This window comes from Lynx rufus, unplaced genomic scaffold, assembly GCF_022079265.1.
Source record: "Lynx rufus isolate CCGP_SWC_20201006 ecotype Redwood Valley unplaced genomic scaffold, mLynRuf1.p SCAF_4, whole genome shotgun sequence".
Lineage (NCBI taxonomy): Eukaryota > Metazoa > Chordata > Mammalia > Carnivora > Felidae > Lynx > Lynx rufus.
In genome coordinates, this window is record NW_025814856.1 from 1,862,219 (window position 1) to 1,997,484 (window position 135,266).

The following is a 135,266-nucleotide window of genomic DNA, read 5'->3' on the forward strand; positions in this document are numbered from 1 at the left end:
CACTCACTGGACTGACGGACACCTTAATCAAGTATGGCCTCTTCTTTTTTTATTAAAAATTTTTTTTAATGTTTACTTTTGAGAGTGAGAGAGACAGACCTCGAGCAGGGGAGGGGCAGAGAGAGAGAGAGAGAGAGAGAGAGAGAATCCGAAGCAGGCTCCAGGCTCCGAGCTGTCAGCACAGAGCCCAAAGCAGGGCTCGAACCCACGCACCGCAAGATCATGACCTGAGCCGAAGTCAGACGCTTAACTGACCCACCCAGGCGCCCCCCTCCGCCCCTTTTTAAGATTATTTTTTAAATTGACCTTTTCTTAACTTAATTACATCTGCGATGGCCCTGTTGCCAATAGGTCACATTCCAAGTGCTGGGAGGTAGGACTTGAGTTATCTTTTGGGGGAGGGGAACAGAATTCAACCCAGCACAGAAAGATGAAAGTCATACGGTGCACCTTGCATATTAAAGAAAGCCCACTTTGCAGGTGGCTTGCCCACTGTAGGTAAGCGAGCGCTGTGCTTCCGGGAGCCATCCGGGTCCGCTCTGAGTTTACCCGAGAGGCTTCAGCTCTGCCCAAAATGGGCCCTTCCTGGGACTTGGGGAAATAGCAAACTTCCACCTGGCCTTGAAAGCCGCAGCCCTGTGGGCCGGCCGGGGTGGGACCTGTTGGGAAACAGCGGGCTTCTTCTCCGGGGAGCCTGGAGTCCTGCTCAGTCGTCTTCTCCAACTCAGGAGAAGTTCTCTGCTTTCTGGTCTGTTCCTAGGACTCACCAAGCATCTTCCGGCCTCAGGGCCTCTGCCCAAATGGAAGGCCCTTCCCCCAGTCTTCTCTCTACACAACAGTCCCCTCCTGGGGGCGCCTGGGTGGCTCCCTCCGTTGAGCGTCTAACTTCAGCTCAGGTCCTGCTCTCACAGTTCATGAGTTCGAGCCCCACATCAGGCTCACCGCTGTCGGTGCAGAGCCCTCTTTGGATCCTCTGTCCCCCTTCTCTCTCTGCCCCTCCCCTGCTCATGCTGTCTCTCTCAAACATAAACGTTAAAAATATATTTTTTGGGGGGGGGGGGCGCCTGGGTGGTTCAGTCGGTTAAGCGTCCGACTTCGGTTCAGGTCATGATCTCACGGTCCGTGAGTTCGAGCCCCGCGTCGGGCTCTGTGCTGACAGCTCAGAGCCTGGAGCCTGCTTCGGATTCTGTGTCTCCCTCTCTCTCTGACCCTCCCCTGTTCATGCTCTGTCTCTCTCTGTCTCAAAAATAAACAAACATTAAAAAAATTAAAAAAAAATTTTTTTTTAAAGCCACCTCCTCAAAGAGGCCTTCCTTGACTGCCACTACTGTGCCTCACCTCCTCCCTCTTCTTTCTTATTTTCTTTGTTGCAGGTACCACCTTCTGCTTCCTCCAACTGTTTGTTTACTCAGTGTCTACATCTCTCCTCTCTTGTATCAGTCAGGGTTCTGCAGAGAAACAGAACCAATAGCTTTCCATTCTCTACATGTATGATATGTATTATTAATCACATTATATATTTAAAACCATATTATGACAATTATATAATATGTCATATTATAGAATTGTAGATTTACATATAAGTTATGTTTGTGTTACTATGTTTATTAATTTACATATTCTTTTATTTTTTAATATTTATTTATTTTTAGAGAGAGAGAGACAGACTGCGAGTGGGGGAGGCACAGAGGGAGAGGGAGACACAGAATCCGAAGCAGGCTCCAAGCTCTGAGCTGTCAGCACAGAGCCTGACGTGGGGCTGAACCCACAAACCGTGAGATCATGACCTGAGCCAAAGTCGGATGCATAACCGACTGAGCCACCCAGGAGCCCCATTAATTTACATATTCTTTATTAATACATTATGCTATTGTATGTTTTGTGTTATATATGCAATTATGTGCAATTACATATAATCGTATGTATAATTGTGTGTTTTTACATGTAACATAAAGTATAGAGCATATTGTATATTTTCTATTTCATTTTGTATGTATTTTATTTGAACAAGTTTTAGGGGGGCGCCTGGGTGACTCAGTCGGTTGAGCATCTGACTTCGGCTCAGGTCATGATCTCACGATTTGGGAGTTCAAGCCCCTAATTGGGCTCCATGCTTTCGGCGCAGAGAATGATTTGGAATCTGTCTCCCCTTCTCTCTCTGCCCCTCCCCCGCTTGAGATCTCTCTCCCTCAAAAATAAACATTAAAAATAAAATAAAATAAAATAAAATAAAATAAAATAAAATAAAATTTTTTTAACTTCATTCATCTATTTTGAGAGAGACCGAGCATGAGCAGAGGAGGGGCAGAGAGCGAGGGGGAGAGAGAGAATCCCAAGCAGGCTCCCCACCGTCTGCACAGAGCCCGATGTGGGGCTTGATCTCACGAGCCGCGAGATCATGACCTGAGCAGAAGTCAAGTCAGAGTTGTTTCTTCCCCGGGGAAACCTCGATGCCTTTCCCTTTCGTGAGACCCCTGTTGTGGAGGGAGGTCTCGTACTTAAAGTCTCCACCTGCTGGACGCGAACACGTCTACCAGAAACCTTCAAGGCAGCACGGAGACTGTGGCTGCAGCCCGGAGCCCAGACACCTAACGTACGTTTGTGAACTGAAGGAAAAGTCTCCCTCGGGTCCTCAGTTTCCCAGTCTGCACCAAGGAGCTGGATGCTTTCCCCACCCTGACATTTCGGCTGCAGCTGGGCCACATCCTGCTAGGTTAGGGGCCCAGGTAGGCTTTATGTGGACCCGCCCAGGGTTGGTTGGGAGGCTGAATCACATCCTGATGAGAACCGGACATCCTGGGCTGCAAAAAACCCCCGCTGGGGTCGGTGCACATGTGCGGACCAGGCACAAGGGGGCAGTAGAGGGCAATGACTGGAATCAGCTTGGCCACCGGGTAGTTTCTCTGACTCCAGCCTGTGGGGCCAGCCTCAGTTTCCTCCCCTGTGCAATGGGCTCCTACCTGCCTCCGAGGGTTGCTGTGGGGAGGAAATAAGATCGTGCCGCGAACATTCCAAGCCGGCACACGGCGAGGGCCCTGTCCATGGGGTAAGCGAGGGTTCAGACTCGGTCTAGACCAGGATTTGACGCCTCAGACGTTGATGGGCACTGGGCGGGCAGGTGCACGTGAGAGAAGGAACCAGAGCAAAAGTCCGGCCCCCAGGTGAGCGGGAGGGGCCCACATTCAGCTCCTGGGGGGTTGTTACCACTCACAGAGGGCAGGTCCGTAATTGAAGAAAAGACGGAAACCCGAAATATTTGTGTCACGTCTGACTCGGCAGCAAATTTAAGATGCTTTTAAGTGCTGTGTGGGCAGGACAAGGCTAGAGGTGGGGCCTCAGCCGTCAGTCTGCAGTTGGGGGTCACCTGGCAGGTGGCTGGTGTCTCTCCTGGGCTCTGGGGCCCTGGACTCATTCAGGAGTCACCCGTGTTGGGAGCAAGGGTGGCAGCTACAGACAAGACCGAGAGAGCAGGCGTGTGACTTGACTCTTCAGCCCCCGTCTGCCCTTTCTGTCCTTCTTCAAGGCGTGGTTTTCTTTTGAGGGAAAATTCACACAGCATAGGATCAACGGTTTTCAGTGCGCGATTCAGTGACGTCTGGTACATTCACAATGCTGTGCAACCGTCACCTCATCAAGTTCCAGAACATTCCATCTCCCTAAAAAGTAACCCCGGCCTCATCAGCTGTCCCCCCAACCCCCGGCCCCCACGAGCCCCCTTCCCGTCCGTGGACGGGCCTGTTCTGGACGTTTCACGCACGTGGACTCACACCCTGTGTGGCCTCTCGTGTCTGGTTCCCTCCCTGAGCGTCGTGTGTTCGGGGTCCGTTCCTGGGGGGCAGCGGGTGTGGGCGCCTCGCTCCTGCTCGCGGCCGGGTGACCTTCCGGTGCGTGAGGGACACATATCCCTTCACCCATCCATGGACACGGCGTGTTTCCACTTTTTGGCTACTGTGAATCATATCACACTGGGGTGTGGGGTTTTTTTTAAGCTTATTTATTTTTTGGCGGAGGGAGGGCCCGACACCAGGGCTCGAACCTACGAACCGTGAGATCCTGACCTGAGCTGAAGTCAAGAGTCACGCTTAACTGACTGAACCCCCCCCCCAGGCGCCCCTGCAGTGTGGGTGTTCATGTGGACGCACGCGTTCATTTCCTTTGTGTCTGCTCCAGTTTGACCTTTGACCTGTATGACCGCAAAGCAACTTCCCGTTCATCCTTCCCCTCCCAGACCCGCCACTGCGCCTGGATGTTCTGTGAGTGGGGGGAGGGGGGGCAGGAAAGGAAGACGGAAAGGAAGAGGAACAGACAGAGGGAGCGAAGGGCTTTGAAAAGGAAAGGAGGAAGCATTCCATGGCCCTCCTCTCCCCACGCTCTGGCTCCCCGTTGGGCTGAGCCCGCACTGCTGAGTTGCAGAGGTGAATTAGGGCTTCCCTGAGTCGGCACGCCCTGCGGCAGCCCCGGGCTCTCTGCAGACCTTCTGCCTCCCGGGATGGAGTATTTCGCCGGGAGCAAAGGAGCCGGGGCGCCTGGGTCCAATGCACCGGCGTTGAGCTCCCCAAAGCGGTCCAGGCGTTGCCAGGAATAAACCGCCTGGTTTTGCAAATCCATGCCCGGCCAAGCATCAAGGGCCACAAACGCACGGTCGGTGGCGTTACTTTAAAAGACACCCAGGGACTCCCCAGACCCCCCTCCCCCCCCCCCCCGCCCCCGAGTCTTGTCCATGCTGTTTGTTTGCACTCCGCGCTCTGGTGACTGATACCTGCTCTCTGCTGGGTCCCCAGGCCACTCCCGGAAGAGACAGGGATGGACCCGCTTGGCAGCCCCACGGAAGACACGTCCTGTAAGTTTCCACGGGTGCAAAAACGGGCACGCTGTTTCCAGGTCCCGCTCTGCCTGAGGCCGTAGCTGTCGAAATGTCTGAGGTGGACCATCGGGGAAGGGGGGCCTTCTGCGCGAGGCCTGGAGAGAAAGCCACCATCAGGGTGGGGGGGGGGAGACGCGCGGCCGAGTCATGTGGCGTTGCTGTGTATCCTTCAGCTGGTTGCCCGGCCTCTCTGTGCCTCCAAGTCCTTATTATTAAATGCAGGTCGTGAGCTCCCCGCGGAAGGGGGACTGCCAGGATTAAATGAGGTGACATGTGTTAAGTGCCCAGGGGACGCCAGGCGCAAAGTCAGCCCTGGAGGGCTCTGCTGTCCTAAGCGCTCAGGAAGGCTCACGGCTCTGAGGACCCAAAGCCCCAGAATTTGGGGACAGGGGGTCCAGGACAGCCAGAGGAACTGTCCTAGACATGTGTTCTCCTCAGTGGCATCCCCTCACGTGGTCTTGCTGGGGGGGGGAGGGGCCCCCACTCTGCCTGCGTCTCCCCCATGCAGCTCATCACAGCTCATCCTACCCTTTCGGAGGAAAGACTGACCAGAGAGGGACAGCCGCGCCCCTGATATCACACAGCAGTAAGACCTAAGACCAGCTCGTCCCAGCTTTCTGGGGCCACTATAGAGTACTGGGCCTGCTTCGGACCTGAGCACACGGACTCTGCCTGTCGTTGTCACCCCCAGGGGCTGATCTTGGGCAAGTCCCCTGACTGTGTTGGAGCTCTGTTTCCTACCCCTGCAAAACGAGAGGTGTGTGATAACCGTACCCCTCTTCCTAGGTGTGACTGGTTGAATCACAGCCCCCAAAGCATATCCAGATCCTAATCCTGGAATCTGTGAATGTCCCCTCACATGGCAAAAGGGACTTCGCAAATGACATTTAGTTAAAGAGATGGAGAGACTTGGTGGTCAATTTTATGTGTCCACTTGGCTGGGCCACAGTACCCAGAGATGTGGTCAAGCATTATTCTAGAGGTTTCCATTGAGAGTCACTCTTTCAATGAGATTCACATTTAAATGACTAGACTCCGAGTAGAGTAGATTGCATTTCCTAATATGGGTGGGTCTCATCTAATCAGTTGAGGGCCATAAGAGGAAGAAGACTCAGGGCAAAATTCCTCTTCAGCTGTGAACACGTGAAACCCCGGCAGGTTATTTGCTTCCAAAATATGACGGTGGGACAGGCATGGGATAGATGTCCTCATTCCGAAAAGCAGAAACAGGAGGAAAGAAAGGGATCGTCAGTCCCAGCAAGTCTGAAATTTGGCAGGACAAATTCCATCAGATTTTTTTTTTTTTTTTAGTGAAAATTCTATTCGATTTTCTTTCTTTCTTTATTTTTGAGAGAGAGAGAGAGAGGGAGGGACAGTGCAAGTAGGGGAGGGGCAGAAAGAGAGAGAGAGAGACAGAATCCCAGGCTCTACTCTGTCAGCACGGAGCCCGACACGGGGCTCAAACTCACGAACCGTGAGATCATGACCCGAGCCGAAACCAAGAGTCAGACGCTTAGCCGACTGAGCCCCGCCCCCGCCAGGTGCCCCATGACTATTTTGTTTTTACCGTTTTCTGCAAAAGCACACATTTATATCCCGGTGTGTGTCCTGAGGCGGTCACCCCTGACCCGTGGTTTAGGGCTGGAGAAATTCAAAGACAAAAAGGGGAAGGAGCTTGTCCGTTGAATTACGTGTCCTTGAATGTCTTCATCTGGCGAGAGAGGGCCAGGGCTCTCCTATTGGCTCATTTGTTTTGTCCTCACTGTCCACCGATGATTCCGTCCGCTGACGATTCTGGGGGAGAGTTCCCAAGGTCTCTGGAAGAACAACCTGTCTCCCTTGAGCTGGCTCGGGGGCATCTGGGGGCTTACCCCCCGTAAGGCAACCTCCTTCAGGGGCTAGCCCTGCTCAGCTAGCTGTCGGATCAGCTTTAACCCCTTGGAGGCAGCCCGGGGGTGGGGGGAGACCACCTCATACAAGGAAACCAGAGTTTCAGCTAAGAGTCTTCAGGAAAAAGCAGTTCAAACCATGAGGCACACCCACTCTGACCAGCTCCAGAGAGATCCCTCTGTGCCTCAGTTTGCTCACCTGGTAAAGGGGACAATAACAGAACTCGCCTTGTGCGGATATTGCAAAGTCGAAACAGGAAAACACCTGGGGGGGGGGGTTGCTGCGAAGAGGGCCTGGCCCGTGTGATGTGATCGGTAAACTTCAGCGATTATGGAGGTGAACATCACTGAGAGGTGAAAAGCAGAACGTGGGCGTCCTCTGCCAGCCCCATCCGGAAGGCAACGGTGATCGCAGGTGTCGGCAGGCCCACCGTCTAGAGCCGGGCAGGCCATCCGTGTGACCCTGACCTGACTCACCGTTGCGAGTCTCACCTAGCAGCCGGTAAAATTAAGTCAGGCTCCGTCTGCGGGGTCACAGAGCCGGGAAGCAGTGAGGTCCAGGCGCCCGCCCTTGACGTCCAGGCGGCAAGGGCACGGCATGAACCTGTCCGGAAGGGATGTCGCCTGACTTGCAACCACATGGTGGGGCAGACCTCTCACCGGGTCAGGAACCGGGCAGGGGGAGCAAGGAGGAAGAAGCCCCAGTTGTTTTGTTCTCCCGTTTTCCAAACAGCCCCTCCCAACACACTGAACTTCAACGGAGCTCATCGTAAGCGGAAGACACTGGTCGCCCCCGAGATCAACATTTCGCTGGATCAGAGCGAGGGCTCCCTGCTGTCCGACGACTTCCTGGACACCCCTGATGACCTCGATATCAACGTGGACGACATCGAGACCCCGGACGAGACCGACTCGCTGGAGTTTCTGGGAAATGGCAATGAGCTGGAGTGGGAAGGTGAGGCCCAGGGCTGCTCCCCACGGGCTCAGCTGGGACAGGGGCTCCAACCCAGGGCTCACGGAACAGCCCCGGGAGGGTCCCTCCTCCGCTGCGACCCCACACCCGTTTTTCTTGAGGACTTGAGGGTTTTTCCAGGGGGCGTGGCTCTCCCGTGATTCTCAAAGGTGACCACGTCCGAAATGAAGTGCCTCCAACTCATTGCACAGCTGTCTGGGGAGCATTTATTCGGGAGCAGATCTTGACTGGGGTGCGGGGCGGGTGGCGGGGATGTGGCAGGAAGAGGGGGTGCCCAGCCCCAAGCACGGTCGCCAAAAAGACAGACGCGAGGCACCAAAGCCAAAACGCACAAGCTGATTGCCCCTGGTGCTCAGTGCTGTGAGGGAAACAAGGTGAGATGTTGGGACGGGGCAGAGGGGCTCACCCGAGGGGTGGTCCTGCCCAGGGGACACAGGGCCGCGTCTGGGGACGTCTGGGGCCGTCGCACTGGGGCTGCTCCTGGCACTGAGTGGGGCGGCCAGGATGCCCACCCGGGACGCCCCGAACGTGTGCAGTGCTGAGACGGGGAAGGATCGGCGTTACCTGTTTAGGTGTTTGCTGGAACTTGGCCTCGAAGCCACCCGGCCCTCGGTGGGCTGGAGGGAGGGAGGGAGGGAGGGAGTTTCCACCCCTGATCCAATCGCCCTGCCGTCACGGGTCTATCCCATTTTTCTATTTCTTCCTGAGTCAGTTCTGGTGGTTTGTGCGTTTCTTAGAATTTAAATTTTTTTTTTTAACGTTTATTTATTTTTGAGACAGAGAGAGACAGAGCGTGAACAGGGGAGGGGCAGGGAGAGAGGGAGACACAGAATCTGAAACAGGCTCCAGGCTCCGAGCTGTCAGCACAGAGCCTGACGCGGGGCTCGAACTCACGGACCGTGAGATCATGGCCTGAGCCGAAGTCAGACGCTTAACCGACTGAGCCACCCAGGCGCCCCGCGTTTCTTAGAATTTAGCCGTTTCGTCTAGGCCACCCGACGCGTGTGCGGTGATTTGTGGGATTCTCTCGTCATTGTGTTTATTCCTGTCGCCCCAGAGGGGTTTTAGATGGGCCTCTGGCGGCTGAGGTAGGGGACGCGCCGGAAGGAGGGGTCAGGGCTGGATGAAACACGGGAGGCGGAGGAGGACCGGGCCGTGGAGAGCCGCGTGCGTCGCTAGGGGCCGGGCAGGCGTGCAGGGGGTCCCGGTGCCAGGCTGCATCGTCTCTCCGTGTGCCAGGCTCCAAGGAGGGCACAGAATGAGAGCGCCCGTGCCCTTGAGCGCCCTCGCGGTTTGATGAAGCAGACAGACTCGTTCACAGGCTCCGAGCCCCAAGCCCACAGAGTGCTCTAGGAAGCCAGGCTTTCTGGAGAAGGTGGCATTTGAGCCGGGGCGTGAAGGGAGAGCGGGGGGAGGGGGGGAAGTGGACGAGCAGGGCCTCTGGGCGGGGAGAAGCACGTGGGCAAGGTCACGGGGGAAGCAGGAGGGTCACGAGTCCACAGGCAGCAGAGGCAGAGGGGGCCGGGGCGGGAGGCTGGGACCCAACGTCTGGACTGAGACGTCCCTTCTGCTCCCTCCCCCACCCCCGGCTGGCTTCCAGATGACACCCCGGTGGCCGCCGCGAAGAACATGCCCGGTGACAGTGCAGATCTGTTCGGGGACGGCGCAGTGGAGGACGGCGGTGCCACCAACGGGCGCCTCTGGCGGACGGTGATCATCGGAGAACAAGAACACCGGATTGACCTGCACATGATCCGACCCTACATGAGGGTAGTGACCCACGGAGGTGAGACCGCACCCCGCGAGCTCCCCCTGGCTCCAGCCGGGCCGACCGGGGGTCATCAGAGGCTCCCTCTGAAGCTCAGTCTCTTCATCCGAGGCAGAGGGACGTTAAGCCCGGTGTCCCCATCAGAGGCAGGCCGATCAGGGGTCTGCGGCTCCCCAAGAGCTCCCATGACTCAGAGCCGTGCCCTCCGGGAAGGAAGGGGCTGGCTGGCGAGGGGGTGGGAGCCCGGGGCAGAGCCCGGGGCAGCTCGGAGCGCGAGCCACTCACCGGCCGCCTCTCCCCAGGGTACTACGGCGAGGGTCTCAACGCCATCATCGTGTTCGCTGCCTGCTTCCTCCCGGACAGCAGCTCCCCCGACTACCACTACATCATGGAGAACCTCTTCCTGTAAGTGGCCCGCCCGCCCGCTGCGCCCCGTGCCCATGGCTCCAGGAGCCCCAGCCCGTGGGCTGGACCAGGCTCCCGGGACCACCCCTCGTCACTCCCACTTACTGAGCCTTTACTCTTTGGCGGCCCGCGAGGCCACGCGCTTCACGTGTGGAAACGCAGTCCACGCTCCGGGCAACCCTGTGGGGCGGACACCTCCTCCTACAGGTGCAGCCCCCAACACACAGACAGGTTCAGTCACTCGCCCAAGGACACAGGGGTGCAGCTTCATAACGATGGAGTAACTCACCTGGCAGGTGACAGAAAGAGCTCAGTACACGTGATCTACTTCTGTTCTAGTGATTACGGAGGTTTCCTTCTGACTCGGTGGGGCTCCGGTGCCCGGTGGTTCAGAGGACGAGGAGGCACCTGGGGGAGGTCAGGGCAGGAAGGGGCCCCAGAATCCAGGGAGCCCAGCCTCCCCCCACCCCCCACCTTCAGGTGGGGAAGTAGAGGCTGAGACAGAGGAAGAGGTTTCCTGGGGCGCCGGGGTGGCTCAGGTCATGATCTCGCGGCTCGCGAGTTCAAGCCCCACGTCGGGCTCCGCGCTCACAGCGTGGAGCCCACTTTGGACCCTCTGTCCACCTCCCTCTCTGCCCCTCCCCTGCTCGCTCGCTCTCTGTCAAAATAAACAGACATTTAAAAAAATAATAATAACAGTAAACAAAAAGAAAAGAGTTTCTAAAGTCGCTCAGGGAGAGACGGGGCCGGGACGGGACCCCGGACCCGTGACGTCTGGTGCGGTGGGCCGTCCACTGTGGGTGCCCGTTCCCCGGCCGTCCCCGGGGCCGTTGGGACCCCCTCTCCGGATTAACGGAGACGCTAGATGCTGTCGTGCGCGTAAAACCCTTGGTGCCTAATAAGTGCTTAGTGAAATGGTGACCCCTGCTATCCCTAGGCCCACGGCCACTAACTTGGGGTGGGCTGGGGTCTGCAGCCACGCCGCCCCGAGCAGGCGGGGCTGGCCCAGCACGGCAGGCAGGAGCAAAGAGCGCAGGCGCCCACGGGCGCTCCGTCCCGCGGGCAGGGGGCGGGGCTTCCTAACTCTGCCCCCCCCCCCGCCGGGCCCCCCATCTTCCGCACACGTGACCAGGTACGTCATCAGCAGTCTGGAGCTGCTGGTGGCCGAGGACTACATGATCGTCTACCTGAACGGCGCCACCCCCCGGCGGAGGATGCCTGGCATCGGCTGGCTGAAGAAGTGTTATCAGATGATCGACAGGAGGTGAGTGCGAGGGCGGAAGGGCCCGGGAGGGAGGGGTTTTCACCCCCGCGGAGCAGGGGACCCCGGAGCCCCCCCCCACCCCGAAGGCGGCGTGGCCGTCGGACAAACGACCTCAGACCGGATGGTTGAACGGACTTGATCGGCTCCTGAGTCTGTTCCGTGCGTCTCCTGGCTCCGGGGGGGGGGGGGGGGGGGCACGGGCCGTCCTTGGCACCCCCCCCCCCCAGCTTGGAGGCGCGCCGCCCACGTCGTGGTCGCGCGGCCTTTCCCCGTGTGTCTGCGTCCAAACGTCCCCTCTTTATAAGGACACCAGTGATTGGATTACATCCCATCCTGCCCTGGTGTGACTTTTAGAGAATTATGTCGGCCATGACCTTATTTTCTAAACGATGTCCCCGTTCTGAGGTCCAAGAGGTTAGGACTACAACATACAAATCTGGGGGGGGAGGGGGGGACGCAGTTCAACGTGACCACAACAGGGGGTCAGAACCAGGGTGCCCCAGGACATCCTTCGGGGATGGTCCGGGCGGCCACGCAGTCAAGAGCTCAGGCCCTGAATGAAGTGACACCTGGGGCCAGAGGTCAGCGTGGCCCCCACAAACCCCGCAAAGGGGGCTCGGCCTCCCGGACCGCCCCCCCCAGCCTGGATCTGCCCGCCGGGAGCCCCTCCCTCCCCAGGGCCCGCTTGCTCTGCTTACCCCCGCAGATTGCGGAAGAACCTGAAGTCGCTGATCATCGTGCACCCGTCCTGGTTCATCCGCACGGTGCTGGCGGTGTCCCGGCCTTTCATCAGGTGAGGCCGCCACCGGGGCGGGCTCGCGCCTCTTTGCTGGGAATCCGAATCCCAGCTTCTCTGCGTCAGATGCGGACCTTGGCCTCAAGCTGTTTAAATCATGTGCGTTGTTAGTATTAAGGGACGAACACAGGAAAGAGACTAGCAGAGCAGCTGTCCCGTCCTATACGCCGGATACCTCGTAACGTGACAGCCACTACCGGAGAGGCTGACGCTGTCACGCCCGTCGCGTCGATGAGGGATCTGGGGCTCAGAAGGGTCAAGGCACGCAGCCAGGGTCACACAGCCAGGTGCTCACCCGCCACACTCCCCCCGCCCCGTCCACTCCAGAACCTGTGCGGGGACCATTAGGACGCGAGGAGGGTCTGACCCGCTCCCGGCAATAATGTCACGAGCCACGTGTGCCTTGGGGGGTCCTCGAGACCACCCTCAGGTTTGACGAGTCACTGGAAGGACTCCCAGAGCTCAGAAAAGCTGTCGCGGTTTCCTGCAGAGGAAGGACGCGGGTTAAAGTTGGCGAAGCCCGAAGGTGCATATGGAGGTCCCAGGCGGGCAGTTGTCCCCTCCCCGGGGGTGGTAGCAAAAGCCCTTAATTGTCCCTGCGAAGATGTGTGACAGCATACAGGAAGGTCCACCGACCGGGAAGCTCACCTTGCTGTCTAGGGTTTCACTGTGGTTTGGCCACATGGGGACCGAGTAGCCAGGGGGCTGACCTTAGTCTCCGACTTGAGCCGCCCAGACGTCACGCCAATGTGACGTGCCCAAGATCTGCACCGTAAACCACATCTTTTTAAGTATATATATATATTTTTTTTTCAATGTTTGTTTTGAGAGAGAGAGAGAGGTAGCATGAGTGGGGGAAGGGCAGAGAGAGGGGAGAGAAAGGATCCCGAGCAGGTTCCATGCTGTCAGCACAGAGCCGGATGTGGGGCTCGAACCCACGTACTGTGAGATCATGACCTGAGCCGAAACCAAGAGTCGGACACTTAATGGACTGAGCCACCCAGGCGCCCCGGGAGAGAGAAAGAGAGAGAGAAAATCCTAAGCAGTCTCTGTGCCCAGCCTGACTCGGGGCTCGGTCTCGTGACGGTGAGATCACCACCTGAGCCAAAATCAGGAGTCAGACGCTTAAGGGACTGAGCCACCCAGGCGCCCCCTGAATGTATATTTAACTTGACATGATTCAGAGCATTGAATCGAATCCAGATCCTTCGGGGGAGCCTGGTGGGCTCGTTCGGGAGAACACGCAGCTCTGGATCTCAGGGTCCTTGAGTTCGAGCCCCAGGTTGGCAGTACAGATTGCTTAAATACATATACTTAAAAAAAGAAAGGAAGGAAGGAAGGAAGGAAGGAGGGAGGGAAGGAGGGGAGGAAAGGAAGGAAGGAGGGAGGGAGAGAAAGAGGGAGGGAGGGGAGGGAAGGAAGGAAGGAGGGAAGGGAGGAAGGAAGCTCACGCTTTGTCTCACTCTGTTTCTCAAAAATAAATGTATAAGAAATATTTTACAAAATGTGACTTGCCCTGCACGAAAGCAGTCGGATTTGCTCATAACGCCACACATGGCCGCTTTGTGACGCCCCGTGGGGAGTGTCTGTCATGCCTGGTCACTTACCGTCGGCCTTTCTGCCAAGCAGCTGCTTTATTTTTCCCATTAGGGACGCTGTGTGTCATTCATTCCTCCTGTGTCTCCCTTTGCATCGGACGCCGGAAAGCCTGAGCCGAGTTTCAATGTGACCTCTCGACGTAGATACGAAACGTCTCAACACGCTTTTGTAGACCCCTGACTCCGTCTTACCTTTTTTCTTTTTTTTTTTTTTACCGTTAACTCGATTATTTTATCGTTTGCTGTCGTGCCGTAGCCTCTCGGCCATCTGTTTGTCATTTAGAAAAGTGACCCGACTTTCAAAAAAGCTTTTAAAAACTTTTTCCGATGCTGCTTTATTTTTGAAGAGACAGGGTGCGAGCGGGGGAGGGGCAGAGAGAGAAGGAGCCGGGGCCTCGGAAGCAGGTTCCGGGCTGTGGGCGCAGAGCCCGACGCGGGGCCCGGTCTCCCCGACTGTGGGATCGCGACCTGAGCCGACGTCGTCCGCTCAACCGACCGAGCCGCCCGCCCGGGGGGGCCCTCGAAAAAAGCTTATTTGATACTTCGGCAAAATTAGGTTTAAGTTAGATTTTTAAGATTAATAGCAACCGCGAGTTCAAAGCCACACGCTGGTGACAGAGCCCCGCGTGGCAGCAGACAGCCTGGCCCCGGGTGCGGACCGAGAGAGGCCGCTCTTTCTGAAAGGACGGGCTGTGAGTCTCTGTGCCCTCGCGCGCCCCGGGACTGGACTTCACGCATGTCCCTCCTTGTCCCACCAGCGTCAAATTCATCAACAAGATCCAGTACGTGCACAGCTTGGAAGATCTGGAACAGCTCATCCCCATGGAACACGTGCAGATCCCCGAGTGCGTGCTACAGTGAGTGTCCCGTGCCGTGGGGGCGCCCCCTCCCCCGGCCCCAGTGCGCCCAGGCTCCGCGCCTCCCCTCTCGGGGGCCCGAGAACCGGACGCCGGCCGTGAGTGGGAGCAGCAGACCCGGGGAGACACGGTGAAACAAGCCCGCGTGAGATCCGGCATCTCCGCACAGGGCGGGGCCGGCCAGCCGTGGCCCACAGCTTGTTGTATAAATAAAGTTTTATTGGCACACGGCCCCGCCCATCCATGGCTGCCTTTGAGCCGCATCGGAATTGAGCAGCTGTGGCGGAAACCGGCCTACGAAGCCGAAAATATTTACGCCCGGGGGGGGGGGGGGGGCGTGTAGACCGACCCACGTCCGTGAGGGGGTTGCTTTACAATGACCCCGTTCAATTGCTGGTGCCGGATCAGGCACAGAAAATAATCGGCTGAGCCGTGTCTATACCAGATGCTGGACGAGGCCAGCGGAGTCACTGCCCGAAACGTGAAAAAGACCGTCGGCCCGTCAGTCCCGGCTGCCTTTCTGCGCCCAAGGCTGGCGCGAACTCGGACGTGACAAGGAGATTGTGTCTCCGTTCCCAGAAGGGAAGGGGTCCCCAGGCAGCGCACCTGTGGGGGAGGCGGGCGTCTGAGGAGTTGTACTTTCTGTCTTCCAGGTACGAAGAGGAAAGGCTCAAGGCCAGGAGAGAGAGGTGGGTACAGAGTGCCTCGGGGCGGGGGCTGGGCCGGGCCCACCTTGGGGGGGGGGGGGCGGGTAACAGGTGGCTTTGGCCCAGCAGGGGCCTATGACGCCCTCGCGTTTGTTGAGGGCTTTGAGTCAGACCGGGGTTCGAATCCGCTCCGTCACGGAGGGACGGTAGGCGAGCAAAGAGTTCACAGCCACCGTGGGGGTTACTCTGAGGAATGAGGACAAGGGGACCCCCCGGGCGGAAAGTGGCTCATAGTAATCACGGTAAAATCAAGTCAAACGCTGACAGAGGGGGCACAGGTTCCATCCTCGGCCCCGACAGCCCCAGAAATGCCCCTTCACTAACCTACTGGTTCGGTTTTCGTTGGTGGCGTCACCAGGGGTGGCCGTCACGGGACCTCAGGGCGATCGCGGCCCCACCCAGTTACGAGGCCCTCATACCGTCCCCCGGGTACGTTCATATTCCACCCCCACCCCCCGGAGCTGGGCAGGGCCAGGATTCCCGACAGCATCTTGCAGCCCAGGAATCCGAGGCTCAGAGAGGCACGGGCACCTGCCCCAGGCCACACAGCAAGCCTGGGGGAGGGTTGGGGCTTCGGGGGGTCGAGAGCGTCTATCGCTGCCAGGCCCCGTGCCAGCCTCCTCCGGGGAGACAGGTGAAAAAGACAGAGTCCTGGTCCAGGGGGCTCCAAATGGCAGAGGAGAGGGGCGCGTCACCGAGCGAGGAAAGCGGGTCCCGGGCAGGGCGGGTGATGTGGGCAGATGAGCCACAGTGAGCAGCACCGTGGAGGCTCCGGACGGCGTCACGTAGTGATGATGGGCCGCGGGCGCCAGGGAGGGAGGCCGAGGGCAGGCAGGACGCCCCGTCCCGTGCGTGGCCCCCCGCGTCCGCCCGCGTGGTGGCAGGTGGCAGGGGTCCTTCCTTCTCGAGGCCGAGCAGTATTCCCACGCGTGGACGGACCACGTCGTGTTTGTCCTTCATCCACGGAGGGACGTGGGAGTCGTGCCGCTGCGGACACGGGCCACGAACGCCCAGCTGAGTCCCCGCGTTCCCGAAGTGGGGTTCCGGGAGCACGTGGCGATGCTGCCTTGAACGTTTTGCGGAACCGCCACGCTGTCCCCGGGGCACGTGGGCCACCCCATGCTCCCCCCCCGCGGGACAAGGGCTCCCCCTCCCCCTCCCATGTCCTCATCACTTGTAGTTCTGGTTTTAATGTTAATTTTTGAGAGAGAGGGAGGGAGGGAGCGCTCCTGCGGGCGTGTGTGCTCGGGAGCGGGGGAGGGGCAGACAGAGGGGGGCAGAGGATCCGAAGCGGGTTCTGTGCCCACAGACTGAGGGCAGAGAGCCCGACGCGGGGCTCAGACTCATGAACCGTGAGATCATGACCGGAGCCCAAGTCCGACAGTTGACCGAGCCGCCCGGGCGCCCCGACTCGTAGTTCTGTTTTCGAGACAGCAGCCGCTGCTGGGTGGGAAGTAGAGATGTCTGTCTGTCTGTCTGTCTGCACTTTTTCCCCTTCCTTTCTTCCCCTGCCCTTCTCCATCTCTCGCTCTCTCTCTCTCTCTCTCTCCCTGTCTCTCCCTGTCTCTGTCTCTGTGTATGTCTCTCCCTGTCTTTCTCTCTCTCTGCCTCGGCCTCTCTTTCGCCTCCCAGTCTTAGCTGCGGAGGCACGGAGACCAGCACCGCAAGCCGGAATCAGGGCACAGGGGACCGTGTCCAGGGGGCGAGGACCGGTGCCTCCGGGCTGACAGCTGAGAGGAACGTTCGGGGTCTTTCCTCCTCCCCGTCCTGTCCCCGCTCGTGCCCCCTTCCCCATGGTCGTCTCCGCCGTCATTAACCTCTGGGTTGATCTCTGTGCCCTCGGGGCCCATCCTGGGGCAGCGAGACTCCCCCACGCCACCCTCCGAGGCCACAGCGGGCAGGTTCGTCACCCACGTCCTCTCTTTACGTCCCCAGCGCCAGGCTGCAGCCCGAGTTCGTCCTGCCCAGGTCTGAGGAGAAGCCGGAGGCGGTGCTGGCGGAGGACAGGTAACTGTGCAGGTGGCCACGGCGAGGGCGGCCGAGCCCGCACGTCCGGTAAGAGTGACCGCAACGCTCTCGTGACGAGGACAGCAGAGAGCGGGTGTGGATGGCCAGCACGACGCCGGCCCCATCCTGAATGCTCAGTCCCGGGGTCCCTCTTCCCTCCACCCCGGGCCGTCCCCACGGGACACCTGCAGAGGCTGGAATTATATTTAAACCGACAGTCGGGCGCCTGGCGGTCGGTTGAGGGTGGAACCCTTGATCTCAGGGCTGTGAGTTTGAGCCCCACCGCAGGAGCAAAGGTTACTTTAAAAAAATAAAAGCTTTACAGATAAATAAACAAATTAACCAACTGTCCATAAAATGTGAAAGTCCGCTCCTCTCTGGGGCTGGGCTGCCCGTGCCCGGCCTCGGGGGCTCAGCACATGCCCGCCCACCGCCGGGCAAGCCCCCTGGATGGCCAGCCCCAGCCCGTCTCTTTCCCAGGGGCTTCTTCACCCTCTTTTTTTTTTTAAGGTTATTTATCTGGTGGGGGGGAGGGGCAGAGAGAGAATCCCAAGCCGGCTCTGTGCTGTCAGCGCAGAGCCTGACGTGGGATTCGATCCTGAGATCCATGATCCGTGAGATCATGACCCTGAGCCGAGATCAAACGTCCGACACTTAACCGCCTGAGCCCCCCCCGGGCGCCCCCCGCGACGGACAGTTTTAAAGTACACGTTCCAGTGGCCTTTCAGACCCTGGCAGAGTTGTTCGTGCAGCACCCCTCTCTAGTTCCAGAATTCTCTAGTTCCAGAATGTTCCATCACCCCGAACGGACCCCACACCCGATAAGCAGTTCCTCCCGTCACGCCCCCCCGCTTTACTTTTCTGACGCTCAGCAGATACGGCCCCAAGCCCTGTGGCGCCTTGCCCCCCGTGGGTAGAAAACACAGCGGGCTCTGCCCCCGCCCCTGCCCCCCTCCCCTCTGCCCAGCCAGCCTGCCTCCTGCATTTGACCCTCGCGTAGCCTCTGTCTCCTGCCCTTGCGCCACGTGGGGGCAGCGGCTGCGTCTGGGGCCATCCCCCCCCCCCCCCAGCCCCCAGCGTCCAGGACTCAGGGACCGCGGGTAGCTGATGTGGCCGCGAGAGGGGTTCTGCTCTCCGGTGGAGGTTCTGGCCGGTGACCTTTCTGCACGTCCCCGTGGGCGGCCCCCACTCGCTTGGTACCAGCTCAAGGCGAGGCCGAGCCGGCCGCACGGGGCTCGCGGCCAGATGCCAGGGTTCCCCCCAAATAGGCAAATAATGCGAAGGCTTCTCTCTTCACAGGCCTGCTGCAGCCACCGATCAGGAAACGAGGTGGGTGGGGAGCGGGGCCATCCCGGTGCCTGTGCCTCAGTGTCCCGAGTGGAGCCCAGCCGCGTGGGAACCGTTCGCCCCACGATTTACTGTTTGGGGGTCGAGGGCTACCGTCCCGGGGAGTCAGAGAGGCTTGGCTTGCCCGTCCCTGCGCAACTCCGGGGGCGCCACCGACGCGATGCCCCAGAGCTAAGCCGCGCGGCAGGCTTGACCGGAGCCAGGCCCCCAAAGCCCGGGCTTTGTAACGCAGCCACAGGCGCGGCGTTTGCCCGCGGCCCGTCTCAGGGTCCCCGCCTGCTCCAGATGCCAGGAAAAGCCGCTCTGTGTGCTGGGGGTCATGGGGACCACCCTCGGGTTCAGGGGTTTGCTAGAAGCGCCCACAGAATTCAGCAAAGCTGTGTCGCTTACAGTTATGGTTTGATGTGGTGGAGGGATGAGTACGGGTGAGAACGGGCATAAGGAATGTGATGCCCGGGCCCGGAGAGGCTGGAGGTGAGCCTCCCGGTGTGGTCTCCCAGGGGGCTTATCCAGGCAGCCCTTAGCTCGCCCGGCAGTGTCCCCAACCAGGGACGCTACGCCCACGTCCAGGGTATTTCCCGGGGGCGGTCCCTTACGCTTGGCTAACCACTCCCGTGGCTGAGCTCGGTCTCCGCCGTCCCGAGGTCCCGCCGATACCCCCACCCTACATCCCGCTGTTAGCACACGACCCACGGTCCCCAGGGAAACAAAGACACTCTTACCAGACGGCGCACTCCGAGCGCTGGGGCTCCGGTAAGCACCCGACTTCGACTCAGGTCATGATCTCGAGGTCTGTGGGTTCGAGCCCCGCACCGGGCTCTGTGCTGACGGCTCGGAGCCTGGAGCCTGCTTCCGATTCTGTGTCTCCCTCCCTCTCCCTGCCCCTTCCCGGCTCACTCTGTACCTCTCTCTCTCTCACTCCAAAATAAATAAGCATTAAAAAAAATTCTTAGTCTAAACGGTCTTAGACCGGTACTGCCCCGGGCACACCGAGTGGAGGCAAGTTCTCGGTGCCTTTCTGACAAGATCGTCTCAATCCGTGTCTTCTGGGGGTGAGTTTCACCCACAGACACAGAACGCACAAGGAAGTCCCGCACCACGAGCGAAAGCCAGCAGATTCGAGAAAAAGCAGAGTTAGGCCCTCCCCTGAATCCTCAGGTAGGGATGATGAATCAGAAGTGTTTAAGATTATGAAAGACCCCAAAGAAGAAATTGTAGGAAGCTACTGGGTGGACGCGCGGACAGATAGGTGGGTGAATAGGTGGGCGGAGGGAGGGACAGAAGAATGGGTGGCTGGGTTGAAGCTTCCCTCTGGTCCGACTGGTGACGTCGGCCCGGGGCCCATTCTCCTGAGGCACCGATTGAGGGGTCCCCTTTGGAAGCACACCTGGAAGGTGGGTGGCAGGCGGCAGACCTTGATGGGCTGGTCCCGCTCTTGCTGCCGAGGGCCCCCCAAAGTCGGGTCGGATCGTGCCGTCCACACATAGCACGCGTTCCCCGCATTCTTTCTGTATTTTTTAAGGATAATCGCGTATTTTATTTTTATTTATGTATTTGTTTTAACGCTTATTTGTTTTTGAGAGACAGAGCACAAGTGAGGGAAGGGCAGGGAGAGAGAGAGGGAGACACAGAATCGGAAGCAGGCTCCAGGCTCCGAGCCGTCAGCACAGAGCCCGACGCGGGGCTCGAACCCACGGACCGCGAGGTCATGACCTGAACCGGAGTCGGTTGCTTAACCGACTGAGCCACCCGGGCGCCGCCCCCCACACCCCCACTGCTGCCCGAGTTCTTTAAAAACCGTAACAACAGCCTGGCCTGTGTTTATCCCTCTCTAGCATGTCCTGAGGTGACGAGACTACAGAGAAGGACAAGACAGAAGATTCCAGATGGCAAGAAACCTCTGTCAGACGCCCTCTGGTCCTGGACCTCCTCCCCGCCTTGTCCTGACGCCCCTGTCTTTGGAGGGGGCCAGTCCCCGCCATCCATCTCTGAAACCCAGCATCCTTTTGAGCTGCTTGAAAACGTTTTTGTTTCGTTTTGTTTTCAAACAACGCGGTATGTTCCAGAAAAGGACCTGGTTCTCAGCCCTCCACACTCACGAGCTCGCGGCCGAGAAGAGGAAGACGGCCCAGGGCGTGGCCCGTGTGCCCTCGACGGCTTCAGAGACCCCCTCCTCGCCCTCACCACCACCATCACTGCACAAAGTCCTGGTTCAAGACCCTTCTCTGGTTTGTCACCTGGCCCACCCCGGAGCCACGGATGCCCGCCAGCTCCTTGGCCGGATCTGGACTCGTTCTTGTGCCTTTTCTCCTAGAACACCCCCTGCGGCCCTGGGCACGTGGCCCGGAAGCTCAGCACCCCCAGCAGCGCTGTGCCCCGGGGACCTCCCGTCCCGGCCCCTCATGGCTTTACATTTGACCAGCTCCCCTCGCCTTCATCTCCCAATCTTCTTTGGGATTAATGGAGTCCACGATGGCACACGCGAGCTGCTGAGAATCACCCCCGCCCCGCAGTTGCAAACCCGCCCCCCCTTCTAGAACATTCTCAAGCCCCTTTAATGGACGCCACACCACAGGGCAATCCTGATCAATACCTCTTACTGAGGGAATGAAGTGTCCCCGCTTTCCTGACCCCCCCCCCCCTCCAACACAGGGTTGGGATGAGCCCCTCAGGTTCCCGCCATGGGAAACCGGCTCTGAACCGCGATACAGGAAGATACAGGTTTATTGCAGGTTTTGAGTGTTTCGAAGTTCACTTGGGAAAATAAATCCCAGTGGCCTGCATGCTACGGAGACCTGCGGTCAAAGGAGGTAAATTTACCTTGGACAGAAGTCAGACTTTTCTAACGTGGTCCGCACGCCCGTCAGGGTGGCCTTTGGAGGCAGTGAGTTCCCCGTCCGTGGAGGCATTTAAGAAAAGGCTGGAAAGTGCTTACAGAATGTGGTCTTCTGCGGTCCCCTCCGATCCTCAGAGTTTCTATTTCTATGAATCTGAGCAAAAGTTAAGCGGGTACCTCCTCCAGGCCCCTCTTCCAGGCCCCTCTTCCCGGCCCCGTCGCTGGCTTCTTAACGGTCTGGTTCAAGTGCCCTGGGGATGAGGTTCTCGGCCTCAGGGGAGATGCCGGAGGCTTCTCGACCTGGGCGCATCGAGGTGTTTTGGGTTATTCTGATGCCGGGAGGGAGCTGGTGGTGTTTGGTGCTGAGGGAAGGGAACGCCCGACATTTTGCCCCGTGGGGGAGGCTCCTGAAGGTCCTGAACGTCACGGAGCCATCCCGCGTCCAAGGCCAGAGGCTCCGCCTCGAAAAACGCGCAGTCTGGGAGCCGAGTTGGGCCCCGCGTCTTCTGGGTCGGCGCAGCTCTGCCCCAGGAAGGCTGGGACGCCTCGGGGGGGGGGGGGTCTTACGTTTGTGTTTCTGCTGTGTTTCCCAAATGTCAAATAAAGGACAGGACCGTGTTCCGGGCCCAGGCGTGTCACCCGGAGCCTGAGGCGGCCGAGGCCAGCCAATGGGCCTCTCCAGGCTGCCCTCCGACAGACCCCCACGGCCCCCTGTTCTGCCTGTCGCCTGCCCCTGCCCGGAGCGCCTCCTTTTAGGAGGGTGCCCCAGGCATCCCCGGGGCCGCCCCAAACTCCAGGCCCGGGAGGCGGGCCCTGCTTGCGGGGTCCACGCGGGGCCTCCACGAACACAGTAACCAGTAACCGGGGGAGGAGGCCGGAACCGGCTGCAGGCTGAGCGCTGGGAACTGAGGCCGTCCGCCCGGAGCGACGGTGCGTGCCTGCGGAGGCGACAGAGGGACGGACCGAGGCGGGCCCCAGCCCACTGTGACGGGGCCTGCAGCCACGCAAGAAACCCCAACAGGGACCAGCTGGTTCCCCGCGGCCCGCCCGCCGCCCCTCCGGACCACCAGCAGCCACGGACAACGGGCAAGCGGGGCCAGGGACCCCAGCTCGGCCGCCACGGCGGCCCCTCCAGGGTAGAGAGAGGCCCCAGGAGGCGGTCCCCAGGCGGGAGAAGTCCCACGGCACGGCTCCCTCCACACGTGTCCACGCGGGCGGCCGCCCGCGGCTCCCAGCGGCTTCGCGAAAGATGCGTCTCGGGGGCAGTTCCGGCCAAGATGCAGTGGACCGCGAGCCCCCGTCGCGAAGGGACGCCGGGTTTCCCTCCTGTGACACGTGGGTCGTGTCCTCGGTCGTGGCTCACACGCTCATCCTGAGGACGGCCAGTGTTGTGGTTTTTACACCCAAAGTCGTCGTGACTCCCGTCGTGATGTTCAGACATGGTTTCCACGGGCTTTGGGGGATTTGTGTGGAAATGAGGCAGCAGCTGAGAAGGGACGGGGGTCACTGGTGTCCACTTCCCCGAGGTGTGACGCTGGCCTGGGTCCGGGCGCAGAGGGGCGACCTGGGGCAGCCGTGGCCCTGCCGCTCTTGCTTCGGGGGGGCCCCCGGGACCATCCCCAGGACCCCTTCCGGATCTGCCTCTCTGTGACTCAAGTTCCCTTCCCGACCCCAGTCCGCTCTGGAACCAAGCAGGGTTAGCAGGTGACAATGGTAATAGTTTAACTACTGTATGTATATAGACCATTATTGCTACTTCTGGAACAGAAGACTGTTTCCTCTCTACGCTCACACCGTTCCCGACACCGGACTGGGGAAGGGTCCCCACGCTCTCCAGCTCCCAGGGACCCCCCCCCCCGCGTCCTGTGACCCGACACCGGGCAGTCCGGGAGGACCCCGCGGGTGAAGGGCTCACCCCCACCTCGGGCGCCAGTCGTGAGGGCTGGGCCCCCGGGTCACCCCCACGATGTCCCACTTGGCCAAAAGCCAGGGGCTCCCACAACCTGCCCCCAGCAGCTCACAGAGCTCAGGGAAGAGGTTTCCTTGCATCTCACCTGCTGATGACAAAGGGGCTAACTCGGGAACAGCCCGAAGAGGGGCGCGGGCCGGGGCCCCGGTCGTCCCCGAGCCGCCGGCTGAAGCTGCCATCTGTCCCGCCCACCACCCCGTGGCTCTCGGAACTTTCCGGAAGTCACCCCGTCAGCATAAGTGCAGGGCTCGTTACAAACAGCAAAGGGCACTGCTTTCCTTCGTCGCTCCGGACCTAGTAGGGAGAAAATAGTAGGGAGAAAAAGACTATTGTCCCCGCCCAGAAGTCCCGAGGGTTTAGGAGCGGTGTGTCAGGGAGGCGGGGACCAGGTGCTTCTCTCTGGTCACACATCACATAGCCCAGAAGAGGAGCCTCGGGTGCCGGGAGCAGGATGGGCGTGCACACAGGTCGCTGGAGTCAGGAAGGCGCCCGTCCCGGCCGCGGCGGTGGCTTCACCGGGCGGGTGGCACGGGGGTCACAGGTGCCACTCCCATCGGGGGGTGATGGGGCCACACGTTTTGTCCCAACCCAACCGGGTCTCTGATTACCCTGAGGGGTTTCTTGAAACCTCATTCGTTCATTCATTCATGCATTCATTCACTTATTCATTCATTCATATGTACACTCATTCACTCGTTTCGTTCACTTATTTGTTTGTTCGCTCATTCATTTGCTCACTCATTCATTTCTTCATTCACCTGCTGGCACCCAGCCTAGTGGAGAAGCTTGACCCCTGGGGACCGGGAGGAGAGGCTGGGCCCTGTCCCGGAAGGAAGGGTCCTCTCCGGTCTGAGACCCAACAGAGAAGCAGCAGTTAGCAGGCCAGCGGGCAGGTCGCAGGTGCCCCCGGTGGAGGGCCCAGCCCAGGCGAGGGCCCCAGGGGCCGGCTCAGCAGGTGTGGGGGTTCCAGTGGGACCCAGTGCTCAGTGAGGACCTGACCTCTCTCTTTGCTAATTTACCATCGGTGGCATTTAGTACACTCGCGATGTTGTGCAACCGTCAGTGCTATCTAGTTCCAGAACATTCCATCTCCAGCAGACGGAAACCCTATCCCCATGAGCAGTCGCCCCCAGGCCCTGGCACCCACTGACCTACTTTCTGTCTCCGGACCTTTCACACAGAGGAAATCAAACACTTCGCGACCTGTGGGCTGTTTGGGGACAGACGTGTCACACAGGTGGGCCGACACCAGGAGGCCTCCCACGGGCGCCCTGCCCGGGCCTCTGTCTGAGCACGGCACTGTCACCCGTGGTCTGGGCTCCGTGCCCCACAAGGAGGCTCCCCGGAAATTCTTGCCGCCCAAACTGGGTCACAGGCCACACCCCGAAGCCGGCTTCCCACACCTGCCAGCCGGCCAGGCGCCTGGCGGGGCTCAGGGGTCAGGGGTCCGGCCACGCTGTCAGTCAAGGAAACCGAGGCCCAGAATGGGCTGGAGGTGGGAAGAGGAAGTGAGGGCCACGCCCCCCACGACCTTTGCACCGGGTCAGTCCTGGATGGGGCCTCGCAGGGAGTCCTTCACTAGCGACGACAGGATAATGGTGCTCCCCGTCTCCCTCGGCTGTCACCGCGGGGTTCCTGCTGGCAGAATAGGGGGAGGGAGGTCGCGGAAGCCTCGGGACGCACAGGGCAGGCCGCGGGGGTGAGGGTGTCGGGACAGGGCAAGGGCAGCTCCCGCTCCGGGTCTCCCCCAAGCTGCAGCTGGCCACACGCGGGGTGGGGGGGGGGGCGTCAAGAGAGCCAGAGCCGGACGGTCGTCGCAGCGCGAACGGGAGACTGAACTCAGGCCCCGCCGCAGCGGGCAAGTGCTCGGTGTTGCGTCCGGGGACACGCGGCGCTCCGTAGCCAGAGAGAGGTGGCCCGGTGGCCAGAGAGTCGCTGAGGGGAGACACGAGGGTTAGGGGGGGAGTCTGGCTAAACGGACTTGGCAGGATTCTCGCCAGCACCAGGTTCCTAGGTCGAGCGCAAGGAGGAGGCCCCGTTGAAAAGGAGCTCAGCGGAGCCAGGCTAGTTTGGTCGAGGAGGCAGCCTCCGCCGGGGCAGAGGGGAGGTGACAGGAAGAGGGTAGGACGTGTGACCACGTGTGGGGACCCCAGATAATCCAGGGGAGGCTCCCGGCCGCAGTTTGCGGGGACGAGGACATAGTGCCCCCCTTGGGGGCCCTCATCAGGCCTCCACCGGCCGCTTCCTGAGCCGGGAAAGGACAGGATTCTGGGGTCGGGGAGCAGGGGTGGGAAGGCCCCAAGCATAGGGAGAGAGGCTGTCTTTGGGTTTGAGCCCCCACCTCCAGAAGGTTTCATGAAGGTAGGTGGGGAGAGGGAGGGGGAGGGTGGCCTGCCCCTACCCCTCATTTACCTGCTCCCCTGCGGTCAGAGCTGGTGCCACAGGGTCTTTGCACATCCTGTTTTCACTTCCCTGAACCCCTTTGTCTTATCCAAGCCTCCTCCCTCTGGCCTGCTTTGCCTAAATCACTGTGTATCCGCTTGGACGGCCCCTCCTCCAGGAAGTCTTTCTGGTTCCTCCACCCCCTCCGTCTACACAGGGAGGGCCAGGTACATCTTATTCTCCGCTGTGTCCCCAGTACCCCACAAGGCAGGGCCCACAGAAGGCAGGGGCCCCCTAAACGGTAGGGGAAGGAACGAATGAAAGAGGAAGGCAGGAAATCAGTGATTCGAGCCACTTGGGACAAATGGGGAAACTGAGGCCATGGGTGAGAGGGAGCTGTTACAACCCGAACATGAAGCCCCTGGCCCTGGTCTCCAGAGTCCTCCCACCCCTGCTCCCCAACCCCGGAGGAGGGCGGCGAGGCCCTGAGAGGCAAGGGTGGGGGGGGGGCTCACCCAGCTGGCGAGTGGCAGAACCAGAACTCGAACCCAGGATTCTTAACCAGTGGTTCCTTACGTGTGTCTGGGACTCTCTGGTGTGTGGGGGCCGGGCCCGCCCTGGAACCCTTTTGGGAAGTCCTCAGGGTCAAAATCACGCACGGGCAAAAGATCCATTCGGAGCGCAAAGACGGACAGATGGATTTCGCTGGAACAGAAGACAAGAGAGAACAACTCGCCTCCGAGGTGCCGGAGGCTGGGGAGGGATCGTGACGGCTAGTGGAGACAGGGCTTCTTTGTGGGGGTGATGGAATGTTCTGGAATTAGAGGTGGTAGTTGCAGAACACCGGGGATGCACCATATGCCAGTGAATCATTCACTTAAAAATGGCTAATTTTGGGGGCACCTGGGTGGCTCGCTTGCGGAGGCGTTCGACTTCGGCCTCGGGTCTGATCTCACAGTTCGCGGGTTCAAGCCCCCATTGGGGTCCGCACGGACAGTGCGGAGCCTGCTTGGGGTTCTCTCTTCCTCCTCTTTCTGCCCCTCCCCGACTTGCAAGTCTCTATCAAGGTAAATAAAAACGTTAAAAAAAATCTGTGGGAAGCACAGACCGTGTGGAATTCAAACTTCAGGGTCTGTGAGTGAAATCCTTTTATTTTTTTTAATGTTTATTTTTGAGAGAGAAAGAGAGGGACAGAGCGTGAGCAGGGGAGGGGCAGAGAGAGAGGGAGACACAGAATCAGAAGCAGGCTCCAGGCCCGGAGCTGTCGGCACAGAGCCCAACACGACGCTGTTGGTCTGTGTCTCACTTTTCAAGCCGCTGCGCGGGGCCGGACGGAGAGAAGGTTTGGGGACTGACTTTTCTTTTTCTCTCACAAGGGGGCGCTAAAGGCCTCCGGGGCTGAAGGAGCATCTCGGGGCTGGCGGGGCGGCTCCATAGCCCCCCCCCCCCCCCCCCCCGGTGATAAACAGCAGCGCCCCATGTGCGCGGGAGCCGTGGGCTTGGCCGGCCCTGCCCTCCTCCCTGCACCTGCTCACGACCCCGGGCGGGGACACAGGGCACATCGCCTGCCCCCGACCTGCAGGAAAGACGGCACCCCAGGGACCCAGCATGGCGACCCCCCCCCCCCCAGTCTAAGAGGATTCATGCTCAGGGGCGCCCGCTTGCTGCCCCCAACACGCCTTTCCTTCATCCTCCACTGCCAGCGAGGGACACGGATGGGGCCACCGTCCCTGAGGGAGGGCACGACTGGCAACATGGGGAGGTAGTGTGCTGGCCAAGAGCCGGGAGCCCGACGGGGCGGCCTTCGAAGCCCTCTGCCTCCCCTTGCAGACAGCAAGTGGCTCCGCTGTGGCCCCACGTGGCCCCCGCGGCACCTGCCCACCGCCTTCCGCGGAGGGGCCCCCACGACAGATGTGCTCGATGGAAGCAGCAGAATCGAATCGTCCACACCTCAGGACAGCGCCGCCCGAGGTGGTGGCCCCGGCCTGCTCGGCCCTGCGTAAGCACCTGCCCTGGATGTCCAGGGGCGTCCCTGGAGCCATCTCCCCGACGGGGGCCCCCAGAGCCCCTCCCCTGCCTCACCCCGGGTGCCCACCCCTCTTGACCCTCTTCCCCGCCGCCCACTGGCCGGGCCAGATTCTGCTGGGGGAGCGAGACAGGGCCTCCGTCGAGGGCCGGGCCGCGGACGAAATGTCAACCTGGGCACGTCCCCGCCTGAGGGGGCCGCGGGCTGGAAATGGCCGGGCACAAGGTGACTCGAGACACCAGCTCCAGGCCCACGTTCCAGGGTTTCGGAACCGCTTCTCTTTCTGGGGAACACACTTCAACCCACGGGAGCCACCCTGGGTGCAAACCCCCCCCCCGTTACCCCTCTGCCACCCACTGGGCCCCAGGGTCCCTCTGCTGCCGACCGGGATCCAACCAGAACGTTCTGCTCTCCCCTCCCACCGTGCCCCTGACACCATGCGTGGAGCCCCCTCATTCAGCGGGCGTAACGCTCTGCCCGCGGTCCGGGCTCAGCCCCACGGGCCTTCCGCTTGTCCCGAATCCAAGCCTCCTGTCTTCCCGACCGACCGGTTTTCAAACTGGGGCCCGCACCACCCCTGCTCGGGATCAGTGATTTGCTAGCACAGCTCACAGGGCAACAGCCTACTTACTAGATGACCCGTTTATTTTTTAATGTTTATTTACTTTTGAGAGACAGCACGAGTGGGGAAGAGGCTGAGGGAGAGGGAGACACAGAATCCAAAGCAGTCGGCACAGAGCCCGACGCGGGCCTCGAACCCACGAACCGCGACATCATGACCTGAGCCGAACGCTAAGATCAGACACTTAACCGCCTGAACCCCCCAGGCGCCCTGAGACAAACACCAGTTTCAAACCCTTCCTCCGACGAAGTTCACACACCACAGCCAAGATCTGAGCCAACCGACGGGCGGGAGGAAGGCAACCCGTGGTTCCCATAGTCTGTCCCCCCCAGTCAAGAAACAGGCACGACGACACCCCTACTTTGCACAAGGGAAAACCAGACGGCATCTCCAGTAACGGGGTGTCTCCAGTCTCTGTGGGTCAGGGGTCCCGACGTGGCCCGCCCGGGTCCGAGGCTCAGCGTCACCCGGGAGGCCGCGATCCAGGTGCCAGCCAGGCCTGGGTTCTCCCCGACGGCTCCACTGGGGAGGGGTCCGCTCCTAGGGCCACTCACGCGGCTGGTGGGCCTTCTTCCTTGCTGGCTGCCCCTTGCCATCTGGGCCTGTGACATGGCCGCTCGCTCGTCCAAGCCAGCAAGGGACAGTCCGCCGGCAAAACGGAAGCCACAGTCTTATGTGGCCTGATGGGGGGACGGACCTCGTCACCTCCGCTGTATTCTGGTGGTCAGAACCCCCTACTGGGCCAGCCCACCCTCGAGGAGCGATAGCAGGGGCAGAGATCAGAGCCTGCGGGCCAAGGTCAGAGTCAATAACTACGTTAGCCCCAGGCTCCGCGAAGTGCTTGCACCGGCCGGACGCCCTGGCTAGGTGTGGTGTGGCCCCAGAGGGGCTCCCCGTGGACACCCCTCCCCAGGTAGGAGGGGGTGGGGCCGAGTGTTTGCAAAGCAAGGACACCTGCCCGTTATCCCGAGGAGACGCTGGGGATCTAGGCCCGCAGCCGGGCGGACCCTGGACAAAGCGGATGTCGGTTTGTACCCGGTCTCACTACTCCCTCCTCTCCCACGTCAGGACAGACGTCGTCTCAACCCTCCGCAGCCATCGCCCAGCGCCCGCCACAGTGCCCAGAATGGGCGAGACCTGCTCAGCACTGGCTGGACGGGTGCCGTCCACCGGTCCCTGGGCCCCCGGGGGGTCTGGAGGCCATCTGGTGCCATGTGGCAGACGGGTGCGGCCTGCCGACCTTACACACGTTACGCACACCAGGGCGCCCCCCCCCCCCACGACCGGCTCTGTGCCACGTGACCCACGGGGCCGTGCCGCTCAGTCATCACCTTGAACCCCAAAGGGCCAGACCAGGTCCTGGGCCGGACGAGCCGGCCGTAAAGGACAGTCAGGGACGAACGGGGGAGACCCGACTGAGCTCAGCAGTCAGTGAGCTGAAATTTACTGAAATGCTAAAACCTGAGGTTGTTCACCCAAAAGAGATTAAAAAGGAGCGACGGTAAGTCGGATCTCAATGTTTTCCTTTTAGTTAAAGTAAAAACAGAACACGAGTGAGGAGAGATGCGCCTCTGGGTGTAGGGCACGAGGTAATAAAAGGATAGGGCACCACTGACCCCAGAGCTCCAGCTCCCGGGAAGAAAGTAAAAAGCATTCCCTTTTTGGAACCACGTGCCAGACCCAGAGGCAGCAGCAGGGGGAACAAGGACCCCCCCATCCCTTCCCAGCGGATGGGGTGGACGGGGTGACCTCTGTGCCGGCGTCCTCACGCTGGGGCACTGGGGCCCGGCAGCATCTGAGGCGGCACAGAGGGACAGAAGGCCCCTCTGACTTCGTTCCAGCTGTCTGGAAGCCTCCATCGCAAGTGAGACCTGCCAACCCCCAGGATCAGGGCAGCCTCCGAGGCCCCCCAGGTCTGCCCTCGTCTTCCCAAAGAGCATGGGGGCAGCAGTGGAGGGGAAGAGACACGAAAGCCAGGCGCGGCCGTGGCACTGGGAGGCCACAAGACTGGCCGCCCCCGCCGGGGCCTGAGCACAGAAAACAGCCACGTGTCGGGGAAGCGGGGCTTTATTTCCTTTAGGCACATGCACGTGTGATACACAGAGCTCGCGGACGGGTACACGGCGGGCCCCACCCCGGCGCTGGGGACGGGCCTAGGCACACGGGAGGACACCGGCCAGCCCCAGGGCTTGGTTCCTCCCGCCCCCGGGCCAGGCTGGCCTCTGTCCGGAGAACTCCTCTCGGGCTACGGAGGGGCCACACAGATGTCACTCACTTAACACAACCCGCGGCACAAGTGCAGAGCACGCGGCCAGAGAGCCTCGTTTTGGTGAATCCGGGACCCTGGGGCACGTTCCCTGGGGCGCAGGGCCCTGCTCGAGGGCGGCACCTAGTGGCGGGTGCGGGCTCTGCCCCTGCAGCCCCTCCTCCACCTTCTCTGGCCCAGCGGGGAGGGTTCGGGCGGCTGCAAGCAGCCTCAGGGGCTCGCCGGGCACTCGGGGGACACTGGGCCTTCGCAGAGCACTCTGGGAGCGACTACCCCACAATTCGGAAGGCAGCACTGGGACGGGAGGCAGGGGCGTGGCCGGGCCGTGTGGGTCATCGCGTGCGCTTTGTGACAGGCGCGACAGAGAGGAGTGAGGGGCAGCGATGGCTCCTGACCCGGCACCTGGGGCCGCCTGGGCCTCAGAGAGGGACAGACACAGCTTCTGCATCAGGGTCCCGCGTCAGCCTCACGCCCCGTCGCCACCCGCCCCAAACCGACGCCTCAAGGGCTGGGCCATCTCCTCAGCTCGGGCCCTGGTGCCAGCTCAGCCCAGGGGGGCGCAGGGAGGGCTGGGGACCGAGGGGGCCGGGTCAGAAGCTGCCTCTCGTCTCTAGAAGAGGTGGGACCTCGGCGTCCGGCAGAGGCAGGTGAGACCCCCCCCCCGCCCGCCCCCGGGTTCCGAGCTCCAGGCCCAGGCCTTGTACGCGGCTGGCCCTGCGCCGCCTGGCCGGCTCTGTCCCTCGGTGCCCAGCGCTCGCAGGGCTCTCGGGGCTCCCCAGGGGACGCTGACCCGGAAGCCGCAGGACAGAGGCACTGAGCCGGGGGAGGGCGGCCTCAGGTTCCCGGCCCCGCGAGCACGTCCGGGCCCCGCGCCCTTCCCACCGGGGCCCTGGTCGCGGGGCTGTGGAGGGGCCGCCCGCCCGCCCGCCCGCCAGGCCCTAGCGGAGGCCGCACCCCCCGGCCTGCAGCTTCTCCTGCCCCATGGCGCACACCAGGTCCTGCACGAAGCGCATCTCGGAGGCCACCTGCTTGGCCAGGGCCTCGTAGCGGTTCTCCAGGCGGCTGAAGCGGCGCTTGAGCCCGCTGGCCCCCAGCAGGGCGCCCTTGGCCTCCTCCTGGGCCTGCCGCCGCAGCGCCTCGGTCTTGTGCAGCTCCTGCCGCAGCCGCCGCAGGTCCTGGCCGATGCTCTCGTTCTCCTCCCGGTACCAGGCCTCCTTCTCCTCGTAGATGGCCGTCAGCGCCTCGATGTCCTCGTGGAACAGGCGCCGGCTGTGCTCCAGGCCGCGCAGGCCCTCCTCCGCCGCGGCCACCTCCTCCAGCACCTTGGAGAAGCGCTCGAAGCTGACGTACGTGTTGTTGGGGGGCATGCTCGAGTGCGACTTGATGGTGTACTCCTTGAGGCGCGCCGTCTTCAGGCGCCGCCGCTCCGGCTTCCGGCCGCCGTCCTCCCGCCGCACGTTCCGCCGCCGGATCGCCTGCGGAGGGAGAGGCGGGGCCTGAGGCGGGGCCTGAGGCGGGCGGCGCCTAAATAAGGTCTTACCGGCACACGGCCCCGCCCCTTCGCGGGGGGGGGGGGGGGGGCGGGCCTGGTTCCGGCATTCCCCTGCCAGAGACCCAGGGGAAGGAGACACGGGCCGCCTGGCCCTTTACAGAAGACTGCCGCGCCCGGCCGAGAGGCCACCCCGTTCTGGAAGTTTCTGTGCAGGGAGCCGTGCCGCGTGCAGAGGGGCTGGGGACCCCACCGGGTATCACACGGAGGGGCGCCCACACCATCCCCGTGCACACCCCGCCCTCTGCCAGCCGGGTCCACTCCCCTGGGGACCCTGCCCGACACTCAGGCCTTGTCACACCTGCCGTCCTGGAGAGGGAGCAGCCCCGCCCATCTCACCTTGATCCAGGAATGCTCCAGGCTCTGGGCGATGGTCATTCTTCTCCTAGAAAAGCCCCCCCCCCCACCCTGGTTAGTCACACGCCTGCCACGTCCCCATCCTCCCACGAGGCTGGCTGGGAGAACAGAACAGGGAAGGGGTTTTCTGGGCCCTCCCCCCGCAGCTCGGCTCCCTGCCCCCCACCTCACACGGCTCGCAGACACTGGCCCCCTGGGGACGCCCCTCCAGCGGGGGGCAAGTCCCTGAAATGACCTTGGAACTACCTGCCCCCTCAGAGCATCCCTCGGATCAACCAGCAAAGAGCCCACCAAGAGGCCTGTTGCTCTGGGGTCGTCACGCTTTCCGAGCGGTTTTGTTACCGGGGGCGGGACCTAACGCTGGGTCTCGCCAACTCAGGCGCCCACAGGAGGGACGGGCGGGCGGCAAGAATGGGCGGCTCGGGCCAGGGAGGACTCTGGCCAAGAGGAGCACCTCTCTGGGAAGGAGGGCTCCGTGATGCCGGAAGCTTTAGTCCTCCCTAGGAGAAGACCCCCAGGAGTCTGCAATTGCCCACGAAACCTACCTTCAACAGGAGTCACAGCTCTCAACCAGGATTCTCAACAAGGATCCATTCACAGCTCTTAAAGACACGGCGGGGACCGAGCTAAGCCGTCCACTGGCCCGCTGCCAGACCGTGCCCGACTCCCAGGGACGAGGAGGGGACAGCACGAGGATGTGCTCTCGTGGACCAGCGGCCTCCCCTGCCCGCCCCCCCCGCCCGTGCCCTCTGCCCGGCCAGCGCTCCTACTTGGGGTCTTTGACAAGCAGCCGGCGGATGAAGTCCTTGGCCAGCTCACTGGTGTTGCTGAAGTACTCCTCGTCGAAGTCGTAGTTCACGGCCGAGATGTTGGTCAGGGTCTCCTGCTTCGTCTCGCCCAGGAACGGGGAGGCGCCGCTCAGACTGGAAGACGGGCACGGGGCTCAGCGGCCCCTGCACTCGCCCCACCGACACGCCGCGGCCTGCGCCACCCCCCGGGCCTCCCGCGCGCCCCGGCCCCTAGCCTCCCGCCACACAGCACAGAAACCTCGCGCCCAGCCTCCGACGGGGACTCCAAGGAGCGGGCAGAAGTCTCTAAGGAAGCTCGAAGCACGTCCCCCAAATGTTCAGCGATCAGAGGCCACACTGACAACCCGCGGGGGAATCCCGGCCGAGTGCGTCCACACACGGTCCGGGCACGGCCCGAGAGACCACACAAGGACATCGTGGGCCTTCCTGATGAGCCGCGCTGGGGGGGGCCACACCACCGCCCCCTGGGGCTCTGGGCACACGGCACTGTGACGGACAGGGAGGAGTACTCATCTGGGGGCACCCGGGGGGCTCGGTCAGTCAGGCATCTGACTCTTGGTTTCATCTCAGGTCACGATCTCACCGTCGTGAGACGGAGCCTTGGGTGGGGGCTCTGCACCGACCGGTGGAACTCGGGATCCTCTCTCCCTGACCCTCAGGTGCTCACGCTCTCTCTCCCTCCCTCCGAGTAAACTTAACAACGACGACGACAAAAAGATGCCAGCGTCATGGGAAGACGGGTGAGGGGCACAGAAACCGCACTGGTTTTGTAGCTGTTTTGAAAGTCTAGCCTTTCTTCAATACTTAAGAACCTAAAACTATGAAAAAACCCATCGTAAGGCACCGTCAGGGTGGATCGCTGCGCCACCTGACGAGGGAGGAAAACGCAGGGGGAGCCTGCCTGGCGCAGGGGTGGAGGCGAGGAACAACCCAAACGCGGCACCCAGGGAGTGAGGCCGGGCCGGGCCGCTGGCCAGCAGGGAGGGAGGACACACGCGGTCCCCACTCGGCCCTGCGCCAGGGGGTGTGGGGCCTTCTGAACTCACACCTTTCCCTCCTGCACAAATGCATTCACCCACCCAGCCACCCAGCATCCTGCCCCAGCAGGGCCCCAGGAGAAGCAGGAGGCCCCAAGCAGGCACTCACAGGATGTAGGTGATGACACCGATGCTCCTGGAGAGAACACACGAGAAGGACAGTCAGCTCAGTGGCGGCGGTCAGCACCCCAATTCCCACAATCTCTCAACGGCTGGGGCTCCAGAAGCCCACGGCCCCCTCTCCTTCAGGGTCTGCCAGGCCTCCACCGAGGCCTCCGTCTCTCCCGCCCTGGCGTCTCGGGGCGAGATGTGCGCTCATCTGCCCACACCACCTGCCAAGGCTCAAATTGGGGGGGCTGGGGGGTGCAGGCGTGGGCTCGAAGGCGGGCTGACAAGCTCCACGAAGAGTGAGACAACCAACGTTTCGGGCTTTGAGGCTCCCGGTCTCTGCTGCCTGTTTCATTTTTAACAACGCCTTAAACACAAGAAGACCACCCGGGACCCACAGACCCGCTCTGGCCGCCGGGCCATCGTTTGCCGAGCCCCGTTCTAAGCCGACGGTCTGTCCTGCCCACACCCAGCAGATGGGCCACATCCCCGCCTGCGGCTGTGGCCTGGCAGTGCTCACGGGTGGCTGGGGGCGGTTCAGGGGCTTCGTCCCAGGGGCGTGGGCCAGCCCCCCCCCCCACCCCAACCCCCCGCCACTCACCACATGTCTGCCTCCAGACCCAGGGGCTCGTAGTTGACGATCTCGGGAGCTGCGGGGACGGGGAGACAGACAGCGTGGGGTCGGACGCCGGGTGCACCTGAGGCAGCCCTGGGGACGCGGCCCGCCTGCAGGGACCGCCTGGCGGGGGCGGGGGGGGGGGGGAAGGAGGCCGGACGCCAGGGCTCGGGAGAGGACACCCGAGGGCGGGACCCAGGCCCGAGGCGCCGCACGGAGCCGTACCCACGAACTCGGGGGTGCCGAAGATGTTCTTGAACTCGTTCCCCGCCTCGATCTTGTGGGCGATGCCGAAGTCGATGAGCTTGATGCGCGGGTCGGGCACGTTCTTGTCCAGCAGCATGATGTTCTCCGGCTGCGGGCGAAGGAGGACGCCGCTGCCCAGCCGGCCCCGCACCCCCACCGGGCCCAGGCCGAGGCGGTCTGCGGCCCCCCCACCCCCGGCGGCAGCCGAGCCGCAGCCCCTTGCCGCCCCCACGCCCCAGGTCACCCGCCCCAGCCAGGCCCCCGCTCGGCTCACCTTGAGGTCGAAGTGGGCGATGCGCTTCGAGTGCAGGTAGTGGACGCCGTCCAGGATCTGCTTGAGGAACTGGGTGGCCTCGTCCTCCGTCAGCGACTCCTTCTCCGCCAGGAAGTCGAAGAGCTCCCCGCCCGAGACCAGCTCCAGGATGAGCACCACGTCCGTCTTGTTCTCGAAGATGTCGTGCAGCGTGATGATGTTGGGGTGCCGGATCTCCCGTAGGATGTTCACCTCCCGCTCGATCTCCTCCCGGCTGACCCCCCGCCGGCTGGACGACAGGCGACGCTTCTTGATGAACTTGGCCGCGTACTCCTTCCCGGTGCCCTTCTGCCGGCATTTGCGCACAATGGCAAACTGGCCGCTGCGGGGACGGCGGAGTGAGCGGGACCCCGCGAGGGCCGGGGGAGCAGAAAGGTTGCAGGCTTCCAGAACCTTCTGGGACTGCACCTCCCAGCCCCGCCCCTCCGGGAGTCCACACGGCAGGTGCAATCTGGTGGCTGCGTGGCATCTGCGTGCCACAGAAGGAAAGGGACACAGCTCGGGCTTTACGGAAGGGAGCTGGAGTCCACCGTGGGGCCAGGAGAAAGCGGGTGACAGGAGACACGCTGAGGACCCGCTCGGGGAGCCCGTGCCGCTTGGACGCGCACAGGTACTTCCACGTGGGCAGGAGGCCAGGGGCTCGCACCCATCACTCACCACCCCATACGCCACCTGTGTCTCAGGGGGGCAGAGGGCTGGGGCAGCCAAGAGGAGGTCTTCACTTTTAAGTGACACAATTCTTTTTTTTTTTTTTAATTTTTTTTTCAACGTTTATTTATTTTTGGGACAGAGAGAGACAGAGCATGAACGGGGGAGGGGCAGAGAGAGAGGGAGACACAGAATCGGAAACAGGCTCCAGGCTCCGAGCCATCAGCCCAGAGCCCGACGCGGGGCTCGAACTCACGGACCACGAGATCGTGACCTGGCTGAAGTCGGACGCTTAACCGACTGCGCCACCCAGGCGCCCCTAAGTGACACAATTCTATACAAACTCGACTTTCCAGCCTATTTCATCATGTTTGAAAATCTAAGAGAAAAGAAATAAGCCACTGATTTTGAAGGAGCTTCTTACACAACCGGCCAAGTAAAAGGAACGCACCCATTTTCAAGCTGACAAAGAGAGGACAGGGGACCGGAGCGCGCCCACAGAAACAGGCTGGCGGTTCCCCGAGAGGTTAAGCACCAGTTCCAGGCGCCTCGGCAATCCCGCCCCAGGTGTCCCCCCAGGAGGAAGGACAACACGAATCCACAGAGAAGTGTGAACACAAATCCTACTTCAGCAGGATTCACGAGAGCCTAAAGGGGGACACAACCTGTGTCCATCAGCAGATGAATGGACACATAACATGTCCACCACACATGCACAAGTCCCTCCGCCACCAGCAGGAGCGAGGCGCCCACCCCCGCCGCCCCGCGGACGGGCCCCGAACACACGACGCTCAGGGAGGGAACCAGACACGAGAGGCCACGCGGGGTGTGAGTCCGCGTGTGTGAAACGTCCAGAACGGGCTCCTCCACGGACGGGAAGGGGGCTCGTGGGGGCCGGGGGCGGGAGTGACTGCTGATGGGGACGGGGCTTCTTTTTACGGTGATGGAATGTTCTGGAATTATTTGGAGAGATCGCTGCAAAACCGTGTGAATACACCGACGATCACTAACTTGCACACTTGAAAGGGGTGAACTGCACAGTATGTGAATTACATCTCAAGACAGCTGCTACTAAAAGAGAGACAGAAAGCCTATTCGGTGCACTCTGGGGAGCTGTCCAACGTCCAAATTATTCTGCTATCCAGGAACTTAGTTACATGAACTTACTTTAACTCAAGAGCCGACTGCAAAAGGCCAGACAGCGAATATTTTTAGCCTTACGGGCCATGTGGTTTCTGTCATAATTCTTGTGTGTTTTTACAACCTTTCAAAAAAAATAAAGAACCATTCCAGGCTCCCAGGCAGGCAGGACCACACTAGGCTGGGCCGGATTTGGCCCAAAGGCCACAGTTTGCTGAGTCCACGTCAGCGGGGACCAATTCCAAGACAGAAAGTACACGTTCCAGACAGAAAACTTCACGGCACCTCCAGGGCTTGAGAGAAAACAGGCTACGTGAGATCGCGGGGAAATGAGGGAGAGAGTGTAGAGGAAGGAAGGGCAGAGACGGGGGCGGCCAGGCCCTCTGAAGCTGGCGACGGCAGAGGGAGGGCAGGCCGGCCAGAACGACCCTGGGAACAGACAGAGGTTGGGGCGCCTTTGCCAAGCCAACACGGACCTCAAGAAGACCGAGGGACCCGACCGGGTCTGTCCGGTAAGCGGACCCACCCACGGTGGCGTCACAGATGTGCTCTACGCACACACAATTGGAAGATGGGTGAAGTTCAAGGTGGGTCAGTGGGAGATGCAAAATTAATACTAACACGGCGGGCTGAACAACAGTCCCTCCAAAGACACCCACGTCCAAATCCCCAGAACCTGTAAATACAGCAGTCTCACGACAAAAGGGACCTTGCAGGAGGGAGCAAGCCCAGGCCCCTGAGACCCTGGGGGTGACCCTCGGTGCCCGGGGGGCGGCTCAGCGTCCTCAAGAGGTCCTCATAGGAGGAAGGCAGAGAGACGGGTGGACCCCACGCTGCTGGCCATTGAGGACGGAGGAGCGGCCGAGAGCCAAGGCTGTGGCATCGCTGGAAGCCGGAAAAGGCCGGAGAGGGGTCTCCCTGGGGCCCCGGGGGGGACCAGGCCCGTTTTAGACTCCTGACTTCCAGCCCTTCTAGGCCACTAAATCACGGTGAGTTGTTACAGTGCTGACGGGAGACTCAAGCACTGATCTGAGAGCCAAGTGCACGGGTCAGCCGAGAAAGGCAAAGCGTTCCTGATCAGGCCTCGCCCCGTGCCCCCTGATCTGCCCCAGCAGTCCCTTGGGACATTATGCTCCTGCCCCCCCCCACACGTCTCCACTAACACTCCCCCCACCCGAAACGCCTGCCCCTCTCCTCTGCCTGCACCAGCCCAGCGAATTCCTCCAGGCCCACCTCCCGTCCCACCACAACTCCCCCATGGAAATGACATCAGATGCCAAACACTCACCACGTAGCACTGTGCTAAGTGCTGGACCTATGGGCTCATTTTCAAATACAAGGATTGTTTTTCCCTGCTTTACTTTTTTTAAAGTTCATTTTAAGAGAGAAAGGGTGTGTGTGAGCGGGGAAGGGGTGGGGAGGAGAGACAGACAGACAGACAGACAATCCCAAGCAGGCCCCATGTGGCAGCACAGAGCATGACGCATGGCTCGAACCCACAAACCGTGAGATCGTGAGCCAAAACCGAGCTGGATGCTTAACTGGCTGTGCCATCCAGGCGCCCTTCCCCTGCTGTATCTAAGCGGAGCCAACAAATGGAAACGAGTCAGGCAGAGCTCATGGGAACAGGAAGAAAGACACTACTAAAGGGTGAACCGTGTCCCCCAAAAGTCCATGAGTCAGCCCTCCCCCCCAGCACGTCAGAATGGGAGTATCCAGAGACAGGGCCTTTCTAAAGAGGTGATTAAATTAAAACGAGCTCACAGTGGGGGCGCCTGGGGGGCTCAGTCGATTGCGCATCCAACGGTGGCTCAGGTCACGATCTCACAGTCCGTGAGTTCGAGCCCCGCGGCGGGCTCTGTGTTGACAGCTCGGAGCCTGGAGCTGCTTCGGATTCTGTGTCTCCCTCTCTCTCTGCCCCTCCCCCGCCCGCACTCTGTGTCTCTCTTTCTCTCTCTCTCTCTCAGAAATAAACATTTAAAACAACAACAAAAAAAATGAGCTCACAGGAGTGGACCTGAATCCAATCTGACCGGTGTCCCTGTAAGAGGGGAGTAGGACACAGATGCACAAACAGACGCACAGCCCTGTGAGGCCACAGGGAGAAGGTGGTCGTCTGCACGCCCAGGACAGAGAGCTCAGGAGGAACCAGCCCTGCCGACGCCTTGATCTTCCGACTCCCCGCCTCCAGCGCTGGGAAAGCACGACCGCCTGCTGCCCCCAGTCACACTACCGGGCCGCGCGAGCCGATAGGGGCACAAACGCCACTGTACGCGGCGGAAGCCAGAGCGAAGTCCACACCTGTCGACCCACAGACTAAGTCATTTCTCGAGACCATCAACATGAACTCCAGCTGGGAAGAAAGAATCCCCCGACCCCTCCCAAAGACACACACACATACAAATTTGCTTCTGGGTCATTTGTCCCCATGGCCCCTGGGACAAGAAAACGTGGCCCTGCTTCACTCATGGTCCTCGTCAGCACGGCGAGGCCCGGCAGCTAATTTGCCAAGACGGTTAGCGGTGACACCGGGGGAGACACAGCTGGGCTGCGGGCCCCGCCTTCAGGGGTGCCAACCGAGCAGGGCACAGGATGCTGTCTGGGGCACAAGGACGCACACTCTTTCCAACGTGCAGGGCCACAAGTCGCTGCGACACCTAATGGGCCCGTCCCAGGGTGGGCAGGTGGAAGCCAAATAAATGCCCGCCTCTGGTTCCAGCCCGCCTGGCCTTTGCAGGGCCTGGTCTCCAGCCCGAAGCCCACTTGGCCACTCGCGGTCCGCATGGCCTTGGGCAAGCTGCTTCCCTCCTCTCAGCCCCCGCTTGCTCATAAAGTGGGGATGACGACCACGCCCCCCTTGTGAGCGACGTCTATAATTTATACAAACTGCACCACAGCCTGTGCGGCATCCAGTGCCTTTAATTCCTCATTTCATGTTATCTCCAAGCACCTTCTGGATCGTTACATACAGCGGCACTGTCCCAGATGACAGCCACCGGCCACACGGTGGCCCGCCAAGCCGGTCCAAACGGAGATGTGGAGCACCGCGGGTGGCTCAGTCGGTTGAGGTTCCGACTCTTGATTTTGGCTCAGGTCACAATCTCCCGGTTTGTGAGATCGAGCCCCGTGTCCTGCCCCAGTTCTGGGCTGGCAGCGTGGGGCCTGCTTGGGATTCTGTCTCTCCTTCTCTCTGCCCCTCCCTCCCTCCCTCCCCCAAAGTAAATAAATAAATATTTTTAAAAAAACGAAAAACTGAGATGTGTTGTCAGCTTCTAGAAACACACCAGATTTCAAAGTCTTCATAGAAAAACAGCGGTAGAATTTTTCCTTTGTAATTTTTACCGCACAAGCAAAAAGGTCATACTTCAATCTATTGGCTTAAATAAAATGTATTAAAATTACTAAAATTGGGGCGCCTGGGTGGCGCAGTCGGTTAAGCGTCCGACTTCAGCCAGGTCACGATCTCGCGGTCCGTGAGTTCGAGCCCCGCGTCAGGCTCTGGGCTGATGGCTCAGAGCCTGGAGCCTGTTTCCGATTCTGTGTCTCCCTCTCTCTCTGCCCCTCCCCCATTCATGCTCTGTCTCTCTCTGTCCCAAAAATAAATAAACGTTGGAAAAAAAAAAAATTAAAATTACTAAAATTGACACAGCCTCTACCAAATTTCAATATACTTCCTACGTGGCGAACATTATACAGGTTGCCTGGCTCTTTTTTCTTTTGTGTTCTTCTAATTTTTTTTTAACGTTTTTATTTTTGAGTACAAGCTGGGGAGGGGCAGAGACAGAGGGAGACACAGAATCCGAAGCAGGCTCCAGGCTTTGAGCTGTCAGCACAGAGCCCGACACACGAACCATGAGATCATGACCTGAGCCCAGTGGGATGCTTAACCAACTGAGCCTCTGAGGCATCCCTGGAACAGGGGTTTCTTTTTTTTTTTAATGTTTACTTATATTTGAGAGAAAGAGAGAAAGAGAGAGAGAGAGAGAGAGAGAATGAATGGGGGAGGGGCAGAGAGAGAGGGAGACACAGAATCCGAAGCAGGCTCCAGGCTCCGAGCTGTCAGCACAGAGCCCGACGCGGGGCTCGAACCCACGGACCGTGAGATCATGACCTGAGCCGAAGTCGGAGGCTTAACGGACAGAGCCGCCCTGACGCCCCTGCCTGGCTCTTTGTTAATGGCTGCATAACATTCCATCTACGGGGGCGGTGGTTCCGTGGCAGCCACCGAAGAGGCTCCCCGTCCTTTGTCCATATAAATCCTTACAGCAACTCTCCCTGTTCTCAGGCCACGGGGTCCGCACGCGTACACATTCCCGCTGAATCAATTCCTAACAGTGCAAACAGTGCATTAAGGGGAATATACACAGGACGTGTATATTTCCTTCGTATTTCCTTCAGACTTCTGCCGAGCCACCCTCGGGAGGAGGTCCTAACACCTTTTCAACAAGAATGAGGTTTGGGGGAGGAGTGAGGGGAGCTCCGTTCTCTACCACTCTGTTAAGGAAATTCCTAAAGGAGGGACTTCAGAATCCCAAAGGGGCCTGAAATACTTTCTCAGCCAAGGCCTGATGCGCGGCTCAGTTATTTACATTCCCTTTTGGTGACATCATAGGGCTGGTCAGCAGCGAACTCACCAAATAAGGTCTGAGGCTCCGGAAAGAAAAAAAAAAGGGATGATGTCGGGCTAGTCCAAGGCAGGGGTGCTCCCGGGGGACAGGAAATCAGCTGCCTGGCTGGAACGGGAAACCTCGTCTCTTTCCCACAAGAATGCTAACCAACTGGCAGGGATGTGGGCCCAGACAGGGGGCCTCTCCTGGAAACGTGCAAGGGAAATCGGTCACCTCCCTCAAGAAAGGATTAAACAGGGGCGCCTGGGTGGCGCAGTCGGTTAAGCGTCCGACTTCAGCCAGGTCACGATCTCGCGGTCCGTGAGTTCGAGCCCCGCGTCGGGCTCTGGGCTGATGGCTCAGAGCCTGGAGCTTGTTTCCGATTCTGTGTCTCCCTCTCTCTCTGCCCCTCCCCCGTTCATGCTCTGTCTCTCTCTGTCCCAAAATAAATAAAAAACGTTGAAAAAAAAAATTTAAAAAAAAAAAAAAAAAAAGAAAGGATTAAACAGAGGGACAGACCTTTACCACCTACCGCTCTGTCTCACGCCACACGGCAGGCACTCTGTTAGGGGCTCCATGTGCTTGATATGTTTCCCCAAGGGAAAGGCACAGAGAACGTCCGAGCAAGAATTTGCGGACGGGGCCGCCCGACCCCAGAGCCTAAATTCCTTCTACCAGCACACGGCACTGACTCACCCCGTCTTGCAGGGTAGGATAGAGGACAGGAGGGGAGACGCCATCCCGAAAACCCCGCAACGCCTCCCTCCCGCCCCCGAGGCCCGCGCAGAGCTCACCTGCCCAGCTCCTCCCCCATCTCATAGTAGTCCTCCACATCTTCCTGCCTGAACGTTGACATGGTGGTCGGTCGGCCTTCCGGTGCCTTCCCCTCCAGTGGAAGGCCGGACACACGATCTCAGGGAGTCCCTTAGCTGTGACCCTGGAGGAGACAGGGCAATAGGGAAGACGTGACATGCCAGCCATTTCTCCTAAGGAAGAACAACCTGCCCCCCACCCACTCCCCAAGATAAGTTCCACACTCCTCACAGAAGGCACACGCATGTGGCGGGCGGGGTACTTTCCTGTGTTAGCGCACTTACACACTCCACCACCCAAAAGGGTGGCAACCCCACCGTGCCACCTTGGCCCCGTAACTCCGCCAGACCCAGACCTCTGGCTCCCCACACACCGCCCCAGCCTTTCTCTGCCTCTCCTTCCTAGGTTTCTCCCAACCTGCTCAGCCAAAGCCCACCCCTACGTTCCTGCAAGTTCCCCCACACTCGTCACACCCCCAAAGCCAGGGGCTCCCTCACTCCTACCCAGTTTGCTAAGGTGCTCCAGTCCCGACACCCACCTCCCTGCCCATCAGCCACGTTAACCCCTCCTCGGCCTCACCCATTCCTCCCACAAACCCCCTGACCGCCCCAGATCTCCTAAGACCTTGCGCGGCCGTGTGCTTCCCCCCAATCCTGAATTCCTCAGGAACTGAACAATGGCTTCCAAGCCCCTGCAAGGTCCCTGCCCGCCCTTGCCTCCCGCTGACGTCCACCGCCCCAAGGAGACTAACTCTTCCCCGCTCCTCCCAGGCATCCCTCCAGGTACCAGAGGCTCCCCAGCCCGTCTCCCCGGCCACATCTGAGAGTCTCCTCCGTTGTCCTCTCCCCCAACCTTCGCACACGCTCTAGGGCAGGCCCCTCCAAGGTCTCTCCCAGCCCCAACGACCCCGCTCCGGCGTCCCCCAGGCCGCCACGCCCCTCGCGAGCCCGGACCCAGTCCCTTCCCCGGCCCGCTTATCCCAGGGGTCTCCAGACGTCCCCCCAATGGCCCCCGAAGCGCCGCCTCGGCCTCCCCAGCCCGCCGGCCACGGGCCGCGCCCGCTCCGCACCCTCCGCGGCTCCGCGCCCCGGGCCGGCCCTCTGCCGCGCTGGCCACCGCCGCCCTCTCCAGCCCAGCCACCGCGGCCGCCGGGACGCGCCGACCTGCGTGACGTCACCGCGCCCGCCGGGGCCCGCCCTCGGGAGGCGGGGCCCACCGCCCATTGGTCAGCGCGCCCGCCGCTCGTGACGTCCCGCCCCACCCGCTGCCTCCCAGGCCCCGCCCGCTGGCGTCGGGGCCCCCGAACCCGGATGCCGCCTCGCCACTGGCCGCCAGGCTCGTCGTCACGCAGCACATTGGCTGGAACTAACGTCGGTCACACTTAGGATGTCGGAAGGCCGACTTCCGGCCCCCGGGCTGCCCCACCCGCTGTCCTCTGACCCGGGTCCTGAAGCTGAGAGGTGCGGTGCTGAAATCCTGCGTCTCTCTTCCTGCCCTTCCTTGAGCGATACGTACGCGAACGCAAAGCCCAGCTCCCGCCTGGCCGCTCCTGGGGTGGACACCCCCGGGGCCGCTTTAGTCCCTCAGTTGCAGCTTCCTCCTCTGTGAAACGTTACCCCCATTCCAAATACACAAAAATGCAAATGAGGCCAGTCCGGTGTCCCCTGTCGTGCTTGATCCTTGACTCCCATGGTTTCCCGATAGGTGCTACAACCGCTAGTTAGTACGTACCAAACCATGTTACTATTTCTCCCGTTCTACAGATGGGGAAGCTGAAACCCAGAGAGGTTAAGTAACCCACCCAAAGTCAAACAGCCAGTAGATGGCATAGCTGAGACTCATTCCCGGAAAGACCCGAACCCAAAGCCACTGCTGAACCACTGCAGATGCCACCTGACAAAAGACCCCGTCTTTTGACTTTCACCAACCACCCTGACCTCATGCCATTACCATCCATCGTCTCCTGATTGAATCGTTACATCTTACATAAGTCTGGTACACTTGTCACCGCTGGAGAACCAACAGTAACACATTATCCTAACCAAGTCCACACTTTATTCAGATGTTTTCCCTAATGTCCTTTCTCTGCCTCAGAATCCCATCCAGGACCCCCCGTGATATTTAGTCCTTAGAGTTCTCTGGCTGTGAGCTTCTCACACTTTCCTTTTTTGAGGACTTTGGTGGCAGTTTCAAGGAGTACTGGTCAGGTATTTTGTAGAATGTCCCTCAACTGAATTTGTCTGGTGTGGTTTTCGGACACTGGGGTGATGGGTTTTAGGGAGGAAGACCACAGAGGTCAAGTGCCCTTCCCGTGACAGCTTAACAAGGCTCCGGAACATCAACAGGACATCACTGTTGATGTTGACCTGGGTCACCTGGTTCTAGGCAGGGTTTGTCAGGTTGCTCCAGAATTCGTTCTTCTTTCTCCCTTTCCCATACTGCATTCTTTGTTACTTATGCGAAGCCCGTACTTAGGAGTTGGGACATCATTTTTCTTGGGGTGAAAAAAAAGGCTTGACAAGCTATAGGAAATTAGACTTGGGCACGTGGCAGACATTTTCTCACAAATAAACAAATCAAACCTCTCTGGGGCACCTGGGTGGCTCAGTCGGTTAAGCATCCGACTTCAGCTCAGGTCATGATCTCACAGTTCGTGAGTTCGAGCCCCATGTCAGGCTCTGTGCTGACCGCTCGGGAGCCCGGAACCTGCTTCAGATCTTGTGTCTCCCGCTCTCTCGGACCCTGCCCTGCTCAAGCTCTATCTCAAAAATAAATGTTAAAAAAAAAAAGGGGGGGGCGCCTGGGTGGCTCAGTTGGTTAAGCGTCTGACTTCAGCTCAGGTCATGATCTCGCAGTTTGTGGGTTTGAGCCCCGCGTCAGGCTCTGTGCTATTAGCTCAGAGCCTGGAGCCTGCTTTGGATTCATTCTGTGTCTCCCTCTCTCTCTGCCCGTCCCCAACTTGCACTCTTTCTCTCTCAAAAATAAACAAACATTAAAAAAAAATAATAAGTAAATAAATGTTAAAAAAAAATTCTTTTTAAAGTCACTCTTGATTTCGGCTCACGTCACGACCTCATGGTTCGAGTGTCTAAGCACCATGTAGGGACTCCATGCTGGCAGTGCAGAGCCTACTTGGGATTCTCCGAACTTAAAAAGACACCAAAACCGTCACTTCAAGGGAAACAAGTGACCGTATTTGTCGCCAATGGTAAATTCAAGCTTTTAAGCAAAAAATTAAAAACCTCAAAACTTGCTTGACCGTTTCCTGCCTGATAGCCAGCACTTCTCTGATGAAATCGCTGTTAACGAATGTGACCTTTCGATATTTTTTAATGAAATGTGCCAACAGCTGTTAGAGCAGCAAACTTGGTATACGCCATTATTTCCAAGTAACCAAGACATGAGGTCACGAAATCGTGCAGCGGGGAAAGGACACTTTCAAAGCGCAAGATGGGCCAGTGGTGTTTCGTGTAACAGTATGAAAAGCTCCTTAACGTGGTTTCAGATACCACACTGTAATTACTCTCTAAGAAATTACCCCCGGTTGGGGTGCCCGGCAGGGGGGCGGGGGGGGGCCTCAGTCCTGACCTAGAGCAACCAGAAGAATCACACACGATCAGTACAATGAAAACAGTGAACAATACACACAGACACACAGACACCCACTTGCGACACGTCAATGCTTGGGTGTAATCACAGACCTCATGTTGCCAGGTCAACCCCTGCAAATGGCACTTCACATGTGACAGAAAATATGCACGTGGACAGAGGTGCAGGATTAGCAAGCCAAGGACCACAGGTGGCGTACGAATTTATAGTCGGTTTAAACTTACAACACACTTCAAGTTCCTATTTATGACAGTGGTGTCTTTGACAAAATTACCGGATATTAAAAATGTGCGAAACTAAATGCCACGTGGCACCCTGGGTCGGACCCGGAAACAGTGTAGAAAACTTCCACGGAAAACCAAGAACACCATTGGTCACTTAGCACATTTCTGCAACATCTTTGCAAACTTTTCTGTAAGTATAAAAACTATTCAAAAACAAAGCGTAGCTTATAAAAGTGCACAAAATACTTGCGTGCGTGTCAAGCACATTATGTTTTGAAGTAACGTTTCCCAATATGAATGCCCTTTGCTGTTGGAAGGTGCTGGGGCCGGAAACTGAACCAGACAACTCACACGTGCGGTGCTGTCCCATGCAGTCCTGAAATCCATCATCCCAGGCTCCTTCTAAACGTTGATGGGGTCCCCTACACTGGTGACCCAGAATACCTCCCAAACTTCCACAGCAGCTCCCCACAGGGCAGCGTCACTGTTGAAACAATGTATCCCGGATGTTCCTTATGCAAGAGGCACTGGTTAGTAGGAAGATCTTAGTCCTACACTGCCTACAATTTCATGTTTAAGGTTAAAAGTCTAATGCCCAACATTACTTTTTCTGAACAGCCATCCAGCTGGACAAGACAAGCGACCCGGCGGCAGACCGTTCTGTGGTGTCCCCTCGCTGCAGTCACGTCCGAGCCGACCACGACGAAGGCAGCTCCGGCCCCATCAGACCACAGCAGTGGATTTACAAGGTCACCAAGTCAGGGCCCATTTCAAGCGCCCAGCAGGCGGGGGCCATGGTGGGCGGCTGTCCCCCTGCACAGGGTAGGTGTGAGGCTCCACCATCATGACGTGTCCCACTGGACAACAGATGTGACAGATGGGAGCCCTGTGTGACTGCTAGATGGGCCTGGCACCTGAAAGGGTACTTCAAGGTCAGCTCCGGCCTTCTGTGTGGCAGCACTCGGGAGCCCGCCGCGGGCTGACCGGACAAGGAACCACGTGGACACATACACAGTCACCACCATATCAAATTTATTATTCCAATGGCACTAATACAGCTGGGGGTGCTCACGGTGACACTGCACAAAGTTTCCTGCCTTCTAGCTTCTGTCCAAAGATAAAGGTCTACCCGCTTGTTCCTTCCCCCTTTCTGGGGGAAAATCCACTACGGGCCATTTACCCAAATAAACCTCTTAATGCGTTTGTTTTTTTTTTTTTTTTTTTGGACATTTGAGTTTCTGAAATGGAAAAAAAAAAAAACTGTTGAGCGTCCCATCCCGCCTCCCCCACCCCCACCGGCCAAATAAGTCCCTGCTGCCAGGGCATTTCTGTTGCCTCTGATATCCTGAAATAAATATCGAAAGAAACGGCATCGAGTGTTCACGTTGAGTGATGGCACAGAGTGGGCCCCAGAACCCGTCAGGCGGAGCGTCACTGTGGACAGTCTCGAGGTGTCATGGAGAACGCGAGGGCTTACGTGGTCGATCGTCAGCCGGGTGCGGGGGCTGTGCGGAGTCCCACCCGGGAGGGCGGGCTGCAGGGAGGGCGGCCTACAACTTGTCCAGGAAGTTGTCCAGGGCTGGGATGCCTTCCTTCAGGCCCTTGCGCTTGCGTGTCTCGGCTACCACCTGGCTGGGGCGGCTGGTGTTGTCGAAGGGATCCCCGGGCAGGATCTGCCAGTGGTCGAAGACGCACTGGGGGAAGGCCTGGCCACCGGTGTTGGACCTCAGGTCAGCAGTGAAGCCTGCGGGAAGGGACAGGGCTCACTGGCGGGCTCGGGAGACCAGGCTCCTGCTGCCACCGTGGCAACGCCCGGGAGGAGACACTGGGCACGTGGAGATCAGAGTCCAGTCACCCCGACCGAGTCACGCTAACGTTAACGCTACCCTGTTATCTCGCCTCGGCCCTGCACCAAGACCGCTCGCTAGTAAGGGACACAGTGTTGGCCACTCGGGGGCCTCCCTCTGCCCACCCACAGTACGGACCCGAGCTACTTGCTGCTGGCTTCCATCTTGGCCCCAGGTTACCCACCCAAGTCGTCTCCCCCTGCAAATTCACCACGTCCACGTGATGAGCAGACCACGTGATCCCCCACAAGCGTGCCGTGCCCACCTCCAACGGGCAATAGTTTGCAGACCCCATCAATGTCTCATCGGACCGGCTCTAGGCCTCGCTGGAGGCAAAACCGGCCACGCCCTCGACCAGGCTGCCTGGAACTGGCCAGCAGTGGGTGAGGCTGCACTGGGCCGGCACTTACCGAAGGACTCGTTCACAGGCAGGTAGGCCTTCACGACAAACATGGGGGTGCCGGCCACCTGGGACTCCTCGAAGACGTGACCCCGCTTTCTGTTCAGGACACCATAGATGCCACCAACCACTTGTTCCGGACACTGTCAGGAAACAATGACTGTTCTTAGCAGCTGTCGAGCAAGACAAGACCCAAGAACAGTCGAAGGACCCGGCCCCCCTACCTGGATCTCCACAAGGTAGATCGGCTCCATGAGACGGGGCTGGGCGGTCAACACGCTGGCATAGAGACAGCGCCGGGCAGTGGGGATGATCTGGCCGCCACCGCGGTGGATGGCGTCCGCGTGCAAGGTCACGTCGTGGACGTCGAAGCGCACGCCCCGCATGTTCTCCTCGCACAGGGCTCCCTGCACAAAAGGGCGTGACCGCCATCAAGGTCCTGGGCCCGCTGCAGCCTTCTCCTCCAGAAAAGGTAATACAGCTCTACGCCAAGGCCCCCAGGGGCCCCCCAAGACCAAAGTGTCACGTCCTACCCAACTCAGCCTCCCTAGGACGCTCTTCCCAGGATGCAAGACCCTGAGCCCTTCACCCTCACGGAACACGGCCCCCCAACCCCCCAGCAGGTGTGAGTCTCCTGCCTGTCCGAGAACCCCACAGGTAACTGGTCCATCGTGAGCCGGACTCTCGAGTGGCCCCCTCACCTCTTTGGTGGCCCACTGGAAGCCAGCTACCACGCTGTCCTTGATCTCGTTGAGGTACTGCACACCCTTGGTGATGTCGGTGAGGACGTTGGGGCCGGTGCCGTCGGGCCCAAAGCACCAGATCTTGCGGGCCTCTGCCACGTCCCACTCGTACTTCTCGGCCAGATAGCGGGCCCGCTGCTTGAGCTCCTGGCGGGCGGACACCTCGCCCTTGTCAATGTCCTCGGCCAGGCCGTCGGGGAAAGGCCGCGCCTTCATGTACAGCCGGTTGTGCTTGTTCGGGGACTTGGACAGGCAGAGCACGTTCGACTCCTCGCTGACCGTCTCCCGATAGGACACCACAGGGTCGGATTTCTGCAAAAGTCGTGAGGAGGTCAGGCCAGCCCCAGCAATCAGTGACCACCCAAGAAACACGTTCAGAGGCTCCTCCTGATAGGACCCCTGAGTGTCACACACACACAGATCCAAGTTCAGTTCCTTGCCAAAGCAGGGAATGAAAACCAGAGCACCCAGAAGCCAGGGTGACTACGGTAACCTAACCGTCTGCCACCTTCGGAATCTCCAGTTAGAAACAGCTTTTAAAAAGCAGAACCCTCACGCTCCACTGTATGCCTCGCACAGCAGACATATGCTACCGGTTTCCTAACCGCACAACTTCTCCGCCAGGAACACGTCAAGGGAAGAGGACGGAGGACCCCGCAGAGTGGAGCCTGAACCCTGGACTCGGTAACCTCTACTTGCCTGCCGTGTACTGGGGACAGCAGGCCTCGGGCCAGGTGAGCCCGGGGCGGGGCCAAGCCTCACCTTGATGGGAATACACGCGTGGTCCTCCTCCAGGTCCTTCAGACAGATCTCTAGGTGCAGCTCGCCAGCCCCCGCGATGATGTGCTCCCCTGACTCCTCGATGATGCACTACAACGGATGGAGGGTCAGCCCCCGGCCCTGACCCCAGGACACTCGGAACCCAGGAAGTTCCAGACCGACAGGTGGAAAGCAGGCTCCAGAAGCCCTCTAGCTGGAGAAGGCGGCCTCCTGGACCCGGGGTTTTCAGGGAACTCCGGGCTCACGGGAAGCAAGAGCTCCCAGGTGCTTTCCCAGGTGCTCTTGCTGTTCCCACCGTTAACCTTCCCCAATGGCCTGCTGCACGGCCAAGCCGGAGAGCTCTAAGCAGCCTACAGAAAAGAGCGGGGACCCCCAACGAGCAACCAACACTGCTGCACGGCAGCACGGCAGCTCGGCAGGGGAGGTGTGCACACACCTGACCTTCCAAGTATCCGCAAGTCCCCGGCACGGTGTTCGGCTCCGCCACAGCTAAACCACGAACTAACCACCCCCGGAGGAGCGCTGCCCCCGGCCAGGACACCCACCCACCTGCACCATGGGGTCCGACTTGGCCAGGCGTTTCAAGCCCTCCACTAGCTTGGGCAGGTCGGCCGGATTCTTGGCCTCCACGGCGACCCGGACAACGGGGCTCACGCTGAACTTCATCACCCGCATGTTGTGGGCATGCTCGAAGGTGGTGATGGTGCCAGTCTTCACCAGGAACTGGTCCACGCCCACCAGGCCCACGATGTTCCCACAAGGCACATCTTCGATAGGCTCCACGTAACGGCCCATCATCAGGATTGTTCTGGGGGAGACAGACCATCAGTGCGCCAGATCCCCTCCTTCTGGGTCCTGTGGCCCACCACCCCCAGCCTCAAATGGCGGTGTCATTCCCCCCACCCCGGGACCCAAAGCCCTGGCCTCAGTTACAGTTGACAGTCGCTGAGGCCTCTTGCACACCCACGTGCTCATTCCTACCTCCCGTTTAGGCCTCCACACCCAGCCCAGGGCGGACAGGGGCGTCAAAAACACCTGAGAACCCGAGGCAGGCGGGGTGTGGGGGCCCCAGCAGCTGGTGGGCTGGCGGAGCCGGCCCTTCCCAACACCTGTAACCGCAGAGCTGGGAGACAGACCGTCACCAGGGGCCTCCTCTGGAGTCCGTGCCGGCCCTCCAGGTACGCGACCAAACTTTGGCCACCACCTCAAACTTGTGGCACGTGTGTGTCCGAGTCAGAATACATCTCTGCCCACCGCTTCCCAGCGCGCCCAGGTAAGCCCGTCAGCTTTGACGGTTCCTTTACCCTCTCGGGGCCGCGCCACCTTCTGTCGCCCATGAGGGGCGGGGGGTGGCACGGACCAGTCTGGAACATCCCAAGAACTGCCAGGCACCTCACCTCTGGATGGGCTTCAGGTACAGGTCCTCCTTCTTCCCAGGTGTGTAGTTGGGTCCCATGATCCTGACCTTTAGGCCAGTGGACACCAGCCCCGAGAATACGCGGCCGAAGGCATAGAATCGACCTTTGTCGGAGGTCGGCACCATCTTGGAAATGTACATCATCAGGGGGCCTTTGGGGTCACAGCTTTTGATGCCTGAGGTGTCAAACAAGAATCCCCAGAGGGGAACGTGTGATCTCCTCAAAGCCCACCGTCCAGGATCCCGCGACCGGAACCGTCCTACCACACGGCCCCAGGCTGCGCTCCCACCCGGGACTGCAGGTGAACCTCACGTACCCATGGCCGCCTCGTCGTCCGGGGGCCCCTCGTACAGGAGCTCACAGCGGTACTTCTGGGCCGTCACGGGGGAAGGCAGGTGGATGGTGATCATCTGCAGCAGGGCGTCCCCAGCAGGCAGCCAGCGGCGCATCACAGCCTACGAGAAGGAACGGGAGGCTCAGGGACACCCCTGCCCTCGCGACCCTGAGCCCCGAGTGGCTCTAAAACACGCTCAGGTGCTGGGCTGCCCCTCCCAGAGAGCCTCCAACACCGCGGGTCTCCCGTCCACCCTACAGGTGGTGGGGCTGTGGCTCACGGACTAGGGGGCCGGGCCGGCAGCCGCCCCCCCCCCCACCGCCTGCCCACAGTCACCTTCAAAAGTGGTTTGCCTTCTTTGTCTTTGTCTTCGCTGTCCAACTTGATGTCCAGCTTTTCAATCAGCTTGGCAGTCTCCTCCTTCTTGAAATTCATGATCGCAACGAATACCTAACGTGGCAAAAACAACACAGCGCGTTTGGGAACGTGCTGGGAAGCCTGAAGCTCCTTCCTGCCCCGGCCCACAGTGAGGGCAGTGCTCCAAAGTCCCCGCAGCCCAGCACTGAGGGCCTGGCCCAATGCAGCTCTCAGGAAAAGCAGAACACGCTGTCACAAAACACAAATCCGCTCTGACTTACGCGCCACGAACGTGTTCAAATTCACGCTCCGTTCACTAAACCAGCAAAGCCCCAAGCTCGTCTCCTCTCCCCTACCTCTAAACCCTCCGCCAGGGAGGCGGACTCCCCTCTACCTAGGAATCTGTAGCTGGCTTGTCAGGGTGCAGCCCCAGGGGCCGAACCTCTACCACTGTGCCCTCACCCTCCTCCAGCAGCCGCCCTCCAACCCGGCTGTGCCCAGCCCCAGAGCATCCTGTCACCCACCACAGCAGGTCAGGGAACAGCTCCTCGGGACAGGCCCAAGGACAGCCCAGGAGACGCACATCCACAAAGCGCTCAGCCGCTCACCTTAAAGATAGGGTCCAAGATGAGCTGGCAGAACGTCCGCGGCAGCTTCTTGCCATCAGGACTGGTGGCGGACTTGCTGAACTTGCCGTTGGCTGGATCAAAATACCTGGCGGACGAGACCCAACTCAACCGTGGTAGGACCAGGAGAGACCCGAGGGGCCAGGGAATCAGTGGTGCAGAAGGAGCCCGCTCAGCCCCCTCCCCGCCGCCACCACCACCCGTGGACCCCCGCCCCAGGCCCGCAGGGATGCCGCAGACGCCCCTGCTCCTCACACGTGGCGCTCACCGGTCACCCCACAGCTTCTTCATCATGTCCTCCACTTTCTTGGCCCGCTCAGCAGGTCCCAGCTGGCCCTCGCCCTTGGCGGCAAACTTGGCCACGTACATCTCTGCAAACTGCTTCAGGGTGAAGGCCCAACCGTGGAGTCCCGACCCAAAGCCCACAGTCCCGAGTACAGGGTCGATCTGCAAGGGCAAAGGCAAGAGAAAGCTGTAAACAGAAACAGACGGAAAACAAAGTCCCCGGGCGCGGTGGGCCTCAGACATCAGATTTCTTCAATAGCCATCAGGTCAAAGTGAAGAAATTTCAGTCATCATTGACAAGACCCAGCTCTGCTCATCCCCTGGGGGCGGGGGGACCACTAACCCTGAGGGCACGGTCTGCAAGCAGAGCAAACTACCCCACCGCTTCCCCAAAAGAAGTTAGTTTCAAAAACGGTCCAACCCCATTCTCGGTCGCCCTAACGTTTCTGGCAAGCCCGCTCTCAGAACCACCAAGAATCCCCAAGGGACCCCAGACTCGCAACAGTGCTTCCGAGGGCCAGCACCTCCCCCCGCCCAGGAACAGTCACAGCCCCTCCAGGATGAAGAGGACTGTGGCTCCCCCAACAACACGTGAGATAAAAATACTGGGAACACCGAGGCGGACGGCGAGCTAGCCGAGGAACCCTGCGTTTCACCGGGCAAGCGACATACCATGATGTTGCCCATGGGGCCGCTCTCGCCCTCCCCATAGGTGGAGATGATGACGTTGACGTTCTCCACGATGCGCTGGAAGGTCTGGTAGAGCTCCTCAGGCTCCAGCTGCAGCTCGAGCAGGGCGCGGTCCATCTTGTTCATCATCAGCACCGGCTTGATGCGCTCGGCAATGGCCTGCCGCAGCACCGTCTCCGTCTGCACACACACACCTGGGGACAGGTGGCTCCATCAGCCAGGGGCAGGACAGCCCCACGCCCCAAACCACACGTGAGGGAACCCGCTACTTACCAGACACACAGTCCACCACCACCAAGGCACCGTCGGTGACACGGAGGGCGGCGGTCACCTCCGAGGAGAAGTCTACGTGCCCAGGTGAGTCGATGAGGTTGATGAGAAAGCCGGAGCCATCCTTGCTCTGCTTGATAAAGTTCAAGTCGTTCTCCGAAAGCTCATAGAAAAGGGAGATAGCCCTGAAGAGATCAGGACAAGTTGGGGTGGAGAACAGACTCATCTCCACTGTCCTCCCCGTGACCCCTAGAGTAAGCCCAGCTTCATGGGCAAGGAGAGTCAGCAGGGCTTTCTTCAATTGCTATGGGCCTCTGGGGTCACTTAGCGACTGGGGTTCAAATCTAGAAAGAACGCTGAAATTTCTTTCCTCTCCCCAGAGGCTTTAGACTCCCCTCGCCGAAGCCATCGCCCTCCGCGGAGCAGGCCCACCTCCCTACTACCAGCTGTAAAGACCAGCTCCTTGGAGCCTACCCGTCCAGCCCCCTCATCCTGGCTCAACACCCTGGACTCTAAACCTGGACCAGGTGACCCCAGACCACCTTTCACCCTTGCCCCCATCCACTCCCAACTAAAAGGAGCCTCAGGACCAACAAGCCAGGCGAGTCTCGCGAGTTACCGACGAAAGACAAACGGCGGTTACGGTCAGTTTGCTTGGGTGTCACCGTGGTCGGCTGTGGCTAGAGAAGTCACTGGGGACGCCCTACGCAAGCGGGCTGTTTGACAGCATCCCGACCGCCCAGGAGCACGCTCCCAGACTTCTCCAGGCAGTGCCCCAAGAGCCCCTCGGCCTGGAAACGGGGACGCCCAGGGGCAAGCCCCCTCCCTCCCCAAGACTCCCCACCCCCGACACCAGCCAACCACCCCTGGGCCTCTCTGGTGGCGGCAGCTTCCCCTCACCAGACCGAACCCCCCCCCCCAACTCGTCGTTCAAAAACCCAGCCCCCGGGGTGTTCAAATCCTCCCCCAGCAGCCTCGGGAACAAGCCGGGGCCTGCTGTCTGGGCCCCCCACCCGCAGGACCTGGGTGAGCACCTCCCCTCCCCTCTGCAGAGGGGGCACCAGGGCTCACGTTGACTTAATGGTGATGCATCGCTCCTGCTCGTCCTTCCGGGTGTCGGTGAAGCGGGTCTCCCCAGCGCGGGCAGAGGCGATGATACCAGCCTTGCACACCAGCGAGTCCGTCAGCGTGGACTTGCCGTGGTCCACGTGGGCGATGACGGACATGTTTCGGATGTTGGCCTTCTTGTCCATGATGGCCCGGATCTGATCTACTGTGAAGTTCACCTGGGGGGGGGAGGGGGAGGCTCAGGCCAAGCCAGGACGGCCTTGGGACTTCAATTGATCGACTGCCAGGCGACGGCCAGTCCAGGGGTGGCCTGGACCTGGGACAGCCCCAGCTACCACCCGGAACGGCCCTTTGCGGACACCCTCTTATTAAAGACGCCACCTGTCCCATCTCGGAAGCACCAGATCCCACTTGTCACTTAGAAGCAACAATCCAGATCGAGGGCCGGGGAAAAAGCCCACAAGTGACGGGATACACCTGTCGGGGGGCCGCGACAGCTCCGTCAAGCGTAAGGGAGAGTCAATACTCCCACCGAGAACCCCAGCCCTGTAACCGCAGGAGTCCTCCCCAGCGTCCCCCAAAGGGTGTCTTTGAGACCCAAGGTCACCCTGCACCTGGGGGTCAGACCGGGCCACCCACCCCAGGGGGGTTTCCACCCACGCCTCCCCCGGGGGTGCGGACAGCTGGCACAGCCCCAGCGACGCGCCAGCCTCCGTTTCCCCGCTCCCCTGTCAGCCTTTCACGGTTTGGACGCGCGGGGAGGACAAGACGCCGGACCAACGTCACACAGCGTTAAGAGAAGAGCTTTTTCAAGAGGTCCTCGGCTCCCCGTTTTCCCACCTCGCTACCACCCGCGGCACCCGACGGAACACCAACTCCAGCTCGCGACCCGCGGGTTACATAAGGCGGCTCCCCTCGCCCCGCTCCACACGGCGCCCGCCATTACAGCATCTGCCACATCATCATACCCCCCTCCCCCCCCCCGCCGCTCCGACTCTGCCCCAGCTCCCAGCCGGGCCCGGGGTCCCGGGAGGCGGCGGCGCCCCTGGAAGCGCGGAAGGGGCTCGGCGAACGGCGCGACGCGCAGATATGGCGGCGGCCGCTTCCCCGACCCGAGGCCCGCCGGCGCCGCCATGTCTCCTCCAGGTCTGGGCGGCCCCGGCGCCCCAGACCCGGGAGCGCCGGTCCCGCGGAGGCCCCGCCGCCGTTCCAGGCCACCAGCCGGACAGCGTTGCTCACCATGGTGGCGGATGGCGGTGGATTCTCCCAGGCAGATCCGAGCGGGGCGAGTCGCGCCAAGGATGGCGGCGACGACGGCGGAAGAGAACGTTGACGTCAACACCCGACCTTTTATAGGCAGAAGCCGGTTGGGCGGGTCATCTGACCGCGCTGCGGGGGCGGGGCGAGAAGAAACGCCCTGCGCAGGCGCAAGGAAGCGCTCCTCCGGTTAACCCTCTAGACGCTGGTGCGGCTGCCGGAGTTCCCGGGGGCGGTGGTCTACTGGGGCTGGGTGCCAGCCTCCGGAATGCGATATTCGGGTGCAAAAAGCGCAGAGCACCGTTTTAGCTGAGACTATTAATCGGAGTAACGATATCAGCTTGCGAAATGCCAAGCACTTCTGTTAAAAGCCCTTTGCAATGTGGGAAGTGTCTGTGGATTGTACCAAAGTCAATGTTCTGGTTTTGCTCTTATGTAAGATGATCCCACTGGGAGAAGGTGGAGGACGGATACTCGGGACCTCTCTGTACTATTTTTGCGACTACCTGTCTATAATTATTTCAAAATAAAAACCTTGTTTGAAGGCACGTACTAATCACTGATTTATCCCCCAAAGATAGATTGGTTTTTATCTATACCATGGGCAATGGGCTAGGTGTAGTCGCCATAGCAATAAACGAAACACCTCACTAATTGCACCACTGTACCCGTTCTTACAGTAGGCACTCGGATTTTTCTGTGCCTCCTTTTCTTCATCTGTCAAATGGGGTGATCGCTGAGGGAGAGTAAGGTTAAATACATTCGAAGGGATTAGCACCGTGCCTGACACAGCACTCAATGTAGCTATTTTAATTAGCTATCATTGCTATTAATACAACGTTTATTTCAGGGGCATAGTTTGCCACTTCTCAGGCATGGGGCTCAACGCTTTCCAGGTGTAATCTCATTTTCGACTTCATTTCCTCTCTAGCGGGAGGTACACAAGACTATTTTGCATTTGTGTCCTAATCTGACCCTAAGAAGCTATTGCAGTTCAGATCTTTGGCTCGAGGGAACAAACTGGCATTCCATTCGGTATCTTTATTCTTTATATAGAGCCAAGCCCAATGCCTGGTACATAGTAGACCCTTAGTAAGTATTCCTTATGTCATCCCCAAATGATATTCCCGTTAGCACAAAGAAACCCCTGAGGTAAATCTTCCCCTACACTCGTGCTCTCAAAAGGACTGCACTGCTTTTCCTCAGATAAGCACCTGCAAAAGGCAATGCAAATTGGAATCTGAACTCCGAGCCTGTGCACTCCTTCCCACAAATGCTTTGCGCATTTTGCTTTGTAAAGCTCTGTCCAGTCGTTGATTGCATTTACCCTCGGGGTTATTTCGGGGTCTTTGAACACCTACAGCTGTGTTCATGACACGTTTTGATGTTAATTTTACAAATTAACATCAAATTTACAAACATGCAAATTTACAAATATGCATGCGCCATTTGAAGTAGAGGGGTATCAGGTTTCCATTCTTTTTTTTTTTTTTTACATTTATTTATTTTTGAAAGAGAGAGGGAGACAGAGATAGAGCACAATTGGGGGAGGAGCAGAGAGAAAAGGAGACGGAGAATCCAAAGCGGGCTCTAGGCTGTCAGCACAGAGCCCGGCGCGGGGCTTGAATTCACAGACCGTGAGATCATGACCTGAGCTGAAGCCGGACGCTCAACCGACTGAGCCACCCGGGCGCCCCTCAGGTTTCCCGTTCTTAGTTAATTTCTATCTTAAATGTGTTGCGCGCCCACTGTGTCCTGGGCTCCGTGTTAGACACTTCGCAGCACTTCCTTTCAAATTAAGGCATCTCAGAGATGAAAAGCAAAGGTTTTCGTTAAGAGGGGGTTCAATTTGCTCTCACGTGAGCAGAATGCTTATTACGAAAACTGAGCGTAAACTGAATAAGCCGGGGAGAGTTTAACGAGAATAGTGAGATTGAAGTCCTTCCCTCCGCTGCTACTCTTCGTGGGGACGTGTTCAGCCCCACAGCTGCCGGAATGGGACCAGGTACACGCACGGTACCTGTCCCCACCGCTATTCCCAGACCCACGTTCAGCAGAAGCCTGGGGAAGGTACCGGGCTTCAGCAGAGAGCAAAAGCAGCTCCAGCCAGGTTCAGGGTCTGCAGTAATAAATACAGGCCGAGGTAAAGGGCGGGGAAGAACCAGGAGAAAAAAGTCGCCTCTGCAGGGAGTCTCAGCTGCGCATGCGCCAGCCAAGAACTCTGTACCTCCGGGAGGCGACGGCAGCGGCCCCTGCTGACCAGCACCCGCCATTGCACGCCCCTCGTATCTGCCTTTTGATGCACTTGGAGCGTTTATGGAACGCCGGCCACCGCCCTTGAAATCAGTGAATTCGCATAATCTCCCTCACACCCTGGGCTTTGGCTGAGCTCCTTTGTGCAGGAGATAGTTGAGGCTCAGAGAAGTTAGAGGATTCGATCGGAGTCTCACAGCAGATGAGAGAAGAAACCAGCGACTCACAAAGTCACGGTTTGCTGGTGTATTCGTACAACCGAAGGTTCTTCAAGCCTCAGGAAGGGAGGCCGTCCTGCCACCTGCCACCACGTGGATGGACCCGGAGGACACTATGCGCAGTGACAGAAGCCAGACACAGACACGTCCTGCGTGACCCCACTCGCAGGAGGTCCCTAGAGGAGTCCAGTCCACAGAGACAGAGAGTGGATGGTGGGAGCCCCTGGGGGAGGGCGGGGTGCCCAGGGGGTGGGGAGCCAGTGTTTCATGGGGACAGAGTCTCCGTTTGGGGAGATGGAAAGTTCTGGAGACGACGACAGAGGTGGCTGCACAACAGTGTGAGTGTGCCTGACGCCGCTGAGCTGTGCACTTGGAAATAGCCGAGAGGGTGAATTTTATGTTATGTGTATTTTACGACCATAACAAAAAAATGAGTTGAATCAGGGAGCAACTCTGCCCCACTACTATTGCCTGGATGGGTTTCAGATGTGGTTCAACGGAAGCCAGACATCATGAGTTTAAATTCTTTTTTTGTTTATTTATTTTTGAGAGTGAGGGCGGGGGAGGGGGTGGATGCAAGCAGGGGAAGGGCAGAGAGAGAGGGAGACAGAGAATCCCACAAGAAGACAGCCGTCCACAAGTCCACAAGAGGGGCCTCGGGAAAACCAGCCCTGTCGATGCCTCGATTGCGGGCTTCTAGCCTCCACCACTGGGGGACAATCAATATCTGGGTTTTTTTTTTTTAATTTTTATTTATTTTTGAGACCGCGCGCATGCACACAAGCTGGAGAGGGGCAGGGAGAGGGGGACAGAGGATCCAAAGTAGGCTCTGCGCTGACAGCAGAGTCCCACAAGGGGCTCGAATTCATGATTGCGAGCCCATGACCTGAGCTAAAGTCAGAGGTTCAACCGACTGAGCCACCCAGGTGCCCCCGTACCTGTTGTTCAAGCCCTGCCGTGTGTGGTGTTTTGTTATTAAGCCACAGCAAACGAATCCAGCTCCCATTATGGGACAGAAACACTAGGCTCCACGTTCCAACTATTCCTTCTACGAATATTTATTAGCACCTAATACTTATCCGGCAGGGCTGGAACCAGGATTAGGAAAGCGGACGGTTTCCCTTGGGCACAAAATTTAAGAGCACTCCAAAAACCTCGGCCGCACCGTCAGTGCAGAGCCCGATGCGGGGCTCGAACCCACGACAGGACCAGAGTCACAGATCTTTCCCCTTGCCTCGGGGTCCAGCATGGCTCTTCCGTGGGTCGTTCTGCTAGAGGCCCGTGTGGAACCAGCCTTGGGGAGAAAGCACGCATGCTGCTCTCCGGGGAGAGTCGTGCAGTTTCAGGGGAGTCTGGCGAGGCCAACCGGTGAGAACAGCAGCGCCAGGGCAACGCTGATGTCCAAGGTCCCTGAACAAGGCTCTAAGGAAAAGACAGACTTGCTTCTCCCCTCCAGAGGGGTTTTGCCATGGGAGCTGTAAAGCCCCAGTTTACCAAGGCTTAAACCGACAATCCGACCATCCCGGAGGACAAGTAAAGGTGACAGTCTGGTCTGGGGCTCCCAACATGCCCTTAGGGACTTGATTAGAGCCCTAGGCAAACCGTTTTGCCTTTCTTTGCTTTTAAGCTGCTCCTGGGACCTCCAGCCCAGGCTTTCCAGGGGCCCCACCCCTCCCCACCCACAAAGACACCCATCAGCTGTGCGGCCTGGCTCCACCTTATTTGCCTGGAATTCTTCACCTCCCTCAGACCGGGAGCTCCCGGGTTTCCTGGTTGTCTCCAGGGACAAAGCGTCCCTGCCTTCGGGGAGCTGATTGGCTGGTGGAGGAAACAGTCAATCAAATATTTGCACAAATTGAACCTTTCAAGTTGGGTGGGAAGGAGAGAGAGAGAAACCGAGCAAAGGAGAGGGCAGAACAGGGCAGGGGTATGATCTAGCCTGGGGAATCAGGGAGGGCTGCCTGGAGGAGGTGACTCTTAAACTGCTCCAGGAAAGATGAGAAAGTGTTCAATGAGCCAAAGTGGAGAGTGTGGTCCAGGGAGGGGGAAGAGCAAATCCAAAGGCCCTGAGGTGGCAGGCACAAGGGAAGAAACAATGAAAGTCAAGTGGCTCTCTACCTATTCGACTTCTCACACACATGGGAGGGAGCAAGTCGGTGGCTTTAGCTGGCCTGCCCGGGGCATGACTCCAGGACAGCAGAAATGGCTACCTTTTTCTTAAAGGGCCAAGTAGAAAGCATTTCAGCTTTTTGGGCCACAGGGCTTCTCACCTCTGCTGCGTCACCACCACAGACACCCTACACGAATGGGCGCGGCTGTGTGCCAATAAAACTTTATTGATGGATGCTAAAATTTGACGTTCATACAACTTTCGAAAGACATGAAATATAGGGGCACCTGGGTGGCTCTGTCGGTCCAAGGGTCCGACTTCGGCTCAGGCCACGATCTCAGGGTTCGTGAGTTCGAGCCCCACGTCGGGCTCTGTGCTGACAGCTCAGGGCCTGGAGCCTGTTTCCGATTCCGTGTCTCCCTCTCTCTGCCCCTGACCCACTCGCATTCTGTCTCTGTCTCTCTCAAAAATAAAAAAACATTAAAAAAATTAAAAATAAAATAAAATAAAATACAGATTGTGACCAGAAGTGCCCCCATGTCTCTTCCAGTCGCCGCCACCCCAAAGAAACCACCATTCTGTTTTCTAACCACATAGATGGGGGGGGTTGCTCTTTGTGAATTTCGGGCATGTTGAATCACGCAATGTGGCCTCTTCTCAATGCTGTATTTTTCTTTTGAGACCCCGGCACAATGGATTCGCCCGTTTCACTGTTGGTGGGCATCTGGGCCGTTTCCAGTTTGGGGCAGTTTCGACTCACGCTGCTATGGAACATTCTAGCGCATGTCCCCACAGCATTTCTGTTGGGGACATACCTTGGAGTGGAATTGCTGAGTCATACAACCATGCCTGATTTCAGCTTCAGTGGACGCGTCCTTTTACCAAAGTGCAAACCAGGACGATTTTGAAAGTAAAAGGGATCCTGATTTAATTATACCAGGATGATGGTTGTAAACCAGGCCGGTCCGGGGACCCTGGGGTGCATGGATCCCCCAGAGAATAAGGGAGCATATGAGTAGAGACCCCAGTGAGAAGAACCCCTGATGTATGGGGCAATTCTGTCCCCCGCGGAACGCTGGGCCGTGTCTGGGGGACATCTGTACTTGTCACAACTAGGAGGGCTCCTGGGAGCAAGTGGGCGGGGACCGGGGATTCTCAACACCCCACAGTGCCCAGGATGGCCCCACTTTAGAGAATGATCGGGTCCTGAATGTTGTTCACGGTGTTGAGAGTGAGAAAAAAAAACCTACATGCGATCTTTTTGTTTTGTTTTATTTTAATAACGTGCTCTAGGGGCGCCTGGCTGGGTCACTCAGAACATGTGATTTTTTTTTTTTTTTATTTTTACCTTGGTGTTTAATGTTTATTTTTGAGAGAGAGAGACAGAGAGAGAGAGCGGGGGCGGGGCAGAGAGAGAGGGAGACACAGAATCGGAAGCAGGCTCCAGGCTCTGAGCTGTCAGCATAGGGCCCGATGCAGGGCTCGAACCCACAGTCAGATCATGACCTGAGCCGAAGTTAGACACCCAACCAACTGAGCCACCCAGGCGCCCCTAAGAGCATGTGATTCTTGATCTCGGGGTCGTGGGTTCTAGTCCCACACTGGGCGTAGAGATTGCTATAAATAAATACATACATACGTACGTAGATAAGTACATAAATAAATACATAAATAAATAAAATGCTCTCCATTTTTCTAGTGTGAATGATATTCATCTACCCTGCACATATCTAGTGGGTACCTCCTGTCTGCCAGACATTGACTGAGGAGCTGGGGACACAGGACAATTGTCCCTATCCTGGTGGGGCTTATGTTCTAATGGGACTGGCAGGGAGAAGCATGAATAAATGAATACAGTGTATGGTTATGTCAGATGGCGAGAATGCTAGGAAGGAAGGTGAAATAGAGTTAGGGGCTGGGAGGAGTGGGGACAGATGGTAATACACACTTTATATGTTTAAGGAGATAGCAGAGATCTGAAGATCAGGGAGAGAGCAATATGGGAGCCTGGGGGAAAGGCATTCCAGGTGGGAAGAACATGTGCAAAGGCCCTGGGGCAGAACCATGGCCTGGAGTGTTGAAGGAATGGTAAGGAGGCCCTGTGCCTGGAGCAGAGTGAGGGAGAGGGTGAGAGGGAGGAGGGGAAGGGAGAGGAGGGAGGGGATAGGGCAGGTCGTGCAGGGCCTTGGGGGCCCCTGGGAGGATTTGAGTTTTTACCGCCAGTGATTCTGGAGCCCTGGAGGGCTGTGGGCACAGGAGGGCAGGACCTGACTCGGGTGCTCACGGGTGCCCTCTGGCGGCCACTGCGGGGAGGACGGACTGTTGGGGGGGGGGGCGGGGAGGGAGAGCAGACAGCAGTAGGTAGTGTGCTGGTCCAGGCAGGAGATGATGGGGGCTGAGGAATGGGTCAGGAGATGTGGTCGGGCTGCACATTGGAGTATTATTATGCCTTAAAGAGGAGTGAAGTTCTGACACATACACGGTGTGGATGGGCCTAAAAAACAGTGCTCAGGGGCACCAGGGTGGCTCAGTGGGTAAATCATTCAACTCTTGATTTTGTCTCAGATCAGATCTCACGGTTTGTGGGTTCAAGCCCCCCATTGGGCTCCGTGCTGACAGCTCAGAGCCTGGAACCTGCTTCAGGTTCTGTGTCTCCCTCTCTCTCTGCCCCTCCCCTGCTTGCGCTGTCTCTCTCTCTCTCTCTCAAAATAAACATTAAAGAAAATATGATGCTCAGTGACACAATCGACGTAAAGTTCATATAGCGTATGATTCACTTTATAAGAAATGTCCAGAACAGACAAATCCATTGAGACAGAAAGTGAGTCTCTCCGGGATTTCTTTTTTGGGGACCTAGAAATGTTTTAAAATCAAATATGGGGGCGCCTGGGTGGCTCAGTCGGTTAAGCGTCTGACTCCGGCTCAGGTCATGATCTCGCGGTCCGTGAGTTCAAGCCCTGCATCAGGCTCTGTGCTGATGGCTTAGAGCCTGGAGCCTGCTTCGGATGCTGTGTCTCCCTCTCTCTCTCTGCCCCTTCCCCACTTGTGCTCTGTATCTCTCTCTCTCAAAAATAAATAAAATGTAAAAAAAAATTTTTTTTAATTAGAATAAGATGATATCAGAACTCACTATTCACATAAACACCTTGATTCTATGTATTTCACTCCATCCCCTCTGCCCCCACCCTGGTCCAGGACGGCATCATCACTTCGCTGGGTGACCGCACTCACCTCCTCCCTGCTCTCCTGCCTCCACTCGTGCCCCCCACAATCCATTTTTCACAGCTGTCAGAAGGATCTTTGTAAGCACAAATCCTACCTTACCCCACGTGCTAGTTACTTTTCTGTGTCCCCTTTCACTGGGCCGTGGCGCCATATTTTGCCCAACATGATTCTGGACGTTTCTGTGAAAGTGTTTTCGGATGAGATTAACACTTAAGGCAGTGGACTGTTTTTGTGTTTGTGCTAAGCAGGCCCCTGCCAAGCAGGTCCCAGTCCGGGACACGCAGCGTACCTGTAAAATACGTATATAATGTACGTGTTGCCGTCAACATCTCAAGATCCTTCTTTTTTTTTTTTTTAATTTTTTTAATGTTTGTTTATTTTTAACAGAGAGAGCATGAGTGGGGGAGGGGCAGAGAGAGAGGGAGACACAGAATCCGAAGCAGGTTCCAGGCTCTGAGCTGTCAGCACAGAGCCCGACGCGGGGCTCGAACTCACAGACTGAGAGATCATGACCCGAGCAGAGGTCGGACGCTCAACCGACTGAGCCACCCAGGCGCCCCTCAAGATCCTTCTTTTTGCTTCAGCCTCCCTAGAATATTGCCTTCACCCTCATAGCCCAAGATGGTGCACCACGTGTCCACATTGCATCCAATAGGAAGAGGGAGAGAGGAAAAGGGAAAGGAAGTGTACATATCATTACTCTCATTGGCCAGAATTTAGTCACATGACCACGCCTAGCTGTAAGGGTACCTGGGAAACGTAGTCTTTATTCTGGGAGGCTGTGCCCAGCTTACAATAGGAAGTCCTATTACTGACAGAGAACAGACACGGGGGCACAATTCATCGTTACCACCCTGTGATACTGCTAAGAATTCTGTGAGCCTTGCCACCTCTTGGAACACCCAGCACAAATTTTTCTGCAAATCACGCATTTCCTAATTTACCAGTGCAGAGCTTGGGACGTATGCTAGAATTCATCTCTGCGGAATATATTCCTTTTTTTTTTTTTAATTTTTTTTTCAACGTTTATTTATTTTTGGGACAGAGAGAGACAGAGCATGAACGGGGGAGGGGCAGAGAGAGAGGGAGACACAGAATCGGAAACAGGCTCCAGGCTCCGAGCCATCAGCCCAGAGCCCGACGCGGGGCTCGAACTCACGGACCGCGAGATCGTGACCTGGCTGAAGTCGGACGCCTAACCGACTGCGCCACCCAGGGGCCCCCGGAATATATTCCTAAAAGTGAAATTGTCGGGTCAAATTGTATGGCTACTTTTAATTTTTAATAATGACACGAATGTCTAGGGGCACTTGGGTGGCTCAGTTGGCTAAGTATCCGACTCTTGGTTTCAGCTCAGGTCATGATCTCACAGTTGTGACGGTCGTGAGATTGAGCCCCCTGTCAGGCTCCACGCTGAGCTGACAGCACAGAGCCTGACTCAGGGCTCTAACCCCCGAACCGGGAGATCATGACCCCAAGCCAAAATAAAAAGTCGGACGCTCAATCGACTGAGCCGCCGGGGGTGGGGGTGGGGGTGGGGGTGGGGGGCTAGGCCCTTAGGAAAAAAAGAAAACAACTTTTTACTTTGAAATAATTATGGATTCATAGGAAGTTGCAAAGATAGGACAGAGAGGTCCCCTGTGCCCTTCACCCAGGCCCCTCCCTACGGTGGCATCTAATGCAACTACACTACAGAAGCCAGGAAGGGGACGTTGGTATAATGTGTGTGTAGCTTTGTGTCATTGGTGTATACAATCTCATAACCACCACTGTCACCAAAATACAGACCTATTCCATTCCTCCAAACATCTTCCTTTTGCTATCCCTTTTCTGTCTCCCCTACTCCGCTCCCCATGGCCCAGCCCTCAGGCTGTTCCACTAATCTCTGTTCCGGTTCTCCAATTTTGACAGTTTGAGAATGCTGTATAAATGGAATCACACGGTGTGTAACACTTTGAGATCGGCTCCCCCCCCCCCCGCCCCCGCCACGTAGCATAATGCCTTTGAGATTATTTTGTCCTTTCTCGATTAGTGGTGTAAGAATACATCACAATTCTAGGGGTGCCTGCTGGCATCCGTCGGTTAAGTGTCTGATTTTGGCTCAGGTCATGATCTCACAGTTTGTGAGTTTGAGCCCCGCGCCAGGCTGTGTGCTGACGGTGTGGGGCCTGCTGGGGGGGGGGTTCTCCTTTTTCCTCTCTCTGCTTCTCCCCGGCTTGCATTTTCTCTCTCAAGACAAATAAATAAAAACTTGAGAAAGGCAAAGATAATTTTTTTCTTTTTTATAGTTAAAAAAATGCGTGAAAAAATATACATAACACAAAATTCACGCTCAATTCTATTCCATCAGTCAATATGTCTGTGCAGAGGCCAGCACCACACTGTTTTAATCACATAGCTTTATAGAAATTTTGAAATCAGGAAATGTGAGTCCTCAAATTCATTCTTTTCTTTTTTCTTTTTTTTTTTTTTTTAAGATTGTATTGGCTATTTGGGGTCGCTTGTGATTCAACACTAATTTTAGGATGGGTTTTTCTATCTCTGTAGAAAAGTTGTTGGGAGTTAAACAGGGACTGCATTGAATCTGGAGAGCAATCATTTTGGAGCATATTGAAATCTTAATAATATGAAGTCGGGCATGCAAGGAATGGGAGAAAATATTTGCAAATCATATATCTGATGGAGGGTTAGTGTCCACAATATATAAATAACTTCTGCAGCTCAACAACATAAAACACAACCCAATTAAAAAAGGGGGGGGAGCAAAAGACTTGAACAGACATTTCCCCAAAGAAGACATACATGTGGCCAATAAACGCATGAAGAGATGAGAAATGAGCATGAATCCTTAGGAAATGCAAATCAAACCCCCAATAAGGTACAACTTCACACCCATTAGGAAGCTATTGTTAAAACAATATGAAAGGTGGGGGGGCTGGGTGTCTCAGTGGGTTAAGCTCTTGGTTTGGGCTCAGGTCATGATCTCACGGGTTCGTGGGTGGGAGCCTCCCATCGGGCTCTGCGCCAACCGCATGGAGCCTGCCTGGGATTCTCTCTCTCTCTCTCTCTCTCTCTCTGCCCCTCCTCTGCTGTCTCTGTCTCTCCAAATAAATAAACTTAAGAAAAAAAAACAATTTAAACAAAATGAAACAAAAACCAGAAAGTAGCAAGTGTCCTGGAAGATGTGGAGAATCAGAGCCCTTGTGCTGTTGGTGGGAACACAACATACACTAACTAGCCATTGTAGCAAACCCTGCGGTTCAAAGTTAAACATAGAGCTACCCACGTGACCAGCAATTCCGCCTCTGGGTACTTACCCCAAAGAGTTGAAAGCATGGTCTCAAACAGCTATTTGTACACCTGTTTTCATAGCAGGATTATTCAGAATAGCCAAGACTTGGAAGCAACCCAAGCGACCATCGAGGGAGGAGCAGAGAAGCAAAAGGTGGCCCATCCACACAACAGAATATTCTCCAGCCTGGAAAAGGAAGGACATCGTGACACTGGCTACAACGTGGTGGGTCTGGAGGACATCACGCTCATCAAAATAAGCCAGAGAAGGGTGCCTGGGGGGCTCAGTCAGTTAAACATCCGACTTCGGCTCGGGTCCTGATCTCACAGCTCATGAGTTCGAGCCCCCGCGTCGGGCTCTGTGCTGACAGCTCAGAGCCTGGAGCCTGCTTGGGATTCTGTGTCTCCCTCCTTCTCTGCCCCTCCCCTGCTCATGGTCTGTCTCTGTCTCTCACAAAGATAAATAAACATTAAAAATTTTTTTTAATAAAAAAACGATTTTTACCGTTATGCTTTGCGTCTTTTGTCACGATTAGAAATTAAGGAAGAAAGAGAAAGAATGGAAGGAAAGAGGGAGAGGGGGAGGGAGAGCCAAGTCTTGCTTCACAACTGTTTTTGAACAGCGCTTGAGATTTTTTTTAAACGTTTGAACCAAACAAAAGCATATTTTATAACACGTGAAAATGATATCCATTTCAAATTTCAGTGCTTATAAAGTTTTATTGGCACACAGCCTATGCCTGTTCGTTTACACACAGCCCACAGCTGATTCTGCCCCATGATGCCAAGGTCGAGTGGCTGCTAGAGGCACTGTGCGCGGGCTGCAAAGCCAAATATATTTTTCATCCTGACCTTTACGGAATATGTTTGCTGTCCCGCGACCCAAAACAGTGTTTGCCATATAGGAGGTGCTCAATATACGGAAAGCTTACTACTGAATATCTCAGTGGAAGCGACTGACGCGGTTTATGACGGTGTTCTCTGGACAGCAACGAACCTGGGTTAAGTTTCCGCCTCTGCCAAACTCAGGTGGGTTCCCATCTCAAAGCCTGTGTTTCTGCATCAGAAAATGAGGGCCAACTAGAACGGTAACATGCAAAGAGCTTCATCTGGCAAATCTGGGAGAGTAAGAGTACGGCAGCCTTAGCTACTGATTGTCACTGTCCCTCATGAATCCAGGCCCCAGCCTCCACAATGAGCAATTCACAGTCCCTTTTGTCTCATCCACTCTCCCCCTTCCCCGCCCGCTCACTCTTAGTATTTTACAGCAGATCTTGTATCGTGCCTTCTGTAAATAGGCCCAAAGTATTTTTCACGTTAAAAAAAAAAAAAACCAAAAAACAAACAACTTGAGAAATCTGAACATCTGTACCTGGGTTGATTGTACTGTACCAACATCGCTTTCCTGGTTTGGGTAACACACGGTGTTTTCGGAAGACGTTATCGTTGGAGGAGGCTGGGGGAAGCGGACAAAAAACTCTCCGTACTATCTTTGCAATTTCTTGCTCATCTGAAAACGGTTTCGAAAGTTTCAAAATTGTGATGAAAATAACATAAACCCTGTAAAATTCGGGTCTGGGGGAAGTGAGGTCACATGCATTTGCTGAGGTGGATGCTACCTCGACTTAAAAATTTTGGTATTTTTGTCATCATGGATTTTTTTTTTTTTTTGCCTTCTCCTTCTCCTTCTTCGTTTTAATGTTTATTTTTTTTTTATTTCCAGAGGGAGGGAAGGAGAGAGAGTGCGCAGGTGAGCAGGGGACGGGCAGAGAGAATCCCAAGCAGGCTCCAGGCTGTCAGGACAGAGGCGCATCAGGGGGGATCAGGGGCTCTATCTCAAGACAGTGCGCTCACGACCTGAGCAGAAGTCAGGAACGGATTCTCTAGCAACTGAGCCACCCAGGTACCCCTTTTGCGGTTGCTCAACCATCGAGCCACCCAAGCGCCTCGCATCCTTATTAAAAAAAAAAAATCACATTAACATATCTTATAACCTAGTGATTTGGGGTGCTTCCTTAAATTTCTCTTCATTCCTGCCCTGAGAATCATGAACTCAGGGTATGAGCCCTGGAACACACGTTTTCGAATTTATTTTTATTTTTATTATTTTAAGACTTTAAGGACACTTGATCCCTAAGGCGGGGCTGGAACTCACGACTCCGACATCCAGAGTCTCACGCTGTTCTGGGCCAGCCGGGCGGGCGCCCTGGAAACACACATCTTTGCTCTCTCGCCTCCCGCTTTTGACACAACCAAGTTTGAGCTGCGCGGCCCGCGCGCGCTGGGGAGCCAAGGAGGGCTCTAGGGCAGGGGAGGCCCCAGTTAGCGCGGATTCCAAAGGTTACCGTGGGTGGGGAGGCTGGACCCGCGGGAGGGTCGCTCGCAGGGGCGGAGCAGCGCGGGCTGCAGGGAAGCGGGGGAGGAGGTGGTCCTTCGCCGGTCCGGGGCCAGCCGGGGGGCGCCGCGCGCCCGCGCCCCCTCGCCCCCGGCCGCGCCAGGACCCGGATGTGCGGCGCGCGGGGCGCCGCGCCGCTAGGGCCGCACCGCGGGGCGAGGCTGGGCGCCCGACTGCAGGCGCCGGCAGTCGCTGCGCTTGGAACACCCATCCCCTCCCCCGAGGCCGCCGGGCCTCAGGGCTCGCACCTGGCGGCCGTCCTGCGCGGGGGCCGCGACACCTGGCTGCATTGTTGTCGCCACCGCCCCCTCCTTCCCTCCTTCCCTCCCTAGACAGGACCCAGCGCTGAACCCCACCTGTGCAGGGCTAGTATCCCTTTAAGAAGCCAGACGCCGCCAGGGGTGGGCGTGGCTGCCGCGAGCGAAGGGAGGGTGGCGGCGTCGGGCCTCCCTGATTGGCCCGAGGCCCGGGCGGCGGTCGCGCGCGCCTGCGCACTGCGAAGCACCGCTCGCCGGCCGGGGGGAAGGAGGGCGCGCGGGTGCTAATTGGCCGCCATGGCGGCCCCGCCCGCGAGTGGCGGGCGGTCACGTGACGCGACGGCTGGGGGCTCCCGGCGCGGGGGACGCTGGTGGCCAAGATGGCGGCGGAGCTGGTGGAGGCCAAAGTGAGTGAGCGGCGGCGCCGGCCCGGGCGGGCGGGAGAGGGGGCGGGGGCCGGGCGGCGGGCGGAGGTCTGCGCCTTCCGCCTGGGGCCCCACGGCGCGGCCCGCTCGCGGTTCGCTGCCCGGCCCCTCGCCCGCCCCTGGCCCTGGCGCGCCGGGTGCGGGCGGGGGGCGGGGAGGCCGGGGGCGGGGCCCCCCAAACCTTACCCTAGCTTTCGGGCTGGGGGTTGGTTCCCGGGCTTGAGGCGGGGTCGCCCCCCCCCCACTAGCCCTAGTGGTTAGGGTCCAGTCTCCCTAAGCACGGGGACAGGGCCGCGCCTCCCAGCTAGAGGAACAGTCCTCCGGACAGCATGACGGGCTGTGCTGCTCGTCCCCTCCTCGCTCTGAGCCGGGGTCCTACGCTCTGGCCTGGGGTGGGGGGAGGTGTCTTCGCCTCTCCACCCCCCACGGCACCGAGGACTAGCATCTGGGTCTCAGCCTCCCCGCCCAGCAGACCAGCTGGGGTCGGCGACTCCTTGATCGGAAGGGTCCCTTGATCCTGCTGCCACCGATTCCACCATCCGGGGTGATGACCCAGGGGCTCGAAGCACCCGGAAACACAGTGTTCTTTGGGGGTCTGTACCCTGGGGTGGAGTTTGGACCCCTAGTTCAGCTCCCGCGTTGGTCCCAGAGCCCCGCCCCCCTCCTGACACCATCTCTCTCGCCCTCCGAGTGGGGCACCGAGTCACTTGAGTTTGCTCTCCAGCCTGGGATGGAGCCCTGATCCCTGTTCTCTGTTCAAAGCCTTCCTAATTCTCTCCTCATTCTCGGGTCCTGGGCTCTGCCTTCCTCTCCCGTCTTACTTACCCTGGGGACAGCATCTGTGAGGCTTTGGACTCTGCTCCTGGGGTCTGTAAACTTCACCCTAGCAAGATCAGGCCCCATACTGGCTGTTTCTCCTATACTCCCTGGTGAGTCTACTCAGATCATACTCCCTCCACACAACTCCCAGACCCCTGCTTTGGATCCTTTTACGCACCCTGACTCTGGCTTCTAAGGCTCGCTCTCCCTTGCTGCCGGTTTTTTGCACCGATTCATGGAGAGTCCCCCACCTCTTTCTTTAGTGCTCCTCGTGCTTACTCCATTTTGGGGTCCAGGTTCCGCGTCCCACAGATGCCATCCCTGTTCTAGGGATGTACCTTTTTTCCAGGTACCTCCCTCACGGCAAGGCTCCAGAGACCTTGTCCCGAACTACACTGGGGTTGTTTTCTTCCTCCTTGCGAAGTTTACTCCAGGCCTTTGGTGGCAGCGAAGTGGGGCACCGGACCTTTGCTGGACAGAGGCTCCGCCCCCTGCCCCGCCCCCAGTCTCCCCTCCCCAGGGTCCTGACCTGTGAATGTTTTCTTTCTCTGGTTCCTCTTTCTCCCTTCCTTTCCCACTGAGATCTGAAATGCAGCTCCCTTCACCCCCCGGAGTGTCCCCCCCTCCATGCCTGCACTACACGCCCTACCCTACCCGTGTCTAGCGTTTTGAGAAATTTGAGACTTGCCCTGGAGATGCGGAAGTCTGGACTCTGCAGGCCCAAGGTGGCAGCTGGTGGGCTTGAAGTCCCCCGGAGCCCTGAAATTCAGCCGTCCTGTGGGGCTGTGATTCTGGGCCCCTGGGCCCCTGCTCCCCGCCGCCCCCCGCCCCCCCCAGGGTGGGGACTAGATTCTTCTATACCATCCAGGGCCTTGAAATCCGATCTGATGAACTCTACTTGACCCTCTGGTGGCCGGGGGGCCCCCCACCCCAATTAAATCAAGTTGACCCTTCTTTCGAGTTGCCTCAAATGGGCGCCTCTGTTCAGTGAACCCCCTGAGGTGGTGTGTGGCGTTTTGCACAGGCCCCCTGTCCCCCGGAGACGAGGACCTGAACTTTTCCCCTCATGCTCCGAGGGACCTGTCCCCGAGGCAGGTTGAGGGAACGGGCAGCTCTGCCCAGGCTGTTTTTCCACGCGGCTCCAAACAAGCCCAGAGTTGAGACTGTGGAAGCCGCTGGGGCCCGGTGCTGTTTACAAACACGGATCTGAGGGCCAGGCGGGGTAGGTGGAAGCCATGGCAGGAAGTGGTCTGCAGAGCGCTCGGGGCGTCTTCCTGAGCGTGTGTGCCCCTGTCACGCTGTCCCCCCCCCCCCAGTGTCAAGGGCGGGCTTCGTGGTGGTGGCAGCTGCTGAGAAATCCGAGTTGTGAGCATGTGGCCGCTTGAGGGACGTGCCCCAGGATGCTCGTGCGGCAGCTCGGGATGTCCAGCCTGGTGAAAGGGCCAGGCCTCGGCGGGGGCGGGGCGCTCCCAGGGGCGGGATCGGGTTAGAAGATGCCTTGTGGTCAGACTCGCTCGCCGAGCCCACCTGCCTTTAGCTCCGTGGCGGGCAGTCAGCTTCCACATGACATCGCCTCTCCCCTCCAAGGCCTTGGGCCTCTTCCAGAAGAAACATCTTGCCTGCAAGCCTATTTTCTCTGCTCGAGGTAGGAAGTCAGGCTAAGGAAGGTGAAGCCTTTCTGTTTGCACAAGCGTTCGGGGCTCGCTGAGGGCCGGCACAGTGCTTAGGTCCCGAGGCAGCAGCTGTGCTGGGATGTGAGGGTCCCCAGGCCCCCAGACGGCTGGGTGGGAGCGGAAGGAAGCGCCCTCAGGAGTCGGATGGCCCCTGCCGCTGACTACGCAGGGAGGCCCTGGGCCGGCCGCTTCTTTCTCGGAGCTTCAGCCGACTCACCTGCCTGGCGGGCACGGCCCCCTGCGAGACTCGTGCGCAGGAAGTGGCCTTGTGGCAGACATTGCGCGCCCATAGTGCGGGGCTGGGAAGAAGGCCCTACAGCAAGGAAAGGGCTCCCCCTTGAGACTTTGCAGGCCGGCCGGGCACCCCGCGCACCGGTATCTGGTTTTGTGCCCCGACAGCCCCTCCGCCGTCAGCAGGTGTCTGTCTGCTATACGCGTGGGAGAGGGTACACATCTTGCTTGGATAGAGAGCACAGAGGGGCCAGGGTCATCTGGGAACCCGGGGCTTCTGAGTCCCCCTGCTGCCATCAGACTCCACGCCTCACCCTTGAGCAGCCAGGAAACGGGAAACCCCAGAGCCTTTTGGCACTGAGACCACTATGTAAACACCCTGGCCGGGTTCCCGCCCGCCCCCGACTGTCAGACTCTCAAGTTGAATTTAAGGGCTTTATCGGTTTCCTTGGGTGCCGTCCTGCCCTGTGCTCGCCAGCTTTCCATACCTTCCCTCATCGCGTGTACCTGTTTCCCCCGTTCCCCTGGAAGTTTCTTTTTCCCACCACATTGCGTTCATCACAGGCCGGCTTTGGGGCTCGGTGCGGGTGGCCCATCCTTCAAGGATACTTTGCTCATGTAGCATGTTGGGGGACCCTCACACCCCTCACTCCCCCTTGGCGTCCGGGGTCTCACAGAGGGCAGGCCGCAGCCGGGCAGCCCCAAAGAAAACACTGGCATCAGCTGAGCTCTTGTGTTCGGTTTGATTTAGTTGGGGGGACCCTGCCAGACCTCTTTCATCGCTTTGCCGCAGCTCAGCGAGCGGCCTCTGTGGCTGCTGGATTCCCGAAGCCTTCCCCTTAGACCCGCGGTTCTCGGTGGGACGATCCCCTCCCCAGAGGATGCTTTGTAGCGTCCGGGGGACGTTTGCGATGGTCACCGCTGGGGTCTGGGGCAGCTCCTGGCATCGAGCGGAGGGAGGCCAGGGATGCTGCGGAGTACCCCACAGTGCCCAGGGCGGCCCCGCCCCAGAGAACAGTCCAGCCCGCTGTCCACAGTGTCGAGGCAGAGAAGGCCCGCTGCAATACGGCGGACGTTTGATGCTCGCCAGCGCTCAGCTCCGTGCGGACGCCTGCGGTGCCGAAGGGGGAAATTACCCCCTGGCTTCAGAGTCAGGCCCGGGCCTAGGTTTAGGTCTTGGCTCTAACATGGCGCTCACCCCGGCCTGGCAGGGTCGTTTTGAGAATCAGAGTTAAGTATATGATCACGTGCGCAGCTCAGTTCCTGGCAGGTGATCAGTACTAAGTTGTGGCTCCCATTCTCCAGCGGGAAGGGAAAACACGTTTGTGGCCAATGTTGATTTACTCTGCTTTCCGTGTACGTTGCCTCCTCTGGTCCTCCCCACATCCCTATGAAGTGAATCCTGTCATCCTGATGAAGAGACCGAGGGTCAGAGAGGCCATTAGTGTGCTTGGCTAGGGAGCGGCTGAGGCTGTTTACGGGTAAAGCAGGATCCTCAGTTCCTGCCCTGGGGATGCTTTCAGGCTTGAAGATGGGAAACGAGAACCTAAAATAGAAGGCAGTGGTGTGTGTGTGTTGGGGGGGGGGGGGCAGTCAGAAGCTTTTGCTGCGTTGGCAATGCTGAGGGAGGTTCGAGGAGGAGGAGGGGAGCAGGGCTGAGCTGGGAGGGGGCATCACAAGGAAGGGTGAGCTGGCAGCCTGAGCAAAGACACGGAGGTGGGACCGAGGCTGGGCTAGTGGGCCAGGTGCTAAAGCTGCCTCCTCCTCCTGGGTTCTTGCTCCTGCCAGCTAGAGCGAAGGGGGCTCGGGGGCAGGCCCAGGCAGCACCTGATGGGGTCTCACTTTGCTGTCCCCCCTAGTTAGGGCCCAGGGGGCTCCAGAAAGCCCCTTGTCCCATGGACAGCCCCTGAATCTGGCAGCGTCCCTTCTGAGCACGTGTGTCTGTGGTTGCCTTTTCCCAGAACATGGTGATGAGTTTCCGAGTCTCCGATCTTCAGATGCTCCTGGGTTTCGTCGGCCGGAGTAAGAGTGGACTTAAACACGAACTTGTCACCCGGGCCCTCCAGCTGGTCCAGTTTGACTGTAGCCCTGAGCTGTTCAAGAAGATCAAAGAGCTGTATGAGACACGCTACGCCAAGAAGAGCTCGGAGCCTGTCCCCCAACCCCACCGGCCCCTGGACCCCCTGACCATGCACTCAACCTACGACCGGGCTGGCACGGTGCCCAGGACTCCCCTCTCGGGCCCCAACATTGACTACCCCGTGCTCTATGGGAAGTACTTGAACGGACTTGGACGCTTGCCCGCCAAGACCCTCAAGCCAGAAGTGCGTCTGGTGAAACTGCCCTTCTTTAACATGCTCGATGAGTTGCTGAAGCCCACAGAGCTGGGTGAGTCTGCCACTGCCCTGGGGGTCCCACCGGGCATGGGCCCAGTGGCCACGGCCAGCCCGTCACCGCCCCGGAGCGTTTTCTGGGGACCAACGAGGGCCACGGGGTTGCGGGGGGCTCTCCCTCTCAGGAAGCGCAGGGGCTACCTCTGAATCTTTATATTAGCCACATAGCGTCGTCTCGCAATTGACCCCAAATTTTAGTAGCTTAAAGTAGTAGACGCTCATCTGCCCTGTTTGTGAGCATCAGAACTCGGGAGTGGCTTAGCCGGGTGGTCCTGACTCCGGGTCTCATGAGGTCTCAGTAAAGCTGTTGGCTGGGGGCTGTCTCATCTGAAGGCCCGACTGGGGCTGGCGTCCACCCACTCACCTGGCTGCCGGCAGGACTTGGCTTCTTGCTGGCTGTGGACTAGAGACCCCAGTTCGTGCCACACGGTGCCCGTGGACGGCTCGAGCGTCCTCGCTGTGTGTAACGGTGGCCGGCTTCCTCTGGAACCAGTGGGGGTGGGGGGGAGGGAGGGTTCGTGTGCACATCTGTGTAGGATCAGCCAGAAGCCACGTCCTCTCGATGCCCTAAGCTTCGAAGCGGCATGACCTCGTGTTCTCTGCTTTGCATCGCGTCCGTCCCACAGACCAGCTCTGTACATCGTGGGTGGGGACTGGACCGGGCTGGGCCGTCCCGAGGCAGGGATCGCTGGGGGCCACCTGGGATGCTGCTTCCAGGTCCTAACTCCCAGTGGGTGGCAAAGGGGCTGGAAGTTGGGTCCAACCTTTCCTCTGCGGAGGGTAGGCGCCCCATGGGAGCAGCCTTGGCCAATGGGTTCGGGCCTGTCAGCATGGGCCAGCTGGCTAGGGAATGGCTAGCCATGCCCCCGAGAGGTACGCCGGGGCTGGAGGAGACCCATGCCAGGGCTCTGTGGCTCCTCCCTGCTTATTCATCTGGCCCCCATGTCGATGGGGCACCTGCCGCGCGCCAGGCCCCCAGCCCCCAGCCCCTTGCCCAGCGGCTGTGATGATGGGGCCGGGGCGGGTGTCAGCCTGGTCTCGGCCTCACGTGCTGCCCCGATCTCGGGGCAGGGGGGGCCCACCCTGGGAACGCGGCAGGAGACCGAGAGCGCCCCCCGCCCTCGCGAAGGTTCCCTTCCGGCTTTCCTCGTTCAGGGCCTAGAGGTGCCCCCAGCCTCGTCGGTGCCGTGGGTCCTGCCACCCCTGCAGCCCATTCCCCATTTCTCCCTTTCAACCCCCGCGTCCTTACTGCGCCCCCGCTGCACACCTGGCCCTGGCCCTCGCCGTGCGTCGGTCCCTGCGTGCCGTGGCAGAGGCCACGGTCCCTCCGGGCCCCCACCCGCCATGCCCCTCGCTGTGTGGTTCGCTCCCTCCCCCCCTGCTGACCCAGCGTCCTGTCTCGCTCGGCCAGGGGGCCCCTCTCTGCACGCAGCGTTCCACGCCGGCCCGTGCCAGCCAGCCCGCCGTGTCCAGCCCCCTTCCTCGCCGGAGCCCTTGAGCTCCGTGAGGTTCGGCGAGGGGGCTGTGGTTCCGGGAGAGGCTGCGGGGGGTGGAGGAAGGAGTTGCCGGGGGTCCGGGCCCGGGACCCTGAGGCTCTGCCCTCCTGCCTCCTCTCGGGCCGTGTTTGTCCCCGGCCCCCGGGTGGGGAGCAAGTTGCTGTAGCAGCACCTGTTGTGGGGTCGACGTGGCCGCACCGGAGACCCGAGGCCCTTTCCTGAGCTTCTGGACGCCTTCCCTGTCTGCTCCCCCCAGCTTCTCTGTGCATGTTGGAAGCCATTCTGCCCCTACCCCCAGGGACTCTGGCAGGCTCTGCGGGCCTTGGGACTGGCTGGCTCTGAAGGTCAGGTTGACGTTTCAGGTTCCTAAGGACTCGAGGATGATCTTCGTGATAGAGAGGCTGGGTTTTCACCGGGAAGCAGTAAGTCAGGCTTGGCACTGGGTGGGGGACAGAGGTGACTTTGAACTCCAGGGCCGGCAGCCTCCCTCCCCTGCCTGGACCATGGGCTTCCTTCCTGCATGGCCCACTCCCGCCCCCGCCCCACAATGCATCACTTTGCCCTGAGCCCCCGGGGACCCCAGTCACCTGATCTCCGGGAGAGTCTGCTCCCCTGTCTGCACCAGGAATGACTCTGCTGGCAGCTCAGAACAAAGAGGCCGACCCCGCCCTGCCCTTGTTCCCGCCCACTCCCCCGCCCCTATCCTGAGTGCACCCCTTCCCTGGCTTCCCTGGGACTCCCATCCTCGGGGACCCCCTGGCGGCTGCCAGGTTCATCGGGAGAGCCCTCGTGGGGCCCAGATCTGGCCCCGAAGCGGTCTGGTCCCTCTGTTCCAGGACCGGCGATGTTGGCCACCCGCCCCTCAACCTGGGCGCCTCCCTGTGGCAGCTTCTGCAGCCCTGGCGTTGCCCCAGAGCCACTCCACCAGGCTCGAGCTCAGCCGGTTTCCCCCTCCCCCTCGCTCCTGACCATGACCTGCTGACCAAAATGAGGTCCAAACACTCTGGTCTGTTTCCCCGGAAGAGCCGCCGGCCGGCTCTAGCTCCAGGATGGAGACCGTGCCGGGTGCAGAGGGGACATAAATCACAGGGAGTGGAATGTTTGGGTTGGGGGAGGGGAGGAGAATAATGGAGTCACAGACCCAGGAGCTGGAAGGACCTCAGGAGACAAATGATGTGCTGCAGTGGGGCCGGCACCTAGAAAGGTCGGGAAACCGGCCCGAGGTCACACACCATCCTGAGGAAGGGGCCCCGGGGCCGTGTTCTCAACTCTGACCCTCCGCGAGTCATCGTGCCCTGCACCCCTGTGGGGAAGAACCCATCTTGAACCCCATGACGGTTCTGGAGCCCAGGCCGCCTCTTAGCTCGAAGAGCCCGGCTGTCCTCCCCGTCCCGGCCAGGAGAGGGGCACCCGATTCCCGACCACGGCAGAATCCGGGGGAGGTGTGCCAGGGAACACGGTCCTGGTCGCGGTGTCAGCGGCCAGTCTGACGGGGGGAGGCCCGGACCCCCGTCTGGGCGTGTGGGAGAGAGGAGAGGCCGTCCTGAGGCTTGAGGGCAGAAGGAAGGAGACGTGTCGACCTGAGCAGTGCTGCTCCGCGAGGCTCTGGCGTCCTGCGGCCAGCGGCTCGGGCTGTGGGGCTGTCCGTGTCCCCGCTGCCCTGGAGCGATGGTGCCCGAGTTCCCCCCGGCTCTCTACGTGCCCCTACAGCTGGGTGGCCCGACGCTGGTTGAGGCCTGCCGGTCCGGCACCTGCCCTGTCGCGCGGGGCACACGTGCGTCCCTCACCCAGCCCCTGAAGCCTTTGGGTGGTGTTGCCCAGGCAGCCAGGCAGGCATGGGGGCCCCCGCTCGGAGGGTTCTGCCGGGAAGCTGCACTAGACGTGATTAAATGGTGCCTTGAGAGGAGCGATTGGGGAGTGCAGGCTTCCCTGGGGGCAGTCAGTGCCAGGAGCACCTCATTGTGCATTTGTGAGGAGGTGGCAGTCAGGAGGCTTCCTGGAGGAGGCCGAGTTCCAGACCTGAGGGCCGAGTAGCCATAAGCATGACAGAGAGGAAGGAGCAGGGGAGCGGGGTGGCGGGCACAGGCCTGGCAGCGAGCGAGGGCTCAGGAACGGAAGGCGTGGGGACGGGAGCTGTGTGGCACAGGAGAGAGAGGCCAGAGAACGCGGGATGAGCGGGCCATGGGGATAGCGGGGACCGACTGGACTGTCCCGAGGGCTTCGGGGTCGCTGAAGGTCTGGTGAGCTTTTCCAGGTCTCCTTTCGTTGGGTCCTTTCTGGGGTGGGTGTTCCCCCTGAGGCGCAGAGCCCCCTCTGTGGTTCCATTCCAGGTCAGGTCTCCCAGCTTCAGGCCCACCTGCCTGGCCGCCCCCCTGGTCTCTCCCTATACGTCACCTGCGTCTTCCCCAGCAGTCAGAGGAAACTTAAAATAGTGGGCTGGTCGTGTCCCTCCTCTGTTCAAAACACTCCCATGACCCGCTGACTTTTCTGCCTGGTCCCTTCCCTGCCCTCCCTCCCTCTCTCTCTCTTCCTCCCTTTCCCACTCTGCTCCAGCCACACAGGCCTCACTGTTCCTCCAAACCACGAGGCCTGGTGCTGCCCCGGGGCCTTTGCACGTGCTGTCCCTGCCGTCTCACGCTTTCCCAGACCCTACATGGGCCTTCCCTTCCCAGTCCCCTAACCTAAAGCTCGTCTTCTTTCCTAGTCGCCTTCCCTCATCTCATTACCGCCGTCTTATCCCCTGTGGCCCTGTCCCCGACCCTGACATTGCTTATTAATCTGTATGTGTTTTTTGACGCCTGGGCCTCGTTTGTTCCGTCACTGCATCGACGGTGTGGAGCAGGGCAGGGGGTGCCCGTGTGAGCAGAGGCTCGTTGCGGGGAAGCAGTGTTGGGGGCCGCGGTGAGAATGACCTTGAGCTAACATTCTGCAGCTCTCCTTCAGCGTGTGAGCCCCTTCCATCCGCGTAACTTCACGGGGGCAGCAAGTCACGAGCCCGCCGGCTGCGTGTGGGAGCCCCTGTGAGTGGCGGAGGTGGGCGTGAGCCCGGAGCCCCCGACCCAGGGCTTGTGCCTGCTTGCTCCCTGCTGCCCGCCAGGCCCTCTGCACCCAGCCCGGGGCACCTGTCTTCCCATCTCCTCCCCCAGCACCACCGCAGCGCCACTCGCACCAGCCACACCACCTCTGAGACCTCGACTGCTCCATTCGGGGGCCTGCGGCTACGTCGTGGCGGGGGGGCTGGGCCAGGAGTCAGAGACCTTGTGGGTCTGGGGGCATTGGCTTAGAGGGTGGGCCTTTCTCCTTCTCTGAGGTTCTAGGGTGCAGGAGGCCATAGGCCAGCTGGAGGGAGACCAGGCCTATCTGATTGACTTGTTTTTAAGTTTACTTACTTATTTTGAGAGAGAGGGGGAGGGAATGTGAGCAGGGGAGGGGCAGAGAGAGAGGAGGGGAGAGAGAATCCTAAGCAGGCTCTGCACTGCCAGCACAGAGCCCGACCCGGGGCTCGAACTCACGGACCGCGAGATCATGCCCTGAGCCAAAACCAAGAGTCAGTCGCTTGACTGACCGAGCCATCCAGGCGCCCCTCTGATTGACTGTTTAAGGTCTCCCTTTCCTTGCTTGTTCCCGAAGCTCGTGTGCAAGTGCGTGTGCGTCATAGAAGCAGGAACAGGCCCCCGTTGGAGGTTTGGGCGTGTTCTTGCCACCGTCCTTCCTCCGCACGTGTGACCCTTCGGGACCACAGCCGTGTCCTAACTACGGTTTTAGCACCTCCCTCCCCCTCCGCCCCCCCACCCCGGCGTATCGTGAGCATCTGCTCCGGTCGTGAAGTGTTCTTTGCTGGTGGCAGTTTGCAAGGCGGCCTGGCAGCTGGGGTGGACATGTTGTGCCGGGCCTCTCTGTTGGTGTCTGGGATTGAGCCGGAGGCTGGTTCCGGTCCTCCCAGACGACCTGGGAACAGGGGTTCCCTCCCTTTAGTCCCTGGGGGGCGCTGGGGCCTGGGGTGGGCACCTCATCCCAGCCTGTGCTCCACCTGGCGGGGCCCCCACCGCCTTGCGGCAGCCTGTGTCCCCACAGACGTACTTCTGGGTTTGTTCAAAGACACCGGGAAATTATGTTGACTCTTAGGAGGTAAAAGTCTTGGAGAAAAATCGAGCGGGGAAGGAGGTGGGGAGACCAGAATTGCAGGAGGTTGTTGGGGAGTTGTAGTGTTTGGGGGTTTTTTGTTTCTTAAAGTTTATTTTGAGCGAGAGCACATGTGAGTGGGAAAGGGCAGAGAGAAAGAGGGAGAATCCCAAGCAGGTTCCAAGCTGTCAGCACAGAGCCTGATGCAGAGCTCCATCCCACGAACCGTGAGATCATGACCTGAGCTGAAACCGAGAGTCAACACCTAACTGACTGAGCCCCCAGGTACCCCTGGGGGGTGGCAGTTATAATGTTTGTTTATTTCTGAGGGAGAAGGAGAGACAGAGCGTGAGTGGGGGAAGGGCAGAGAGAGAAAAAAGGAGACACAGAATCCAAAGCAGGCTCCAGGCTCTGAGCTGTCAGCACAGAGCCCGACGCGGGGCTCGAACTCACGAACTGTGAGATCACGACCTGAGCCGAAGTCGGATGCTTAACCGACTGAGCCACCCAGGTGCCCTTGGGAGGATAGCAGTTTTTAAATGAAGGTGTTCAGGGACACCTGTCATTCTGGTGGCATTTGAGCAGATTTCAGAGACATCAGGGCCATCTAAATCACTGGGGAAGGAATGTTCTGGAAGAGGGGACGTCAAGTGCAAAGGCCCTGAGGCAGGATGTTCTTGACACACCGGCAACAGGAGGAGGTGGCCGAGATGACTGCTGTGGCATCGAGGCCACTAGGGGTGGGGATGGCATCCCCCAAGTGGCAGATGGTGACCTGCCGGGGTGGGGGTGGGCAGTGAGGGGTCTGTGTGGGACAGGGACCTCGCTGGTGCGTTTCGAAATCGGAGCCACTTGGGAGTTGATGGGGGGGGGTAGGAGTGCCACGAGTTGTGGATGCTGCCTGCGTCTCTGCTCGGAGCTGCTGGAGGGGCGGAGCCACCACTTCAGTGGATGACAGGTCTGGGTTTGGGGGACCCCCAGCCCCCTCCCACCGTGCCGGGTATGCCGTGCCCCAACCCAGGTGGCAGCTCGCCTCCCCGGGTCGAGGGTGGTACTCGGCTCCCCTCAGCCTTCGCGGCCGTCTTAGGTATGGGGAGCCCCGCCCCCAAGAAATAACTGCCCCTTGGCTCTTTGGGCAGGTCTGGGCATGTCTGCAGGTGGCCTGTGTGCTCCCCCACCCCCCAGTCGGGCGGCCCTCCCCCAGGGCCCGAAGCAGGACTCCGCGGGGACCGGCCGGGCCCTCAACACGCGAGCATGGGTTGGCAGTGGTTTGGCAGTTAGAGCAGCCACCTCTTGCCGAGCTCCGGCCACACGCCCGCCCCGTGCCCCGAGAAGCCCCCAGGCTCGGGCGGGGACAGCGGTGCGCACCCGGGCAGAGCTGGGGTACGAGCCCACGTGGTCTGGCTTCGGAGCCGAGCTGGTTTTTATATTTCAATTGCGTTTGCTTTTAAGTAGGTTACCTACTCTTGTGGTTTGGGATTCGGAGGGTTTGGGAGCAGGGCTCGGCCACCTCGGGCCCAGGGGCCAGCTTCGTTGACTGTTCTCGAAAACCAAGCTTTATTGACCCGTAGCCAACGCCCATTTGTCTGTTTACCATCTCTGGTGGCTTTTGTGGTACAAGGCAGAGTGGGGACGTTGAGGCACAGGGCATGTGGCCCACAGAAACCAAAAATATTTACGTTCCAGCCCTTTACGAGAACAGTCTGCCCACCAGTGTTGGAAGGGCTCGGGCAGTAGGAAGAAAGCTGACTCCTTGGGGCGCCTGGGTGGCTCAGTCGGTTGGGCGTCTGACTTCGGCTCAGGTCACGATCTCACAGTCCGTGAGTTCGAGCCCCGCGTCGAGCTCTGTGCTGACGGAGCAGAGCCTGCTTGGGATTCTGTCTCTCCTGCTCTCTCTGCCCCTCGTCTGCTTGTGCGCTTTCTGTCTCTCTCTCTCCCCAAATAAATAAACTTAGAGAAGAAAAAAAAAGGAAAGCTGACTCCTTCTTTCTCCCAGTCACTCTGAGGCGGTGATTGTGGCCAGTTCTCACAGAGCCCCCCATCCAGAGATGTCCTTTGCACAGATCTCTCCCTCTGCCCGGTGACGCAGATCTGGTGTGATAGACACCTGTCTGCACCTGCTGCTTTCGGCCAACAGGAGCATCTCGGGGTCCACCCCTTATCGGAGCTCGAAGAGCTTCTGGATGCTTGCCCGTTTCAGGGTCGCCTGGCATTCCCTCGTCAGCTGTCCTGGAGTGAAAGTAATCTCTGTGCCCAGCGTGGGGCTCGAACTCACAACCCGGAGATCAGGAGTCACCTGCTCCACCGATGGAGCCTGCCAGGCGCCCCTTTCCAGTGAAGCTTTAAATGTTTAAAAGCTGAGGTGTAGGGGCGCCTGGGTGGCGCAGTCGGTTAAGCGTCCGACTTCAGCCAGGCCACGATCTCGCGGTCCGTGAGTTCGAGCCCCGCGTCGGGCTCTGGGCTGATGGCTCGGAGCCTGGAGCCTGTTTCCGATTCTGTGTCTCCCTCTCTCTCTGCCCCTCCCCCGTTCATGCTCTGTCTCTCTCTGTCCCAAAAATAAATAAACGTTGAAAAAAAAAAATTTTTTTTAAAGCTGAGGTGTAATTTACATACGACAAAGTCCTCAGATCCTCAGTGTGTAGTTTGAGTCTCACCCCGGGAACCCAAACGCTGTAGACCCACAACATTTCCGCCACGTAAAGCCCCCCACCCCTTCGGACGTCCCCCGTCTCGGCCCGCACCCCTAGAAGCACCCCCCGTCGTCCCGATTCCTGTCACCGCGGGCGAGTTCCGCCTGTTCCTGGACGCGGGCCAGGGCACGTGCGTCAGGTACTTCTCGGCGTCTGCCTGCTGTGGGTCAGCACCTTGGCGGTTAGATTTGCCCGCGTGGCCGTGCGGGGCTTCGGTTTTAGGGTTCGTCTGTTTCTGCACCGGCCGCCACTCGGTCGTTTCCAGTTTAGGGCTCCTAGAAATACGTTTGCTGTGAGCGTTCTTGTACAGTCTTCCTGGGGACCTATTTCCTTTTATCTGGGGGCAGATACGAGGTTGCTGAGCGATTGGGTAGCTGTGCGTTTAACTTTGCTAGAAGCTGCCCGGCCGTTCCAGAGGAGGGGTTGTGCCTGCAGCAGAGACTTGCTCCGCACCCCCACCCCCACCCCCCCGGCACCGGAAGTTGTCACTGTGTTTTAGCCATGCCGGTGGGCGTGTGAAGGTTTCAAACCTGGGCCAGATCCCAGGGGCCTGCACGTTTGCCGATATTTTCTGAAGAATTTTTGCGTCTGTGTTTGCGAGGGATATTGACAGTATTCCTTTTTTTTTTTTTTAATGTGTATCTGTTTTGAGACAGACAGTGTGTGTGTGCGTGTGGGATTGGGGGAGGGGGGCAGAGAGGGAGAGCGAACCCCAAGCAGGGCAGGCTGAGCACCAACAGCCCAGAGCGTGCGATGTGGGGCTCAATCTCAGGGTGATGATGTGTGCCGAAATCAAGAATCCGGTGCTGGACCGACTGAGCCCCCCAGGCGCTCCCTCACTGTTCCTTCCTTGATGCCTTTTTGTCAGGTTTGGTATCGGGCTCGTGCCGGGATTGTAGAGTGAGTGAAGCGTCCTGTTTACTTTTTGAAAATTTGTATGGAGTCTGTATCGTTTCTTTTTATTTTTTTCTAAGGTTCTTATTTATGTATTATGAGAGAGAGACTGAGGGAGGGAGGGAGGGGCAGAGAGAGAGAGAATCCCAAGCAGGCTCTGCACTGGGCAAACCCCGACGCAAGGCTCCAAACCACAGATTGTGAGTTCATGACCCGAGCTGAAACCGAGAGCCAGACGCTTGACCGACTGAGCCCCCCAGGCGCCCCTATATCGCTTCTTAAATACTTGAGGGAACTCCCCAGTTGGATCTGGTTTTCGTGCGTGGAGGACTTTTCAACGATGAGTTCAGCTTCCCTAACCGATAAAGGGCTTTTCAAACTTCGTGCGTGTTTTGGCGCCAGTTTGGTAATTTGCGTCTCCGGAAGAATTTGTCTATCTCATCTAAGTTATCAGATTTATTGGCGTAAAGTCGTCCACCTCATTCCCGTATTAAACTAGAAGGCTGTGGCATCTGTGCTGTTGTCTGTCTTTCGTTCTGACAGCCTGCGTTCTTGTGATCTTCTGTTCGTTCTAGCTAGTTTATCAAAGAACTCTCGCTTGAATGATTTTCTCCCTTGCTCTTTTTATCTTTAATTTCTTTCCCTCTGGTGACTTTGGCCTTAATTTTCTGTTCTTTTTCTAGTTTCTCGTAGAGGAAGTGCAAGTAACTTATTTGAAACCTTTTTCTGTCTGTTAATAGAAGCATTTAAAGCTATAAGTTTGCCTCTAACGACTGTGTTAGCTGCTCCTCCCAAGTCTTGGAGCGCTGCATATTCTCTTTCAGTTCAGAGCACTTTCTGATCACCCCTGGGGTTCTCGATGCAGATGTAATTGAGAGTGCAGAGCCAGCTCGTCACCACCCTGGTCTCCATCCCCTGGCAGACATTCCCCCACGTGTGCACCCAGCAGGCACTTTGTAGTGACTAGTGTGCCTCCGTGTGTGGGGTCCCTGCTGTGAGCCGGGCTGCTCCGTGACTCTCGTGCACTTAGAGGCTCAGGGTGGTTTCGCTTCCCTGCCTCCTCTGCCGGCCGTGAATGCCCAAGGCAGAACCTGTCCCCAGCTTGTCCCTGTCCCCTCCAGCAGTGCCTTGCAGGGCCCAAGCCGAGCGCCGCGCAGACAGGCACGCACTCGCCGGGTGTCCAGAACAGCCGTGCGGGGTGGGGACACAGTTGTTGCTGGCGTGGTACAGACCCAGAGAAAGCAGGCTCCAGGTGAAGCGGCTGGCTCAAGGGCACGCAGTCTGCCCCACGGCATCCTGCCAGCCCGGCAGGCTCCTCTCCCTGAGCCCAGCGCTTCTCAGTGACGCCTGAACCTGGAGGGCTAAGAAGGCTGCTCCTTCTCAAGGGGCCCGTGATGGGGAGGTGGGGGGAGGCGTTCCCTGAATCATAGGCTGCGGGGTGGCACCAGGAAGGGCTGGGCTCCCCACGTGCCTGGCTGCCCAGGTGGGGCTCCCCGCTCCCCGCTCCCCATGGACGTGGGTACGGTTGGCTCCCTCATCGGGGACCGGACGTCCCCCTGACCCTCCGTTTGTTTTCAGTCCCACAGAATAATGAGAAGCTTCAGGAGAGCCCGTGCATCTTTGCGCTGACGCCAAGGCAAGTGGAGCTGATCCGGAACTCCAGGTGTGCTGTGCCCCGCACCCCTGCTGACCTCCTCGGCGGGCGGTGGGCTGGCGTGGTCTGGGGCGAGCTGGCCTTGCCGGGCGGGGGGGGCCTCCGGCAGACCCCACGGAGGCCCGACGCCCCGTCCCACCCCCACCGTGTGTGCGGTGGCCCCCGCCCCCCCCGTCCTGGACAGCGTGCTTAGTCTGCGTGCCCTCCCTGCCTTTGACCCGCGGCCCCGGACGGGGCCAGTGTCCCCTCCAGCACGGCTCCCCTCGGCGCCGCTGGCTCGGGAGAGGGGTGCCCTGTGCCCTGGGTGGGGGGTGGGGGGGCCTCAGCATCCCCGGCTCCCGTCCCACTTGATGGCGGGAGCCTCCCTAGTTGTGATGAACACACATGTCCCCCCAGACACTGCCCGGGGTCCTGCAGGGGCCCCTGAGTGAGGACAGATGAGGGACGAAGGCCGTCCCCGGTCTCTGCTATCTGAGGCCTTTCCATCTGCAGCTGAGACAGAAGTCACCGCTGGAGCAGCCACTTGTTGGCCACGTGGCCCGTGCCGGGCCCATACCCACCAACCCATTTAATATCCACGTGGACACCCCCCGAATTGTCCAGAGAGGGGGGTCCTTTGTCCCAGGCAGCAGTGAGTAGTCAGGAGAGGAGGCTTCAGTCAGCACCCACGGACTTCGTCACCAGGGGAGGTGGCAGGTTGGCCCGTGTGGCGTGCTCAGTGCCCTCCTGACTCGCTGACCCCTCTCCTCCCCTCTGACCCCCTCGGCGCACAGAGAGCTGCAGCCCGGGATCAAGGCCGTGCAGGTGGTCCTCAGGTAAGCTGGGCGGGCCGCGGCCCCCGCCACGCCCACCGCAGGTGCATCCCGCCGGGCCCCTCTCCCTCCCGACGGTGTCTCTCGGGCTCCCCGCTCACGGGGGGGGCCCTGCTCCTCCTCTCTTCCTGCTGTGTGTCCTTGCCTCTGCCTGTGGACATGTCCCCAGCTAGCCTCGCTCAGACCAGTTCTTGGGGCCCGAGACCCCCCCCCCCCCCGCCCCCGTACCGTGCAGAACGGCGATCCACCTGCCGGGCAGACGTGGCCCCTGTGGCCTCCGCCCTGGCCCCACGTCCACCCTCCCACCCCTCTCAGGGCCACCCCTCCATCCAGAGCCCCCTTTCACGGCCTGATGGGCTCCGCTGCCATTGCAGAATTTGCTACTCGGACACCAGCGGCCCCCAGGAGGACCAGTACCCACCCAACATCGCCGTGAAGGTCAACCACAGCTACTGCTCCGTCCCGGTGAGCGGGGCGCCCCGGCAGCCCTGGGCCTGCTCTCGGGGGCGGGGCTGAGGGTGCGGAAGGAGCATCTTCCGCGGTGTGAGCCCCCATGGCTGCTTCCAGGGCTACTACCCCTCGAATAAGCCTGGAGTGGAGCCCAAGAGGCCGTGTCGCCCCATCAACCTCACCCACCTCATGTACCTTTCCTCGGCCACCAACCGCATCACCGTCACCTGGGGGAACTATGGCAAGGTGAGGAGGGTTCGGGCGCTGCCCGCCTGCCCGCCACCCCCCCCCTCCCCCCGCTCCCCCCAGGGGGGCCCTGGCCGGCCCTGACAGCCCCTCCCCCACCTGTATCCCCAGAGCTACTCCGTGGCCTTGTACTTGGTGCGACAGCTGACCTCTTCGGAGCTGCTGCAGAGGTTGAAAACCATCGGGGTGAAGCATCCGGAGCTGTGCAAGGCGCTGGGTGAGCTCGTGGGAGGGGCGCGCCCCAGCATCCATGCGTCACCCCGGGGAGCGTGGGAGGAGGAGCGGAGCCAGTCACAGATGAGGCAGGGATGAGGGAGGTGTGCTCTCTAGCCCGGCGAGCCCGGGGCTGGGAGAGCTCGGGGCGAAGCCCGCCGGCATCCTGGCAGGGTGAGCACCTGGGGGCCGTTCCCACAGCCCCGAGCCGGGCACGTCCCTGGAGACGGGGGTTCCGGGCAGATGCCTCTGACTGCTGGGTGGGGGCCAGGGACACGGAGGGCAGGAGCAGACCCAGTTTGCAGTTGTGGGCCCCGGGCAGTGACACAGTCTGACCTCAGACAGCAAGACTGGTCGTGTTCAGGGAGGGGGGACGGGACACAGGGAGCGCTGAAAGCGAACCGCTCCCCAGACGGGCAGACAGCAGGTCCTGTCTCTCCTCCTGTGTCCCTGCGCTCAGCGGCTGCCCAGCCCACAGCGGGAACTTCATCTGCTTGGCGGCTGTGTAGCCTCAGGCAAGTCAGTGGCCCTCTCTGGTTGCCACAGCTTCCGACCAGATGCCCACGATGGCCCTGGGCCGGGGGGCTTGGCGACGTCCCCGTTTGACTGTTGGGGACACAGAGGTGCCGAGCGGCAGGGCCTTGGCCCGTGCGCCCCACCCCGCCGTCTCCCACTTCCCTGAAAGAGCCCTTTCTTCGAAACCGCCCCCCTACCTGCCTGTCTCCCTGTGGGGACAATGGCCAGCTTGAGCACAGGAGGCAGGCCCCCAGCAGCATTCCGGCCATGCAGGCCGGGGGCAGGCATCGGCAAGGGACTGGGCGGCATTCATGTAGGCGGCAGCCCACGGGGCGGGGGCGGGGGCCTGGACGTCTGGCTGACCTCGGTGGGCGACGGGTGGGGGGGGGGGGGAACCCTGCTGTTCCCAGGTGCGCAGGGGCCGGTGTGGGTGGGGCTGCCTCGGCCGGCTCGGAGCCCATGGTCAGGCTTCCTCTCTGAAGCCAGCGCCAGGCTGGGCCTCTGGCTGGTTGCGCGGGAAGTCCTGTACTTGGTCTCACCTGTGGCCGCCTTGCTGCGCCCAGTTTTGTCTCTGTTGGGTCGGGCGGGGGGAGGCGGCCTTGCTCCAAACCCGATGCACCTCTGAGGCGAAGTTCACGGCGAGGTGTGAGGGACCCACGTGGCCTTCGGGACAGTTGGGGAGAGTGGAGGGGGATGAGTACCCTCCACCCAGTGTGGAGGAGGGCGGGGCGGCTCCGGGCCGGCTGTCCTGAGCCTTCAAGGGCTGGGGTCTGGCAGCCCGTCTGGCCAGTCTCCCGGTTCTGCCCAAAAAGCTCCGGAGGGAGGGAGCCTGCGGGCCGCCCCAGGGTTTGCCGCGCCTGAGTGTCCTTCCAGTGCCTCCCGTGCAGCGTTCACCGTCGAGAAGGAGGCCTTGCACGTTGCCGTGGAGTCTTCCCAGGAGGGGCTTGGCTTTGTGGTGGGCACTGGCCGCCTTTTCCTCTTTTGAGACGTAGACTTCTCGCCCCGCCCCTGCGGGGTTTGCTGGGGGTGGGGGGTGGGGGGGGGCATCGGTGCTAGCCCCGCCCCCCCAGCGTGTCCGCCGGCCGCCATGACCATCCTCGCCCCCTCCCCCCCCAGTCCTCGCCGAGTCCTCCGGGGATGGCTTCGTGGGGACTCCCAGTCACGGGGGACCCGCCCCGTTGGCAGCTGTCGGTTGCCGCCACCTTTCTTCCCGAAGAAGCCTGTGGGCCGTAAAAACCCGCCGCGGGGTCGGGGCGCCGGCTTATCCAGCATGGCCGGCCGCTGCCCGGGGTGCTTTCCTGGTGACCTCCGCGGCCCTGGGCGCTACGGCCGCAACGCACCCCTTCGTCCCGGGAGGGTGGAAGTGGGGGTGCCTGACGCGGGGGTGGGGTGTGGAGCCGGCAGCATTGGCGGGTGCGGAAGGGCCCCGCCCCTCGGCTCCAGCCCCGCAGACGCCTCTGTCCCCTCTGCTGACAACGGCCACCCCTCCCCCGCAGTCAAAGAGAAGCTGCGCCTGGACCCTGACAGCGAGATCGCCACCACGGGCGTGCGGGTCTCCCTCATCTGCCCGGTGAGTCGGGGTGCGCGCGTCCTGTCCCCTCGCCCGCCGCGGGGTGGGGCAGCGCCGGGCCGCGCGGCCTGCTCACCCCGCCGGCCCCCTCCCCGCAGCTGGTGAAGATGCGGCTGTCCGTGCCCTGCCGGGCGGAGACCTGCGCCCACCTACAGTGCTTCGACGCCGTCTTCTACCTCCAGATGAACGAGAAGAAGCCCACCTGGATGTGCCCCGTGTGCGACAAGCCAGCCCCCTACGACCAGCTCATCATCGACGGGTGAGTCGCCGTGGGGGGGGGGGGCGGGGCGCGGTGGGGGGGAGGGCGGGGCCCTCTCCCCCCGGCCCCCCGCGATGAGCCGCAGAGCCGCACGAGGAGGGGGCCTCTCTGGTCGGCTCCGCGGAGCCCTTTGGCAGCCTCGGAAGGCCTGGCCACGAGCGAGGCGGGTGCCCCGGTGGGACCTGTTGGGGCCCGTGCCGCGCACCCGGTGGCGACGCGGCTGAGGCTGTCTGGGCCCAGGAGGTCTGCTCGTGACCTCCGGATCTGGAGTGCATCTGCCCCACACCAAGCAGGGACCCCAGGAAGCCCCCGCCTCACGTCCACCACACGAGCCAGAGAGCTGTTCCCGAAACGGGCTTTGGCACAGCCTCTGCGGGGAAGGTGGGAAGGACGCGTCCGCCCTGAGCTCTGGTCCTGGCTCTCCTGTGCCCTTCTTCCCAGGTGGCGCCAGCGTGCAGCCAGGCTGTCCCCACCTCCTGAGAGGCAGGCCCTCCCCAAGCCACAGGGGGACAAGGGGAAAAAGGCCATTCTCCCCAAAGGGGAAACTTTGCTCAGGTCTTAGGTTTCCAGAAACCGAGCCCAGCACCTGACTGACCAGCTCCTGCCAGGCGCCAGCCACACCCATCTGTCCCCAGGGCTTGGGGGGGGGGGGGCAGGGAGAGAGAGAGGCCGGGGTCAGGCAGGAGTGGGTCTGTGGCCTCGCTGCTGCACCGGGAGGTCTGTGAGGGCCGATGAACCTCGTGGGGCAAGTGTGTGCCCCGTGGGCCCGGGAGTGGCTTCCTGCCCATAGGGGCGTGGCTTGAGCGTGTCCCCAGTTCGAGTGCTTCTCTCCATCTGGTCACCGCACTCAGGCTCTCGTCAGGCCGTCTCTCCCGACCGAGCCAGGAGGTGAGCCTCATCATCCGCGCCTTGCGGATGAGGAAACTGAGGCTCAGAGGGGACAGTCACCTACTCTGGGCGCCCCCAGCTCACAGGTGGCCAGGCCGGGACTCAGACCCAGGTCCGGCCAGCTCTGAGCCCGGGCCCCCTCTGGAGGGCTGAGCTGGCGCGCCCCAGTGCCCCCACGCTGTCTAGCCTCAGGGTGGAGAGAGGAGGCCCCTGGGGCCGGGCACAAGGGCCGGGGCTGAATGGCTGCTCTGTTCCTGGCCTGGCAGCTGTGCGGCCCCGTGCCTGCCTCTCCCCCCACCCCCACAGGCCTAGAGCGGGTCACCCAGGCTCGAGTGGCGGCAGCTCCGACCGCTCCAGGGGCAGATGGGTCTGGGGCTCGGGTGCGGCTGTGCCTCACGCAGACCACAGTCCTAGCATCCCGCGGGGCCTGGGCACAGCCAGGGAGGCTTCCTGGAGGCAGGGTCCTTGATTCGTGCTTTTCCTCGAGGACTCGTCATTTTGTCCCATCCCTGGCCGTGCGCTGGGTGATTCCGGGGTCCCCGCGAGAACTTTGTCACAGATCCTGCCTTCAGAGAACTCCCAGCTGGGCGTGGGGAGTGTGGAGAACCCAGCCGGACAGAGATGACCCCTGTGGCTTGCGCTCTGCCTGGAGGAGGAAGGGGCTCTGTGGAGGGGGCTCTCCGGTCGGAGACGGAGACCCACACGGCAGGCAGAGCTGTGTGGACGCAGGGCGACCCCGGGATGGTGGGTCTGTGGGCGTGACGACCGGAGTATCTGGAGCAGGGAAGGAAGGGCCTTCCTCTTGTGTGACAGCGGCTGCGGTGGTTGGGTCCCCTGAGGCGGGTGCAGCCATGACACTGAGCTCACGCTGGGGGCCGTGACGGCCTGTTGCGACTGCAGCAAGTATATCCCTGTCCCAGACGTGGCCTGGCGTGGGCCCTCGGTGGCTGGAGACGGCGGGTGCTGCGCAGGCCTCATCCTGTCGGTGGGGAGACTGAGGCCCTGTGGTCAGGAATTGGAACCCAGGCTTGCTGCTTTGTGGCCACGTTGGCTTCGGGGAGCTCCCCGCCCCTCCCCGGGCCTGGCTCGCCGTGGGTGCCGCGTCGGCGCTGTTGCCCGTGCGGGGGTGCCGTGGCCCTGCTTCCGCCCCCTGCTCCGCCCCAGAGCCTCTCAGGGGGGTTGTGAGCAGCACAAACCTCCCGTCCGAGCCCATCTCCTTCTCTGGAAAGGTGGGGCGGGGGGCGGCGGCTCGGGTTGGGGGCCAGACCCCCAGGCTCACGCCGTCCAGCCGCGGCAGGGTGGGCAGCCGCCGTGTGCTGCCGAGACCGGGTGGGTGACCGCGGCCCCTCGCTCGGGGAGACTGGGCCGCTGACCCGAGGACGACGGGCCCTGGCAGCCGCTCTCCCAAAGCCACTTCTGCAGAGAAGTGGGTTCCTTAGCACGCGTCCCACCCCCGAGTCCAGGCCTGGGGGCGGCGGGGAGACTCTCGCCGGCCCAGGAGTCAGCCCCCGGCCCCTCCAGGCTCCTGTCCAAGATCCTGAGCGAGTGTGAGGATGCCGACGAGATCGAGTACCTGGAGGACGGCTCGTGGTGCCCGATCCGCGCCGAGAAGGAGCGCAGTTGCAGCCCTCAGTGCCCCATCCTGGTGCTCGGTGAGTCCCAGCCCTGAGAGAGAGCGGGGCTCGCGGCTCGGGCTGCCCGCCGGGCCCAGCGATCGGCGCTGCTGCTGCGCCCCGGGGCCCCCCGGCCCTCACCGCCTCCGTCTCCCACCCTGTCGCCCTCAGGCACCTCGGACGCCAACGGGCTCCTGTCCACCCCTAACCTCAACGGTGGCGGTGCAGGAGGCGCCGCGGGCGGGGGCGCCGCGGGCGGGGGCGGCGCGGCGGGCGGCGTGGAGAATGGGAAGCCGGGAGCCGACGTGGTGGACCTCACGCTGGACAGCTCGTCCTCGTCGGAGGAGGAGGAGGAGGAGGACGAGGACGAGGACGAGGACGAGGAGGGTCCCCGGCCCAAGCGCCGCTGTCCCTTCCAGAAGGGCCTGGTGTCGGCCTGCTGACTGCTCACCGCCACCGCTGGCCGGACACTCGACTTTCCTGGTGCTCACCCACGCGGATGGGGCGCAGGCGGGCCTCGGGGTGCAGAGGGAGGAGTGATTTTTTTTTTTTCTTTTTACTGTTCATTTTGTTTTTCCACCCCTTTCCCTGGCTCCTGGCACCTGTACCTCTGGACTCTCCTATCGGAGGATTAAAAAAAAGTAAAATGACAAAAAAAGTACAAAAAAAAAAAAAAGGAAAAAGGAAACAAAAAAAAAAAATCAAACTTTTAAAAACGAGGCAAGCCACCCACACAGCTGCTTCCCCGGCCGGAGCCCGAGCCCCGGAGCCCAAGCCGGCCCCGGGACGCCCCGCCTCGCCTCTTCCAGTGACCATTCCAGCTGGTGCAGGGGGACGGGGCGCATGGGGTGGGGGTGGGGCAGCGGGGGACACTGACGGGCACGTGCCCCTCCCCCTGGCAGCAGCCGCAACTTTGACATTCGTCTGTTCCTTTGCTTTTTTTCTCTGCAAACACGTTCTCTCGCCCAGAGACCCTGGAGCGCACCGCCGAGCAGGGAGCATTTTAGCCAAGAAGCCATGGAGTGGGTTGGGGCAGGGAGGGGGGCGGGGGGAGCAGGGGCCGGGGTGGGGGGGGTGTGGGGGGGGCCGGGGAGGGTTTAGCCACAGATGTGTTGTATTTTTTGAAAGTGCAATAACTTGGTATTTTGAAGACCCAGCATGTGGCCAGGACCCCCTGTGGAAGGCGGGGGCCCCAGGGTGCGGCGGCGTGTGGCGTGGGGGGGTCTCCGTTTTCTAGCCAGCTACCTCGGTAACTCCAATTCAGGTTAACTTCCCTACGGAACAGCGCAGACGTCCGCAGATGCCGCCACCAGGCCCCTCCTCGGCGGGGCGGGGCGGGGAGGGCGGCCACTCCCCCAGGGGCAGCAGGGACCCCCCCCCCGCCCCACCTTCTCCACTTGGGGTGGCTCCTCCCCCCTTTTCTTGCTCTTGGGTTTTCCGACGGGTAGAGGCCCGCCCGGCACCCCCTCCCCTGGGAGCCTCACTCTCGTCTTCCAACAGGGCCGGGCCGAGGGCCTCCCTTCAGCTGCTCACCCAGCACCCCCCCCCCAACCCCGCCCCGGGGACGCCAGGCCTCGGGGTGGGGGTGGGGTCCGGTCATCGCGGGGAGCCGGCAGCTGGGCGCCCGGCCCCGCCACCCGGCGTCCTCGTCCCCTGGAGGCCACGCTTGGTTCTCCCACCGCCTCTGCCCCGTTCTGTCTCGCTTCTTTTCTTCCTTGCTGCCCACCCCCTGCCCCAGAATAATTTCCTTTGTATAAACAGAACTCTTGTAGTCAGGAAGCAATATCATTTCAGGTCTAAAGAAGAAAGGGACATCAATCTGGCCGAGGGCAAATTCAGTTTTACTGTATAAACTCGGCTGTGCAGTGCGGCCCCTCCGTCTGCACGGGCCGCTGAGGGCCACCGTTTTCTAATATTTGTATTCTAATTTAATTGTTTTTAAAAAACACAAATAAAAAAGGTCAAGGTGAAGCCACCGGGGCGTCTTCTCTGTGTGCTGGGGCGTTGGCTGGGGGCGAGGGCATCAAAGGACAAAGACAACCCCCCCCCCCTTGACCGTTCCCTTCTGCCCCGCGGTGTTCAGGATCCAAGAAGGGCGGCCTTCGGTCCAGTGAGGAAGGTTTCGCTTTGGCCGCTGGGCCCGGCGTCTTCCCGCCAGGTCGGGTGAGGAGCTGAACCAGAGCCACCAAACCCCAGGACTGTCCCTGCTCCCCTGCGTGGCCAGGAAAGTACACAAATGGCCAGTAGGCGCGTGGAAAGATGCTGAGCCGCCTCACCGGCCACCCGGAGCCACCGCCCCTCCGCCGCGGGGAGGGCTGGCGTCCCCGGCCCAGTAGCAAGTGCTGGCGAGGCTGGGGGGGACCGGAGGCTCGTGGGCGTGGAGAGTGGGGCGGCCGCTCCGGAAGACGGGACAGCGGGCCCTCCCCAGGCGCAACACGGAGCGACCACCAGCCGGCCAGCCCCGTCCTCGCGACCCACCCGAAGGTGGAGGGAGCCGGCTGGCGTGGGAACTCCCGACACGCACCTGCAGGGCAGCGTGACTGACGGGCGCCCAAAGGTGGGGACCACCCAGCGTCCGCCGACGGGCCAGCAGATGGAGACGCGTCCTCGGGCGGGAACGCGATCGGACCTTGAACAGGAGCGAGGCGCCCACCCCCGCCGCCCCGCGGACGGACCCCGGACACACGACGCTCAGGGAGGGACCCGGACGCCAGAGGCCACGCGGGGTGTGGGCCCGCGTGTGTGAAACGTCCAGAACAGGCTCGTCCGGGGACACGAAGTGGAACACGGGGGGAAGGTGTGACCGCGACTGCTAATGGGGAATGGCACTTCTGGGGGTCATGGAATATTCTGGAGCTTAGAGGTGACGATTCCATAGTTGTTGGGATGTGCTAAACCCTCTGGCTTTACAGGGGGAGATGTGTGTGAATACTTCCAATGAAAAACAAGCCTCTCCCGGTGGACTTGGGAGCACCGGTGACCAGGCCCTTGTGGGGCTGGTGGCTGCCCCCAGCCCCCGCCGGCCCCACCCTCACTCAGCTGAGGTGGAGGCCTGGGTTCGAACGCCACGTGTGCAGCCACGTGACCCCTGGAGCCGGCACCCTGTATCCCCCCACCCCCCCCAAGGCCCCCGCCACTGCTCTCCCAGGCTGCGGCCCCTCGGTCCCCTCTGCCACCCCCCCAGTCTGGGTCCTGCTGGCCTGAGCCCAACTGGGCAACAGAAGGGAGGGCCTCTTCCCGGGGCCCGAAAGTGCCCACGTTTGGGAACCCCAACCCAGACGTGGGGGCTGCAGTCCAGGACCCTTCATCAGTGCTTGGGCTTTGGCCCCCCTTCTTCCCGGGGGATGTCCGGGGAGCAGCCTGCCCCGATCCTTGGTCGTGTCCCGGGGGCCAGCGCGGGGCCGCACGGGGCGGGGGGGGCCTCTGACAGACTTGGGGTGCCCGAGCCAGCCACCCCCACTCCCCCCGCCCACCGGCCTCCAGAAACCCTGCGGCTGGAAGCGACGGAGAAGCACGTCCAGCCAGTTCTCCCTGCCCGCCCCCGGGCCCCTTCCCAGTGCCACCTGCCAAGCCCACACTGTGGGTCACCTCCTCTGTAGGGGCCCTGGGCCTGCCGATGCTGGGGACACCCGCCCACCCCGGGAGCCCCGAGGCCAGGTCACCGCAGGGGCCCCGACTGGTGTGGGTGCGTGAGCCCGGACCCTCAGGGAAGCGGGCCCCCAAGCCCCCACCCACCGTCCCCTGCTCCCCACCTCCCCCAAACAAAACACAAAGAACATCAAAATCAGGCAAATGAGGCAGCAGCGGTCGTAACAGGCTGCGTTTAGTGGTTTTTTATGTACAAGAAAAATGATTTTTTTTTTGTCTGGTTTTTCATCTTTTGTCTTTTTGTTTTTGTTTTTATTACTTTTAAAGCTTCTCCCCCCCCACCCCCAAAAGTGCATTTTTATCAATTGATTTTTTTAAATCTCCCACACTTTATAAAGACTCTCAAATACAGTCTATGGAATGTCTGCTCTGTGCTCTGTGCCCCCGGGCACCGCCCCTGCCCCCCCCCACCCCGTTCACCAGGCCCGGCCCCCCAAAGTCCAAGGCACCTTGTATCTGGGCCTGGGAGGGGCGGGGGGGACCCTGGGCCTCAGGAACCCTGGCCATGGCCTCCAGGCAGCCCCGGCATCGGGACGGGGGTCTCCCCAGCCCCTCCACCTCCTGGCCCTGCCTGCCCACCCCCTGTGTAAATCTATGTCCTTAGTGCGAGCTAGTCTGAACTCTGAGGTTATGGCTCCCGGGGCGCCCGAGCCCCCAGGCCCTGACCCGTCCTGCGCCAGCCGCCCTCCGGGAAGGCTGCTTCCTCAGCTTAAATAACTTTTTAAAATAAAACTGCAAATATAAATATCTTTCTTTCTCAAAAAATAGGATTTTTGCTTTTTTTTTTTTTTTTTTTTTTTCTGTTTTAAATTTTTTGTCCTGCTTTTCCTTTCACTCTGTCTGGCCTCCTACAATCCCGGCTGCCTGGACTGCCTCGGTCCTGGGGGGCCCCTCCCCCCGCCCGGCCCAGCCTCGACCCCACCATGCGCGACGTGTCCAATGCTGCTGCCCCCCCCCCCCCGGCTCCCGCCACCGCCCCCCCCCAACCCCGGAAGGAAGCAAAGGGACAGCCAGGTACAAATGGCGACGAGATGGCCACAGGGGGGTCTCCTGGGCAAGCCACCCAAGGGGGGGGCCGACTTTGGTATGGCCTGCTGGAACCCGGAGAGGCGCAGGCCCACACCCGTGCCAGGCTGGGCCTGGTCCGGAACTTTACATTCACTGGGTTTTAAGTTTTTTTTTTTTTTTTTTTTTCTGTTTTGTAGTGTTTTTTTGTTTTTTTTTTTCTTAATCTCAAAAGGTGGGGTCAGGGTGGGGGGGGTGCTAGGCAGGGAGAAGTAGCAAGGGTGTTAGCCTCTCTCTCCTAGGTCCCACAGGCCAGCTGACCGCTCCGGGGGGTGTTGGGGGAGGCCCTCCGGCACACACCTCCCCCCGCCCCCCCCCCCCCGGGAGCTCCCCCCCCAACCCTGCCCGGAGCCCCTGGCCCGGACCTCACTCTCGCACACACGCGCACACACATCCACCCAACTTCACCAAGATGATGGAAATAACAATTTCGCTTTGTTTTTCTTTTCTTTTTTTTTTTTTTTTTGTACCAGGCAGTTAAAAAAAAAAAAAAACACCCCAAAAAAAGAAAACACAAAAAAAAAAAAACCCCAAACAACCAAACAAAAAAACGTTTTGCTGTGTCCTTTCTGACCAGTCAGCACGCTCCCCCTCAAATATTTTTTTTTTGTTTGTTTGTTTCCTGAAACGCGAGAACTCAGCAGTATCTTTGGCAACACTTGATCACGACCTTAATTTAAAGAATAAAAATAAAATCGATCCACGTCTATGTACAGTATGTGATTGCGCGGGGTCAGGGGCCGGGGTCCCGGCGCTGGGCCCATGCGGACGCTGCGGCCCCTAGGACGGGCGGGCGGGCCAGGGGTTAAGGCGGAGTGGGTGGGCAGGGCAATCAGAAGCGGAGCTCAGAGCTAGGGGCAGGGGTTTAGTGCAATTCCCGAGGAAGTCTGTGTTAAAAGTGTGCTCGGCGGGGATTCAGCCCTTGCCCCCGCCATAGTCCCAGAGGCCTTGATCCCCCCCACCCCGAGTCCAGCCGCCCCCACTGGCCAGGACGACAGCTGTGATTTTTCAGTTGGTTTTATTGCGAGGGGGTGTATGGAGGGGGGAGAGGGCTGTCCCCTCAGGGAACCTCTCAGCTGGGGTGGGGTGGGGGGGGGTCCCTGGCCTGGGCGCTCGAGCTCTCTGCTTGGCCTCCACAGATGGTTCTCCAAAAGGGCTTACTCTATGACACCGGGGTGTGAGGGAGGCCACCCGGCCCTGGGCTCCCCTGCCACCCCCCCTCAGGAGGGGGGGTCCTGAGACATTTGGGGGGCTGACGGGCTCGGGGGGAGGGGTGATGAATAGTATCCTGTAGAAACAATGATGAAAGTTGCCTTCTTAAAAAGCTTCCCTTTAAAAAAAAAAAAGAAAAAAAAAAAGACAAGACGGGGTCTGTCACAGAGCAAAGGGGCACAGGGAGACGGGCCAGCAGCTGGAGGGGGGGGGGAGCAGGGGCACCCCTCACCTTGGGCTTTGATGGGGGAGGGTCTCGGCTTGACAGAGCGTCTATTTACAGGGTCCCACGCTAGGCATTGCATATGCGAGAGGGCGTTGGGGTGAGGGTGCCCTGGCCTCTGGCAACACGGTCTCCCCAGCCCTGGCCCCCGTCCGTGGCCTGTGGCTCGGTCAGTACCGGGCCTTTGGGGAGCCAGGGGCTGGGGGGAGGCGGGTGCCAGCCCCCAGATTACAGTCAGTGCCTTTGAATAAAAAGAGGGGTGCCTGGGGGAATATAAGGCCCTGGAGGTGGGGCCCCGCCACCCACCTCGACGGGGTTGACCTGTCCCAGATGGCGGCTCCTTGGTGGCCACAAGGAAGGGCGGCCATGCTGGAGGGCGGGGAGCCCCAAAGTGGGCGAGGGGCGAGGGCAGGGGGCGGGGGGGGGGGGGGACTGGATTGCTCTAGCTGGTTGGAAGGCCAGCCCTCTCTCGGGCCCATCCCTGAGCTGGGGAGTCAGTAAGGAGGGTCCCCGCAGACACGGGTGGCCATCGTATGGCTGGCAGGTGATGAGACACCTCCGAATCAGAACCAAAACGGGACAGAATGGGAGGGGGGTGGGGGTGGGGGACACGGCAGAAACACAAAAAAACCCCACGGTCCTGCCTGCAAGGCAAGCCCCCGGGTCAAAGCACGAATACCTCAGAAGACCTCGCCCCCGTGCCTTCCTGACCCCTCTCACCTCGGGGAACAGAAGTGGATTCTGCATCTGCGGTGGGTTTTTTTTTTTATTATTTTGTACAAAAATAAATTGACTTTTAGGAATTTCTTTTTGCTCTCTCTCTCGCTCGCTCTCTCTCGCTCGCTCTCTTTTATTTTTTATTTTTTATTTTTTTTGTCTTTTCGACTTTTCATAGAAGTTGGTTGCAACTTGTAAACATGTTTTTAAATTAAGAATTAAGATAAAGTATAGTACCCGTTCTGTTACAAAGTGCCAAGACTTCTATTTGTGGTTGGTTGTCTTTTTTTTGTGTGTTTTTTGTGGTTTTTTGTTTTTTTTTCCTTTCATTTTGTAAAATGTTGTCTTTATTGCTTTTGTGACACGAGAACGTCTGGACTCTTCTCCCCTCCTCCCTGCCACCTCGAGACCCTGGGCTCCCTCCGCTCTGGCCTCGTCCACCCCACACTGTTGCTTTGCTCCTCTGAGGAAAGTATATTTTATATATATATATCTATATATATCTATATATAAATTTTGTTTTTAAGGAGGAAAAGAAAAAAAAAATCTAAAAAGTGCTTTAAAAACTTGGGAGAGGGCTAAGGGGAGGGTAAAGACAAAAATGTTTTGAATCTCCAAACGTCTCGTGGGGTCTGGGTGGGCTGGGTCGGGGAGCACGGCCTGGGGGGGGGGGTGGCGGGGCGCCCTGAGCGGCGGTCCGAGGGGGGGGTCCGCCAGGGTGTAAGTGCCGTGAAGGGAGGCGGCGGCAGCCCCCCCCCCCCCAGGGAGCCACCCTGGCGCCCCCTCCCCCGACTCCCCTCTCCGGGCCTGGAAATAAATAGATTTGTGTCACAGCGGCCAGGACACATACAGGACCACAGGCAGGAGTGGGAGGCAGGGAGGTGGGGGGGGGGGAGACCCCCACTTAGTAAGTGCCCTGAGGAAGGAGGGTGGGGGTGGGGACAGGGTGCATTTTAACGTCCACTCACAGCGGACAGAGATCATTTAAGGTCTTGTCTGAAAGACTCATAGAAACCAGCGAGGGGATGAAAACAAAAGCCCACCCCAGTGCCCCAGCCCCCGCGGCCACCCTCACCCCCACCTGGCGCCTGGGGCCCTGACCAGGCCTCAGATGGGACCCCAGACTCCATGCTGGGTGTGCCCCGCGGCGGGGGGGGGGGGGGGCGGCGGGGGGCTCAGAATCTAGATGTCCCACAAAAACCCCAAACCGAGCCCCGAAACCCGTCGGCGGGGTGGGGGTACGGGGAGCCGGAGCGGGGGCGAGGGTCCCCGCGGAGGGAGAGAACATCATGAAGGAGAAAAATCTCAGAAAAGCACTACCCTAGATTCTGTGGCGCCTCATATATATATATCTGTATATATATATATAGATATAGATATCTGTATATAGATAGATTTTCTTTTTTTGTGTTTTTGGGGGGGTGGTGGGTGATTTTCTCTCTCTCTCTCTCTCTCTCTGTCTCTCTCTCTCTCTCTCTCTCGGGTTTCTGTTTTCTCTTTTTGGTTTTCAGGCAAGTCCGGCCGCGAAGCTGCCGTCGGCGGTGGCCCCGGCGCCCCCGTCGCCTCCCCCTCCGCCGGCACCCGCTACATTCAACCTGCTCAGGCCGTCAGCGCCGGCCTCGTCCTCGTCCTCGTCCTCGTCCTTAAAGTGCTTCTCCTGGCCGTTGCGCCGGCCGTCGGGGGAGCCGGGCGGGGCCGCGGCGCCGGGCGGGGCGGCGGCCCCCGGGGAGGGGTCGGGCCCCCCGAGCGCCCCGCCCCGCACGCGGGGCTTGCGGCCGCGGCGCGAGGGGACGCCGTTGCAGCCGTCCTTCTTGAGGTGTCTGTGCAGGTGGTCGGAGCGCACGAAGGTCTTGCAGCAACTGTCACACTGGTAGGGGCGCAGGCCGGTGTGCACGCGCATGTGGTTCTTCAGGTCGTAGTTGTGCGCGAAGGCCGCCCCGCACTGCTGACACAGGTACGGCTTCTCGCCCGTGTGCTTCCTCATGTGCACCTTGAGCTTGTCCTGCCTGTGGGCGGGGCGGAGGGGGGGTGGTCAGCGGGCGCCGGCACCACCCCGAGCCCCGCGGGCCACGGCCGGAGACGTGGGCCCTCCGCGCAGGGGTGGGGACAAGCCCGGGAATACCGGGGCACCCGGGGCCGTGGGCCCGAGACGTGGGCCCTCCGTGCCCGAGGAGGGACAAGCCCGGGAATACCGGGGCACCCAGGGCCGTGGGCCCGAGACGTGGGCCCGAGATGTGGGCCCTCCGCGCTGGGGAAGCGACACCCACAGGGGCTGGAAAACGCCTTGCACTCCCCCCCCCACCCCCGCCACCGCTCAAATGGCAGAATCTCTCCGAACCCCTTTTCTCTTATCCATAGAAGGAGGGAAATAATGGGGCTTCCCTCTGGGGGTTCTGCCTGTGGCACCTGCATTCATTCACAACACTAGGCATTTACTGAGTGCCTGCTGAATACCAGACCCTGTTTCCGGTGCTGGAAAATACTACAGGGCATGAGGCAACACGCCAGGGTGTTTGGTAACAGAGAGGGTGGCCAGCTGTCCTGGTCTCTAAGACCGAAAGTCCTGCATTCTGGGACAGAGGGTCTCCACCCCACAGCCCCCAGTCTCCGTCAACTCCCCCAGCACCTCCGTCTTTCTCTGCTCTGGCCGCGCTGGATTCCTGGCTGTCACTACAACAGGCTGAGCACAAGCCTACTTCAGGACCTTTGCACATGCTGTTCCTGCTGCCTGGAGCACTTTTTAAGCGGACCTTCGTATCTGACTTCCAGCTCAGACGTCACTTCCTCAGACAGGCCCCTCCCCACCTCGCACTCCACCCAACCCACCCCGCGTCCCTCAGGCCACCACCTCTCACTCTCGTTTGTGTGCCAGTTTCCTTGTTCCTCATCTGTCTGCCTGCCTGCCCATCTCGCCCCCCAGGGAACGGTGCGGAGCCAGCCAAGCTGGCCAACGGATCAGCCCTAAAGCAACGACAGTCCGGGTGCTGCTCTGTCTCACACAGCAGCCACGGCTCTCACACGCGGCCCGAACCCTCGCGACGTGGCCTGTCCAAGCGGAGATGGGCCACCAAGTCCAAAAGGCGCCCCAGATCTTGAAGGCTTCGTTCGCGTAACGTGTCCCGCAAACTGGCTCGCTTAGAGCTCTGTACGCCGATGACACGTTGAACGCAAGAAAAATGGACGTCACACACGACTCGAGTTACTGTCACCTGTTCCTTTCGCTTTTTAAAAAATGCGCCTACCGGAAGATGTCAAATCACAGAGGTGACTCACGTGATCGCTGGGTTGGCCTCCAGCCGTGGGAGAGGATTCCTGCCTGGAATCCACAGGGCAGGGGCAGAGACCTGGGTCTCCGGAACCCTGGCCACATTCTGACCCGTTCCTTGCTGCGGCCTCTTGCACCCTACGGCTCAGCCATCCTGGGCCTCTCACTGTTCACACCTACCACAATGCTCAGTGCCGGGACCGACAAACTCCTATGCATCCGTCAAAGCCCCATCTCAAATGTCCCTCCTCCTCCAGGAAGCCTTTCCCACTCCTCAGAGACTTGTTCTCCCCAGGCTCTTCTAGCCCCAGGTCCCTACCTCTGGCACCACCCACAGAGCTCTAACCCTTTCAAGCCTCCCTATTGCCCTGAGGTTCAAGGCCTGGCCCTTTGCAACCAGACCCCTGCCTCTTCTCCAGCCTTAAAATCCCACGTGAGTCAACAGAACTCGGGACACAGTGAACTCCTCGTTCCCTGGACCGCCCGGGTCTCTTAGCCCCGAGGGAGCGCCCTTCCCTCCACCTCCTCAGAGTCTACGAACACGGTCTCCCGCTTGTCCCGTCCAGATCCCAGCGCGGGCCAGGTCCAGAGGGGACAGCAGGGACTCCGACTGAGGAGCAGAGAGACTCCTCCAGTTAAGGCTCAGAGAGGCAAAGCGACCTGTCCCAGGCTGCACAGCGGGCCAGGGGCTGCCCGGTGGTGGGGTGGGGGTGGAAGCAGCCTGTTTCGTCACCCCGAGCCCCGGTCCGGGTAATTATAGCCCCGGCTGCCACAGGCCCCGCTTACTCAACTCTCTAGTGTGACTCACAGGGGCCCCTGGGCTCCCTGGCCTGGAGGAAGGCGTGGGGGCTGGGGCCCTGGGTTGGGGGCAAACAGGAGCCAGGTGGGCACGTGGGGGTAGAGGCCCGGCCTGGTGTGGCGCTCCCTGCCTCAGTTTCCCCGCCTGGTAAACAGGATCAGCCTGAGTCAGGGTGGGGTAGCCAGGAGAACTCCGGTTCAGAATGAAGCCACCTGAGGCCTGTCATTAGGGGTGTGGGACCGGGGCGGGGGGGCGGGGGGGAGTGTCAGGGGAGCCCCAGGCCCCTTCTCACCCTGCTCACCTCTCCAGATCCTGGCTTACTGGGCCTCTACAAAGCTGCCCCTCCTGGGCCCAGAGACCCTGAGGGCACGGCCCACAGCCACCTTACGACCCCTGTCTGGAGGAAGAGGCAGCCCCCGAGACTAACAGCGCCCCAATCTCACCAAATGGGGGGGGGCAGGCCCCCAACTAGATTCCTACCTCCCAGCTGGCACCCTTTACCCCCTGCTTAGGGTCCCGAGCCCTGCAGTCTGGGCCACACCCTCTCCTCCTGGCCTGGTGGGGAAGGGGCCGGGGGTCAGCCCCTAGATCCTGTCCCCATGGGGCAGGGCCGGGAAGCTGGGACAATGGCCTCTTTCTTCAGCCTGGGTGGGCGTGGCTGGGGGAACCCCAGGGCGGGTGGGGGTAGGGGGTGATGCTGAGTCACCCAGCCTGGCCAGGCCCCTGCACGCCAGCCCCCCGCGCCCCCCCCCCCCCCCCCGCCGCCGGCTGGCCCACAGGGCCCAGCCAGCCAGCTCTGGACTCTTAAGACCCAATCACAAATTCCCCTAGCCTGGCCTCCAACTCCTCCTGCCTAGGGACCAAACCCCGTGGCTCCCATGTCCATTTCCCTCCTGCTGCCGCCGCGACCCCCAAGCTGAACTGGCCTCAGGGCCTTTGCAGTGGCGCTGCCCTCCTCGGGGACTCAGCTCTCTGTTTAAAACAGCCGCCGCCCCCTCCCTGGTTCTCTGCTCCCAACTTGCGTTCTCAACTCGGTGGTTTTAGCTCACACGCGCCCCATGGCCCGCACGGGGATTCTGGCGTGCCTCTCCACTCCTGGGTCCCCCGGGGCCTAGGACAGGGCCTGGCACCCAGCAGGTGCTCCGTAAGTGCTGGCCGAGTAGAGCGAGTCCCCCGGGGCTCCTGGGAGACTCAGGGAGGCAGCCCGGCTCCCCCCGCCCTACGGCAAACGTAGGGCCTCCAGTCCGGAGGAGAAGAACGCCCCCCACCCCCGACTCCCGGGCCTTCCCTCGAGCCTGAGCCTCCCGTGGTCCGGCCCCGAGGCCTATGGGCTCAGCCTGGGGAGTGCCCGAGCCCTCCCCCGCCCGAGACAGAGAAAGCACCATCCCTGGAGGGGACAGCGGTGCTGCGGGGGGGGGGGGGGGGGGGGGGGGGGCGGGGGTCCCGGCGTGCCCGCTGCTCCCCGCCCCGCGGCGCACCGGCTCACCTGGTGAATCGGACTTTGCAGATGTTGCACTCATAGGGCTTCTCTCCGGTGTGGGTCCGGATGTGCCGCGGCAGCTTGCCGGCGCCCTGGATGACCTTCTCGCAGATGGGGCACTTCTGGAAGGCCTTGGCCCGGATCTTCTTTTCCACCTTCTGCGACCAGGCCGGGTAAACATCCCCGTCGTGGGCGCCGCTGAAGTACTTCAGGTAGTAGTCCACGACGCCCTTGTCGTCCGCCCGCGACTCGTCGTCGCTGTCCCCCGCCGCCGCCGCCGCCCCCGCCCGGCCCACCGATGACATCATCTGCTGCAGCAGCGTGCTGGCCGCCAGCCCATCCGCGTCGGGCCCGTCCCCGTCCCCGTCCTCGGCCGCGCCCGACAGGAAGCCCGGAGAGTCGCCCGGCTCGGGGGCCGCCTCCGACAGCGAGGCCGCTTCCTCCTCCCCACCCCGGCCGTAGTGGCCGTTCTGCGTGGCGGTGGCCGGCGGGGCCACGGGCGGCGGGAAGAGGCCCCCGGCAGGGGCGTCCTCGTCCCGCTCCGGCCACAGGCCCGGGTTGCTGTCGCCCTCGTCCGCGTCCCCGGCCGAGGGCCGCTCGGCCGGCGGCCCCGGCCCGTAGAAGTCCAAGCCATTGCAGTCGCCGGCGGCCACGGCGGCCACGGCCGCGGCCACGGCCTCCTTGGTGGCGTCCAAGTCCTCGTCGGACGTGCCGAAAGCAGACCAGGGGAAGGCGGCGGTGGGGGGCAGGCTGTTCATGGGGTTGCTCTGGAAGAATTCGAGGTACTCCTTGGCCCGGAGGAGGTTCCGCTGGTCGGTCTGATCCACGAGGTCCAGCTGCCCGGCGTCGGCGCCCGCGTCGGCCGCCAGGATCTGCCGGTCGAGGAGGTCGGCGCAGACGTGGCTCACGGCGGGGATCTCCAGCAGGCGGGCGGCGCTGAGGATGTCGCCCACGTTGGCCGTGCTGACGGTGAGCGTGGCCGTGTAGGCGAAGTCCATGAGGGCCGTGAGGGCCTCGGCGCTGACGAAGTCGATCTCATACACGTTCTGCTGGTCCACCACGGCGCCCGACGTGAACAGCTTCTTGAAGTACTGGCTGCAGGCCGCCAGCACCGAGCGGTGCGTGGGGAACTCCCGGCCCTCCACCAGGATCACCACGTCGCACAGCAGGCCCTGCGTCCGCTGCTCGTTGAGTCCGCTCAGGATGTCGCTGCTGTGGTCAGGGAACGGGATCCCGATGGGGCCGTCCACACCGCCGGCCATCTTCCGCGCCGAGACCTGCAGCGCCAGGTGGGGGGGGGGGAAGGGAGGGAGGGAGTAGTGATCGTGAGGGTGCGGGGTGGTGGGCGCACCGGCCGGGGCTGGGGACCCCCGGAAGGCGGCGCCCCCTCCCCACCCCCAGCCTCAGTTTCCCAGCTGTGCACCAGGGCAGGCGGACGTACAGTGCTGCCTTATCAACGGGCAAAACCCACGCCGGGGGCTCGAGCGACAGATCCTGACACCCCCCCCCCCGTTCCACCAGAGGGCCCCCTAGAGTGCCCGGCCAAGGGATGATTTGAGGCGGTACGGGAGCACACAGTAGGCGCTCGATAAATGCCTTGCTTCCTGAGGAATCTGAGTGCTGGCTTCTGCCCGCACCGTCTCTAGGAGGCGGTGATGCAAGGCACCCACTGTGCGCTGTCATATGCCCGAGCCCCCGGCAGTCCCTGCAGGCGGCACCGTCTGCCCTGTGGAGGTGAGAAAACAGGGCTCCGGGTGGAGAACCACGCCCACGGCCCCTCAGCCGTACCCTGACTCAAACCTAGGATGTGTGACCCGGGGGACAACCCGGTCGTCAGTCCCTGCCTGGCCCCTGGGCCTCTCTGACCTCCCAGCGAGGCTCCGAGTCAGGAGGAAAGGGTAAGGCCAAGACCCAGGGACCAGGCTGTGGGCGTGCCCTGGAGGGGCGGAGCCAGTGGCCACACGACAAGCCACTTCCCGCGCCTCGCGGAGCCCCCAGCACGGAGCCCCCAGGACGACGCAGCTCAGCTTGGCCCAGGCACAGCAGAGAGTCACGGGAGGGGGGTGGGGGGGGGGCGGGGGGACGACTGCCTGAGGCTCCTTTTCCCTGCCCACCCAGGCTGAACCCCCAGAAGAGAAGTAGGGGCTTTCTGTCCACCTCATGCCCACCCGGCTCCTCCCCAACTCTTGGCCACCCTGTTCGGCCCAGGGCCTCAGTCTCCCCATCTGTCGAATGGACAGAGAGGCCTTTGGAAAAGCTGGCGGTAGTGGTGGGGGACACTCCGTCTGTCCTGCCCCTCTCCCCCACTCCCTTTTTCCGCCTTCCCCTGGGCTGTGACTCATCCACCCACTCGGGCGCTTGTGCAACCCTCTGGCTCCTGTCCCCACCCCTCCACCCTCTCTGGGGAGCCCCCAGCTGCCCCAAGCCACCCAACACAACCCACGTTCCTCCGGTTGCCCAGCTCTCAGGACTGAGCCCCCAGACATCTCCCGGGAGGGGGGCCGCGCCTTCCTTGGCCTAAGGGCCTCGGGACCCCCAGCCCCCCGGGCAGAGCACGAGCAGCCCAACCCAGCTCCAACCCACATCCCTCCCGCCTCGAGTGGACCAGCCTGGCAAGGGACCCCGGGTTGGTCTGGCCCGACCCAAGGCCACGCCAGGACTGTCCCGACCCGGGGCCGCCCTGGGAGCAGGGCCCCGGCCCTGGGGCTCACACAGAGGCCTTTGTGTGGCCACTCGGGCCGGCACTACACTTCCCAGGACGCCTCTCTCTGCGGCCCGCCCTCTTTCCCGCTGACCACACCAGCTGCTCGGCTCCCCCCTCTGTTCCGCCAGCCTGTGGTGGGGCCGGGGGGGGGGGGGGGGGAGGCTCAGATGTGGCTGTTGGGAGCAGGAGATGGGGGGGGGGGAACGCCCGACCCCATCTGAGGCCCAGCCACGGAAGCCTCGGAGGAGCCCCTGTGGCGGCTCCCACCCCCTGCCACCATCTGCCGTCTGGCCCCAGGCCCCAGGGAGCAAGTGGGCAGATGGGCTCCGGATCAGACTGGCCTCGGCCCTCCTCACCCCCTTCTGATCCGGGCCACCGAGGCCTCAAGATGGCCACCCTGGCCCCGCTTGCCATCCCCCCCCCCCCCCCCCCCCCGGTGCCTCAAGGTCCGGACCTGCAATGGTTCAGAGGATTCAGGAGCACCTCCCCCCCCACCCCCGCCCCCCCAGGCTGCCCCACCCCTGCCTTCCCACAGGCACCGCGCCTGCCGGGCAAGGGGGCTGGCGCAGCCCGGCCCGAAGTATGAAGATGCTCGGGCTCCGGTTTGCAGCCGGCTGGGGGAGCAGGCACCGGGCGCCGGCCCGGGCCCTGGGTCTGGGTCTCCACCAGCCAGGCGAGCCTGCAGCGTGGCGCGGCCCGTAGGTCCAAAGGCCACGTCTCTGTCCCCTCCAGCCAGGGCCTCTGTTTCCCCCACGAAATCCTAAGAGACCCCCCCCCCCCCCACCAGCAAGCCCTTGCCTCATCCCTCAGCCTGGAAACTAAACTGGGTCTGCAGACAACCTGGCCCACACCCTCCCGCCACCTGCGTGCCACACCCCAGGCCACTGCCCCCACCCCTTGGGGCCCCTCCCTCTAAGGCAGAGGCAGAAAACCCTGCGCGGGTCAGGCGGGCGACCCGGCAGTTACAAGGCACCTGTTTGCTGAACACCCACTGTGCGCCACGGCATCTTCTCGCCAGGACAGCCGTGTGGCCTCCTGCACCCTAAGAGGCCCGGCCGGCACCTGACACCCAGTAGGTGCCCCCACGCCAGGTGGCTGCCCCGGTCAGGACGACCCAATGAAACGTCTCTCCTGCAGGAAGCCCCACCCCCACGCCGGCCAGGTCCCCACCCTCCAGGGCCAGGGTCCTCACAGCTCGGGCCCACACCCACCCAGCCCATCTTTCATCAGAGCCCCGCCCCCGCCTCCATGGGATTTCCGGGGCGCTCGGTGCTGACTCGGCGGCGGCCGAGGGGCAGGCCTCAGCAGGCTCCCCCCCTCCCCCCACCCCCGCCGCCGGCGCACAGTAGGGGCGCAGCAAACCGGATGAACCAAAGACCACAGAGCTATGCGCGGAGTGAGCCCACACCCAGCCCCGCCCACCCGGCTGGCGCGCTCCCCCGGTCCCACCTCTGAGCTAACCTAGGGTCATTTATTTGCTGCACGGTTTCCAAGGCGGCAGAACCCGGGCCTGTCGGGAGCCCTCCCCGGGGCCTCCCGTGTGCCCTGGACGATTGGGGGCTAACTGGCACCTCGTTTCATCCTTCTCGCTGTAAGCCCAGGGCTTTACAGAACGAGGAGAGGCTCAGAGAGGTGAGGAGGCCTGGGCAAGGGCACACAGCAGACCAGTGGCCAGGCCGGGGACCCAGCGCCAGGTCAGGAGTGCCCCCGCCTGGCCCCAGGAGCAGCAGGTGTGGCAAGGGCATCCTGAGCGCGGAGAACAGGACAGGCAAAGGCCGGGAGGTGGGCGCCCCGGAGAGGGACAGGGGGAGGAGGCCCTATTTACCGTGCTTCCCAAGGTCAGGGGCAAGGTGAGGGTTGGGGCGGGCCTCCTCCTTCTCCCCCCTCCCCAGACTCGTCGGGAGGGAGAGGGGGTGGCCAGCAGGGGGTGGGCAGGTAACTGCCACCTGCTGTCTTCCTGGAAGAGGGGGCGAGGGGGGGTTGCTTAATGAGCGGTTGAGGCCTGTCTATCCCCCACGCCCCGGCCCCGACACAGAGTAGAACAGGAAACCAAAGAAGGGACCTCTGACACCTACTATGTGCCGTGCACAGCAGTCCGGGCCCAAATCCCAGGTCCTCCACTTCCAGGCTGTAGGACACTGGGCAAGAGGCAGGGCCTCTCTGTGCCTCAGTTTCCTCGGAGGTCATGACAAGTGCCAAGGGGACTGGGGCTGCTTGAGGCCCAGGGTCCCGGCCCCACCTATTCAGCAAACTCTGCCTGAGGACCTACTGTGTGCCGGCATGCGTCCCCAAAGGCCCAGTGAGGCTGCTTACTGACCCCCCCCCCGGGCCTCCTTGCGGATGGGGGGATTCTGAACTTAACCTCCGAATGTGACTCCAGGAATTCAGCCCCCTCCCCACCTACTGCGTGTCAAGGAAGTATGTGGTGAGGCCCCAGGAGGAAGCCAGGGGCGAGGAGCCCTCACCTGGAGGGGAAAACCAGACCCAGAGAGGGTGGGTGGCCGGCCCAAGGTCACACAGCAAGTCTGGTGCCCAGGTGCGGTCGCCAGGCCCACGCCCAGCCGCCCCCGCCCCCTCCCAGGCCAGCGGCCTGTGTTGCAAGGTTGGTCCCAACGGGTAACCCCGCCCTGACCTGGTGCCAATCCCTGCCTGGCCCGGTCCCCGGCCTGGGGTTTAATGGGACAGGAATGCAGCGTCCCGATTAGGGAGTGGGGGGCACCAACGGCCCAGGGTGGCTGCCGGGCTGCCAGCCCGCCTGTCCTCACAGGCCTCCAGCCAGGCCAGACACCAGCAAGCAGGCCCTCGGCCATTTTATGTGTCCATTTATTGCCCTAAATGGGGAGGGGCTTCCTGCCCAGGCCTTAAAGGGCCAGAGGCAGGAAGGCTGCAGGCCGGTGGGAAGTTGGGGGGCGGGGGGTGCTTCGAGGAGGTCACGGGGATCCCATCTGACCCCCAACTCGTGGGTGGGGCTGAGGCTCACCCTATTCCCACGCTCTCGAGGGCTGTCGCGGGTCAGGAAGTAACAGCCCTGACACCAGTCACCGGCTTCCAAGAGGAAGCCCCGGGAAGCCAGAGCCACTCGTGGGGAGTTAGAAGGAATGAGCTTCCCATCACCTGGGGGTAAGCAAAGCCAGGCTTCACAGATTCCCAGCACGGTCTAGCCCACCCTTGCTCAGGCTGGACCTGCTTGGACAAAATGCCCAGAAGGGGCCTGGCTGGCCTCTCGAAGCTGTCCTCTCTTTCGTCCAGACCTCTCCCTCCCTCCCCCGAGGCCTGCTTGTTACCAGGAGGTGCCTGCACCTCCCACCCCCCGCCCCCCGCCCCCAGCCCGGGCAGGTGGATCGCTAAGCCTGGAGGGCCCAGACGAGGGGGAGCCTGGCCCGTTGGGGCCTTGTGTCCTGTGCCCACAAACCCGCCAGCTCCCTCCCATCAAACACATCCTGATGGGAGGTGGGACGGGGCCTTGTTTTCCAGTTAAACCAGAAAGGCGTGGGTGGGGACACTTCCACCGAGTGGCCGCTCACAGCCTGCTGGGGGGACAGATGGAGGGGCCAGTCCTTTGGCCAGGCCCTTCACAAGCGCCAGATTCTCAGCAGGGCCCCTTCCGCGCTTTGGGGCTCCGCTCAGGACTTGGGCCCCGAGGGCAGGCGCTGCTCCTCAACAGGCCCGACCCTGATCTCGACAGGGGTCCTCACAGGTCTGTAATCACTGCCCCACTTTACGGGTCAGGAAACTGAGGCTCAGAGAGGGGAAGTGACTCGCCCAGGGTCACACAGCAGAGCTCACTTTGAACACAAGCCCACTGGCTCTGTACTGCCCGACTGGTCCTTCCCAGGCTCCTCCCCCCTCCTCCACACTGCCCCCAGGTACCAGCAAGGGACGGAACCCCCTACCCTGGAGGCCTTGGGGCCGAGGACAGCTTATTCTCACGCCCCCTCAGAGCTGCCTCTGCCTCAGAAAAGGGAGAGGTTTGCCTGAGGTCACAGAGGGAGCCCGGGGCAGGACTGGAGTCCTGCTGACATCTGTGAACTCAGGACAGGGGGGCCCTAACCCCTGGTCACCAGGGATGCAGCACTCTCCCAGGCCCTGACACCGCACCACAGTCGCTCAGCCAAGTCTCCTGGGGAATCAGGGACTAAACCCTCAGGACCACAGGTTTGGGCTGATGGCGAGACTGAGGCTGGCAGAGGGGCGGTGACCTCCCCAAGGAGACCTCAGGTGGAGGTGAGGGCCGGGCTGGGACTGGACCACACTGGCCCCCACCCAAGCCTGTTCCTCTGGTCCCCACTGCCCAGGGCTGTTGCAGGGCGGTTTATGGTCCATCAGGTGCCTGGAGCACAAGGTGACAGGTGAGGGGGTTCTGCATGTCTCAAGTGGCGGGGCTGGCGACACACTCCGGCAGAATCCCCGTTGCGCCCTGAGTTGACCTAGGTGCTCCCACCGTGAGGGAGGGCAGGAAAGAGGACACAGGTAGGACCACCCAGGGAGAACCCTGTAACCCCAATTTACAGCGGGGGACACCCAGGCTCCAAAAGGCCAAGGGGCTTGTCCAAGGTCACACAGCAGCTAGTGGGTCATTCGAAACCCCGGCAGACCTCGGGCCAGCTCTGCTGCAGAGGGGCTGGCCCTGAGTCTCAGCTTTAGCGAGGTGACCTCAGTCATCTTGGGTATAATGGGTCATAAAACCCAGAGCCCTGCCCGTCTCCAGGGGCCAAGGGGCCAAGGTGCGGGACCGTGGCTCAGAGAGGGCAGGAAAGGCCTTAGCGAGCCATAAAAGTGCCTGCCACAGAAGGCTGGGGAGGCGAGAGGACAAGGGGCTCATGCTGTGTGACCTTGGGCACCTGGCTGGCCCTCTCTGAGCCTCGCTGTCCTCTTTGGACACAGGGTTTCATAAGCCCCAGGAAGTCTCCATTTGGCCTACAAATGCCGGCTCTCAGCCCCCAGGCCCCCAGGAAGAGAAGTGGGTGGGTGCCCCTCAGCTGAGAGGAGACTCGTCTTGTGAGTCAGGAGGCAGGACCATGAGGGTCAGACCCAGGCCCAGCTAGGTGACCTTGGGCTGCTCTCTGCTCCCCCCCTGGGCCTCAGTCTCCCCCTGCCCAACACGGCACCTGCTCCGAGGGTTGCTGTAAGCCACCCCCCCTGCCTGCCCCGGGTCCCCACACGCGTGTCTAGCCTCCCCTCCCAGCCTTGGTTTCCTCCTGTGGCAGAGGGGACTGCCACCAGCCTGACCCAGCTATAGGTCAGAGGGCCCCAAGGAAGAGAAAGGAAGGGAAAAGCAAACACGCGTACTTGCTACGGCCTCAGGAACCTTCCCCACTGGATGAGACCCGGCTCTGCCAGGCCTCAGTCTCCCACACAGAGGAAAGGGCGCATCAGCTCCCTGCGGCCACCCCCTGCTGCTTCTCCTAGGGCCTGTGCTGAGAGTTTCTCGTGGCTCCCGGCCCGGGCCAGGGTGCTGACTGGCCACCACGCAGCCAATCAGAACTGAATAATAAATACCCCCCCAAAGTGACCCTCGAATTAAAATTTCAGTGTCCCCGTTGGCTCCTCTTTCCCTCATTAGGCATGCGGATCTCAGGCCTCCGCTCTTCCAGTCACCGGCTCCTGCCCCCCCTTCTCCCCTAGGCTCCCGTCTCCACAGCGATGGCTGGCGGTAAACAGAGCCCCGAGCCCAGCCGACAAGTGCCAGGCCCGGTGCGCTCTAGGGGCCCCAGCGGGGGTGGCCCCCAGGGGAAAATGCCCCCTGCACGGAGCCGGGCCTGGACTCCCCGGACCTCTCCCAAGACCAGCTCTGCCAATAGGAAGTGATCGGCTGGTCCTGCGGAGGGCCCCCCCAGTGTGGGAGCGGCACACTCAGGGTTACGCCCTGGCCGTGTTGTGGTGGTGGGGAGGGGGGGGGGGGCGCTGACATGGAATCCCGGATGCCCTCTCCAGCCGGCCCTGCTCCCGGAGGCAGCTGGCAGGGGGAGGGGGTGCGTAGTAAACGAAGCCTGCCACCCATGGGTGAACCAGGTGGGCACACCCGGGGAAGGGGCACCGGCACCTCTCTCACTTCCGCCGCCCAGCTTGGGGGGGTGGGGGGAGGAGTTGTCTGCCTCCCCTGCCGGCTCACTCCACTGCTGGCTGCATTCCCCAAACATTTAGTGGGCGCCCACTGGGTGCCCCAGCCAGGTCGGACAGCAGTCTCTTGCTGCGGTCCACCGGGCTCCCCAGCCAGCAGTGCCACCCAGAACCCGCAAAGGCCTGTGCCCGGGGGAGGGGGGGGGGTGCACCGGCCCCGGCGCTCAGTTCAGGCCCCTGCCTGGTTCCAGGCCCGGGACTGGGGGAGGGGGCTGGTTCCCAAGCCAGGGAGGGAGGAAGGGCGAGGGAGGGGGCCGGATCCCACCAGCTCACCCCCTCCTCTGCCGGGACTCAGGGTTCGCACGTGGTGGTGGCGTCAAGGGGAAGGAGGGGGGGGTCTGAGCCAGAGGAGACGGGGTCACGCGCTTTGGGGGCGCGGGCGGGAGGAGAGGGGTGCTCTCCGCCCCCTCCCCCGGGGCCGGAGCCGCGCGGCCGCGCGGGCGGGGCAAGGGGCCAGGCCTGTCCCCCCACCCAAGGCTGAGTCAGGCCCGGGCGGGGGCAGGAAGCGGCCCCCTCCCCCGCCCCGGCCGCAGCGCGCGGCCCCCGCCCCGGCCCGCGGGCCCCCGCCGCACCGCCCGCGTGGGGGGCTCCTACCTCCTTCCCGGGGCAGCGGCGAGGGGGCCCGGCCCCGGCGGCGGCGGTGGCGGCGGCTGCGGCTGGGCTGGCTCCCTCCGAGGGGCCGGGAGGCGGCAGTGAGCCTGGCCCCGCGCCACCCCCCGCCGCCGGCGGCCAATCCCCACCCGGGCTGGGGGGAGGGCGATGCAAATTACCCCGGATCTGGGTCCGCCCGCCCGCCTCCCCCACGCCCGGGCCCGGCCTGCACTAGGCCGCGCATCCCCGGGCTCGCTTGCGCCGCGCGGCCGCTGGGGCCGCCGCCCTCCCCGGGGAGCGCCGGGTGGGTGACCCCCCCCCCTACCGGGGCGGGGGGCCGAGGGGAGGGGGGCTGGGGACGGTTACACAACCAGGCGGGGAGGGGCCCCGGGGCGGGGAGGGGGCCGGCCCGCGGGCCGCGCAGCCGGAAGCCGGGGACCGCCACCGGCCCCCGGCGAGGGGAGCCCGGCTTCAGGCCCCGCCTCCGGGCCGGCTCGGCCCGCCCCCGCGCCGCGCCGCGCGATCGGTCCGCGCCCATTGGTTCGCCGGCCCGCCGCTCACCGCCCCTCCTCCGCACCGCCCCTACCCGCGGACCGCGGCGGGCCGCCGGCGCGAGGCACCCTGGGACTTGTAGTCCCAGCCGCCTGCCACCTGCCACTCGCAAGCGGTGGGGGGACTACGGCGTCCAGAAGCCCCCGCGGCCGCGCCCGCCCACCGGGACACTCCACCCCTTCCCCCTCCTTTGCAAAGCCCCCCTCCCTGTTTTTTCAGCCCCCTCCCCCCCCATCCCCCATGGAGCTCAATCCTGGCCAACTCCAACGTATGCACGCAGCACCGAATAGGCCCCCGGGGGGCGAAAGCACCCCCAGTACCTAGCTGCAAACTTAGCACGCGACGCGCCCCCCTATCTCCCCACGCCGGTTCCCCCCCACCCTCAATGCGGCCCCGCTTCCCCTCCCCCGCTCCCCGCGCGTCTGGGATCCCCGAAAAGCCATGCACTGGGGCGCGGGGGGGGGGGGGCTGGGGCATAAGCCCATGCACTTCGCCCCCAATCCCCCTTCCCGGGCGGCGCCCCCTCCCCGCGCTCGGGATCCAGGGCGCTCCCAGCCTCCGGGCAGCTGCCAACCACCCCCTCCTCTGAAACTTGCGGAACGTCCGCGGCTTCCCGGATCTCCCCTTCCCGAGAGGGCAGAGGTGGGCGCAGCGCCCCCGGCCCGTCCCCGCCCTGCACCCCGTGCGGGGGGCCGCGCCGGGCGCTGACTTACCTCGCGCGGCCGGGCCGGGGCCGGGCCGGGCCGGGGCGCGAGGGGCCGGGGCCCGGAGTTGGGACTGGGCTCCTCGGCCGCTCGCCTCCGGGGTCCGCGTCTCTCGCTCTCCGCCTCTCGCGCTCTCCACTCGTCGCTCCCTCGCTCCGGCGGCGGCGGCGGCGTCACTGCCCCTACAGTAACTGTACAGTACAGCCAAAGCCCCGTATGATGCTCGCGACTCCCTTCCTGGTTTCTCCGAGGGCAAGAGGGGTCCTCCCTTGTCTTAAAGGTGCCGCAGCCGCCGGCCCCCCCCCCACGCCCAGCCCGCCCCCCCCACCCCGGCCTCGGAGGCCAGAACAGGCTCGGCAGGTCCCCTCTTGCCACGTCTCTGCCCTCCCGTGGGGCTTCGCCCGCTGCGCCGGGGAGACCGGGCTGTTATTAGGTTTTGTCAAGTTGGTGGGGGGGGGGTCCAACCCGCCCCCGGCGCGCCCCCCCTCCTCTGACCTCTCCGCCCCGCTGCGCGGCGCCGTGCCAGCTTGCCAGCTTATCTGGCCCCAGAGCTCCCCGGGGCGCGGGGGGAGCGGGCCCCCCGGGGTGGAGGGGGGTGGGGGCCTCCAGATAAACAGGCCCCCAGCCTCTGCGCAGGGGCGGGTGCGGGGGGGCGCGGGCTTTGCCCCCGACGCCCGGGGCGTGGCAGGATGGCAGCGGGGGCGGGGAGGGCTGTGCGCACTGCGAGGACCGACGCGGGCGTGGGTCGCGGCGGCCTGGGCCGCTGGGGGTAGGGGGGGGGCGAGGGAGCGGGGACCCCGGGCCAGGCGCCGGCCCTCCCGGGGCCTCAGTTTGCCCCGCCGCAGAAGGGACCCGGGGGCGGGTTTTCGACTGACGGCTTGGGTCCGCTGGGCTCCCGGGTCCCTAAATGAAACAGCCAACCTGCCTGCCCGCGATTATATAAAAGAGTCGCCTCCGCCCGCTGCGCCAGGGGCGTAGCGGGGGAAGGGGTTGGCGAGGGGCGGGCTGGGCGGTTGTTTTCCCGGCTTTCCGAGTTCCCCCACCCAACTGCGGGCCGCTGGGCTGGACGGGGACCGGGCCCCGGACGTCTGGGTCCTGCGGGCCGCTCGCTCAAGGGTCTGCGTGGCTCCGGAGGGGCAGAGATGGGGAGTGGGGAGGCGTTGGCTCAGCCCGACTTTTTTCCCTGTCCATTTCTCCCACTTCCTCCCCGGTCGTGGGAGAGGTCCGGCGGGGCACGGGGGAGGGGGAGGAGGGGCCGCGCGGTGAGAACGGCCTGACCCGGCCCGGCCGGCTGCCCGCTGCACACAGTAGGCGCCTGGGGAGGGCCGGCCGGTGCGATCAGCCGCGCGAGGGGCTCTGGGCCTCAGTTTCCCCTTCCTCCTTCCCTCGGACGGAGAGGGCTGGCACCTGCTTTATAGCCGCCTTTTACCGAGCGCCTCTCGAGTGGCTGGCTCTGTCCCGGGTCCTGTTTACCTCCATTCTAACATCCAATCGCGTTATAATCATTATTATTTACTGTTATCATCATTATCACCACCATTACCGGCCCTGCCATGGGTGAAGCGGACGGGGTCTGTCCTTCTCGGACTTCAAAGCTTCCCACCGCCCCTGGTACTTTATTGCTTCTTCGCCCAACATATTAAAGGCGCCTTTCAACTCCCAAACGGGTTGAATCGGCTTTTGTAATAATAATTTGGCTTCTAGGGGAAACCCGGGAGGCCCCCAGAGGGGAAGTGCCAGCCCCAGGACTGAAACCAGCCCCTAGTAGGTAGGAAGGGACTGAGGGAGGGGCCGTGTGGGTCCCGGTGAGGGTGGAACCCAGGGACTTTGCTCTAACGACCCTGCCTGGGATATAAGCCCGTTTTCCTTCCTTAAACCAGCCTGCCATCAGCCTTAGGACAGAAGGGCCAGGCAGAAACACAACTTGCAGGTCTCAGGGCTGTGCCTGGACTCCTGCAGATAACTGGAGCTCGGGCCTTGCTCCTCAATGGCCTCACCCCCTTCCCCACAAGCTCCACCCTCCGGGTGACTCAGTTTCCCCTCCTGTACCATGCAGCCCTGAATATCCTGCACCGTTTTTCCACAGGGGATAAACCGCTTCAGGAGGGGCAGGGAATGAATATAGGCGCGTACAGAGATTGGCATTGAAGCTAAACTTCATTATGCCCTGAGAAGGAGGAGTTACATAATTTCCATCTTACATATGACAAAACTGAGGCCCAGAGAGGGGCAAGGGGCCAGGGCGTCAAATCCAGCATTCCACCTGACTCTGGACCCTGCAAGAAGGGCTGGGGGTGGCTCCTCCAAGGATGTGCCGGGCTGGCATACCCCGCCCCACCCCTCCATGCTCACTCCAGTCCCTGCAGTGAAAACAGGAAGGGAGGCAAAGCTTTGTCCTGACCCCCATTCCTCAGACCCTACTCCCTCCCCTCCCCCCACATTACCCAGGTAGATACTATTTTTAGAGTTCATAGAGCATAAGAGATTGAGTTACTGTGTGACCTTGGGCAGGTTACTTAACCTCTCTGATCCTCAGCGTCCTTTAGAAAATAATGACCCGGACATCCTAGGGTTGTAAACAGGGGAGAGACAAGGTGGCACGGGTAACGATCTTCAACAGCACAGTGTGGCGGAAGTCGTTAGTACAGCCTAGATGTCATTCTGTCGGTGTTATTGCTCCTCTTGGGCCACACCCCCCTCCCGTTCCTGGCCAGGGCAGCGCTGGATTGAAACCCACCTTTCAGAGCTGAAACATCCACACGCACTCATAGCGTTTGTTACTTCATCGGCAGAACCCCCACCCCCGTCAGAGGCTTCTTGGGGCGTGTCAACCTGACCAGCTCTGTCTTAGCCACAGAGCAATACGAAAATTGACAAATAGCGGGCACTTGTCTCCAAACTAACTCGTTCCGGGGTCGGTGGTAACGTCAGTCAGCTCTGCTTTTCTGACTTCTGTCTCCGCCTGCGATGTCGGTCCCCCTGTGCAGCATCGATTGTCAACCCTGAGGTACGGGATGATGACGCCGAGACCCGGAGGAGGAGAAGTTGAATAATTTCCCAAAGACGCACAGCGAGGCGTTGGGTGGACGTGAATTCAGGTTGCGTTGGCTAGGCTGCAAATTTGTAGATTTTGAGCAGGTAATTCTTGTCACCATGAGCGGGGATAGCTTCTGGGGGATGCTCTCAGGAGGATGGGGAGCAGGGCCAGAGACCTTCTGTTCACTGTCTTTGATCTTCTGAATCCCGTACCACGCGTATATTATTGTTTTAAGTATTCTCTACGCCCCGCGGGGGGCTCGAACTCAAAACCCCGAGATCAACAGTCACATGCTCTACCGACTTAGCCGGCCAGGCGCCCCAATGCATACATTATTTGCCATGAAATTTAAAATATCTTTCAAGTAACATTCCTTAACTTTGGTGCTTCAGAGAACACCATCAAGGGAGTGAAAGAAACACCCACCGAAGGGGAGAGAAAGAAGCTTCGCAAATCACAGATACGATAAGGGCCGACTGGTCGGAACCTACAAAGAAATCTGAAACTCGACACTAAAGGCAAAGTGACCAAATTGTTTCGACCGGGCGAAGGATTTTAACAGCCGTTTCTCCAAAAGAGATACATAAACGGACCATAAAGTTCATGAAAAGTTGCCCAACATCATTAGTCATCAGGGAAATGCAAATCAAAACCACGATGAAACACCACCTCACCCCTGCTGGGATGGGGAGAGTGAAAAAGGTCGGTAACAAGTGTCGATGGGATTGGGGAGAGGCCGGAACCCCCGCCCCCCTGCCACCAGCACCACGAGTGGTGGGAACGCACAGCGGCACAGCTGTGGCACTTCTTCCAGAAGTTAACGGGGGACCCTACGTGTGTATCCAAGAGAAATGACAGCATCTGGCCCACACAGCAACTTGTGCGCGAAAATCCGCCAACAGCGTTGCTTGTAACAGCCCCAAACTCAACACCGTCCAGACGTCCGTCGACTCATGGATGCGTAAACACAACGTGTCCATCTATACACGCGCACGTCACTCGGGTGTGTCCCCCGCGCACGCGCACATCCCGCGGCCGCGAGCAGGAGCGAGGCGCCCGCCGCCCCGCGGACGGTCCCCGAGCACACGACGCTCAGGGAGGGGACCCGACACGAGAGGCCACGCGGGGTGGGAGTCCGCGGGTGTGAAACGTCCAGAACGGGTTCATCCACGGACGGGAAGGGGGCTCGTGGGGGCCGGGGAGAGACAGTGACTGCCAAGGGGGAACGGGGTTTCCTTTAGGGGTGATGAAAATGTTCTAAGATTAGATTGAAAACCACTGACTTCTAGACTCTAAAGAGTGAATATTGGGGTACGTGGATTGTGGACTTTTTTGTTAATTAATTAATTTATTTTTTATTGTATTTTTAATTTTTTTTAACGTTTATTTATTTTTGGGACAGAGAGACAGAGCATGAACGGGGGAGGGGCAGAGAGAGAGGGAGACACAGAACCGGAAGCAGGCTCCAGGCTCCGAGCCATCAGCCCAGAGCCCGACGCGGGGCTCGAATTCACGGACCGCGAGATCGTGACCTGGCTGAAGTCGGACGCTCAACCGACTGAGCCACCCAGGCGCCCCAATTGCGGACTTTTAAAACGCAAAGCAACGCCAGTATTCACGGCAGCGTTACTCACAACACCAAAATGTGGAAACCACCGAATGACCCAGCGATAGGCGAATGGATTAACACGGTGCAGTCCATCCACACCCTGGAATATTACTCGGCCTTAAAAAGTCAGGACGTCCTGCAGCCTGCCACCGCGTGGACGGACCCGGAGGACGCCGTGCGCAGTGACAGGAGCCGGACACAGACGGACATGTCCCGCGCGACCCCGCGCACAGGGGGTCCCCATAGGAGTCCCGTCCACAGAGACAGAGAGTAGACGGTGGGAGCCAGGGGTGGGGCAGGGGGCGGGGAGTCCGTGCTTCCTGGGGGCAGAGTCTCAGTTCTGGGGAGATGGAAGGTTCTGGAGATGGATGGCGGGGGCGGCTGCACGACAGAGTGGGGGTCAGTGACTTATGCAGGCAAGAGCGGTTGAAATGGTACATTTTATGCCACGTATGCATGATCACAATAAAAAGGTAAAAAATAAAAAAGAAGTCAACCTGAAAGAGTTAGTGTTGTTTTGAGCATGTGACTATCCGGCTTTATGCTCGGTTAGGCCGGCCGACGGCTGTGTGAGAACCCAACACAGGCCACGGAGAGGCCGGCGGGGATCTGGTGTGGGCATCCGGGGAGCATAGACGGAGGTCACAGCGGCAGCAGGAAGAACGAGTCTGTTTTGTATTTGGGGTTTATTTGTTTATTGAGAGAGAGAGAGAGAGAGAGAGAGAGAGAACACAAGCAGGGGAGGGGCAGAGAGAAGCAGAGACAGAATCTCAAGCAGGCTCCACGCCGCCAGCACAGAGCCTGACGCGGGCCTCGAACTCACGAACTGCAAGGTCACGGCCTGAGCTGAGATCGGGAGTCGGAAGCTTAACCGACTGAGCCACCCGGACGCCCCAGAACGGGTCTGTTCCGCAGGTCAGGTGGAAAAGAGCTGTTGCTGGGTCCGATGTCGGGGGTGGGGGGATGGGAGGCCTAGAACCCGAAGGGCTTGCCAGGTTTCGGGGGTGGGGGGGCAGTGGACAGTTGGATAAGGAGTGTCAGGGAGAGGGTGGCCTTGGCTTGGGGGTGTCCCTAGACCTGCCTGTGTGTGTGTGTGCAAGTATATGGATACGTTTACTTCTATTGTTGGTCTTAAATATATATAAACGACATAATGCAATTATTTTTAAAGAGGGTTTTTTCTTTAGTGCTTATTTATTTTTGAGAGAGAGATTGAGAGACAGCGCGAGCAGGGGAGGGAGGGGCAGCGAGAGAGGGGGCGGAGGATCCGAAGCAGGCTCTGTGCTGACAGCAGAGAGCTCGAGGGGCCCCCAGCCCACACGCTGTGAGATCACGACCTGAGCCGAAGTCGGGCGCTTAACTGACTGAGCTGCCCAGGTGCCCCTATTTATGTATTAAAAAAATTTTTTTAATGTTTATTTTTGAGAGAAAGAAAGAGAGCACTAGTGGAGGAGGCTCAGAGAGAGGGAGACGGAACCCGAAGCGGGCTCCAGGCTCTGAGCTGTCAGCACAGGGCTCGAACCCACGAACCGCGAGATCGTGACCTGAGCCGAAGTCGGACGCTCAACCGGCCGAGCCACCCAGGCGCCCCTGCAATTAGTTTTGAAAAGACCCACAACCTCCTCCCTCCATCCAGAACCAGCAGGATGGCATTCTTCCAAGGTGTCTCTGACCCCTCCTCTGATAACGACCCTAGAAAATATTAAGTCCCCTTGCTGGCACCTGCTATAACAGGGAACCACAGGCTGGGCGCCACAGGACAGCTGAGGCACATACCCTCTCACGTCTGGAGACCGCACGTCCACAGTCAAGGCGTCAGCAAGGCCAGGCTCCCTCCAAAGACCCCAGGGAAGGATGTGTTCCTGGCCTCTCTCCTCGCCTCCGGGAACCTCGGGGGCTCCCTGGCTTGCAGACCGACGGCCGTCTCCCTGCCTTCCCCCCGTGCAGGTCGGTCTCTGTGTCCAAAGGCCCCCTTCTTATGAGGACAGCAGTCATATCGGAGTAGGGGTCCACCCGACTCCAGGATGACCTCACGGTCACTTCACTAAGGACATCTTCAATACCCGTATTTCCCAGGAAGGTCACGTCCTGGGGTACTGGAGATTAGGACTTGGCCATGGTGCGGGCGTGCGCAAAAACACCTCCACCTACCCAGCTAGCTAGCTCTCCCCTGTTGTGTTTACCAGCGACCTGAGTAAAGGTGCTGACGTGCCGAAGGCTAGTGATCGGCCGTTCGGGAGACGCGTCTGGAAGAACAGAGAGACATCTGGATCCGGGGTAGACGACGCAAAACAGCCAAATAAACAGAAGGTCTCCTGGGCGGGCCGTAAAGGTCTGGGCGCGTTCTCAAAAGCCAGCTGAGCAAACGGAGACGAGATGTTCAGTCTGGGCAGGTGAGAAAGTTCTGGAGACGGGTGGTGGGCATGGCTACATCAGTGTGGGAGTATCTGATGCCGCTGAGCTGCACCCTGAGAAAAGGTTGAAAGTGGTGGGGCGCCTGGGGGGGCTCAGTCGGCTGGGCGTCCGACTTCCGCTCAGGTCGTGATCTCACGGTTCGTGGGTTCCAGCCCCGCGTCGGGCTCTGCGCTGACAGCTCGGAGCCCGGAGCCTGCTTCGGACTCCGTGTCTCCCCCTCTCACTAAGCCTCCCCTGCTTGTGCTCTGTCTCTGCCTCTCTCTCAAAAATAAATCAACGTTAAAATAAAAAAAAAAAGAAACTCAAAACCAATAGCATAGCTGGGCTTCTGAAAAAATCACTTCTGAAAAAGTGATTTCAGGTCATAATATTGGAGGTCTAGTGCTCAGCCCAAGGGAGGTGGTGGTCTCACCAAACCCATTCGGGGACAAGACCAAGATGGGGAAGGGAGACAGGAAGCCACGTCCCACAAGGAAAGACAGACAGACTGACAGCCAGGCCTACCTCACCGGGGGTTCTCTGTGGGGCTGACCTGCGGAGGACGGAATTCATTCTGGGGTGGACCAGAGGGAGGGATGACAGACCAGCTCGTGTCCCATCTGAGCCTCCGCCCGCTGCCCGGCCTGGCCAGCCGCGCTGGGTCTGGTCCGCTCACGGTCCACTCTGGCCCCAGGCAGGCAGATGAGTTCCACAGTTCTGATTTCATCTAGCTCCAAAGCGCCCAACAGGGTTGCGGAGGCCTGAGTCAGAGAATCCAGAGCAAAGTTCGGTTCCTAAAATGATGTTGGTGTTTGTACAGCCATGTTCACAGTGGCCAAAAGATGCAGGCAGCCCGAGTGTCTGTTGATGGATGAGGGAAGAACACAGTGCGGTCCAGCCACACGCTGGAATATTCCTCAGCGCAGAAAGGAAGGACGTCCTGCCGCCTGCCACCGCGTGGACGGACCCGGAGGCCACTGGGCGCAGGGACAGGAGCCAGGCACAGAAGGACACGTCCCGCGTGACCCCACGCACGGGGGGTCCCCAGACGAGTCCCGTCCACCGAGTCAGAGAGTGGATGGTGGGAGCCAGGGGTGGGGAGGCCGTGCTTCATGGGGGCAGGGTCTCAGTCTGGGGAGATGGAAGGTTCTGGAGACGGATGGCGGGGGCGGCTGCACGACAGTGAGTGCCCTTGATGCCCCTGAGCTGTGCGCTTGGAGATGGTGACGATGGTGACGTACGTAGATTTTACACAATAAAAGTATCAGAGTTCGGCGCTCTCTCTCTCTCTCTCTCTCTCTCGTTCTATTAAGACTGAAAAAAGAAAAGCCAAACACATCAGGGTCCGGCTGCACAGAGGCCGCCCTTTTCTGTCCGCCCAGCAAGGGCACAAACTGCTTCCTCCAACCACAGGGACGGGACGAGGGGCCGGCCTCTGGCGCCTGCCTTCGAGGGTCCTGCTGGGGTCGTGGTGCTGACTCCGTGGGCAGGGGCCCTGCGTGTCAGGTGCGCGGGCACCCGGAAGGCCTGCGGGCCGCCACCAGGCAGCCAGCCCCTCCGCAGGGCTCCCGCGGTGGCCGGTAAAGCCTCCTCCCAGTCAGGCTCCTCCCAGATCCCGGGGCTCCTCCCAGAGGTGCTCCTGGGGGAAGAGCTAACATTTAACCAGCACGCCCGGGGTGGCCAAACCAGGTGTGCAAGTACCGGGAACACTTCAGTACTTGTTGGCAAATCGAGGCCGCGTGGAGCGCCCGACTGCCCCCCGGCGCCCGGAGGCCTCCCCCGGCACAGCCCCTGAGCCTCCCAGGGGAAATCTTTCCCGAGCAGCAGCCTCTGAACTCTCAGCGGCTGGGGAGATGCCTGGCCCATTTGTACCTCGGGGAGGGGTGGGGGGGGCTGGTGCACCTCACTTAGGCAGTTTAGACTTGGTCTGGGAGCTAGAGGAAGGCGGGTGATTCCGGCCCTCCCGCTGTCCCTTACGCCACCTTGCCGCTCAGTATTCCTACCTGTGCAATGGGCCTTTGCACCTAGCTCTGGCCTCTCCCTCCACCTGCGTCCTGGCCTCCTGGATGCCCCCCTCGCTCCCAGGCTGGACGGGGACCCCCTGGGGCCTCTCAGAACCTCGACAGAGCGCTCCAGCGCTCGGGGTGGCCAGCCTGCCTGCCTTTGGGGCCTGGGTCACGGCTCAGTCTCTGCGGCTCTCTCCCTGGCCTGGCCCCACACAGTAAGAATTTGCTTAGGGCGGTGGGTCACGTGAGTCAGGCTGCTATCCCCACCCGCCTACCCCCACCCCACTCCCTCCCGCCGGGGGGGGGGGGGCATTAGTGGTTGTGACCCTAAGGGGTGGCTCCCGGCTTGGAGGGTTGGGGCCAGGGATGCTGCTGGGCCCCCTGTGACGTTCAGCCCCCCCCCACCCCGAGAATGATGTGGCCCCAAACATCCACGGTGCTGAGGGCGAGAAACCCTGGCCTGGGTCTAACTTCAATCCTGCCTGCTGCTAAGCGCGCCTGGGGCCTCTCCCTCTGGGTGCTCGGCAGGAGGATAAAGCGCTGCCCCCTGGCTCTCCGCGACCCGGGACTTGAGCCCCCTTGCTGCGCTCTGCCCCCTCCGCCCCAGAGAGGCGGCCGGTCTCGCTCCGGGGGGGCCCCTGCTCTCCGTCCGTCCGTGCGATGGGCCTGAAACCGGGCGGTGACGGGACGCCTCAGGGAGGGGCCCCGTGGGTCGGCTTCGCCTCCGTGACCCCAAGGGGACGAGGCCGGGTCCTGGCCCTGCGTCCCCCACCCCCTGGGAGGCGGCGGGCAGAGGAGAGCAGGCCGCGGGGGGGGGGGGGGGGCGGGCGGCAGGACGAGGCCGCACTTCTGGTCCGAGTTCTTTCTTTTTTTAAAATCAGCGCAGTTGAACGCCAGGCTCCGCCCTCCATCCGGCGCCTGCCACGTGGGCCGCCCGGCAGCCGCCCCTGTCCCCCGGCCCTCCTGGGGCTGGCCCGGCGGGCTGAGGCTTCGGTTTCACTTTGCTGTCACCGGACTTCACTTTCGGGCAGAGCCACAGCGGCGGAACGAGGGGTGGAGAGAGCACGGGGCGGCCGTCAGGTACAGGGTCCCGCCGGGCGCCACCTGCAGCTCCCTCTCCCGAGCCTCCACCGCACCCCCCACACTCTTGGGGTCAAGGTCAAGGGGTCAAGGTCAAGTTCTCCACGTGACCTCGGGCGGGGCGGGCAACCTCCTCCCTCCGGGCTCCTGCCCCCACGCCCGCCGCCTTGAAGTGGGGCCGAGAGTCACGTCCACCAGAGAACGCCAAGGACAGCCCCGCGATGTCCCCAGTGGGAGCCGGTGGGGCGGGGTGCAAGGCAGAACAGGATGTCATGTCAGCTGACGTCACCCAGCAAGGGACCCTTGGCCCAGAAACCGCTAGGAAGGAGGCTCCATGTGGTCTGAGCCCCGGCCTGGATGTGTGTGCTGGGGGGGGGGGGGGAGGACAGTGTCCCCGAGGCCACCTGCCACCACGGCATCTGTCTGGCAGCCCCAGGCTGGCGGCCCAGCTGCACACCTGCCTGTCTCAGGGACTCGGTGTTTTTGTCTGTGAAATGGGCGTGGCCTTGTGCCTCAGTCCCACCCGCCCCACCCAGGACCCTGCGGCCCTTCTGCGGAGTCGGGGGGTCCACAGCCCGGGAACAGAGCCACTGCCTTCCCAGCCAGGGAGGAACCGGGCCCCGTCACCTCTCCCCCCCGCAGCTCAGGGCCCAGGGCCTCGTGGAGGACTCGCCGGACAGGACCGGGAAGTCACCTGAGGCTCCGGCAGGATAGAGCGTGAACCAATGGGAGAGGGTGGCTTGCTTTTTTAATAACAGCTTTATTGAGATATAATTCACATACTGTACAGCTCACCCACTTCAAGAGTACAATTCACTGGTTGTTAGTACGTTCACGCGTTCACAGAGCTGTGCAGCCGCCACCACTAATTCTGGAACATTCCATCACTCCAAAAGCAGCCCTGTCCTCATTAGCTGCCATCCCCACCCCGCCCCCGGCCCCCGGCCCCCACGAGCCCCGTTCCCGTCCGTGGATGAGCCCGTCCTGGACGTCTCACACACGCAGACCCACACCCCGCGTGGCCTCTCGTGGCGGTTCCCTCCCTGAGCGTCGTGTGTTCGGGGTCCGTCCGCGGGGCGGCGGGGGTGGGCGCCTCGCTCCTGCTCGCGGCCGAGGGACGTGCGTGTGCGCGGGGGACACGTGCATCTGTGGACGTGCGCGTGCGCGGTGGACACACCATGTGTACCTGTTTTTCAGCTGCTGGACGTCTGGACTGTTTCCAGCCGGGGCTACCGTGAATCATGCTGATGTGAACGAGGGCAGGTGTTGAGGTGACCAAAACAAAGTGTTGATGAGAGCGTGTCCGCCCACGGTGAGTGATGTTCGGGGACCCTGCGTTTTGTGGGGTGAGGGGCACCCAGAGGAGGTGCCCTGGCACCCAGGCTCTCCAGGTCTCTGCTGGGCTCCGGGGAACCCCTTCCCTGCCCCGTAGGTTGGCCCCACCGTGAACCCGGAAGGTCCCCACTGAGGACACCAGAGGCTCCCAGAACCTCAGGGGCTGGCGGACACAGGGCAGGGGCCAGGCGGGCCGGAAAGCGGTCCCTTCCCTGTAAGGCAGAGGGTTGCAGGGCTATGGTGAGCTGAGCAGACCAAAGGGAGAGGTGGGGAAGGGAGGGGAGAGGCCGGGAGGGGAAAGAGGGTGGCACAGGGGTTTCCTCCTAGCCCACGTGGGCCGGTGGCCCCCCTGCACCTGTGCCTGTGTCCTGCCCCACCTTGGGCACGGCGTCCCCAGGCAGGGAAGGAGACAGAGAAATCACAGTTACAGTGTCCGATTCCGTCATCCGGGAGCCACCTGCTAGTTGTTTGTTTGTTTGTTAATTTTCTTTAATGTTTATTTATTTTTAAAAACTCTTCTAATATTTATTTACGTGAGAGAGACAGAGACAGACAGAGCGCAAGTGGGGGAGGGGCAGCAAGAGAGGGAGACACAGATTCCGAAGCGGGTTCCAGGCTCTCAGCTGTCAGCGCGGAGCCCGACGCGGGGCTCGAACCCGCGAACCGTGAGATCATGACCTGAACTGAAGTCAGCCGCTTAACCGACTGCGCCGCCCCCCCAGGCTCCCCGCCTTTGATGTGGGGTAAGACAGGGAACGGCACACCCAGGCGATCACCCAGGCATGCCTCCCCACCCCCAACCTCAGGACCCCCGCCTGGGCCTTGCTAACTCCCCTCCCAGGTCCTGGTGCCGAGACCCCACCCCTCGGTGGACCGGCCAGAAACCCAGCCCCGATCCAGGTGTCATCCGCAGGGAGACTGAGTACTAGGTCTGCTCGTGTGCTCAGTGGCCACTTGGACGCCATCTTTTAGGGAGATGTCCGTTCACATCCTCTGCCCGCTTTTTCGTTGGGAAAACTGTTGGTTGTCCAGTCGTAAGGACGCTTGCTTCGCACATCCTTACAACTAGACCCGCCTCCCGTGTACAAGATCTGCAAATATTTCCTCCCACTCTGTGGGCTGTCTCTGCATGGTGCCCTTTCGTGCACCAAGTTAGTTGTGATCAGTCCAAGTTCACCTGCTTTTTTTCTCCTGCTGCCCGAGTTATGTACGTATCATGGTGAAGAGCCCGCCAGCAAGTCCCAGGCCACAAAGACGGGAGACGGAAAAATCACACCAGCAGTGGTGCTGAAGGTTCCCCGGAAGGTCTGGCGGCCCTTGAGGGTGGGGGTGGGGGTGGGGGTGGGGGAGGGGAGAGGGGAGAAGGGGAAGGAGAAGGCTGTCCTGAGCTGGGATGTTTGTCCTGAGCCTGAAGTTTGAGCAGGATTTGGGGGTGGAGAGGGGTGACGGAAGAGAGAACCTTCCAGAACCGGGGAACAGCAGGTGCAGACAGGGAGGCCAGAGTGAGTGAGAGATTTGCCCTTCCTCTCCCCCCTCCCACCTCTCTCCCATCCTCATCCCCAGGACCCCTGGGCAGCCCCTGCACCTGCACCCTGGGTCCCCGGGGAGGGGGGCAACTGGCATGAGGGTGCTGACGCGGCTGTGCTTAGAGAGCTTCTGGGTCCCCGTGGAAAAATCCAAGCCCGTCACCGGAAGAAAGGAGCGGGGTGTCAGGACAGCGGTGTGGCGACTGACCCCTGCACGAGCTTGCACGTGAGTGGAGGGGGGAATGCAGCCGCCTGGGGTGGGGAAGCAGGGGAGACGCCTTGGCCTTGAGAAGGTGAATTCTGAGCAGATGCCCACCAGTCAGTGAGCAGGAACCGGGCAGGCGCAGAGGGAACAGAGTGTGACAAGGCTCAGAGGGGAGCAGAACGGGGACCGTGGGGGCAGCGGACAGCGGTGCCGGGTGGGCTTGGTCTTTTGGGGGGGCAGGGAGGACGGGACAGCTTCTCAGGAGCCGGCCTTGACTTCCACACGAGGCAGGCCCCCTGGACCAGGGTATTTGTGGAGGGACGGACCTCAGGGCTGGGCCCCAGGGGAGGACGAGGGGGGGTCTCCAGTCCAAGGCCTTGCCCTGGACCCAGCTCTCCGTGACTTGTTTTGCAATCAGAGGTCCGGCCCCCCTGTCAATCCATGAATGTCCCCTCCGGCACGGTTGGCAGGGCCCCCAAGGGGACGGCCACCCTTGGGACTGGACCCCCCGTGCTGGGCTCTGTGCATCGTGTTCCCCGTTAACTCGTCTTCCTGAACCCCTTCGTGTGACACGACTGCCTGGCTCGCGGGCGGCAGCCGGCCCTGGCACAAAGCACCGGTGTCTTGGCCAGACGTCCAGGCGACCTGGCTCCCCGCTCGGCCCCCACCCAGTCCCGTGCCCAAGGCCAGCGGGACGTTGACATGGCAGCCGCTGCCCCGGCCTCCTTGGGTCCCACCACAGCGACGGAGATGAAAGGGTCAACGCCAGGCACAGTGGGGGCCTCGTGACCCCAGGTTCCTTCCCACGTCTACTGGGGGGCGGTCACTGCTCTGCTGGACAGCCGTGAAATATTCTGAACCCCGTCTCCCTGCCTCGCCCCCCGCCAGGCCCATCTCCAGGGCCCGTGTTCTAGGGCCCCACCGCCCAGCTTTGCTCCCTGCTTGGGGGGGGGGGCCCTCCCTGCCCCCGAGGGCCCTCGGCGACCCTCGTGTGTAGCCAGTTCTCGGAGAGAACAGCCAGTCCGTGGGGTTCTGCCTCGCTTTGCCTTCAGGCTGGAGGGCGCTGGGAGTTGCGTCCAGCTCTGTGGCCGGGCCGTGGACCCCACCGCAGAACAGCCCGGGAAAAGACCGTGACCGAGTGCGGAGCAGGCAGGATGGCCGGGGTTTGGCCCCGGGCCAGGTTGGACCCTCCACATGGGTCCCAGGTCACCTTGGGCAAGTCGCGCAGCCTCTGTGGGGGTCAGAGAGGAAGGACAGGGGTCCCGAGAGCTGCCGAACGTGTCGCCCACGTTATGGGGTGCGGCCGGGGTGAAGGGAGAGGGTCTGCTCTTTCCTGGGGGAGGGGCAGCCTGGGCTGACCCCGTGCAGGTGGGGTGGGGAGCCAAGGGAGGCTCCCGGGGGGGGGGGCAGGACCCTCCCTGAGGCCACTGAGCTGGGGGTGGGAGGGCAGCAACGCGGTGGGGCTCCCGGGGTCCCGCGGCCACCACCGTGGGGTGGGTGTCTCACGGGAGGAGCCGGGGCTGCGGGCCGAGGTCCCTCCCTCACCTGGGGCCTCTGGTTCTCCAAGTCCTTCCCTCCAGGGCCCCCCTCCGTCCCCTGGGAAGGCCGGGCAGAAACCCGAGACCGAGCCTCGGCCCGGTTCAGGCAGCCGTGGGGCCCAGGCCTCTCCCTCCGGCCCTCCTTCCTCCTCCTTCCTCCTCCTTCCTCCTCCTTCCTCCTCCTTTCTCCTCCTCTGGAGCCGGCCCTGCGTTGCCATGGGGATGGCCGGCCAGCCGGGTCCTCCCCCCACCTGGCCCGGGGCGCGCACACCTGGTCAGCTCCGAGCCCGGGAGGGGGGGCGGGCCGGGCCCCTTCCCCTTCCGCCTCCCCACCCCGCGGCGGACCCCGCTTTCTGGGAAACCCTGTCACAGTTTCCTCTGACCTCTGTTAACCCGGAGTCCGCGGCCCACAGAGGGAGGCCGAGTTCCGCCTCTGACCTGAGGCTTCCTGCGAGGGGCACACACCTCCACCCCGGCTGCTGGCTGAGCGCACTCCTCCGAACTCCCCACCTTCCAGAAGGTTCTGGGCCACCTCTGCCCACATCCCTCCTGCCGCACGGCACCCCCGGCTGTGGACGCGGGAAGTCCAGGCAGGGCTGCGGGGACGCAGACGAGGCCGGCGCTGACCTTTGCTGGCTGGGCGACCGTGGCCTCTTGGACCGTCGAATTGGGGAAGGGGTTGGGGCTGAATCAGGCTCCCCCGCCGGGCAGCGTCCCCTGGGGTGGGTCGTTCCTGCAGAGGTCAGCCTGGGCAGCGTCCCGGGCTCCCGACCCCCTCCCCCCCATACCAGGAACACCTTGGTCACGACAACCACAGATGTCCCCAGACACCGCCCTGTGTCTCTTGGGGGGCAGGACTGCCCTAGGTGGGACTCCCTGGGTTAGGGGCCTCCACTGACCCCCCCCCCAGGAGACTGCCTTCCACGATCACGTGACCACTGAGGTCCTGGGGTACCGCGCCCCTTTAAACGCACACACTGAGGGGCTCAGTCGCTGGAGCAGGTGGAGAGTTCGAGCCCCACGTGGAGCTGGCTTAAAAATAAATAATAAATACACACACACAGATGCACTGAGCGGGCGGGAGAGGGGGGAGTCACGCGGGGCTCACCCTGGCTTGCACCGTCTGACCCCTCGGGGATCTACCCTGAGGTCTCGTGGGAGCAGGGCCCGGACTCCGCCGCTTTTCCGAATAGTTAACGGAGGGTCTCCCTCCCCTCACCCGCCGCTGGCCACCGTGGCCATTCGCGACCCTTCTCCGCGGGGCGCCCCGGGCACTACTGGGCAGCGGCCTCCCCGGCCCCAGCTCCCGTGGGACAACCACAGGTGTCCCAGGCGTGGCCCTGTGGCCCCGGGTTGAGGGGCCGAGGTCATCCCCGTGGAGAGCTGGGCCTGTGCTGCCCAACACCGCCCCGGGCTGCGGGTGGCACCGGCACCGACACGTGCCGGGTCTGAGACGTGCCGTGAGGGCAAAACACCTACCAGGTCCCCAAGACTTCGTGGCGGCGGGGGAGGGGAGAGGAGAATGTCAAAGACCACGCTGCTCATTCTCCCATAGCGGACACAAGGTAAAACGGTGACATTCTGCCTACAGTGGGGCCAATCGAACAGACCCTGCAGTTACCTTCCCGTTTGTTTCCCGGGCGTGAAGCGCGGCTGGGAGGTTAGATCTCCCAACCGCGTGACGTGCACGGGGCCACCGGGACCCCACACACCTCCTTCTGCTCTGCCCTGCGGGCCCTGGGGCCCCTCACACCGGGAAGGGGACGCGGACCACAGGGCTGGACGGAGCGGGACCGGAGGCGCAAACGCCACGGGCAAGAGCCCGGCTCTCCGGGGACGTAGAGGACGGCGCGCGTGCTCGCGTGCAGTACGGCTCCTACGGAGGAAGACATCCAGCCGGAAGAAGCTTCCACACCAACGGGCCCCCCGCTCGGGATTTTCTTCCTCCAAACCAAGCGCCAAAAACCAAAAGCGGAGAAAACACAAAACCAACGAAGGGAGCGCCCAACGCGCGAGATCCCAAAACGATTCCTTCCGTGACTGGTTTGTTTTTGGACCACGAGGTCAGACAGCGGGGGTGTCAGGGGTCACCGGCGTCGCCCCCGTGTGTCCACAGGAGCCCCGGACACGGAGGGGGTGTCCTTGTGCCACTCCCGTACGGGCTGTGCCGAGTTCTCCAGGAGGAGCCAGGGGCCACGGGTGCGCGAACGGCTCCGTCTTGACGGGCCACGGACAGGCCTGGAAGCACCTGGACACCACCTCCTGCCCGGACCCCCAAGCCAGCGGCTCTTAAGCGTTCGAGGAGCCTGTCCCCTTGCAACAGGGACTGTCACCAGGTCTGTCTGGCGGCCGGTGGGGACTGCCGGGCGCCTGCAGGGGACATGGGTTGGGGAGGGGACACTTAGGTCCCCAAGGCTCGGGCGAGACCCCAGCTTTCCAGGAGCCTGGTCTGGGGCAGATGGAGAGAGAAAGTGCCAGTTTCTCTGGTGTGGCCTCGGGTCACTGCGGAGGGGAGGTCTCAGGGCGGCATCCACCCCTCTGGGGTCCTGACCCTGGAGGTCGCCCCGCTTTTGCATCAGCCTCTCTCAGCTTGTCGTCGACCCTGCGGGCCTCACCCCACCGACTCCAAATCCCCCCCAAGCCCTCGGGACCCGGTCTCTCAGTCCTTGAAAAGGGCAAGCCGTTAATGGGGGCTGGCCGGCCACAGCCGGGCTGGGCGTGTGCGACACAAGGCCACAGAGGCCCGCTGCCCGGATGCTGACCATGTTCCCACCAGGCCCCACAGAGCGACACCGGTCGACTTCCGCTTATCTTTATTCTCCTCCCGACCAGGTGAGACTTTGGGGGATCTGGGAAGTGGAGGACCCTGAAAGCCGGTCGAAGGAGCCAGCAACCCGTCTCTCTGGTGTCCACAGGAGACGAGGGCTCCTCCTGCGATTCCCCGAAGCTGAGCGTTGGCTCGTCCCAGCCCGCGGGCAGCGTCCAGGGGAGCCCCCGGCTCCCAGTTCCGTCTTCTCCGGGGCTCCGAGGACAGAAAGTCTCAGAAGCGGCTCCAGGGGCAGCGCGGCCGGGCCCCGACGGACGAGGAACTGGGACCACCTCCCTCTCCCAGCGGCTGCGGCTGACCCCGCGGACGGCCCGAGTGACCCGCCCTGGGCAGTCACTCCCGAATCTGGGAAAGCGGAGGGGACACGAGGAGCCACCTGGTCGCATCTGGCGGTGCGCAGGCTCGGGGACGGCACAGGCCTCGTCTGCTGGCTCCGCCGACAGCTTGGAAACCCGCCACATCCTTTCTGCCGGGTGCCGGCTCGCTGCCGTGAAGTCAGAAGTGTCTGTCCCCTGAGCACGGGGCGGGGCTGAGCGGGTCCCTCCTGAGGCGCAGGTCACGGGACGCTGAGTGACAAGAGGCGGTGGGAGGGCAGAGGGGCCGACCCCACGGCCACCTCCAGGGACAGTGCTGGGCGTCGGGGGGAGGGGGCGGGGGCACCCCTCCCTGTCCGGTGAAGGACGCCGGTGTCCAGAGGTCCCCTCCGAGGCCGCATCCCTTGGGAACAGAGTGAGGCCGGCTCCTGGTGCCACCCCCACCCCCTCCTCCCCCGGTGGGCGGCGGGCGGAGGGCTCGGGGCTGGCGCTGCCTCCCCGGGCGGCTCTCCCGCCCTGGGACTGGGCCAGGGGCTGACCCCCCAGAACAAATGGAACAAGTACGATGGGCACAGTTTGCTTTTTCTTTTCCCTGTTTCGTTTTGAACCTAAGGAAGCAGGTCTGAGAAGACGCCAGGAGCAGGGCCACCCTCCCTGGAGACGGGCGGGCGGGCGGGGGAGAGCGGGGCACCGGGGGGGACCCCGTCACACGGCGGTGCGTGTGGGCGTGCTGGGCTGGTTCAGCCGCAGCGTTTTACACAACCAGCCGGCGAAGTCCACTTCTTCTACCTCGGACCGCTTGATGAAGGTGTGGTTCTGGAAGGGAAGGAGGAGGCCGTCAACGACCCGGCCCGGCGGGCCGTCCGGATGCGCCC

The 135,266-nt window shown here is 61.1% G+C and overlaps 6 protein-coding genes, 2 long non-coding RNA genes and 1 other non-coding gene across 11 annotated transcripts in view; 3 read left to right on the forward strand and 6 right to left on the reverse strand.

Annotated features, from left to right (window-relative positions):
• ATCAY (ATCAY kinesin light chain interacting caytaxin) overlaps positions 1 to 19,081 on the forward strand; it is a 24,185-nt gene extending 5,104 nt beyond the window's left edge. The window contains exons 2-12 of the mRNA XM_047097670.1: positions 4,782 to 4,840; positions 7,487 to 7,708; positions 9,327 to 9,512; positions 9,797 to 9,899; positions 11,032 to 11,163; positions 11,870 to 11,956; positions 14,316 to 14,414; positions 15,068 to 15,103; positions 17,057 to 17,128; positions 18,428 to 18,457; positions 18,976 to 19,081. Of these exons, the coding sequence (XP_046953626.1) occupies positions 4,782 to 4,840; positions 7,487 to 7,708; positions 9,327 to 9,512; positions 9,797 to 9,899; positions 11,032 to 11,163; positions 11,870 to 11,956; positions 14,316 to 14,414; positions 15,068 to 15,103; positions 17,057 to 17,128; positions 18,428 to 18,457; positions 18,976 to 19,081 (1,132 nt within the window). The remainder of the gene's footprint in view (positions 1 to 4,781; positions 4,841 to 7,486; positions 7,709 to 9,326; positions 9,513 to 9,796; positions 9,900 to 11,031; positions 11,164 to 11,869; positions 11,957 to 14,315; positions 14,415 to 15,067; positions 15,104 to 17,056; positions 17,129 to 18,427; positions 18,458 to 18,975) is intronic.
• An 11,280-nt stretch (positions 19,082 to 30,361) lies between these two features.
• On the reverse strand, positions 30,362 to 43,973 carry DAPK3 (death associated protein kinase 3). Its single transcript, XM_047095814.1, has 9 exons — positions 43,889 to 43,973; positions 42,801 to 42,943; positions 35,573 to 35,933; positions 35,278 to 35,407; positions 35,038 to 35,086; positions 34,438 to 34,464; positions 33,253 to 33,405; positions 32,465 to 32,510; positions 30,362 to 32,051 (listed from the first exon to the last, which is right to left on the reverse strand). The coding sequence occupies exons 2-9, from the start codon at positions 42,860 to 42,862 to the stop codon at positions 31,515 to 31,517; spliced, it is 1,365 nt and encodes a 454-aa protein (XP_046951770.1). The 5' UTR covers positions 42,863 to 42,943; positions 43,889 to 43,973; the 3' UTR covers positions 30,362 to 31,514.
• Positions 43,974 to 47,662: 3,689 nt separating this feature from the next.
• EEF2 (eukaryotic translation elongation factor 2) lies at positions 47,663 to 56,816 on the reverse strand. The gene is made up of 15 exons (XM_047095025.1): positions 56,710 to 56,816; positions 55,474 to 55,688; positions 54,406 to 54,587; positions 54,115 to 54,326; positions 53,426 to 53,604; positions 53,140 to 53,245; positions 52,511 to 52,624; positions 52,157 to 52,295; positions 51,820 to 52,015; positions 50,972 to 51,230; positions 50,405 to 50,512; positions 49,601 to 49,954; positions 49,124 to 49,306; positions 48,910 to 49,042; positions 47,663 to 48,396 (listed from the first exon to the last, which is right to left on the reverse strand). Exons 1-15 carry the CDS (start codon positions 56,710 to 56,712, stop codon positions 48,203 to 48,205), a joined length of 2,577 nt encoding a protein of 858 aa, XP_046950981.1. The 5' UTR covers positions 56,713 to 56,816; the 3' UTR covers positions 47,663 to 48,202.
• LOC124525253 (small nucleolar RNA SNORD37) lies at positions 53,676 to 53,740 on the reverse strand. The gene has a single exon (XR_006965460.1). It is a non-coding gene; the product is annotated as a small nucleolar RNA SNORD37 (small nucleolar RNA).
• Positions 56,817 to 68,524: 11,708 nt separating the features above from the next.
• LOC124523187 (uncharacterized) lies at positions 68,525 to 72,198 on the reverse strand. The gene is made up of 3 exons (XR_006964944.1): positions 71,899 to 72,198; positions 69,197 to 69,334; positions 68,525 to 68,942 (listed from the first exon to the last, which is right to left on the reverse strand). It is a non-coding gene; the product is annotated as an uncharacterized LOC124523187 (long non-coding RNA).
• On the forward strand, positions 70,788 to 94,116 carry PIAS4 (protein inhibitor of activated STAT 4). Of its 2 annotated transcripts, none has more exons than XM_047095026.1 (11): positions 70,788 to 70,883; positions 75,586 to 76,012; positions 86,798 to 86,882; positions 87,647 to 87,688; positions 88,060 to 88,150; positions 88,253 to 88,381; positions 88,493 to 88,598; positions 90,607 to 90,680; positions 90,779 to 90,939; positions 93,349 to 93,479; positions 93,612 to 94,116. In XM_047095026.1, the coding sequence occupies exons 1-11, from the start codon at positions 70,857 to 70,859 to the stop codon at positions 93,881 to 93,883; spliced, it is 1,545 nt and encodes a 514-aa protein (XP_046950982.1). In that variant the 5' UTR covers positions 70,788 to 70,856; the 3' UTR covers positions 93,884 to 94,116. The 2 variants fall into 2 exon arrangements, with proteins under 2 accessions (XP_046950982.1, XP_046950983.1); XM_047095027.1 differs by lacking the exon at positions 70,788 to 70,883 and adding an exon at positions 73,241 to 73,365.
• Positions 94,117 to 101,735: 7,619 nt separating this feature from the next.
• ZBTB7A (zinc finger and BTB domain containing 7A) lies at positions 101,736 to 117,000 on the reverse strand. 2 transcript variants are annotated; one of them, XM_047095029.1, is made up of 3 exons: positions 116,530 to 117,000; positions 105,856 to 107,126; positions 101,736 to 102,311 (listed from the first exon to the last, which is right to left on the reverse strand). In XM_047095029.1, the coding sequence occupies exons 2-3, from the start codon at positions 107,109 to 107,111 to the stop codon at positions 101,813 to 101,815; spliced, it is 1,755 nt and encodes a 584-aa protein (XP_046950985.1). In that variant the 5' UTR covers positions 107,112 to 107,126; positions 116,530 to 117,000; the 3' UTR covers positions 101,736 to 101,812. The 2 variants fall into 2 exon arrangements, with proteins under 2 accessions (XP_046950985.1, XP_046950986.1); XM_047095030.1 differs by lacking the exon at positions 116,530 to 117,000 and adding an exon at positions 115,268 to 115,434.
• Positions 117,001 to 128,629: 11,629 nt separating this feature from the next.
• Positions 128,630 to 134,681, forward strand: LOC124524783 (uncharacterized). Its single transcript, XR_006965316.1, has 3 exons — positions 128,630 to 129,286; positions 129,545 to 129,733; positions 131,664 to 134,681. It is a non-coding gene; the product is annotated as an uncharacterized LOC124524783 (long non-coding RNA).
• Positions 134,047 to 135,266, reverse strand: part of MAP2K2 (mitogen-activated protein kinase kinase 2) — a 21,257-nt gene continuing 20,037 nt past the window's right edge. The window contains exon 11 of the mRNA XM_047097181.1: positions 134,047 to 135,207. Within this exon, the coding sequence (XP_046953137.1) occupies positions 135,097 to 135,207 (111 nt within the window). The 3' untranslated portion in view covers positions 134,047 to 135,096. The remainder of the gene's footprint in view (positions 135,208 to 135,266) is intronic.

Bases quoted from the DNA above. Each gene is read 5' to 3' on its own strand.
- EEF2 (XM_047095025.1), bottom strand. The intron at 54,588-55,473 runs GTGAGCCCTGGT...TGATCTCTTCAG, and splicing joins TGCATCACCATTAAGTCAAC to GGCTATCTCCCTTTTCTATG. The intron at 48,397-48,909 runs GTAAGTGCCGGC...CCCTTCCCGCAG, and splicing joins GCCTGTGAACGAGTCCTTCG to GCTTCACTGCTGACCTGAGG.
- PIAS4 (XM_047095026.1), top strand. From the start codon at position 70,857: ATGGCGGCGGAGCTGGTGGAGGCCAAA. The intron at 76,013-86,797 runs GTGAGTCTGCCA...GTTTGTTTTCAG, and splicing joins GCTGAAGCCCACAGAGCTGG to TCCCACAGAATAATGAGAAG. The intron at 90,940-93,348 runs GTGAGTCGCCGT...CGGCCCCTCCAG, and splicing joins GACCAGCTCATCATCGACGG to GCTCCTGTCCAAGATCCTGA.
- DAPK3 (XM_047095814.1), bottom strand. From the start codon at position 42,862: ATGTCAACGTTCAGGCAGGAAGATGTGGAGGACTACTATGAGATGGGG. The intron at 32,511-33,252 runs GTAGGAGCGCTG...GGGCTTTTCTAG, and splicing joins CTGCTTGTCAAAGACCCCAA to GAGAAGAATGACCATCGCCC. The intron at 32,052-32,464 runs GTGAGATGGGCG...CTCCCTCCGCAG, and splicing joins TGGAGCATTCCTGGATCAAG to GCGATCCGGCGGCGGAACGT.
- ZBTB7A (XM_047095029.1), bottom strand. From the start codon at position 107,111: ATGGCCGGCGGTGTGGACGGCCCCATCGGGATCCCGTTCCCTGACCAC. The intron at 102,312-105,855 runs GTGAGCCGGTGC...CCCCGCCCACAG, and splicing joins TGCAAAGTCCGATTCACCAG to GCAGGACAAGCTCAAGGTGC.